General features: G+C 42.3%; 5 protein-coding genes and 1 pseudogene across 14 annotated transcripts; 4 read left to right on the top strand and 2 right to left on the bottom strand.

Moving 5' to 3' along the window:
- Positions 1-1,856: 1,856 nt before the first annotated feature.
- ZNF45 (zinc finger protein 45) lies at positions 1,857-31,396 on the bottom strand. Of its 5 annotated transcripts, XM_070044181.1 has the most exons (10): positions 31,089-31,396; positions 29,263-29,482; positions 19,135-19,597; positions 15,991-16,072; positions 11,898-12,060; positions 11,739-11,811; positions 10,272-10,318; positions 7,527-7,698; positions 6,887-6,982; positions 1,857-4,743 (listed from the first exon to the last, which is right to left on the bottom strand). In XM_070044181.1, exons 7-10 carry the CDS (start codon positions 10,284-10,286, stop codon positions 2,915-2,917), a joined length of 2,112 nt encoding a protein of 703 aa, XP_069900282.1. In that variant the 5' UTR covers positions 10,287-10,318; positions 11,739-11,811; positions 11,898-12,060; positions 15,991-16,072; positions 19,135-19,597; positions 29,263-29,482; positions 31,089-31,396; the 3' UTR covers positions 1,857-2,914. The 5 variants fall into 5 exon arrangements, with proteins under 5 accessions (XP_069900282.1, XP_069900283.1, XP_069900281.1 ...); XM_070044182.1 differs by lacking the exon at positions 29,263-29,482 and having other exon boundaries at positions 11,910-12,060; XM_070044180.1 differs by lacking the exon at positions 29,263-29,482.
- ZNF404 (zinc finger protein 404) lies at positions 31,248-55,824 on the top strand. 6 transcript variants are annotated; one of them, XM_030874026.2, is made up of 6 exons: positions 31,250-31,311; positions 32,206-32,280; positions 35,675-35,769; positions 45,333-45,392; positions 46,335-46,461; positions 50,601-55,824. In XM_030874026.2, the coding sequence occupies exons 4-6, from the start codon at positions 45,363-45,365 to the stop codon at positions 52,121-52,123; spliced, it is 1,680 nt and encodes a 559-aa protein (XP_030729886.2). In that variant the 5' UTR covers positions 31,250-31,311; positions 32,206-32,280; positions 35,675-35,769; positions 45,333-45,362; the 3' UTR covers positions 52,124-55,824. The 6 variants fall into 6 exon arrangements, with proteins under 6 accessions (XP_030729885.2, XP_030729886.2, XP_060144975.1 ...); XM_060288992.1 differs by having other exon boundaries at positions 31,261-31,311; positions 32,211-32,280; XM_030874025.2 differs by lacking the exon at positions 35,675-35,769 and having other exon boundaries at positions 31,248-31,311; positions 32,211-32,280.
- ZNF283 (zinc finger protein 283) lies at positions 33,986-92,286 on the bottom strand. The gene is made up of 10 exons (XM_030874024.3): positions 92,041-92,286; positions 88,899-88,965; positions 88,502-88,589; positions 86,238-86,364; positions 73,527-75,830; positions 67,884-67,969; positions 65,587-65,930; positions 49,770-49,850; positions 49,590-49,648; positions 33,986-38,592 (listed from the first exon to the last, which is right to left on the bottom strand). The coding sequence occupies exons 2-5, from the start codon at positions 88,928-88,930 to the stop codon at positions 74,128-74,130; spliced, it is 1,950 nt and encodes a 649-aa protein (XP_030729884.1). The 5' UTR covers positions 88,931-88,965; positions 92,041-92,286; the 3' UTR covers positions 33,986-38,592; positions 49,590-49,648; positions 49,770-49,850; positions 65,587-65,930; positions 67,884-67,969; positions 73,527-74,127.
- Positions 92,287-94,456: 2,170 nt separating this feature from the next.
- On the top strand, positions 94,457-95,172 carry LOC115862348 (proteasome maturation protein-like; annotated as a pseudogene).
- Positions 95,173-102,224: 7,052 nt separating this feature from the next.
- On the top strand, positions 102,225-116,010 carry LYPD5 (LY6/PLAUR domain containing 5). The gene is given in 7 exon segments (XM_030874030.2): positions 102,225-102,464; positions 113,691-113,819; positions 114,363-114,539; positions 114,768-114,914; positions 115,162-115,300; positions 115,302-115,332; positions 115,334-116,010. Coding segments are annotated over 7 exon segments (756 nt in total). The 5' UTR covers positions 102,225-102,418; the 3' UTR covers positions 115,421-116,010.
- A 12,186-nt stretch (positions 116,011-128,196) lies between these two features.
- On the top strand, positions 128,197-140,714 carry KCNN4 (potassium calcium-activated channel subfamily N member 4). The gene is made up of 9 exons (XM_030874029.3): positions 128,197-128,445; positions 131,330-131,425; positions 132,683-133,113; positions 135,121-135,256; positions 137,773-137,883; positions 138,115-138,233; positions 138,551-138,620; positions 139,816-139,983; positions 140,295-140,714. The coding sequence occupies exons 1-8, from the start codon at positions 128,287-128,289 to the stop codon at positions 139,978-139,980; spliced, it is 1,287 nt and encodes a 428-aa protein (XP_030729889.1). The 5' UTR covers positions 128,197-128,286; the 3' UTR covers positions 139,981-139,983; positions 140,295-140,714.
- Positions 140,715-144,179: the final 3,465 nt, after the last annotated feature.

The following is a 144,179-nucleotide window of genomic DNA, read 5'->3' on the forward strand; positions in this document are numbered from 1 at the left end:
AAATGGTATCTACAGGATACGGCTTGAACCCTCAGGCATATCCAAACTACAGGCGAATGTGGCTTTTCCCACCCTCTGTCCTTTGCCCAAGTCCACAAAGCCAGGAGGGATTGCCCCCTCCTGGCCCCATTGGCCATCCGTGGGGCCTCTTGGGATAAACCAAGTCCCAGTGGAAAGGGAGTCCATTTATTTCAGTCAGCAGCACCACATCGTTCGTGATGGAGCCCAATGGAGAGATACCACTTTCCATCCCACGACTGGGACATCCTGAATAAAGGATGAGAAAATTCACAGAGCTAATTGTAGTCACTTTGACACTGGAGGACACCATCAAAAAATTATGTCATTTTTTTCATATTTTTACTGACTCCTAGACTGTTTGATTCAGTTGATGGGCTCGAAATAGATTTCACATTCAGGCTTATCCCCTATGACAGGGCCTTCCACATTGGCAATATATTACCTCTCAGACCTCATGTATTACAATGAAAATTTCCCATCTCAGCTCCTACCCTGACTCCCAGAGGTGGCTCATTTAAATGTCGTATCTGTCCAATTTGCTCCCATTTCTCAAATAAGCTCAAGTATTACCCTCATCTTGGGCCCCAGATGCTTATATTTGGGGCCACAATTCATGGCATCTCCATGTCACTGGCCCTAACCCAAACCCTACCCTCCCAACGTGATTATTGGTGGCACAGCCCATGAAGGTCTATACCAAAGGGTGAATGACCCTTCTCTCACCATCAAATTGATTTTATTGGGCCATTGTGCCAATGTGCTGACACAAACCATTTTGTCCTCACAATGACTGATACGTAAACAGGTCTACTCTTGGCTTATCCTTTCCAGGGTGCTAACCTCACCACTATAGCCCTCATTAGAACTTGGTTTCCTCTGGGCCCCCAGATATCATGGACTCTGATCAGGATACACACTTTAGTGCTCATTCAGTTCAGGCACAGACCTTACAAGAAAGCAACACTTGCAACTTTCATTTGTCTTATCATCTACAGATAAACAATGATCTACTGAAGGATGCCCTATTAAAATTACAAAATGGATAGTGGCTTCCAAATGGCTCTTTTACACACTGCCTTTTTTACCCTGAACTTTCAACCTGTAGGTCCCAAGACAGTCTGTCAAAATGCAATTAAGGGACCCATCCCCTCCTCTTTCTAGTCTCTCTAAAATACCCAGACAGAACTCCCTTTCCCAATTAATGACACCTCTCCACTCACCTAATCTAAGAGGAGAACTGAAGATTCTGGCACAGTGTGTGCCAGATTGGCACTCAGTTCTAAGGCAGGTAATAGAATGAGACCCATTGAGAAGTGAGGACCCATGACCCCCCCCCCAAAAGGCTATTCTATAGGCTACAATAAAGCTCTCTGCCAAACCTTCTATCTTTCCCCAACAGAGTTTTTAAAAATTATTTATTTATTTATTTGGTTGTGTCGGGTCTTAGTTGCAGCTCTCAGGCTCCTTACTGGCAGCTCGCCGGCTTCATAGTTGTGGCATGTGGGCTCCTTAGTTGCTGCTTGAGTGCGCCTTAGTTGTAGCTCGCCAGCTCCTTAGTTGTGGCATGCGAACTCTTAGAGCCCACGAGCCACAACTAGTGAGCCCGCAAGCCACAGCTACTGAAGCCCGCACGACTAGAACCTATGCTCTGCAACAAGAGACACCACTGCAATGAGAAGCCTGCGCAACGCAATGAAGACCCAATACAGTGAAAAATAAATAAATAAAATAAAGTTATGAAAAAAAAAAGAGTAGAAAGCCGGGGCTGGTGGAACTGTTAAATGTCTTGATTGTGATGATGTAATATGATAGTAAGCATTTGCCAAAACACAGAATGATCCACCAGTCGATTTTACTGTATATAAATTATTCCTTAATAATAAAAGAAGAACATGAGCATATAGGATCTTCATAGATGCCTTTTATCTCACTGAAGAATTTTTATCATGGATACTGAGTTCTGTCAATTGCCTTCTGTGAACCTAGGATGATCATATATTTGATGAAAAGAATCCAGACATAAAGAGTACATACCAAACACACAGGAAGCTCAAGAACAGACAGGCCTAATTAATACACGGTATAAAAATCATGATACTTTTTGCCCCTGGAGGTGGGAATGACAAGAATAGTACACAAGGCAACACTCTGGTTTAATAGAAATATGGTATATATTGATCTCGGTGATGATTACACAAGTAGATACATTTGTCAAAATTCATGAAGATGTAAACTTATTTATGCATGTGGCTGCATGCGAATCACATCTCCAAAAAGCACTGTTAGCATAGAAAAGTGCTGGCCACAACCTGGTGAACTGACTTCTGGACCCACTAATGGGTTACAACCTTGAGCTTGATAAGCACTAGTTCACAGGACCTGCAGGGTTGGGGAAATGAGCCCAAGTGTCTTATTTAATCCTCCAAGCCTTGGAGAATTCCTCCTTCTACAATTTTATAGAAATTTTTAGAGAGGAACTGAAAGAAAATTTCAAAAGTGACTGTTCTCCCTTTTACTCATTTAACATTACTGGACACCTGCAGTGTGTTCGGCGCTGAAGAGGCAGAGTGGACTTGGCCGTCAACAAAGTCCCAGCCCTCCGAGAGCTTCTATTCTGGTGGAAGAGATTTGGGCATTTCCATCTTAGTACTTTTGGTTACCTTCAGCTCAGACTCATCCCTCTTAAGCCTCTCTTCTCTGTCATACCTGCTAAATGTCAAGGCTCTGAATGAAGTTCTTATGTCTCCACGCTTATGAGGCTTCTCTGCCGTGTGGTCGCCCAACCACACAGACATGTCGAGCTCTGGCAGAAATACTCTTTTATCAAACAGGTGTTTTGTCTTCTATGGCAGGACTATTTCAGCACCCATTTGAGGTATTAAACCATGTAATTTTATAGAGCTTCTTTGCTGTACGTATTCTCTGATGAGGGACAGTCCTTGTCACCCTCATCCCCAGCATGGACTCGCTGATGAATTATAAGACTTGAGCTCCAACTGAAGCCTTTCCCACACTCCTCACATTTGTATGGTTTTTCCCCTGTGTGGACTCTCTGATGGGCTTGAAGGTATGAGCTCCAACTGAAGACCTTACCACATTCCTCACACTTATATGGTTTCTCTCCAGTGTGGACCCTCTGGTGGGCTTGAAGGTATGATCTCTGTCTGAAGCGCTTACTGCACACATCGCATCGGTATGGCTTCTCTCCTGTGTGGACTCCACGGTGAGCCAGAAAATTTGAGGCCCGACAGAAGCCCTTCCCACACTCCTCACACTGGTAGGGTTTCTCTCCAGTGTGACACCTCTGATGGGCCTGAAGCTGTGAGCCCACACTGAAGCCTTTCCCACACTCTGCACACTGGTATGGTTTCTCTCCGGTATGGACTCTTTGATGCACTTGAAGGCTTGAGAACTGACTGAAGGCCTTCCCGCACTTCTCACATTTATAGGGTTTCTCTCCCGTGTGGATTCGACAATGAACGTTAAGATCTGAACTCCGGCTGAAGCCCTTCCCACATGTACCACATTTGTATGGTTTTTCTCCAGTGTGGCCTCTTTGATGGGCCAGAAGATTTGAGGCCTGACTGAAACCTTTCCCACACTCCTCGCACTTATAGGGTTTTTCTCCTGTATGGACTCTAAAATGAATGTTAAAATCTGAGCTACGACTAAAGCCCTTTCCACATGCATCGCACTGATATGGTTTCTCACCACTATGGCCTCTCTGATGGTCCAGAAGGTTTGAGGCCCGACAGAAGCCCTTGCCACATTCCTCACATTTGTATGGTTTCTCTCCCGTGTGGCTTATCTGATGGGCTTGGAGGTGGGAACCCACACTGAAGCCTTTCCCACACTCCTCACACTTAAAGGGTTTCTCGCCTGTGTGGATCCTACAGTGGATGTTCAGGTGTGAGCTGTAACTAAAGCCCTTGCCACATGCCTCACATTTGTAGGGTTTCTCCCCAGTGTGGATTCGCTGATGAGCCTGTAGGCGTGAACGCCAACTGAAGCCCTTCCCACACTCTTCACATTTATAAGGTTTCTTTCCTGTGTGGGCTCTCTGATGGATGTGAAGATAGGAGCGCTGACTGAAGCCCAGTCCACACTCCTCACATTTATAGGGTTTCTCCAATGTGTGGGCTATGGGAGGAGCTTGACAATGTGAGCTTTTCCCGACGTTCCTCCCACACTCCTCAAATCTGTGTGGATCCTCTCCAGTGAGGACCCTCTGATGATGACGAAGATATGACCTCTGACTGAAACTCTTACACGACATATCATATTTGTTCAATCTTGTTCTACTGTGGACTCTCTGATGGGCTTGAAGACTTGAAAGCCGACGGAAGGCGTTTTCACATTTTTCACACTTGTAGGGCTTCTCTCCTACGTGGGCTGTCTGGTTCATTTGAAGGTGAGAGTCCCGTATGAAACCTTTCTCACACTCCACCCCTTTGTAGGGTTTTTCTGCAGCGTGGTCTCTGTGGTGAACTTGAAGATGTGAAGTCTGATTGAAGTCTTTACCAAACTCCTCATCTTTACTGAGTGTGCCACCTTGTTTTTCCATCTGAGAGCCAGTTCCTTGAATATTTCCCATGGAATCTTGACACCTGGTTAATTCCTTTGTAACCTGTTGCCATATTTGTGAGCAGAAAAGCTCTTCATGTGGCAGATACCTTAATCCAACTTCCCGAAGAGTCTCCATGCCATTTAGATTCTTGTCTCCTAAATGGATAAATAGAATTTAGAGATGGGGTATGTGAATGCTTTGCTCAGAGATGTCAAGGTTATAAACTTAGGCCCACACCATAAGGCTTTACTGAACCTCGAAAAGCTTCTGTTTTTCTTTAACGTCATGTATCATGTTCTCTGATTTACATGCCTCCAGACACCAAGAGGTGGCCCACCAGGCTGTCATTCATTACACATTAGTGGAATCCATTTAGAATCATAGTAAGTTTCATAGGTGAGATATAAATTAGAAATATGATGGCTACAGAGCAAGAAAAATACCTCCTAGGGAATGTTTACAAAGACAAAGCTGTACCTTACTCACAGCCTTATCTTCTTTGCTGTAGCAGGTGGCTAATAACAGCTTCCACATAATTCTGCCTACTGCATGCACATCTGACCAAAATGCTCAAAATGTCTAGTAAGACCCTTAGACATATTATCAGAGGATGTCCCCAGGCAATGTTGAAAAACCTCTGCTTTATTTTAATGGAAGTTTACTCCAATGGAAGGAGACTTTGAGGCAATAAACAAATTGGAAAGATACATGTCTGGGAGAAATACCTTATCACCTAAGGCCCTAAAGTTCAGAATATAAGCAGAGAGTGGTTCTTTGCCTCCTCCTGGGAAATATCCTTACAAATGGGCTGTAAACTTTACTTTCCCTGGCCACAGAGCCAGTTCTTCACAACACTGAAAGGGTTAGCTGGAAAAAAAATCAAAGCCAAGTTTTGGAATTAGTATGTTACTGTAATAACATACATTAGTCTAAAACCTCATAACAGTAAAGTTCCTACAACCACCAGGGGTAAAAAAAAAAAGTGAAAAATTAGAAGTTTATCTTTTACAATACAGCAAAAACTTGCGAGGAGGAAATAAATAGGGCATAATACAGAGTCTCGAAATCAACATTGGACCAGAAGAGTTACGTTCTCCTTGGAACTCTGTTCCACCGATCAGCCATATAGCTTGCTACTAATTTCTTTTCAGGTGTCTTTTCAAATAACACCTTATCTGTGAGGCCTCTTTTTTTTTTTTTTTTTTTTTTTTTTTTGCGATACGCGGGCCTCTCACTGTTGTGGCCTCTCCTGTTGTGGAGCACAGGCTCCGGACGCGCAGGCTCAGCGGCCATGGCTCACGGGCCCAGCCGCTCCGCGGCACGTGGGATCCTCCCGGACCGGGGCACGAACCTGTGTCCCCTGCATCGGCAGGCAGACTCTCAACCACTGTGCCACCAGGGAAGCCCCTGTGAGGTATCTTTTACCATACAATATCATATAGTAAATTCTCCCTATCCATTCTACGCACCTGGCAATCTCCATTTGCCTTACCCTGTTTTGTTTTTACACAGCACATATTCCTATCTGACATACTACATACATCCTTGATCTTTTTCATTTTATGCCATCTCCCACTTCAATGCAATACCCATGAGGGCAAGCATTTTGTATTATTCACTGGTTTATCACCACTCCCAGAACCCTGTCTGATACAGTCAGTGTTCAATAAGTACATGTTGAATGGATAAATAAATCCCAGTTTGACATCTCTGTGAGAGTTAGAGCCATGTTACAAAAGTAAAAGAGGTTTTTCAAGTAAGTTACCCATAACAGGAAAGAAAGTGGAAACAGCCATGTTGTTGGGAAGCTGAAAGGCTTCACTAGATGCAGGGCTAACCTATGTGGATGTTGCTGATGAGAAATCGTGATGATCACAAAATCAAGGAATTCCCTGGTGGTCCAGTGGTTATGACACCACACTCTCACTGCCAAGGGCCCAGGCTCGAGCCCTGATCAAGGAACTAAGATCTCACAAGCCACATGGTGTGGCCAAAAAAAAAAAAAAAAAAATCACGGCAAAAACTGGTGGGCATATGGGATATCATAAGCCACTTTCAATGATGGGATTTTATTCTGAATCAGTAAGAAGCTACAAGAGGTTCTGAGCAGAGAAATGACAAGATTTGAATTTAAAAGAGTCACTCTGAGTGGAGAATTAACTGTGAATGAGCAAAGCAGAAGAGAGAGCATTACAAAGACTGAGGCAGTGATCCACAGTCTAGGTGCTGACTTGGACCAGAGTCACAGCTGTGGAGGCAACAAGAAGCAGGACAGACTCAGGGTCACACGGCTCTCACCCAAGGAGTGACGGCTCTGGGTTGCTATCTTTATCATCCAAAGCTTTTCTTCTCTCTTTAACTGGGATATTACATCTGGTGTGAATGATTGATGCCCTGCAAAAAAGGCAAGGAAAAACATTTAAAATCAATATGTTAGATGCCCAAATTAAGAGAAATTGTGGCTCCCACTGCACTGTCTTCAGGACATCAAAATCAGTGTTTTCCAAACTTTTAATTATGACCCATGGGAGGAAATACATTTTATGCAAAAACCGAGGATAGGTAGACATAAGCATAAATTATGGGAAACCATTATTTTCATCGCACCCTTTTCACCATTTCTCACACTATTCTTGGCAATGGGCCACAGTTTTTACTGCAACATGCAGTTATTGCCAAGGGCTCTGGTATCTTCTACCCTATTTTATTTAGATTCCCTAAAGAGTGTCATGACCTACTAATTGGAGACGACCACAATTTGAAAAGCCAGAAAACATACAGCAGTCACATGGTCAATTAACAGTTCACTTACAAACACACTTTGGCCTGGGGAGAAAGACTAGAAAACGCCATCTCTGAGTCTCATGCTGATTAGAAAACCGGAAACCAGTTCAAGAGCTCCAAAGCCCTGTCCATTCAAGGACACGTAAATAAATACCACAGGGGCTGATGCGATGTTCAGTCCCAGAGTGCCCTTCCTCACCCACTGAGACCAGGTTCTGGAAGTTCTCCAGCATCACTTCCTGGTACAGCTTCTTCTGGGCAGAGTCCAGCAGCCCCAGCTCCTCCTCCGTGAAGACCACAGCCACGTCCTTGAAGGTCACCGCCTCCTAAGACATCAAACACACTCCATCTGAACCTTGCAATGCAGGTCCCCTGGTGAAAGGGCGGCACTGAGGAAAGTGGGGACGATGTGTACAAAGTGGTTCCAGATTCTGAGAGACCAGAGTCAATTTTGCCATAACATAAACATTCCCCATAACTCATTTATGTTTTAGATTTTCTTCTTTTCACAATAAATGCGGAGAAGAATAAATTTTTACATAGATTTTTGCTTCCCATCCAATTATTTTCTTAGGATAAATTCCAAAGAGTGAAAACTGCAATGTCAAAGAATAGGCAGCTTCAAAATAATTATGTACAACAGCAGATTTTCTTTTCAACTTTTCCCCTATTTTATCCTCCTCCAAGAGTATATAAGTATCCCTGATTCTCTAAACCATATACATTGAATATAACCATATTTTTAAATCCTAGGCAATTTTATCAGTAAAAAACAACTTATTTGGATTATCTGTACTTATTTGATAATTAATAAGCTCATCATATTTTCACATATTTACTAGCTATCTTCATTTTTTTCTTCAGAACCTTGCCTGTTAATGTTCTTTGCTCATACTCCAATTGGGGTTTTATCTTAGGATTCTGTAAAATTCCTATTAGAGATTTTAAGCTTTTTTTTTTTAGGGTGTGTATTATAAATATTTTTACCCACATTCTTCTATTGTTCTTGTACAGCTTTGGGTACAGCATGCTTTCTCATCCTTGGCACTCCTGACATTTGAGGACAGATGACTCTTTGTTGGGGGTGGGGCAGGGGGCTGCTGAGTTCACTGTAGGATGTTTAGCAGCATCCCTGGCTTCTACACACTAGATATCAGTAGCACTCCCAAGCTGTGACACTAAAAATGTTTCCAGATGTTACCTGAGGGTAATTAAGAATCACTCGTATACAGCATTGTTTTAATTTTTCGTACAAAGACTGTGTTCAGTGCCAGAGCCCTGCACATCCAGTGCCTTATATGAGCAACAGAGGTCATGGAGAAGAAGGGGCCACCAAGAATGATCTATGGTAGGGACAGTATCATCTATGGAGTCTTCCACCCACCAGGACAACTAGGCACCCCACAGAATAGGCTAAGTCCCAGGTGGAGAATTCTTTTCCCTTGTCTCCTCTCTTTATCCAAGTAAAAATCCTAGGAGTCTTTTTTGGATCAGTTGGATCTTTGGTTTCCTATGTGAACTTGAGCAGTTTTCTGAAATTCTACAATCCTGTTTCTTTGTCATTAAAATTCAGAGGAGACCAAGTTCGGCCTCATAAGGCTGGTCTGAGACTAAATGGAGTTAAGAAATGAAAAGTCTCTGTACAGGTCTTTTTGTACTTTTAAAATTAAGTACATTAGTACTTTGAAAAAATTCATTAATATGTGAATAAAAAGTATAAATCAATAAATAAAACATGCACATGATATGATTCAGACATGGGTAAGAAACAATCTAGCTTTCTTACATGAAAATATCTAATAATATTTTCTCTGTGTGAAGCGTTAGTTAGATCCTGGTGCACTCTGCCATTCTGGAATATTCTACATACAAAATACCCGAGGTACTGCATAGCAAATGTACTTTGTCAATTTAGAGTACCTAGAACATTAAGACCAAAGAATAGCAAATTCTTCCAAATTCCCTTTTGAGGAAATTGGTGTTAGGAAAACTGTTATTACAGTGTTTTGTTTTGTTTTTAAATTTTATTTTTATTTATTTATTTTTGGCTGTGTCGGGTCTTCTTTGCTGCGTGCAGGCTTTCTCTAGTTGCGGCGAGCAGGGACTACTCTTTGTTGCGGTGCACGGACTTCTCACTGCGATGGCTTCTTATTGCGGAGCACAGACTCTAGGCACACGGGGTTCAGTAGTTGTGGTATGCAGGCTCAGCAGTTGAGGCTCACGGGTTCTAGAGCACAGGCTCAGTAGTTGCGGTGCATGGGCTTAGTTGCTCCGCGGCATGTGGGATCTTCCCAGACCAGGGATCGAACCCGTGTCCCCTGCACTGGCAGGTGGATTCTTTACCACTGTGCCAACAGGGAAGCCCCTTCAGTGTTCTTTAAAATGGTAAACATTCTGAACTACCTAAATGTCCACGAATGGGGAAAAGTTATGAGACACACACACCCCACCACACACACACAATGCACACAAATTCAAGGGAATATGATGTTGCCATTAAAGATGTGGGATATATAATATCAATTAGAAAAGGTATAATTTGAGAAGTTTATGCTACAGGAATTACAAATATACAGTTATGAACGCATATGAGGAAAAGAACATGGGAAAATGAAGACAGTTGTTTTGTAAGGGAAACAGTAATAACGTGAGAGATTTTTTTAGTTGCAACTGACTTTTTCTGTTCTACTCTTATTTGTGAAATTATAAAAGGTGATAAAACAACAAAAATAAATCAAACAAAAATAAAAAGTAGGGATCATTCGGCCCTCTTCTTGGGAAGAGTTTTCCAAATGCCTACTGTTCTCTTTAATCTTTCCCAAGAAAGGGAAATAGGATGCGTCTTATCACTGAGAAATGAGGTGACAAGTTAACACCTAGAGGGGCAAGCCCAACTCACCTTGAGCTTGGTCATTTTGTCCTCCTCCTTCTGGGGAAGCGCTGAGTCTTGGGCAGGCACAATGGGGGAAGGAGAAAAAAGCCGTCAGAGTCTGGCCAAGGGTGTCACTGACCCATATGGCTGCTTACTGTGAAGCAGCAACAGTGCCGCTTCCTCAGGGTGGCCTGATGAGCAAAGCCTGGGCTGGACTCCAGATGCTACTCACCCCTTCAGCCAAGAGCCCCTGGGCAGTGAACGAGCCACCCAACCACACACAGGCCCTCATACAAGTTCCTGTAGCTCTCAGGGTATGATTCTGATTCTGGGGAGGGCGGAAATTGAGAGTAAAGCACCCAGGTTAAGAGAGTAATTTCTGGGGCCAAATGTCTAGGTTCATGAAACTGTGACATATTAGCTGTGAAATCTTAGACAAATTATTAGTATCTCTGTGCTTCAACTCTTCCATCTGTAAAAATAGAGGGATTATCAACGGCTATCTCATAGGATTGTTGTAAGAATTAAATAAGTAGGCAGAAAGTTCAAAGAACACTTTCAGGGCACCTTATTTCTCAGTAGCAGCAGAAAGCAGGTAATATTCAGTAACATAAAACCTGTCCTCACCAATAGCTTTAATGGAGCCTTAAAAGGCTGTTGCTTTGTTGTATGAAAATCACATTTAACCTCTGCAATATCTGTTATTCTCTCTTGGTTTTTCATATTTAATTTGATGCCTTTGCAGTAATATTTAAGATTACATTGATTTTTTTTTTCTGTGTAAAATACACATCACATAAAATTTTCCATTTCAACCATTTTTTAGGTGTAGAGTTCGTTAGGTGCGTTCATATTGTTGTGAATCATCACCACTAACCATCTCCACATCTTTTTCACCATCCCAAACTGAAACTCTGTACCTATTAAACACTAACTCTCCATTCCCCTTCCTCTCGGTCCCGAGTAACCACTATTCTACTTTCTCTATGAAACTGATATTGTGGATGACAGCTTTTTCAAAGATGTAAGACCTTGACAATTTTTTTTTTTTTTTTGCGGTACGCGGGTCTCTCACTGTTGTGGCCTCTCCCGTTGCGGAGCACAGGCTCCGTACGCGCAGGCTCAGCGGCCATGGCTCACGGGCCCAGCCGCGGATGGGATCTTCCTGGACCGGGGCACGAACCCGTGTCTCCTGAATTGGCAGGTGGACTCTCAACCACTGTGCCACCAGGGTAGCCCCAGACCTTGACAATTTGACTTTGTTAACAGTAGGGCCTTAAAAACACTATTATCATGGAGATGAAGAAAAATGAATAGAATCCTGTGATTTAACAGTAAGTTAGTCAACATGCCACTTAAATGAACAAGCTAATCATAGTAGTGATGAAAACAACAAAAACGGCAATGTTTAACATTACATAAGCACTAAGTACGTGTTAGGGACCTTGAGAAGCACTTGGCACGCATTGTTCCACTAAGGTACCTCCCACATACCTGTGAAGAAGCTAGGGGTGTACTAGCCGTGTGACTCCAGTCTGATCACCTCCACCTCCGTGCCTCTCCTCACCTATAACAAGGAGAGAAAAAAAAAAAGAATGTCAGTCCTAGGGTTACTGTGGTGGATGAATGAGCTAAATGCCCTTGGCATTGTACCTGGCATTTTACCAAGTTCTCAATAAATGATGATGATGATGACTGTTGTTCCCACGTAACAGATGAGGAAGCCGAGGCTTGGTGAGGTCAAGGGGCAGGGGCGGAACCTGAATCCAGCTCTCACAAAGAAGCCAGTCTTCTAGATCTTGTCTCTCTGCTGCTTCTAAAGAAAAAAATAAACAGATGGGAGTCTGAGGTCTCATGCAAAGAGAAATGAGAGCTTGAGAGCTAGGGATAAAAGACTGACATAGAAACAGGGAGAGAACTCTGAAGCCAGATGATCTGCTTGAAGGAGATGAGAACAGGGTTGGGAAGGGTGTAGGCTCTGGAATCAGACCCCCAGTATTTGAATCCTGGCACCTCCAACTTGTTACTACTTAGACCCAAGGTCTGATCTATAAATTAGGGATGGTTATAATAACAATAATTATAATACAATATATTATAATTATATATTATATAGATATATAGATAATATATTCATATAATATAATTATGTATAATACAGTAATATAATTATAATAATACATAGGAAGGTTAGTCAGTCTAAGTGACTCTCCATAAAACATGTGGAACAGTATCTGGCAGCTTAAACATTCACTAGGGCTGCTTTACATGAAATAGTCAAGGAAGCTCTTCCTTGGGGTGGCTGCAACCGCACACGGCTTGATGAGCAGATGTGGGCAGGATTCCAGACGCCACTTACGCCTTCAATTGAGAGCCCTGGTGCAGTGAACGACCTGCCCAACCACACGCAGTGGCCCTAATACAAGTTCTCGTAGCTGTCAGAGTATGATTCTGATTCTGGGGAGTGTGCAAACTGAGAGTAAGATATCCAGCTTAAGAGATCAGTATTAGTTAATTATTGGTTCATTAATTACTTATTAGTTTATTATTATTAGCTAGTCCTACTCCAGATAGAAGAACCCTGTATGGAAAGGGGCAGTGTAAAACTTTCCAATCTTAGAAGAGATATCCTTTCAGGATTTGTAATTCACCTTGTTCTGACTCTATATTTGTCCAGTGACTTCTGCTCAGTAAGAAGTGCTTTACAGGGAGATCTTTCCACCACCTCTGTGGAAAGGGGATAATCAGTAAATCACTGTGTTTTGGGATTAATAGTAACTCAGCTTTACATCCCAAGCACCTAAAGCAGTGCCTGTAACAGTGATCACTTAGCAGTCAGTGTCAATGTCAGTGTCCTGACACATGAGCCCCCCCATACAGGTTCATTCCAGCAGAGGCACATAAAAAGACTAGACTAGTTGGTCAAAGGTCTCTTTGAGAGGCAAAATTCTGAGGCTGCTCCCACTTGGGAGGATTGGGAGAGCGGGGGTTTTATTTCCAAGTTTTTCTTCTAGGTCTTCCACAATATTTGCAAGATCAAGGTCATCTTTGGAAGGAAAAGGGCCTCTGGATTTTTAATACTATCTTAGGAAGGTGCTTCTCACCCTTCAAAGTCAATGTCTAAAGAGACTCCTGTTACAAAATCCACAGAGTGTGTCCATCAAAACACTGAGAATGACAACTATTTAATTGCCTGCATGATTAGCACTAGACAGGATAACTTGTTAACTCTTCATTAAAAAATGAGTGTATTAATTCAATGAACATTTATGGAAATCAGACTAAAAGATACGACTACTCAAGTTCACAGTCTAGTGATTAGGAAACCAGCAATCACCCTGCACATTGCTAAGTACCAGAGTAGTGAACTGGGTACTTTAGAAGCACAAGTTATGGGCCTTGGGGTCCACACTTGTTTGGAGCAGGTTCTACGTCAATGTGGCTTGATCTGAGTCCTGGAGGATGACTGAGTTCTATTAGCCAGAGAGAAGCAGAATCTCTGAAAAACCTCAAGAGAACAAATGTTACGACTGTAAGTGAACACAAACAAGAGGCAGAAAAAGCTGGCAGGAAGGCAGGATTCAAACCATAGTGACGGGCGTCCCAGTTTATCGGCAAGTCAGCAGGAAAGCAGCAAAGGAAGGGAGAGTCAGAAGATTCCTTTGGTGTTGGAAACAGATCACTCTCCCAGCAAATGGGAGATCTGAGGGGGAAGGGGCTGGGGCCAGACAGACTGTTACCAGGGCCACACCAAGAATCACGTCCTTCTTTATTTGAATGTCACCTCCTCAGACAGTTCCTCCCTACAGAGAATTTCAATCTCCTAATGACATCCCAACACTTCTGACCCCCCCCATCCCTGCTTAATTCTTTTCTCTTTAGCACGTATCCCTCTTTAACATCCTACTAGGTATTTTGCTCATTTATATTCATCACATCTGTCCCGCAGGGAGTTTTGTTTCTTGCTGTGTCCCCAACAGTTAGGACACTGCTGCAGGCACTTGCCAGGAACTCAACAAAGATTCACAGAATGACTGCTGGAACGAAGAACTGAAAGACGCACCATGTAGATCAGGGCCTCGTGATTTATCTCCCGAATCATTCATTCAAAACATAATTACTGAGAGCCTGCTCTGTGCCAGCCAAGGAGCCTAGATGTGAGAGATACAGCAGTGAACAAAGCAGGCAAAGACCTTGATCTCATGGAGCTGATAGCATAATGGGGTACCAGGGCAGTAACACACTGATAGTGAGAGATGCTTTTAAGAAGAATAAGGCAGGGTAAAGGTGTAGGAAGAGATGGAAGGAGGGGCTGGTACAGAATAAGTTTTTGTCATGGAAGGCTTCTCTCACCTTTGAGCAGAGACCTGAACTAAGGCAGACAGAACCATGCAGGTATCTGATATCTGAAGGACGAGTAATTTAGCCGGAGGGAAACAGAAAATATTTTTGTTAAAAAGTCCTGAGTCAGTTCTCACTACCAGTGTGTCTCAAATTTTAATGTTCCATGAATCAACCGGGCGGGGACCCTGCCAAGATAGAGGGTCCTCTGTCTCACCCTCGGAAATTCTAAATCAGGAGATCAAGGATGGGGACGAAGAATCTACATTTCTACTAAGATGCCAGGTGATGATACTGTTGGTCCCTGGATCAAAATTTGAGTAGCATCAGTCAAAAACAGCCCTCTTGGGACTTCCCTGGTGGAGCAGAGGTTAAGAATCTGCCTGCCAATACAGGGTACACGGGTTCGAGCCCTGTACCCCGGTCCAGGAAGATCCCACATGCTGAGGAGCAACTAAGCCCGTGTGCCACAACTACTAAGCCTGCACTCTAGAGCCCGTGAGCCACAACTACTGAGCCTGCATGCCTAAAGCTCGTGCTGCACAACACGAGAAGCCACCGCAATGAGAAGCCCACGCACTGCAATGAAGAGTAGCCCCCGCTCGCCACAACTAGAGAAAGCCCACGCGCAGCAACGAAGACCCAACACAGCCAAAAATAAATTAATTAATTAATAAATAAATAAATTTATTTTTTTAAAAAAGCTCAGACCTTATCTAAAACTAATTAAATCAGAATCTGTGGAGGTGGCTTGCTGATTCCCTGCATATTAAACAAAAAAATTGAACATAAACATCGATTGGAAAACAAACTTATGGTTACCAAAGGGGAAGGGGGGGGAAATTAGGAGTTTGGGATAAATATATTCATGCTACTATGTATAAAATATATCACCAACAAGGACCTACTGTACAGCTCAGGGGACTATACTCAGTTTCTAGTAATAACCTATAATGGAAAAGAATATGAAAAAGAATATATACATATATGTATAACTGATTAACCTTGCTGTACACCAGAAACTAACACAACATTGTATATCAACTATACTTCAATTAAAAAAAGAAAAAATAAAAGGATGGATTCTTTTTAAATGTATATATACACACATGTATAACTGAATCACTGTGCTGTACACCTGAAACTAACATGACACTGTAAATCGACTATAGTTCAATTTTTTAAAAGAATTCATTTTTTTTCTAGGAAATTTCTTTTAGTGCATGACGATACTAGGCATGATCATACATTAACTTTTGAATGCTCCGAAAAAGTTGGTGGATTCTACATCTCCCCAGAAGTAACTGAGGTATCACACAAGCATGTGGTTATAGACTGTCGTTCTATTTTTGTTCTCTAATCACAGGCTGTAGCCCTTTTGGGCAGCTGCATGAATCACACTTACTGAACAACTCCTCTCTGCCGACCCCGCGCTGGGCACTCCGAGAAGAATATGACCAGATCCATGAATCAGAGGACCCTGTAGCCTAACAAGAGAGAGAGATGAAACTGAGAGTTACATGCTCTGTGGCAAGTGCAACTCCAAAGGAGCAAAGGAAATTCATCATTTTCCTTCCATAACTGCAACTCTTTCTAACTTTCTCATATAAATATAACATTCTTCTAGTTGCCATGTGTGAAAATCTTAGAGTTGCTGTTAATACCTGTTATGGGCTGAATTGTGACCCCCCCCCCCAGCCCCAAACTCATACGTTAAACTCCTAATCTCCAGGACCTCAGAATGTAATTGTATTTGGAGATGGGCATTTAAAGAGGTGACTAAGTTAAAATGAGGTCATTCCGGTGGGCCCTAAATCAATCTGACTGGTGTCCTTCTAAGAGGAAATTTGGACACAAACAGGGACAGCAGGGGCACGCACACACACACAAAGGAAAGACCGGGAGGACACAGCAAGAAGGAGGCCATCTACAAGCCAAGGAGAGAGGTCTCAGAAGAAACGAAACCTGCTGATACCTTGATCTTGGACTCCCAGCTCCAGAACTGTAAGAAAATTAATTTCTATTGTTTAAGCCACTCAGGCTGTAATACTTTATTCCAGCAGCCTTAGCAAACTAATACAATCTCCCTTCCCTTGGTTTTTGTATATAAACAACTTATAATAATTAATTTTTAAGTCCTACTAACTCAGCATCTGGGTTTGCTTTAAAATACTCAATGGGAAAAATGTGTGCATGGGGAGAGGGAGATGCAGCAAGATTAGTAAGGACTGAAGCAGGGTGACTGTTACACAGGAATTCATTATATTGATATTGTACTTTGGGTTGTCTGGAAATTTCCAGAATTAAGAGTTAAGGATATGGGGCTTCCCTGGTGGCACAGTGGTTAAGAATCTGCCTGCCAATGCAGGGGACACGGGTTCAAGCCCTGGTCCGCGAAGATCACACATGTTGTGGAGAAACTAAGCTCATGAGCCACAACTACTGAGTCTGCGCTCTAGAGCCCACAAGCCACAACTACTGAGACCGTGTGCCACAACTACTGAAGCCCGTGCACCTAGAGCCCATGCTCCACAGTAAGAGAAACCACCACAATGGGAAGTCCGCGAACCACAATTAGAGAAAGCCTGTGCACAGCAAGGAAGACCCAACACAGCCAAAAATAAATAAATAAAATAAATTTACAAAAAAAAAAAAGTTAAGGATATGAATAATCTGGTAACAATTTTGTATAACATAAATACACAATGAAAAACTGACAAACAGAAATGCACTGAAATGTTAATAATCATCTATATCCTATACGTCTATGTCCTATATATGTCATACATATCCTAAACGTTATAACATACATCTATATTGGTAATTCTTAATGTTTTTCATTACATCATATCTCTACATTTTCTGAATTCTCTACAATGAATGTGCACTTCTTCTATAATTGGAATATAAACTATGAATATTTAAAATAAGATTAAATGAGAATGCTTTCAATTTTTTTTAAATGTATTTACTTTTATTATTTATTTTATTTTCGGCTGCGTTGGGTCTTTGTTGCTGCGCGTGGGCTTTCTCTAGTTGCGGCGAGCTGGGGTTACTCTTCATTGCGGTGTGCGGGCTTCTCATTGTGGTGGCTTCTCCTGTTGCACAGCATGGGCTCTAGGCACGTGGGCTCAGTAGTTGTGGCTCGCGGGCTCCAGAGCGCAGGCTCAGTAGCCGTGGCGCATGGGCTTAGTTGCTCCACAGCATGTGGGATCCTCCCGGACCAGGGCTCAAACCTGTGTCCTCTGCATTGGTAGGCGGATTCGTAACCATTGCACCACCAGGGAAGCCCTCCAATTCTTATAAAGACACCCAAACTCACTAACCCTGCTTTCAAATCCTCTACAATAAAATCCAACCTACCTCCACAACTTGATGCCAAATGCCTCCTCTGCAGCCAGTTTCCTATGGTTGAATATTTCGATAGACTGTTTTTCTATTTTGTTTCCTAATTCCAATTTTGGGATTTTAAACTAGGGGACCAAGGATATCCAAAGATATAAGGAACGCAAGCCCTAGACTCAAATCCCACTGCTCTTAAGTAACTTATGCTCTCTCTATCTCCATTTCCTCATCTGTAAAATAGAGGTAATAAAAGTATTCACTTCATAGGGCCTTGTGAAGGTTAAATGCACTAATTTTTATAAAGCCCTTAGGATGAGACTTAGGACTCAATGTTTAACTATTTTGATTACCACTCATGCCCTGTACACGATCTACATATTTTCATAATTATTTAACAGTAACTGAACGCTTTTGTAGCACAAATATTTACTAATGAATAAAATACCTTCTACCACTGGAACAGAAAAGGAAGATGCTATAAGTCCTGCCACGGTGGGGCTCTGCTACCAGAAGCCCTGGGCTCACTCCTCTCTTTTCTACAGCCCCCCTTTTCAGATACCAGGGCAGGAGAAGGAAAGGAGGCTGGGAGACACAACGATTTTGTGGTCCTGGGAAAACTACAGCGGGTATCTGTGGGTGACCCACTTTTTCTTTAAAAACGGGTCAGAAGTCGTCCAGGCACAGCCTCCTTTCCGGCAGGGATCAGAAAGAATTGCCAGTGGCACTTCGAGGAGCTTCCACCGAAAGCGATGCTTTTCTGATTATCATATCATTAACAGCCGACACCTTGCCACACGCCTGATCTGTCCCAAACATTTATCTGGTATAAGGCAGGTACTCGTAATATCCCTTTTTACAGAAAAGGAAACCGAGGCACAGAAAGATTAAATTCTCATCCAACCTTATGTCGCTAGGAAGTAACAGAGCGTGTGGAAGGAAGGTACTGGGGGGAGGCGGGTTGGACGGCAAGGAGCCCGGGAGACAAACTGCCGATTTCTGTCCGCCTACAATCCGAGGACTTGCGAACCGCCGCAAACGCAGAGAATCGGGCGAGGGGAAGGCAAGCGGCCGCCCCCGCCCCTCCACCCCGCCCTCTGCCGCAGGTCAAGGCTTTTCTGCCCTGTGACCGAGGACCGAGCCCGGCTGATCCCAGGACCAGCTCAGAAAAGTTAAAAGAAATCGCAGGCTCCTAAAGATCACTCACCTCCCAGAGAGAACCGAAGGCCGCAATCGCAACCTCCTGAAGCGGAAATACCTCCGACTACGCGGAGCTCCTGGACTACATTTCCCAGCATCCCCGAAAGGAACAAGAGCCGCTGCCCCGCCCCCCGGGGCGAAAGTGCCGACTCCAACATCGACGGCCTGAATCCAGTTTCCCAGAATCCACGAAAGTGGCGGCTTCGTATTCTCGCCCTCCGGTATCCGAAATGCCTCCAAACACGCACAGCACTGGATTGTACTCTTCTATTTCCCCAGCGGCGCGATTAACACATCCGCGCTTTCCTGGAGCGGAAGTGCCCCAATCACAGGAAGCGTCGAGACTACACGTCCCAGAATCCTCTGTAGGGCTGAGCTTCCCGCCTGTCTGCAATTTTATTTTGAATCAGCAGGTGGAGTCTTGGGGCGCTTGTAGAACTTGGCTTGCGTTTTCTTTTTCTCATTGTTCCCTGACAGAAATTGGAAATATAAATGGAAAAGTAAATGGAAAATAATTATAAAGGCGTGCTATGCGTGATGTAAAAATAGAGATCGTAAAAGGGACGGGCTGAGCTATAATGAACAATCTACTACCTGGACCTGGAGTCACCTTTGACCAAGAACCCATGAAAAGGAGGTGCAACCAATGGGACATGAGAAGCAGCAAAATTCTCCGCTTTTCCTTTGCTTTGGTTTCTTGCATAGTTAGGTAATTGGAGAAAATATTACAGTATTTAATACCACCCTACATAATATTTCGAAAAAGTTATTCTTTGAGTTCCAATTAAGAAATCACACCATGTAATTCGTATTCCTTTTTAACGGAAATATAATTGATATAAAACATTGTATAAGTTTAAGGTATACAACATGTTGATTTGATACATTTATTTATTGCAATATGATTACCATCTTAGTGTTAGCTAACACGTCTATCGCCTCACCTAATTTTCATGTCTTTTTTGTGGCCAGAACAATTAGGATCTAGTCCCTTAGCAACTTTGAAGTTTATAATACAATAGTATTGACTATAATCACTATGCTGTCCACTAGCTCTCCAGGAGTTATCCCCTAGTTCCAAATTTGTACCGTTACACAACGTATCCCATTTCCCCAACCCCTAACGTTTAATATCCATCATTCTACTCTCTGTATTTATGAGTTCGCCTTAAGATTCCACATATAAATGATATCATACAGTATCTCTCTTTGTCTGAATTAATCTCACTTAGCATAATCCCCTCAAAGTCCACCTACGTTGTTGCAAATATCAGCGTTTCTTTCTTTCTCATGGCTGAATAAATTCCATTGTATATATGCTACAACTTCCTTATCCAGTCATCTGTTGACAAACACTCAGGTTGTTTCCATACTGTGAATAATGCTGAAATAAACATGGGAGTGCATATACCTCTTCAAATTCCTATTTTCATTTACTTTGAATATATACCCAGAAGTAGAACTGTTGTATCATATGGTAATTCTATTTTTAATTTTTCGAGGAAACTCTATATTGTTTTCCATAATGGATACACCAATTTACATTCCCACCAACGGTGTACAAGTGTTCCCTTATCTCCACATCTTCACCAGCACTTGTTATCTCTTGCCTTCTTGATGACAGTCATTCTAACAGGTGTGAGGTCATATCTTATTGAGATTTTGATTTGTATTTCCATGCTGATTAGTGATGTTGAGCATCTTTTATGTACCTGTTAGCCATTTGTATTTCTTCTCTGGAAAAATGTCTATTTAATTCTTATGCCCTTTAAAAAAAAAATGGACTGTTTGGGTTTTTTGGCTATTGAGTTGTATGAATTCTTTACATATTCTGGATGTTAACCCCTTATCTGATATATGCTTTGAAAATATTTTCTCCCATTCCATAAGTTGCCTTTTCATTTTTAAAATTATTTCTTTTCCTGTACAAAAGCTTTTCAGTTTGATGTAGTCCCACTTGTTGATTTTTGCTTTTGTTGCTTGTGCTTTTTGTGTCATATCCAAAAAATAATTGCTTGGTCCAATGTCAAATAATTTTTCCCTGTGTTTTCTTTTAGAAGTTTTATGGCATCAGGTCTTACATTTAAGTCTTTAATCCATTTCAAGATAACTTTTGTGAGTGGTTTAAGACAGAGGTCAAATTTCATTTTTCTGCATGTGGTTATCCATTTTTTGAAGAGGCTATACTTTTCCTACTGAGTGTTCTTGACTCCCTTGTCAAGTATTAGTTGACTATATATGCAGGGTCTTATTTCTGGGCTCTTGATTCTGTTCCATTGGTCTATGTGTCTAATTTTATGTCAGGACCACACTGTTTTACTTACTATATCTTTGTAGTATAGTTTGAAATTAGGAAGTGTGATGATTCTCACTTTGCTCTTTTTTTCCTCTGATAGCTTTGGCTATTAGGGGTCTTTTGTGGTTCCACAGAAAGTTTTAGAATTCTTTTTTCTATTTCTGTGAAATATACCATTGGAATTTTGATAGGGATTGCACTGAATCTATAGATGGCTTTGGGTAGTAGGGACATTCTAACGATATTAATTCTTCTGGCCCAAGTACACAGGATATTTTTCTGTTTATCTGTGTCTTCAATTTCTTCCATCAAAGTCTTATCATTTTCAGTATACAAGTCTTTCATCTCCTTATTTAAATTTATTCCTAAGTATTTTATTGTTTTGATGATATTGTGAATGTAATTTTTTTTTCTTTTTTAGACACTTTGTTGTTACTGTATAAAAAAGCAACTGATTTTTGCACATTAATTTTGTATTGTTCAACTTTACAGAATTCGTTGATCAGTTCTAACAGTTTTGGGGTGTAGTCTTTAGGATTTTCTATATATATAAAAGCATATCATCTGCAAACAAAGGCAATTTTATTTCTTCCTCTCTGATTTGGATGCCTTTTAATTTCTTTATATTTTCTGATTGTTCTGCTGAGACTTCCAGTACTATATTGAATAGGAGTGGTGAGAGAGGGCACCCTTGTTTTGTTCCTGTTGTTAGAGGAAAAGCTTTCAACCTTTCACCATTGAGTATGATGTTAGCTCTGGGAATGATGTATATGGCTTCTATTATGTTGAGATATGTTCCATCTATACCAATTTGTTGAGAGTTTTTATCATGAAAGGATGTTGTATTGTCAAATGCTTTTTCTGCATCTCTTTAGATGGTCCTATGATTTTTATCTTTCATACTGTTAATGTGATGTAATGTGGTACACATTGCATTTTTTTAAATTCTTAATTTTTTAATAAATTTATTTATTTTATTTATTTTGGGCTGTGTTGGGTCTTTGTTGATGGGCACAGGCTTTCTCTAGTTGCGGCGAGCGGGGGCTACTCTCCGTTGCAGTGCTCAGGCTTCTCATTGCAATGGCTTCTCTTGTTGTGGAGCACAGGCTCTAGGCATGCGGGCTTCAGTAGTTGTGGCACGCAGGCTCTAGAGCGCAGGCTCAGTAGTTGTGGTGCACGGGCTTAGTTGCTCCACGGCATGTGGGATCTTCCCAGACCAGGGCTCAAACCTGTGTCCCCTGCCTGCATTGGCAGGCGGATTCTTAACCACTGCACCACCAAGGAAGCCCCACATTGCATATTTTAAAAATATATTTATTTATTTTGGCTGTGCCGGGTCTTAGTTGTGGCACACGGGATCTTCGTTGTGGTATGCAGACTTCTTACTTGCAGCATGCATGCGGGATCTAGTTCCCTGACCAGAGATTGAACTCAGGCCCCCTGCATTGGGAGCACTACCCACTGGACCACCAGGGAAGTCCCCACATTGTGTATGTTCAACCATCCTTGTATCCCAGGGATAAATCCCACTTGGTCATAGTGTATGATCCTTTTAATATGACATTGAATTCAGTTTGCTGATATTTTGTTGAGAATTTTTGCATCTATGTTCATCAAGGATATTGGCCTGTGGTTTTCTTTTCTTGTAGTGTCCTTATCTGGCTTTGGTATCAGGGCATTTCTAGGCTTGTAAAATGAGTTTGGGAGTGATCCTTCCTTTTTAAGTTTTGGAAGAGTTTGAGAAATACTGGTGTTCATTCTTCATCAATGTTTGGTAGAATTCACTAGTGAAACCATCTGGTCCTGGGCTTTTCTGTGTTGGGAGGTTTTTGACTACTGATTCAACCTCCTTACTTGTTAGCAGTCTAATTAGATTTTCTATTCCTTTCTGACTTGGTCTTTGTAGGTTGTATGTTTCTAGAAATCTATCCTTTTCTTCTGGATTATCCAATTTGTTCGCATGTAATTATTCATACTAGTCATTTATGATTCTATATATTTCTGTGGTATCAGTTGTAAGGTCTCCTCTTTCATTTCTGATTTTATTTGAGTACTTCTTTTTTCTTCATCTAGCAAAAGTTAATCAATTTTATTTATCTTTTAGAAACAGCTCTTAGCTCCATTGATCTTTTCTATTGTTTTTTTCTAGTCTCTATTTCATTTATTTCTGCTCTATCTTTGTTTTTTCCTTCCTTTTGCTAACTTTGGGCTTAATTTGTTCTTCTTTTTCTAGTTTATCCTGGTGTAAAGTTCAGTTATTTACTTGAGATCTTTTTATTTTCTTAATATAGGTGTTTATTACTAATAACTTCCCTCATAGAATTGCGTTTGCAGCATCCCTTTAGGTTTTGGCATATTGTGTTTCCATTTTCATTCATTTCAAGATATTTTTTGATTTCCTTTTTAATTTCTTCTTTGATCCAGCAGTTGTTCGAAAGTGTGCTGTATTTCTCCTTCATTTCTGAAAGATAACATTGTCAGAGTATCCTTGGTTTGCAGCTTTTTTCTCTCAGCCTTTCACAGAGGTAAAGTGCCTCTTTATCACATAATATCAAGGATGTACAATCAACAGGATGTATCACTGTTGATGTTCACCTTGACCATCTAGATGAGGTAGGGTTTGTCAGGTTTCTCTATCATAAAATTTCTCTTTTTCCCCCTTTCCATATTGTGCTTTTTGGAAAAAAGTTACTACACATAGCCCACACTGAGGAAATGGGGAGTTATTGTCCACCTCCTTAAGCACAGAGTAGCTACATAAATTATTTAGGAATATTTCATAATTTTAGTGCTAGTATAAACAGTGTTTTTTACTTTCAATTTCTGATTGTGTGTTTATTTCTCCTTTCAATTTTTGCTTCATGTATCTTGGAGCTCTGTTGCTAGGTGCATACACATTTAGGACTGATATGTCTTCTAAGTGAATAGGTCCTCTATAATTGTGTAATATCTCACTTTATCCCTAGTGATTTTCCTTGTTCTAAAGTCTAAGATTGTCTGATATTAATGTAACCATATCAGTTATAATTTTCCTTTTTAATTGTGATAAAATTTACGTAACATAAAATTTACTATTTTTAAGTGTACCATTCAGTAGTGTTAAGTATATTCACACTGTTGTGTAACCACAACGACTACCCATCTCCAACTTTTTCATCATCCCATACTGAAACTGTACCCATTAAACAATAACTTTCCATTTTCCCTCTCCTAACCTCTGGTAACTGCTGTTCTACTTCTGTATCAACGTATTTGACTATTCTGAGTATGTCGTGTATGTCCACATTCATATTATTAACCAGAATTCAATATTTACTTATAATAATTTTCTTTTGAGGTAAAACTTACATACAATGAAATGCACAAATCTAAAGTAAACATTTACTAATTTCTGACTAATGCATTCATTGGTATAAGCCAAATCTCTATCAGGATATAGAACATTACTACCAGCCCACAAAGTTCCCTCATGCCCTTCTAATCAATCCTCACTCCAACTCCACAGGAAGCAACTACTGCTCTCATTTTCCACCACAGATTACTTCTGCCTGTTTTAGAACATCATAGAAATTGAATCAAAGTGCATATACTCTTTTGATTAATGTATCTTTCACTCAATATATCTTAGATTCATCCATGTTGTTGTATATATACTCGGAGTTCATTCCTATTTACTGATGAATAGCAGCCCATTGAATGAATAAACCAGTTTGTTTATCCATTCTCTTAGGATGGATAGCTGTGCTGTTTCCAGGTTTGGGCTATTAGAAATAAAGCAGTGATTGAGCGATCTTGTACAGATCTTTGGGAGAACATATGTTTACTTTTCACTTAAACAAATATTTGACTTGAATTGCTTGGTAAGGGTATGTCTGCATGGTAAATGTTAACAGGGTTAGTTTCATAAGAACATGCCAGACCCTTTTCCAAAATAATTGCAACATTTGACACTCCACCAAAAACATATGAGATTTATAAGTGCTCCAGACAACATTTGGTGTTGTCAGTCTTTATAACTTTAGCCATTCTGGTGGGTGTGTAAGGGTATCTCATTGCAATTTTAATTTGTATTTTTCTGGTGCTTAATGACCACCTTTTATGTGTCTATTAGCCATTTGCATATTATTTGGTGAACTCTCTATTGTAATAACTCCATTTTAAAAATATATTCATTTATTTTATATATTTTTGGCTGCGTCAGGTCTTTGTTGCTGTGTGCAGGCTTTCTCTATTTGAGGCAAGCAGGGCTAATCTTCATCGTGGTGCGTGGGCTTCTCATTGCAGTGGCTTCTCTTATTGTGGAGCACAGGCTCTAGGCATGCGGGCTTCAGTAGTTGTGGGGCACCAGCTCAGTAGTTGTGACACGCGGGCTCTAGAGCACAGGCTCAGTAGTTGTGGCGCACAGGCTTAGTTGCTCCTCGGCATGTGGGATCTTCCCAGACCAGGGCTCGAACCTGTGTCCTCTGCACTGGCAGGCGGAGTCTTAACCACTGCACCACCAGGGAAGTCCCTATCATTCTTGATACTGGTAATTTGTGTCTTCTCCTATTTTTCCTTTTTAGTCTGATGATAAGTTTGTCAACTGTATTGATCTTATGAAAGAACCAGGTTTTGGTTTCATTGATTCCCTCTGTTTTTCTATTTAATAAATTTCATTTTAAAACAGCTTGATTGTAATACTATTAACATACCATACAATTCACCCATTTAAAGTGTACAATAGTTTTTAATATATTTACAGAACTGTGCATCCATCACCACAATCTAACTTTAGAACATTTTCATCCCCCTCAAAGTCCCAAACTCATTAGCTATCTTCCCACCCCACCCCCCAACCACAATTCCTGGCCCAAGCAACCAGTAACCTATGTACTATCTCTATAGATTTACACATTCTAGAGGTTTCATATAAATGGAATCACATAATATGTGATTTTTCTGTGATTGGCTTCTTTCAATTAGCATAATTTTTTCAAGGTTTGTCCATGTTACAGCATGTATCAATACTTCATTTCTCTTTTGGTATTGAATAATATTCCATTGTGTGGATATACCACATCAGTTGATGCATATTTGGGTTGTCTCCACTTTGGCTATTATGAATATTGCTGAACATTTGTATCCAGAAGCCTGAATATTATACTTAATGGCAGGCAGTATAGCTACTTTATAATAGAGTATTCCCAATTCCTCCTTCTCATCCCTTATAACAATGCTGTCATTCATTTCACTTATTGGTATGCCATAATTACATTATTGTTATTATTACTTTGAATAAATATAATTTTTATATATAAATTAGATCAATAATAAGAAAAAATAAAAGATTTTATTTTGTCTTCATTTATTCCTTTACTAGTGATCTTCTTTTCTTCATGTAGATCTGAATTTCTGACCTATATCATTCTATTTCTCTATAAACAACTTCTTTTAACATTTCTTGAAGGCAGATTTACTGGCAACAAAGTCCCTCAGTTTTTGCTTGTCTGAGGAAGTCTTTATTTCTCTTTAACTTTTGAAGGATAATTTCACTGGATATAGGATTCTAGGTTGGTAGTTTTTTTTCCTTCAACACCTTATTTTATTTATTTTGGCCACACCATGTGGCCTGTGAGATCTTAGTTCCCTCACCAGAGATTGAACCCAGGCCCCCTGCATTGGGAGTGCAGAGTCTTAACCACTGGACCACCAGGGAATTTCCTCCTTCAACACTTTAAATACTTCATTTTCTTCTTGCATGTTTTCTGAAGTCAGATTTAATTTTTATCTTTGTATCTCCATAGGTCAGTTGCTATCCCCACCCTCTAGCTTCTTTTCCAAGATTTTATCCTTGTCTTTGGTTTTCTGAAGCTTGAACATGGTATGCTTATGTGTCGTTTTTGGTATTTATCCTAAGCTTTCTGGATCTGTGGTTTTGTGTCTATCATTAATTGTGGAAAATTCCTAACCACTATTAATTCAATATTTTTTCTCCTTTCTCTGTCTCTTCTCCCTGTGTTCTCATTTACATATGTTACACCTTTTATATTTATCCTCTTTTTTTAAAATATTCTGTTCCACTTACCTGTTTTTCATTCTTTTTCTCTACATTCCAGTTTAGAAAGTTACTACTGACTTATCTTGAAGCTCATTGATTCTTTCCCTGGCCATGTCCAGTCTACTGGTGATCCCATCAAAAGCATTCTTCATTTCTGTCACAGTGTTTTTCATTTCAGGCATTTCTGGTTTTATTATTATTTTTCTAAGTTGTGGTAAAATACACATTACACAAAATTTACCATTTTTATTTTCTATTTATTTTTTAAAATAAATTTATTTATTTTTGGCTGTGTTGGGTCTTCATTCCTGCACGCAGGCTTTTCTCTAGTTGCAGTGAGTGGGGGCTACTCTTTGTTGTGGTGCACGGGCTTCTTACTGCGGTGGCTCCTCTTGTTGTGGAGCATGGGCTCCAGGCACGCGGGCTCTAGAGCGCAAGCTCAGTAGTTGTGGCACACAGGCTTAGTTGCTCCGCGGCATGGGGGATCTTCCCGGACCGGGGCTTGAACCCATGTTCAACATCCGCCTGTTGAATTGGCAGGCGGATTCTCAACCACCATGCCACCAGGAAAGCCCTAATTTTACCATTTTTAAGTGTACAGTTCAGTAGTGTTATGTACGTTCACACTGTTATGCAACAATCACCACCATCCATCTCCAGAACCCGTTTTATGTTGCAAAACTAAGAATACATCCATTAAATAATGAAATAACTTCTCATTCCTCCTTCTCACAGACCTGGAAACTACCACTCTACTTTGTGTCTCTATATATGTGACTACTCTAGGTACCTCATATAAGTGGAATCATACAGTATTCATCTTTTTGTGATGGGCTTGTTTCACTTAGTATAATGTCCTATAGATTCATCCAAGTTATAGCATGTGTCAGAATCTCATCTTTTTAAGGCTAAATAATATAATCCATCATATGTATATGTCCCATTTTGTTTTCCTGTTCATCCATCAATGAACACTTGGGTTGCTTCCAGTTTTTGGCTACTGTGAATAATGTGGCTATGAACATGAGTGTCTAGCATTTCCTCTGGAATCTTTCCTAGGGTCTCCATTTCTCTGCTTATATTACTTAACTGTTCTTGCAAAGTTCTCTTGTGGAAGGATTCTAAAAAATGTATATAACCTCTGTCCTGGAATTCCATTAGGAATTTATTTAGAAGTACATATACCCTTATTTTTAGGAGATGCATACTGAAGTATTTAGTATTTTATTAAAAGTGGAAGGAAATATAATTTTAAAAAATCAATGAGGGGCTTCCCTGGTGGCACAGTGGTTAAGAATCAGCCTGCCAATGCAGGAGACACGGGTTCGAGCCCTGGTCCGGGAAGATCCCACATGCCACGGAGCAACTAAGCCTGTGCGCCACAACTACTGAGCCTGCACTCTAGAGCCTGCGAGTCACAACTACTGAGCCTGTGTGCCACAACTACTGAAGCCTGTGCACCTAGACCCTGTGCTCCACAACAAGAGAAGCCACCACAATGAGAAGCCTGCACACTGCAATGAAGAGTAGCCCCCACTTGCCGCAACCAGAGAAAAGCCTGCGCGCAGCAACGAAGACCCAACACAGCTAAAAATAAAATAAAATAAATTTATTTTTAAAATAAATAAATAATCAATGTGAAGAATGGGAACACCAAAGATATAACTATTATCACTGACAATGACCACTCTCCCATTCATAGTTGCCATATTTTAACAGCAATAAGGTCTTACATAGGAAATAGTACTATAATTTTGTATTTCATTGGCATATATATATTGATAAAACAATGTATTAATTACCTATAATTTGAAGTTTGGCAAGTAGCTCTCTGGTGGACAAATTGAATGGTCTTAAGTGTGTCTTCTCTGAGTCACAGTTTTCTCTTCAGAAAACGAAGTAACAATGTTGCTTGACATAGAATTCAGGTCATGACTCCCTGGTCCTTCTTCTCTTGACTCTCCAAGTGTAAATAATTCGGTTTTTAGTCCAGGGCTTTCCAAACTTATCCACTAAAAATTCCTTCACAGCACAGAAGAATGAAAGCTTACCCCTGGTAGTCTAACATGGACACAAAAGTGGCAACCATTTGCATATACAGCATAGGACTCTGAATTCTCTTATTTGAAAAGATATATTGATTTGGATTCTTCTTAAAAAATCTGTCTGACTGAACATAAAATATCCAAATGATTTGTCAAATAAATAGCAAATCCTTTTACCCAATTCTTAAAGTTATTGCCGCAAAAAGGTGCAACATTTCTCTTTCATTGTTGAGAAGAGTAAGGCGGCCTAGTCACTCACAAACATATACAGTCATAATATCACAGGGTTCTATATTCATATAATCAAAATCCCACATATCCATCTCGGAGCCATGTAGTTTCTCACTCAGTAAGCCTGTTCACATGATCCACATTCACAATATCCACAGAATGCACACGTAAGAAAAGCAAAAAAGTCAAGTAAATTTTAAGTCATACTCACAGATAAAAACATACAATCTCATAACTAAAGTCATAATCTCACAGGCCTCAAATAGTGCATCATATTATATAATTCCACACATAGTCACAAAAGTACTCAAACTTTTTAATGTTTATTTTAGAAGAGTCTGGGAAATAAAGTTTTATTAGGAGATTAAAATACGTTCAAACTTCCTTTCAAGCTGCCCAGAGAGTTGGGAAAAGAAATGTTCCACTCTCCACTGGGGCCATGGAGGGCTCACATGAGGGAAGGTCAGAGTTCACCGCAGTTTCACCTAAGGTCAGCGGGTACAGTGCTGTTTTCACAAGTCCCACTGGGGAGTTGAGAGAGGAAGAAGGCTGGATTGAAATCTGATTTGATTTGGCTAAGGTGCAGGGCTGCATTATGACCTTTGTTGGCCCCTTCTTCCAAAAAAACAGAAAATAAAAATAATAGTATTTTACGATTGTTTAGGTATAGTAATAATAATAAATGGAGTTTCTTTGAATTAAACATTTTCTTTGACCAAAAATTAATGTTTACTTCTGATTTTAAAAGACATTTTTGTAGGCCCCTAAAAGTATTGTGGGCCCTAGGCATTTTGCCTTCTGTGTCTAATGGATGAGTCAGCCCTGCTAGTATGTGTCTTCGGCAAAAGTCAGCCAGATTCGGCCTTTTATGGAAAGAAAGGCAAGTTACTGGGCAGGAGGAATTTCGGGGTGGGGATGGAGGAGCGGGGAGGAAGTGTGCTTAACAAGTTTTATAATATCTCAAAATCTGAAACACAAATCATTTTCACATCCACACTCTACGAAACAAACCAAACAGAAACAATCCCATACATGGTTACAGACACACAATGGGTCCCACAACATCGTACAGCATGAAAACGCGAACACACCTACACACGCCCAGGCGTTCTTTCTTTAAAACAAATGCATACTTAATGCCAGCTGTGCTCCTGGCGCTACTCCAGGTGATGATGCTACCTGGGCGTAAGGTGAAAGACTAAAGTCCTGTCCTCACAACTCACACGTAGGTAACCACCGTACCCAAGAGCCCACCACCGACTCCTCCTCCTCCTGCTGCACGCAGGTTTGAGGCTCTTAAGTCCCCAAGCGCCTGCTCGGACTGCTACAGTCTGGGCTCATATTCCACTCACCTTTTCCACGTACGCAGGTCTACCTGAAGGCACAGTCCTCCCGAGGTCGGGTCAACCTCCGCCGCGTGCCGCCACACGCCTGCGCCTGCGCACTCGGAACACCGCGCCCTCCCGGCGCCAGGACAGTTCCGGGTGGACTGCATTTCCCAGAAGCCGCCGGGCTCGCATCAGCCTCGGTCCCTGCGTCCTCTTCCGGTGGCCGAGCAGCTGTGGTCCCTACGTGGTGAGTAGATCGTATCCAAAGATAAGAATGGGTGGAAGCTTCCATAGTCTCTCACTGCAGCTGGACTGGGACCCGCGGTGGGGGTGACAGGCGCTCAAGGCAAGGACGCTCCGGGCGCGGACGCATCTTCTCGGGCCTCGAGTCTCAGGCTCGTGTCTGCGTGAGCAGCAGAGAAGATTTGTATGCCTGTTGAGATATTTGTGTGTGTGTGTGTGTGTGTGTGTGTGTGTGTGTGTGTGTGTGTGTGTGTAGGTGTAGACGTGTCTCCGTGACAATGTGTGCGTTTGTGTGTCATTATTTAACTGGGCGATTGTGCTTATTTAACTGCGTGGCTTATGGATGAGCGAGAGTTGTGTGGCCATGTGGGTTGTCACTGGAACTCTTGGCTCTAGACTTCGCTGATTCCTCAGCCCTCTCCTCTCACAGCCACTTGGGGTCAGGCGCAGATAAAGGAGGGAAGCCAGATTCTGAGCTTTAGAATGGAAGAATGGAGGATCCCAGCAATTGATCATGAGATGAGATTTTCTGAAGCTGGATGCGGCCCCAAGACAGGCTTCTGGGAAGACCTGATAAGGTCCCAGGAGTAGGATACCCTCCTGGGAGGGTCCCCTTAGAAAGTTCCGAGGGGCCAGCTATGTTTCACAACCACAGCATTTCCAAAACTCTGGCCCCAGGAACCTGCTGTGAATTAGACAGATTCCACCCTAGACATCAGTGACGGGGCCTCTCTCACACTGGGAAAGGTCAACGCTGTCCCAGTCTCCTTCCTACTCCCATTTGGTTGTTTGTGGTGGACTGGGTAAAGGGGTATGGTCATGGAGGGAGGGTATTTTGTAAGTGAATGTGCTCTCCAAGAAAATCCTGATGTCTCATGATTGCCTTCTCTGTTCCCAGTGCAGCCTGTCTCGGAAAAAAAGGATACTGAGAGAGGAAAGAATTTTTGTTACACAACTAGAAGTTTAAGTTCAGGTGAGTTGGTGTTTCCTCATTATTCATAAAACACACTTTAACTTTAAAGGCATGTAATCCTTCTTTTCCTTCAGCTGAAATGTCCTGCCTGGTACTGACATATCTGTAAATCATATGGCCATGCAGAGGAATCACCCCGTCAGGGTCCCCAAGCCCTTCTCTCCATAATTTATTTAACCTGTGGCCTACTGTTAGCTATTATATTTCTATTTTTGACTAAAAATTAAATTAGTCTATAATGAACATCATTATGCATAGATCTTTATGTTCTATTATAGTCATACCTAAGGATAAATTTCTGGTTTTGAAATTTGAGTCAAATACCAGATATTTATGCTTGTATTCATTGGAACACAATGACAAGAAGATACAGTTGCTATCCTCAAATGACTTGTTATCCAGTAAAAAAATGAAATCAGTGGACCTAGAGACTGTCATACAGAGTGAAGTAAGTCAGAAAGAGGAAAAACAAGTATCATATGTTAATGCATATATGTGGAATCAAGAAAAATGGTACAGATGAACCGGTTTGCAAGGCAGAAATGGAGACACAGATGTAGAGAACAAATGTATGGACATCAAGGGGGGAAAGGGGGGTGGGATGAATTGAGAGATTGGGATTGACATATATACACTAATATGTATAAAACAGATAACTAATAAGAACCTGCTGTATAAAAAATAAATAAAATTTAAAAAAAAAAGAAATCAGGATAGGAATAAGTAAGATAGAGGATCTGAAATGCCACTGGAGAAATTCAGGTGACCTGCCTCAGGAGTTGATAGGAAGAGACATCATTTTGTTTATAGCAGCACTGCCAGAATATGATCAAATTATGAGAACTCTGTGAAGAAAAATGGATTTTACACCTTAGCGTTTTTATTCTAGTGATGTTAAATGCATAGTGACAGTAAATGCGACAACTGTATGCAGGACATCTTAGCTAGGAGGACAGGTTCAGAAGCAAAATAAATCTATCAATCAGGAATATATAATAGGAAGCAGCATTGAGACTACCATTAATGTATACAAAACATCATAGCCTCCAGTTTACACAGACATACATTTCTATAGACAAACAAATTAGGGTTGGTTCAAGTACTGGGAACTGATGGAAATGAAGTAAAACTTTTCAGTAAAAACACAGGAACTGTTTTTAGAACAGCATTCGTTCTCAAATGTAAGCTGCATCAGAATCACCTGCAGGGCTTGTTCAAATACAGTTTGCTGGGCCCCAGCCTCAGAATTTCTAATTCAGTGGGTCTGGGATGGAGCTGAGAATCTGCATTTCTGATAAGTTCCCAGAGATAAAATTTTGAGAACCTTTGTTATAGAGTGTACTAGGCTTTATCTTCAGGTTCAGGGATATTAAAGGGGGGAGGAAGAGGTTAGATTTTTTTCCACCTCTCTGGAGAAGAGGTTGCTCCTTTAAAAGATAAAAAACATATCTGTGTGTGTATGTGTGTGAAATTAAGGAATGGCTATTGTTTAAAATTTTCTGAAATATACATTTAGGAAAAGGAAGAAAACCAAGGCTATGACACACAAATAAGCAATGTTAATAAATAGGTACATACATTTATATATATTTTTCTATTTATTGTTTTCTGTCACTTTTTCTATATGTATTGATAAGTACATATATTTTTATAAATATAATCGTATTTTCTATTTGTATAATTTTGTGCATTCGTAACCTGATTTTTTAACAATGTTATTGAGATGCAATTCACATACCACACCATTCAGCTACTTGAAGTGTACAATTTTATACATTTAATATATTCACAGGCTTGTGAAACCATCACCACAGTCAACTTTAGAACATTTTCATCACCCTAAAGAGAAACCCTATTCCCATCAGCAGTCACTCCCCATTTCCTGTAACTGCCCCAGCCATGGTGAACCACTTACCTACCTTCTGTCTCTATTAATTTGCCCCTCTGGACATTTTGTAGAACTAGAATCACACAATATGTGGTCTTCTGTGACCAGCTTCTTTGAATTACTATAATGTTTTCACTGTGATTCACATAGATTCATCCATGTTGTAGCATGTGTCGGAAGTTTCTTCTTTTTTTTTTTTGTGGTACGTTGGCCTCTCACTGTTGTGGCCTCTCCTGTTGCGGGATGCGCCAGCTCAGTGGCCATGGCTCATGGGCCCAGCCGCTCCGCGGTATGTGGGATCTTCCTGGACCGGAGCACGAATCTGTGTCCCCTGCATCAGCAGGCGAACTCTCAACCACTGCGCCACCAGGGAAGCCCTCTTCTTTTTTAAGGCTGAATAACATTCCATTGTATGGATATACCATGTTTTATTTATCCATTCATCAGTTGATGGACATTTGAGTTGTTTCTGCTTCTTAGCTATTATGAATAATGCTGACAGGAGCATTTGTGTACAGGTTTTTGGGTAGACATATATTTTTGTTTCTCTTAGGTATACATTTAGGAGTGGAATTGCCAGGTCATATGGTAACTCGTTTGAGGAACTGTCAGATTGTTTACCAAAATGTCTGTACCATTTTACATTCCCAACAGCCACATGTGAGGGTTCCAATTTCTCCACATTTTCACCAATGCCTGTTATTATCTTTCCTTTTTATTATAGCCATCCTAGTGGGTATGAAGTGGGTCTTGTGGTTTTGATTTGCATTTCCCTGTTGACTTATGATATTGAGGGTCTTTTCACATACTTACTGGCCATTTGTATGTCTTCTTTGGAGAAACGTCAGTTCAGATTCTTTGCCCACTTTTTAATTGAGCTTTTGGTCTTTGTAACCTAATTTTTATACTGACATGATATTTTGAATATTTTCATTCCCTTAACAGTTTCTCAAACTTAGCATTTAATGACTTTAATATTTCATTACATGGACACATCAGCTGTTGCTGAGTTTAGAATGCTGAACACGCCTGCTCTCCATGCTGTACCAATTCTATATCTTGATCAACTTCACTTCTTCCAATTTCTCAGGCCATATGGGAACTTAGGGCTTTGTAACTTCAGGGGTAGTGACGTTTGGGAATGTGGCAACAGTCTCTAGTGATAACTGTACTGTCTCAGAAGAACTTGTATAAGGATGTGATACTGAAAAATCATAGAAGCAGAGTCTTTATGATCAAATCTTTAAATTCAAAATGTGATCTCTGGGGCTTTTTTCTTCCCTTAATGTGACCCTCTAGGGAGGTTGAAGTGTTTGAATTTCTGAGGGATTTGAGATTTAAGTGACTGTTCTACTCTATTTTCCTTGAGGCACCATCATCCTGGTTCCTTGAATGGCTTTCCTTTGGCCTTTCTTATGTGGGACTTCCCTGCCCCTACACCACAGGACTGTGTCTGGATTTGTTGAGAGCTGCAGCATGCCTAAGTTCTATTTCTTTTATGTGCAGGTTTTTCTGTTTCCAAGCCAGGTGTAATTCCTGAATTGGAACAAGGAGTCCAGGCCTAGTAGGTGGAGAGTGTAGTGACAAGAGGATTTGTCCAGGTGAGTCAGGGGAATCCAGAAAAGGGAAAACTATGGAATATCAAAGTTCATGACTGATGACACAGAACCTTGATATTCCAGTATGAGACAATCAACTCAGAGACTTTAAGCCCTTGGAGGAAAAAAAGGCCTCATCATCATACCCCAAATATCACCATATTCATCTTTTATTTCACCCTCCAATCTCAAAGAGAGTGATTAGCTCTATTATAATTTTTATTATAGAAGTAATACATTCTCATACAGTAATTCAGAAAGTACAGAAAAGCTCAAAAGAAGAGACTACGGTAAACATTTTACTCCAAATTTTTTTATCCATCCCTCAATGCACATGCATATATTCATACATGTTATTTTACTTGTCATAACAGGGTAACATTTTGAAATATAATGGTTTTACCCATTATCATCAAATAAAGGTCTCTATCATTTTTTCATGGAAATATATATAATAAAGTATACATATCTTAGCTGTGCATATAGCTTAATGAATCTTTACATTTGAAAACACCACCCAAATCAAGAAATAGAGCATTTCTATCCCCTCCTGGAAGATGTGCTTATGTCCTGTCCCAGTTAGAACGAACCCTCCCCCACAAGAAGTAAACATTATACTGACTTCTATCACTCAAGATGAGATTTGCCTGTTCTTGAACTTCATATAAATGAAATCTCTTGTCTCTGCTGCTTTTTGTCCAAAACTGAACTTTTGAGATTCATACGTGTTGTTTTGTGAATCAGTAGGTTACCCCAACCCGAGTGTTGTGTAGTATTCCATTGTATGACCTTACCACAATTTGTTTATTCATTCTTATGATGATGAGTTGTTTCCAATATTTGACTATTATGAATAAACCTTCTATGAAAATTCTTGGACAAGTCTTTTTGTGGACACATGTTCTTGTTTTTCCTGGGAATATACCTGGGGGTGGAAGTGGTTAACTTAATTTACACTCCGACTGCAATGTATGCAAGGTCTAGTTACTTCTCAAACTGGCCAATACTTGATATCGTCAATCATTTTAAATTTAACCATTCTGTTGCATGTGTAGGAGTATCTCATTGTGATTTTAATTTGTATTTTTTTGATAAATAATGTGAGCATCTTTTCATATGATACTGCCCATTTTGACATACTCTGATGAACTGTCTATTCAAATCTTTTGTCCATTTTTTAGCCTGGCTTTTGTTCCTTTTCCTATTGAGTTGTAGGAATTTTAGATATATTTTGAATACAAGTCCTTTGTGTGTGTATATAAACCTGTGTGTATGTGTGTGTGTGTGTGTGTGTGTGTATGTGTGTATGTGTGTGTAGAGAGAGAGAGAGACAGACAGACAGAGAAAGGGAATATCTCCTATTAGCCTGTAACTTCTTATTCACTTTCTTAATGATATCTTATAATGAAGAGATATTCTTAATTTTAACTGAGCTCATTTAACAATCTTTTTCTTTTATGGCTATCGCATTTTTGTTCTGTTTAAAACATCTTTTCCTGGGGAAGAAGGGACAGATCTTCCTTATGGTAGAATTCCAGTTGTTAAGTGTAGAAGGAAAGAGGGACATGGAAAATGGCCATTAGGCAAACACCACAGTAATCGTTGTTTCAGACGAGATCCACTGGTAGATGCTAAAACTAGAGGGTGAAAGTTTGAAGAGAAAAAGGGTTTGCATAGTGTCAGAGGATTCCCCATCACCCACGATATTTATTAACAACAGAGGGAAAGGTAGTACTTTTCTAGTGGGGAAACCCATCAGAAAGCAGTTTCACCAAGTGATCAAGGTTAACATCATCAGTGATAAAGTATTGACATCATGAGCCCTTTCATGTCATACAATGAGAAGGACAGAGCATCACTGTGGTACTGCCAAAAATACAGAGCCTCATTCCAATTGTGAAACATCAGACAAACCAAGTGGAGGGACGTTTGATAACTTAAATGATTTGTACTCCTCCGAAGTGAAGAGGTCATGAATTAGGTGTGATAGACAGACTTTAGGGTGACTGCCATGATTCCTGCCTGCTGGTGTCTATGCCATTGTATAATCCCCCTCCATTGGAGTGCAAGCAGGACCTGTGACTTGTTTCTAACCAATAGAAAATTGATGAGGGGATGTCAGTCCTGTGATTAGGTTACTTTATACGGCAAAAGTAAAGGGGTGTCGCTACTATGGTTACATTATGTCACATAAGAATCCATCATAGGGACTTTCCTGGTGGTCCAGTGGTTAAGACTCTGCACTTACACTGCAGGGGACGTGGGTTTGATCCCTGGTCATGGAACTAAGATCCCACGTGCTGCGAGGCACGGCCAAAAAAAACCAAAAACAAAACAAAAAAAGACTCCATCATAGCATACTGGAGCTAGAGACTCTGCTCGTGGGCTTGATGAAGTAAGGCAGTGTTGGACATCCCTTGCAAGAAACTGCAGGCAGCCTCTAGGACCTGAGGTCATTCTCCAGCTGACAGCCAGCAAAAAGTTGAGGCCCTCAGTCATCCAGCCGCAAGCGTATGAATTCTGCCAACAATCTGAATGCAATTGAAAGTGGATTCTTCCCCACTTGAGCCTCTGAATGAGAACACAGCCCAGCTGATACCCTGTTTGCAGCTTATAAGACCAGCATGAGGAGACCATCTATCGAAACTGTCCAGACTCCAAGTTCACAGAAACTGTGAGATAATAAATGTGTGTTGTTTTAAGCTAAATTTGTGGTAATTTGTTATGGTAGTAGTTGAAAGCTATTACCATAAGAAAGACTGTGGAGATTGGAAGAGACTGAGGAGAAATAACAGCTCAATGCAGTGTGGGATCATGTATAGAATCCTGGAAAAGAAAAATGACATTAGTGGGAAAAACTGGTGATATTTGAATAAGATATGCCATTTGTAGTACTGTACCAATGTTAATGTCCTGGTTTTGACCATTGTCCTATGTAAGATGTTCAAATTAGTTTGAGCGGTATATAGGTAACTGTACTACTCTTGCAACTTTTCTCTAAGTCTAAAGTAAGTGGAAATAAAAATTAAACCAAAAAAAAGAGAAAATTTTGCCTACCCCAAGATCATGAAGATATTTTCCTGTTTCTTCTTACAGAAAATTTATTGCTTTAGCTTTCACATTTAGGCCTATGATCCATCTTGAATTTACATCTGTATATGTGGTGGGATCAGGGTCAAAACCATTCTTTCCACACAGATTGCCAATTGCTCAGGCATCATTTGTTGAAAAGACTATCTTTTCTGCTCTAAGTCAGACTTTTATTGTTAAAAAAATGTGACTATATATGTACAGGGCTCTTTCTGGACTGTCTATTCTGTTGGTCTGTTTGTCAATCCTGTGTCAGTCCTGCTGTTTTAATTACAGTAGCTTTATATTATGTCTTGATATCTGGTAATGTACATTCGACAACTTTGTTCTTCAAAATTGCCCTGACTGTTCTGGATTCTTAGCATTTCCATATAATTTTAGAATGATTTTCTTAATGTTCTAAAAAAAAGCTGCTGATATTGTTTAGAGATGCATTGAATCAGTAGATCAATTTAGAGAGAAGTGGTCATCTTAAAATAGATTCCTCCAATTCATGAACATGAAATATGTTTCCATTTATTTAATTCTTCTTTAACTTCTTTCCTTAATGTTTTGTTGTTTTCAGTCTAAAAGTCTTGCACCTCTTTTGTTAGATTCATTCCAAAGTGTTTTATATTTTTCATGTTTTTTATGAACTGTTGGGATTTTTAAAATCTCATTTTTCAATAGCTTTGCTTTACTATAATTGTTTGTTTTATACTGTGACCTTTTATTCAACAAACTTTCTAATAAATTCATGTATTCTAATAGTCTGTAGGATTGAAAATTTTTTTCTATGTACAAAATCATGTTATCTGCAAATAAATGTGGATTTACCTCCTTCCTTCCAATCTTCATACCTTTCATTTCACTTTTTTCTCTTATGGTATTGGATAGGTCTTCAAATACAAAGTTAAATGGAAGTGGTAAAAGTGGAGATCCTTGCCTTATTCCTGAACTCAAGACATTAGTCCATATTTTACCTCTCAGTTTTATTCTGTAGATCCCCTTTATCAAATTAAAGAAGTTCTATTCCTAGTTGGCTGAGAATTTTTATCATGAACTGATGTTGAATATTATCAAATGGTTTTTCTGCATGTAATGAAATGATTGAATGGTTTTTCTCCTTTATTATTTAAAGTTTGAAGATTATATTGATTGCTTCTTAAAAATAAAGTGACTTTGCATTTTGAGAATAAATCTCTTGGACATATATATCACTGGCCTCTCCTTGCTAATATTTTATTTAATATACTTGCATCTGTGTTCATGATAGAGATATATTGTAGTTTTCTTTTCTTGTAATGTCATCGTCAGGTTTTGATATCACAATTATGAGGGCCTCAAGACATGGTCCATTTTTATTTGTTTTCTAGAAGATATTGAGTTTGACTGGCATTTTTAATTCCTTAACTGTTTGGAGAATTTGCCACTGAAGCCTCTGGGCCTGACATTTTATGGGAAGGTCCTTAATTAATATAGATTTAATTTCTTTAATAAATATAACAATATTCAGATTTTCCATTTTTTATATCAGTTTCATTGAATTGTTTTCAAGAAATTTTAAAATTTCTTCTACATTTTCAAGTTTATTGTCGTAGAGTTGTTCATAAAATTCTGTTATCAATTTAATAATGTCTATAATATATGTAGTGATATCTCCTTTTATAGTCCTGATATTGGCAATTTTTTCCTTGAACAGTATAGCTAGAGGTTTATTAATCTTATCTCTTCAATGAAATAACTTTTGGCTTTATTGGTTTCTCTCTGTTATAGATCTGGGTTTTTTATGCCACTCATTTTAGTATGTTTTACTTTCTGTAGGCTTAATTTGCTTTCCCTTTTCTAGCTTCCAAAGGTAGATCATTGATTTTTAACGATACTACTTTTATAAAACATAAATTTATGTTTGGGTGAAGGGGATCAAAGAGTAATAAGAAAGGAAAATAATAAGTGGGCAATCATTATAAATGCTCATGCTATCTACTGGGAGAAAATAAATTATGAGTTTATTTGGCATTGTAGTAATTTGACAAAGGATTTTCATAATAATTTCACTACTAATTGATTTACTATGTCAATGTCTTTAGTACACCTAGTATTTACCAGTGGTGATTAGATAATGAATGGCATTTATCTGCAGCATTTGTAAAAACAAAACAAAAACAAAAAATATATATTTAAAACTAAAAATATCATTGTAAACATTGGTTTGACTGCATCTCACAAGCTCTGTTATGCCATACATTTATTATCATTTAGCTCCAAATATGTTCTAGTTTCCATTATGATTTATTCTTTGACCTGTACTTATTTCAAGTGAATTTTTATATTTGGAAACATTTGAGAAATACCTGTTTTTGAGTTCCAAAATATACATTCTTTGATATTAATCCTTTGAAGTTTATAGATACTTATTTTATGGCCCAGAATATTCTGAAAAATATGCAAAGAATGTGTAGTCTGTATTTTGGGAGTATAATGTTCAATTGGGTCATTTTGGTTATTCCTGTTCAACCTGCTATGGCCTTGTTGATTTTTTTTTTCTCTTCCTGTTATCAGTTACCAATGGAGGGTATAAAAAATCTCTAAAGTTAATTATAAACTTGTCCTTTAATTCTGTTGACTTTTGCTTTTGAAGCTATCTTATTAGGAGTATAAGGAATGTAGGATAACTGTTATATTCTTGTTGAATTGTAGGAAATATCTCTTTATTACTTATAATACTTCTTGCATTTAAGTCTATTTATCTGTTGTTAATATACCAGTGTGCTTCTAATTACTGTCTAATATACTTTTCCACTCTTACTTTTAACATATCTGTGTCTTTAAAGTATGTTTCTTATAAGCAGTGTAATTGATCCTGTTTTTAATTTAATCTGAAAATCTTAGTTTTTAATTGCAATGTTTAGTCCATTCACATTTTATTACAGTTACTGATATAGTTTGGTTTAAATATGCCATCTTGCTATATGTTTTCTGTTTATCCCATTTATTCTTCATTTCTTTATTCCTCCTTTCCTGCCTTCTTTTGAATTAATCAGGTAGTTTTCATTATTCCATTTAATCTCCTCTATTAGCAATTTTAGTTGTGCATCTCTGTATAATTCTTTTAGTAGTTACCTGAGCTATTATAGGGTGCATCTTTTTTTTTAACATCTTTATTGGAATGTAATCGCTTTACAATGTTGTGTTAGTTTCTGCTGTATAACAAAGTGAATCAGCTATATGTATACATATTTCCCCATATAGGGTGCATCTTTAATACAGTCTTCTTTAAAATATGGTTTTTAGGGGACTTCCCTGGCGGTCCAGTGGTTAAGACTCTCCACTCGAAATGCAGGGGGCATGGGTTCGATCCCTGATTAGGGAGCTAAGATCCTGCATGCTGCATGGCACAGCTGAGAAAAAAAAAAAAAAAAGTAGGGTTTTTTAACCACATATCAAATAACATAAGAACATTTCAATAGTTTAAATCCATTTATGCTGATATTGTCATTCCTTCTTCCAGTAATACAATCTTCACAAAGCATTCTAGTTTTGGTTCCTTTAAACAGTCCATTTGTTTAGTCATATCAGTCATATATTTACTTGTCCACAGCTGTTCATTGCTTTTTGGCACATTCATGCTTCCATCTAGGATTATTTTCCTTTAGCCTGACTGCTGTCCTTTACTATTTCTTGTATTGTGGGTCTGTTGATCAGAAATTCTCTCAGCTTCTGTTCAAAAAAATCTTTATTTTACCTTCATTTCTGAAAGATATATTCTCCAGGCATAAGATTCAGAGTTGTCAGGGGTTTTTCTTTCAGCACTTTGAAGATACGATTCCATTTTTCAGGCCGCTAAAGTTTCTGTTGAGATAAGAACTATTTTTGTTGTTGTTTATTTATAACTGATGTCTTTTTTAAACTACATACTTTCAAGATATGTTTTTCAATTTTGTTTTTCAACAATTTGGCTATGATATGCCTGGGTAAGAATTTCCTTATTTTATCCGGTTAGGTTTGCTGAGCTTTTTGATTTATGTATCAAGGTATTTCATGAGATTTGGAATGATTTTGTCCATTATTTCTTCAAATCAATTTTCCGTTCTATTTCTTTTAGGTGTTCAATTCCACATTTTGTCTGTTTCTTGTACTTCTCTTACATTCAGCTCTGTTCTTTCTTTTCCTCTCTGCATAAGATTATTGTTAATTTGACTTTATGTTAATTAATACCATTTTCTGCTGTTAAATCCATCCAATACATTTAAAATTTTTGATATTATATTTTTATAACTATAAAATGTTCATGTGGGTCTCTTTTTTATGATTCTACTAAATCTCTATTGATATACTCCGTTTTGCATTCCATTTTGTCCATCTTTTCCTCTATTTTCTTTAGCATGTTAATCATAATATCTTCAAGTCCTTGTCTACTAGCTCCATTGTCTGGATCATCTTTGGGTTTATTTCTATTGAGATTTTTCTCTTGATTATCAGTAACTTTCCTGTTTCTTTGCATTTTTCGTAAGTTTTATCATATACTGGCATTGTTGATAATATATTATAGAGACTCTGGATTACGTTATCTTCCTTTAATAAGTCTATGTCAGGGTTTCTCAACCTTAGCACTGTTGATATTTTTGACCAGATAATTCTTAGCTGTGGTGGGGGGCTTTCCTATGCCTTGTAGGATGGTCAGCACCGTCCCTGATCTCCACCCACTAGTTACAGTAGCACCCCTCCACACATTTTGACAAACAAATATGTCTCCAGACATTGCCAAATGTGCCCTGGGGGGTAGGATCACCCCCTATTGAGAACCAGTGATCTGCGCAATCATTTTCAGTATCTGTTTCATTTTCCATTATATGAATGAATATACTTTATTGAATTAACTACCCATCTAAGTACATTTAGATTTTTCTCCAGCGGTTTTTTTTTTCATTTTAACTAGTGTCTATCATCATATTCCTTTATACATCTCTAGGCACATCTTACAGTTATTTCCTTTAGGTGGAGTCTCAGAAACGGCCTTTCATTGTTAAATTCTTCTTATGCACAATTTTTCGTACATGTCTCAATTGCACTAGGTTTTCACAGGTTTATAGGACAGCATGAGAATGCTCTTTTCCCTACAGCCTTACTAATATGTGGTGTATCATCAACTTTTAAAATCTGACAGTTGAATACCTGTAAAATTGTACTATCTTTGTTGCTTTAAAACATCTCTTTAGTAAATCTTTTGACAGGTGCTGTCTTAATTATTTATGTTCAGGTTTCATATAATGAAACAAAAAATCTGGGTGTCAGAGACAACAGTTCAAAAAAAAGTTGACTTTATAATTATAGAAATGTGATTGAAAACACCACTTCTACTTATAGTTTGTGATATGGGAAAATACCTTTACTTCTTTGAGCTTTTATTTCCTCATCTGCTGAATTGAGTTAATAAGCACATTTCAGGATTAAATGTTAATGTGTATAGCGCAGCTATCACATAGAAGGTTACAAATATCTATGTATTACTGTATGGCTTTAGTGAGTATGAATTCACATCTCCCTGTGAGTACTGGGTGGCAGTGATTCATGCCAGCAAGCAAAGTGGATCCTGATAGGGAAATCCAGGTTGGTCAGCCCAGAGGACCTTGGAGTCAAGTTCTGGCTTCACGTGGGCAGACAGTTTTATGGTGGTCAAGTTTTCCAAGTTGGTCCCTACTCTTTTCTGCCTTTTTAAAAAATTTATTTCTTTTTATTTTTGGCTGCATTGGGTCTTCTTTGCTGCGCGCAGGCTTTCTCTAGTTGCACCGAGTGGGGGCTACTCTTCATTGCGGTGGCTTCTCTTGTTGTAGAGCACGGGCTTTAGGCACATGGGCTTCAGTAGTCGTGGCACGTGGGCTCAGTAGTTGTGGCTCGAGGGCTCTAGAACACAGGCTCAGTAGTTGTGGCTCACGGGCTTAGTTACTCCACGGCATGTGGGATCTTCCCAAACCAGGGCTCGAATCCATGTCCCCTGCACTGGCAGGTGGATTCTTAACCACTGCGCCACCAGGGAAGTCCCTGTTTTCTGCCTTTTGTCTGGCAGAGTCCAGGTCCACCTTGAGGACATGAAGGTTGTTGAAGTTTGTGTTGTATGGCCTGGTCTGAACCCTGGAAGGTAGGGCTGAATTGGGGAGGATCCGCTTAGTGTGACTGGACAACCCAAGCTGGGTACATCTGGCATGATCAGAATGAGAAATAGGCCAGAGGGGCGTGTCTGGATCTGGCTTTGGTTCAAGAGAGCCTCTGCTCTGTATCCACGCTTGTGAGGCTTGTTTCCCAGACACAGGAAAGGGTTTGAGTTTGTCTGGACTCTGTCTCATATCCCCTGACATGTGTTTATGTGTTTGGGAGGGCAGAGAGTGGGCAAGGATGGCGAGAAACAGGAATAAAGAAGAAAAAAGAGAGGCTCTCTTACCTTAATTTTGGGAGTTCTGAGCTACATTGGGTTTCAAGGCTTCTTTTTCCTCCCTCAGCTCTGGCTTCTCTGGACTCAGCTTCTGAGGATGATTGGCAGTTCTAAAACCATGGGCCGGGTAAGTGGATGTCTCTCCTTCCTGAAATATTACAATTTTAATTCAGATAATATTTTCATTCTTTATCCCAAAACCTCCTTCCTAGGAAAGCTGTATCTCAGCCTGTTTCACAGTTGCTGCCTTTACAGAGAAGGATGGTGTCCTCCCTATTTGCTCCCTTTTTTCAAACTGATTTTTCAGTTTTTCATCAAATGAGTTATTCCTCTTCTATATGTTCAGTCTTCTCTCGAGAGCAGTGTTGGAGCAGTAAAGGGGTGAAGTACCTTGAAGGAAGTATTTTAGCTTCCCTTGTTAGGTTTGTAGTTTCATTGTATAGAAATGGTGGTCCTCTTTGACCAGAAGAGGGAGAACTTTCTCCATAGTTTTCCAGGTAGATAAGGGAGAATTTGGTTTCGAATGGTCTCAGTCTCAGTGTTAGATGAGATCTCAGCTTTGAAAAGCTTTTAGGTTTGGGTTGAAATGGGATTGGTGCCTGCCTACAGAGAGGAGGGGTTCTGGCTAAGGAATCACTGAGAAGTGAATAGGGTTCTGAGGCCCATTTTGTAGGGGAAGAGAGATTGCTTGGCTTGAGTCACTCAGTGTTGTTCTGGATCATTCTACATTAGTGTGTTCTAACTCAAGAACCAGAAGTTCAGTAAGGGATTGTAGAAAGGGAAGATGAGAACCACATCTGGTGGATAATACTGAACTGTGGGGAAGAGGTTAAAGAAAATTTTGAAAATTAAAATTAAATGTTTTGTGCTCCAACAGGATTCTTCAAGATTGGGTAGGGAATCTACTTCAGATATGCTAATTTATTTATTATTTATTCTGATCTACCCATGTCATGATCTTTAACTTCAGCCTACTTGTTTTTATATATCATCCCCTACTGCAACTCAATATTCCATCTTGAAATTTTTTTTCTACTTTTACAAATAATACATGAATTTATCATTTCAGGTGCCACTGACATTCAGTGATGTTGCCATAGACTTCTCTCAGGAAGAGTGGGAATGCCTAAACTCAGATCAGAGGAACTTGTACAGAGATGTGATGTTGGAGAATTATACTAACTTGATATCACTGGGTAAGGACATCTGCCTGAAGTAATGTAGAATCTGCTATCTGGAATATCCACTTTTTCTACTGTATATTTTATGCTCTGTGCTAAGAAACTAGCGAAATTTCCATATTCTCAAAGGACTATTTTGGGCTTTGTTAGATTGAAATAAGCACCTTCATTCAGCACCTAAATCTTTTTTAAAATTTTATTTATTTATTTATGGCTGCATTGGGTCTTCGTTGCTGCATGTGGGCTTTTTCTAGTTGTGGCGAGCAGGGGCTACTCTTCGTTGCAGTACGCAGGCTTCTCATTGTGGTGGCTTCTCTTGTGGAGCATGAGCTCTAGGTGCAAGGGCTTCAGTAGTTGTGGCACGCGGGCTCAGTAGTTGTGGCTCACAGGCTCTAGAGTGCAGGCTCAGTAGTTGTGGCGCATGGGCTTAGTTGCTTCGCAGCATGACAGCACCTAAATCTTCTCTGTCCTTCATTTACCTTCCTACCTCCTTCTGATCCATCCTGCAGTTGCTTTTTCTAAATGACCAAAGGATTGAATTCTGGGAATTTTCTGCATAACTACTGGCAAAGAAAACAAATGTCAAATTGTGTGTATTTTCATAATGTCAATAAATATTCTATTTTAATTGCCAATCCACCTACATGGAGAACAGGTAACATAGAGTCCTGGTTTTCTCTTTATTACAGATGAGACTTTGTAATTTTTACAGTGGTAGAATGAGTCAAGATCATTATCTTTTTGAGTATTTTCTGTTATAGCAGTGAGAATGTTGGCTTTCAGTAATTTGATAGATTCTACTCAGAAGTGTCTTTGTTCAGTTTTTGGACAATACTTGACCGTTCTCTCCAGTTATACCTACGTTAGATCTTTTGAGAACTTCTCTCTCTAGAAATTCACTTTGATTGTCTTTTATAACTTCCAGTTACCTGTTGCAATTCTTTTATTTACTGTCTTTTTATTACTATTTTTTATGTTTTAATTATTTATTCTCATTTATTTATTTTTGCCTGTGTCAGGTCTTAGTTTCAGCATGTGGGATCTTTCATTGCAGCATGCGGGCTCTTCATTGAGGCGAGCAGGCTTCACCCTAGTTGTGTGTGGGCTCCAGAGTGAGCAGGCTCAGTAGTTGCAGCATGTGGGCTTAGTTGCCCCTCGGCATGTGGGATCTTAGATCCCTGACCAGGGATCAAACCCATGTCCTCTGCATTGGAAGGCAGATTCTTAACCACTGGACCACCAGAGAAGTCCCTGTTTTTTTTTAAATTTAATTTATTTTTCTTATGTTGGCTGCATCGGGTCTTAGTTGCGTGCAGGCTCTTCGTTGTGGCGTGCGGGCTTCTCTCTAGTTGTGGTGTGCAAGTTTTCTCTTCTCTAGTTGTGTCACATGGGCTCCAGGGCGCATGGGCTCTGTAGTTTGCGGCACCTGGGCTCTCTCTTTGAGGCACGTGAGCTCAGTAGTTGTGGTGTGCAGGATTAGTTGCCCCGTGGCATGTGGGGTCTTAGTTCCGCAACCAGGTATCGAATCCACATCCTCTGCATTGGAAGGTGGATTCTTTACCATTGGACCATCAGGGAAGTCCCTCATCTGTTTTTTAAACTCTTCCATCAGTAGTTATTTTGGAATTCTTGTATGCCTTCATTGTTTGGTATCATCTGTGGGTCTACTTCTATTGTTTCTGTTTTTTCCTCTTGTTATTTGTCATATGGTAATGCCTCTCCAAGTTACTAGTAATAGTGATCGTGTGCTGGACATTGTGTACAAAAGAATTGAAGAGATTCTAGATAGTGGTATCTTCCGCCAGAGAGAACTTAACATTTTCCTCTCTGGGTCTGATAGAATAGCAGATATTAAGCTGGGTCAGTGCTGGTTTTCAGTTTGGTAATACTCAACTACCTCTTTTTTATCACTGTGCTCAGAATCAGTGAGTTTCTCTAGGGGAAAAGCGGTGGTAGATCTTCAGGGCTAATTCACCACTCCTTTAATGGCTCTTATCTGTTTGGATTTTAAATTTACTCTCCCAATGGATCTTTTATTTCCAGAAGAAATGCTGACAATTAATAAGCTAACCATCCATTTGGTAAGTTAGGAAGAGCAAAACAGACTTAAAGAAAGTGGAAGAAAGAAAATAATAAAGGAAAGAACAGAAATTAATGAAATAAGAACTGAACATATAAAAGAGCAAGTCAAAACTATAAATTTGGTTATTTCAAAGAATTAATAAAATTGGTGCAACTCTCTCAACGTGAATCTATGTAAGAAAAAAGGGGGCCTCATTACAAATCCTGAAACCTTGAAAATATGATGCTAATTTTGATAAACATTATGCCAAAAACTGAAAAATCGAATGAAATAAATTATTAGAAAATTTTAATCTACAAAACAAACACTCAAGAAAAAAATTGAAAATATGAAAACTCTCACAAGCACTAAAGAAACTGCATCAGTCATCAAGAGCCTTCCCACAAATTGGAAGAGTCAGGCCTGGATGGTTTGTCATTAAAGTGCAAAAGTTTGAACATGTAAGAATTTGGGGGAAATTTTCCCCATGACCTCTTATATGTGGATTCTGACAAAGGATAAAGCTACAGAAAAGTAAGAGATGACTAGAAAATAGCTACTTGAAAATACAGAGTATATTTATAATAGCTCTCTAAATATCCTTGTCTACTAATTCTATTATCTGTGTCACTCCTTGCTCTGTTTCTTTTTCTTGATTTTTCTCCTAGGAAGGGTTATATTTTCCTACTATTTTGCATGCCTGATAATTTTTGTATTAGGTGCCAGACATTGCAACGTTTACTGTGTTGGAATGCTGGATCGGGGGACTTTGTTCTGGGATTCAGTAAATGGGACTTGTTGATCCTTTCATGGTTTGCTTTTAAGCTCTATTAAGCTGGGTCCAGAACAGCTTTTAGTCTAGGGCTAATTTGGCCCCGCTACTGAGGCAATAAAGTGTGAGAGATTAGAGTCAGAGAGAGATAGTTGGTAACTGTTGCATAATTTTCAGAAACTAGATCATTATTTTACTCAGTTGCCTTCTCCACTGACCTTGATTTTTATCCTTACTTACCTTGATTTTCATCCAAGTTACCTTTTTTAATTCACTATTTTATTCTACAGTTCATTATTTAATACTTACCTTGTGGTAGAACTTGTTTTTCAGTGGTAGTTGAAAGAAGTTTTGAATTCATACTTGAGCTTTAGAATAAGAAAATAAATAGTAAGACAAATGAGACAATAAATATGTACGAGAGAAAAGCATCATGAAGACAAAGAATTAGATGTTGGAATATAGAATAAAGGATATGAATTTACTTACAGTTAGCAGAGCCAGCCTTTCTGAGGAAGTGATTTGTAACACCTGAAGACAATCATTTAGAGAAGCCACCTAAGAGGATTCCTGCAAGGTAAAGCATCCGTGTGAAGCCACAGGCAATGGGAAAAGTTGCAGTATGTTCTAGTAGCTGAAAAGATGCAGTGTGGTCAGATATAGGGGAAAAGATGTCAAGGGCTTGAAATGAATTTGTAGAAGTAAGACAGAGTCTTCTTATTTATGGTTATGCGCTTGGGTTTCACTCTAAGATAAAGACAGACCATTGAAAAAATTACATAGAGAGCCATCTGGTAGAGAATATTAAAAATGTAGATGACCAGGACCTACTCACAGATTCTGATTCACTCAGTCTCAGTGGATATCTAAAGGGTAGTATATACATACATCACGCCCTCTTTGAACCATTATTTTAAAACTTCTCACTACACCCCTCCAGGTTGGCACACACAGTTTTGAGGACATTAGCCTGCTGTTGCCCCCTGTGCCTGGCAAAGCAAATAAAGCTATTCTTTTCTGCTTCAACTCTCTCAAAAGAGAAGGGTTGTATATGTAAGAAATTCCTGTGGAAATACTGATCCACAACTAAATATGAGAACTACTGATTTTTCTCTTTGCCTATTCGCAAACTTTACATTCTCATGTTAGCTTTAATAATTTTCTGAGCCCTTCTTGCCTTTAAAAAATTTCATCACATTTTTTAGAATTTTATGACCCTTTTACTTCTAATGGATATACTTGTCAATTTATTATTCTTCTTACTATATTTCCCCTTGTACAAGAAAAATAGCATTTGTTCGTTCTCTCATTTTCTTTCAGACATTGATTTCACAAGTGAGAGCAACAAATTATCTTCAGAAAAAAGCAGTTATGAAGTAAATTCATACCATCGGGAGACAATGAATAGAAGTAAAACCTTCAACGTTATGGCGTTTATTTTCAGAAATGACTCACAGAACAGAACTAAATTTGAAAGACAACAGAAACCTAAAATGGGATATTTTAATCACATGATATTCAGGAAACATATATCCCTTCCTCTACATCAAAGACTTCACACTAAAGAGAAGTCATATGAATGTAAGGAATGTAGAAAGGGCTTTAGGAAATATTCACACCTTATTGAACATCTGAGAGACCATAGTGGTGTAAGACCCTATGAATGTAAGGAATGTGGAAAGGTCTTTATAGTTCTCCAGGATTTTATTAGACATAAAAAAAGTCACACTGATTTGAAACCCTTTGAATGTAATGGATGTGAGAAGGCCTTTAGGTTTTATTCCCAGCTTATTCAACATCAAATAATTCACACTGGTGTGAAACCCTATGAATGTAAGCAATGTGGGAAGGCCTTTAGACGTCATTCTCACCTTACTGAACATCAGAAAATTCATATTGGTTTGAAACCCTACAAATGTAAGGAATGTGGGGAAACTTTTAGGTTGTACCGACATATGTGTCTCCATCAGAAAATTCATCATGGTGTGAAACCCTATATTTGTAAGGAATGTGGAAGGGCCTTTGGTCATCGTTCAAGTCTCTATCAGCATAAGAAAATTCATTCTGGTGAGAAACCATATAAATGTAAACAATGTGGAAAGGCCTTTGTTCGCAGTTATCTACTTATTGAACATCAGAGAAGTCATACTGGTGAGAAGCCTCATGAATGTAAGGAATGTGGAAAAGCCTTTAGTAGGGGCTCAAGCCTTCTTAAACATAAGAGAATTCATAGTAGCGAGAAACTCTATGATTGTAAGGAATGTGGAAAGGCCTTCTGTAGAGGCTCTCAACTTACACAGCATCAGAGAATTCATACTGGCGAGAAGCCCCATGAATGCAAAGAATGTGGGAAGACTTTTAAGCTCCACTCTTACCTTATTCAACATCAGATCATTCACAGTGATTTGAAACCATATGAATGTAAACAATGTGGGAAAGCCTTCAGTCGTGTTGGAGACCTTAAAACACATCAGTCAATTCATGCCGGGGAGAAACCTTATGAATGTAAGGAATGTGGAAAAACCTTTAGACTTAATTCTCAACTAATTTATCATCAGACAATCCATACTGGTTTGAAACCATATATATGTAAAGAATGTAAGAAGGCCTTCCGTTCTATCTCAGGTCTTTCTCAACATAAGAGAATTCATACTGGTGAAAAACCTTATGAATGTAAAGAATGTGGTAAGGCCTTTAATCGTAGCGATCGACTTGCTCAACATCAGAGAATTCATACTGGTGTGAAGCCACATAAATGTAAGGAATGTGGGAAAGCCTTTACTCGTTGCTATCAACTAACTCAACATCAAAGATTTCACATTGGCGAGAAAGTCTTAATGTAATGAGAGTCAGAAAGCCTTTAGCCATGACACATCCTTTAACATTTATCACTATTCTACCACCTAACGATACGGTAAAGATTAAATTATTTAACATAAAATATGATTGTTTGGAAGGGCATCTGGCACAGAGTATTTGCTTACTAAATCTTGTATCATTCTTTAATGATAATTACTAGTATTACTATAAATAAATTCATGTGGAAGGAAGACCCTGTGAGCATATTTTAAAAATCTATCATCACTCATCCATATTTCATTTCAGATAATTAATTCTGGACAAAATCCCATAGAATGTTTTAAACAAGAAACTTTTTTATTCAAAGCTCATCCCCCTGAAGATTAATAATGGTAAGAAACCCTATGCTTTTGAATATTCAGAATATAGCTGTTGAAAAATTGGAAAGTGGTTTGAAGAAATTTTTTTATAATAATTTCTATAATACAGATAACATACAATCCACATTCCCTACAACTCATGGAAATTAGAGATTAACAATGGGTAGCCAAAAGACAGATGTTGACTTGGAGAAGGTTTCCTCAAGTATTTGAAAAATGTTAAATTTACATAAAAGGTACAACAATGGTACAATGAAGGTTTATTTACCCTCCACCTATATTTAGTATCTCTCTCTCATGAAAATGTATATATACAGATTCACATATATTATAGATTTTATATATATATAATTTTGCTGTGCCTTCTGAGTGAATGTTTTAGGTATCACTTCACCTCTAAAAAAAATCAACATACAACTCAAAAATACAACTGCTAGATTTAAAGATTATCTTCTACATGACCACTAAGCCACTGTCACCTAAAAAACAAAAGTAGACCTATAATATTCTGTAATATTCATCCCATTTACAGAATTCTCCAATTTTTTAAAGAATGTCTTTTGAAAGTGCTGGCTTTTTTTTTTTTAAGCCTAAAACCAAACTAAGGTCACATATTTTATATGATTATGGCTATTGAATCTCTTTTGGTCAAACACTTATCCTCTACCTGTTTTGTGACAAACTTTTTGAAGACTCAGGAGAAGTAACCATATAATGTTGCACATTCTGTATTTGTACTAATTTTTCTCTGAGTGGGCTTGTTTCTCTATCCCTCGCATTTATTCTGAACTGGATGTTATGTCTAGAGGCTTGATTAGGTTTCAGATTAAACATTTTTGACATGATAACTTCATAGATAATATTGTGTACTCAATATTGTAAAATAACAGGTGGCACATAGTGAAGCTATGTTTGATCTCTTGATTCATGTATTGACCACCAGCTCTCTCCATTGTATCAGTACTAGTTTTTTGGGGATTTTTTTGTTTTTTGCAATTAAGAAGTAGCCCACAGAAAGTCACATCACCATTCCACTTGGAAATTTAAACAGTCTTGAGTATTTTTAAAGAAATTAAGACCAAAAAAAACACCATCGTCTTTCATATTTACCCACATATTTACCTTTTCACATGATCTTCATTCCTTCCCAATGATCTAAATTTCTATCTGGTATCATTTCCCTTCAGCTTGAAGAACTTAATTTAGCACTTCTTGGAGTATATGTCTGCTGGTGGTGAATTTTCATTGTTTCTTTTACTGAAATGCTTTGTTCCTGAAGGATTTTTTTTTCTTGCTATAGAATCCTGGGTTTTGTTTTATATATTTTTAAAAAAGATATTATATCACTGACTGCTGGCCTCTATAGGTTATGAGAAGTCATTTGAATTATTTTTCCTCTGTGTGTAATGTGTCATTTCCCTCTTTGTGCTTTCAAGATTTTCTTATTACCTTTAGTTTTCAGCTGTTTGAGCATGATGTCCCTTGGTATAGTTTTCTTTGTGTTAATCCTTTTGGGGGTTCTCTGAGCCTCTGAAATCTGTACACTTATGCCTTTCACTAAATTTCAGAAAACTTTGGCCATTATATCTTCAGATATTTTTTCTGCCCTTACTTCTCCTTCTGGGGTTCCAAGTAGTCATATGTTAAATCTTTTAATATTGTCCTACAGGTCACTGGCTCTGTTATTTATCTTCAGTCTTTTTTTTTTTTTTCAGTTTTTCAGATTGGATAATTTCTATTGCTCACTTACTCTTTTTTCTGTCCTCTCAATTCTGCTGTTAAGCTTATCTATCAAATGTTTATTTTCAGATATTGCATTTTTCAATTCTAGAATTTTTCTTTAGTACTTTTTTATAGTTTCTGTTTCTTTACTAAGATTTCCTACTTCTTCATTGCAAGCATATTTTTACAGTACTTTTGATTACAGTGAATTTTTTCTATGTTGATTCATCTAGAAAATATGTAAAATTATTTTCATTAACTTATTAAAAGTTTCAGTTTCAACAAATTTTCCTACCCTTTTAGCTAGGTCACAAGAAACGCTTTTCCTTTCCTTAGAGTTTCAGGTTTTGTTTGTTCATATGCAGCATGATATGGTAAGAAAACATAAATCACATTGTCATTTGGGGAGATTTTGATTATGAAATACTTGGCAAGTATTTCTCTTAAGTCTCAAAGTTCAAAGTATGGTAAATCTTTGTAAAACTCTGTCATCATTCAACCAATGCGCATTGGCAAAAAACATAAATAAATTCATTGTTTCCTCTTTCAACAGTTCCATAAAGTAATAATGATTCATAATATTTATGTGTATATTCTAAACCATTACTTTTCATACTGTGAAGAAAGCAATTAGGAAGACATTAGTCTCTTGCCTTAAAATTCCAAGGAATCCACATTTTTAGTGTAACATTGTCGGAGCACTATCCATTGTGATAGAAATTATTTTTTTTCATACCTAGTGGGAATTGTTTTTTGACATATATAAAAAATTCAAAAATATCTGTGCTATGAATCTGATTTTTTAGGCTGCAAATTCACAAAATTTCCTTTTGATTTGGAAGCCTTTTGTGATACAATGTACCCAGAGTATTAAATGGGCAGTATCTCATATTGTACAACTCATCTGAAACTAAAGAAGAATATGTGTAGCTTTACAAATTTTAAGTTAATTGATTTTTGATATTGTTAGAAAGAACTTGTATTCTAAGGGCAGTTGTTGGGTGGCTTAATTGAAGATTCTTTTCACTTTTTATAAAATATAATTTTTAGTCTTTGCTCATAAAATCATAATAAAATTTCCACAATTAAACTAATCATTTATCTTGCTATCTCTCCATCTAAAAGTTGATTCCTTTTTTTGGGCAAGACCCAAAGCCATTTTATAGCTAGACAGAGTTATAAGCTCAGATTATGTTTAAAATTTATTTAAAGTTTTCATTGCACACTTAATTCAGATTTTAGGCAACTAATTTCATCTATTCCTATTTGCTTATCAAGAGGAAATTTCTCATCAAATTTACTAGTATTTGCTGAAAATGTCTCACAATATTTTCCACTTCATTAACTTAAATGTTCTTTTTTTCCATAATCAAACAGCTTTTTTGATTTGCTCTGTCACAGCAAATTGCAATTGTCATTCATCATGAAATTCACAGTATATCTTCTTCCAGTCTCTTATTTTTAACTATTCTGGCCATAGTACTTAATCCACTTGATTCTGCATCAGTAGTATGCTTTCATTTAAAATTTTTTAAATGTACACACTTATTTTTTAAAACTAGAATGCTAATTTAAATTAAAGTAAGTTACCAATTATTTCCTTCATATCAGTGTAACTCATGTTGTCTTCATAAAATATTCAAATAAATACATCAATTTCTTGACACCAACTAGATCAGTGATGTGTTTATGTGTGATGTTAGACACAACATATACATACAACATGCACAGTATAATACAAAAATCTATGCAGTGCAGTGACTAAAGTGAAATGCAGTCTTACCAAAACAAAGTTGTCAGTAATGGGAAAATATCTGGCACTGCTTCCGTTTTTAAATTTAGATAAAATTTAAAAGTCAGTTCTTCAGTCACACTAACCTTGTGTCTTACAAAGTTCAATCTGGTGGTAATACAGAATATATTAGACATAGTGTGGGAACGAGAGAAAAATACTGAATGCAAGGTGTCTGCAGTATTATTAGTTATTGCAATAATCCAGATTGGACATAAGGAAGATCCACTACAGCTGTGATGGTAGGAAAATGTCAAATATTTTTCATATGTTAAGTAGAATCAGCAGGACATAGTGATCAATAGGATGGGAGAGACCAAAAATTCCAGAAAGATCTTAAACACTGTAAGGTATACCTGTAAGCCCACATTTCAGTTATCTAATTCCAGCCTGCTAGATATTTTGTACCAGTACTGGTGTCCAGGAAGTTGGGTTCCATCATTGGTATTTTAATTAGGGGCCAAGTCTGCTAATTATTCCCAATATTCATCTCCCTTTCTTCCAATAATAATAGAACCATCTCTTTTTTATTTGCTCATTTGGAGCCACTTAGGATCATGATTGTTTTTCTCCAATTTATTGGTCCATGGATTTTCAATTATGGCCAATTGGAGATAACTGGAATTGTGTGGCAGTTTGGGGAACTTTCCTTAAATGTGCCTGGTTCATCCCCTTTGCTTTCTTCCTCCATGCCTCCATTCTGCTGCCTGGATTTGAATAAGATGCACTGGAGGGCTTTGGAGCAGACCCATAAAGCCAGGGTTAAACTTCCAACCTCCAGAATTTTATGTGACATAGAAAATTTTTCCTGGTTGAACCACTGTCCTTCTGGGTCTATCTGTCTTACTCACAGCCAAACATAATCTTTGCTTATACACCCAGGTTGCTATACACTAAAATAGTCATCAAATCCCCCTATCTCATCTCAATCAAAAGCAGAGCAAAGATTTCCCGTGAATGTACCCTAAGTACTCATCCCCACCTCATCAAAAATTCAGAGTACCTGCAAGAGGGAGATACTTATATTTTCCTTCTAGGACATGTTTTTCTGGTAGGATGAGAAAAATGCTAAATGACATTTTGAAAGGTAGCATGAACTTTAGAAAAAAAGGTATTGGGGATGCTATTTGAGATTATCCCTGGGGGAAGAAGAGCAGCCAAGTTAATTTACAGAACATTGTAAGATAAGAGCCTTAGTAAGATAAACGCTCCTAAGCTTGAGAAACATAAACAATGAGCATTGGCAGAAGTCGAATTATCAAACCACACTATCCTTGGCTTTTAAAACTGAAGTAACTGATTGTTTCCCCATGCCTGTCTTTGGGAAACTGAAATAGAGCAGTGCTTTAAGGCAGGTAGAGAAAGGGGAGTTACATCCATCAGTGAACAGTCTTGTTTTGTATCTCCTAACTGACCAATTTACAATAATTCCATTCTGAAATTTGGACTTATTAAGTTTGGACTCCTACCTCCAATCTTGGGAACTCTAGGTTCTTTCAAAAATGAAGATAGAACTCTAGCCTATTAGATGCCATATTCTGATTCATTCAGTTCACAGCTTTTCTTACAAAAGGTAGAATTGAAACTAGACTGACAGAGAAGTCTGAGGATTGAGGTCTAGCCTAAGATGTCCACCCTTGACCTGTTTTGAGCTGAATTCCTGACATAAAAACCAGATATAAGACTTATATCCCTGGCACTGTAAGGATGAAGGCTTCTGCTCTAAGGCCTGGGATAAATACTCCTGTGAACTTCCAGACCCAAATTAACCCCTGTAGACATATGATTGGCCCTTCTCCCACCCAGCCCAGAAATAAATACTTCAATTCCTTCCTCCACCAGCCTACCATCTACTAAATTTGCCCAAGTTCCAATCACACCCTCTGACACTGTGATTTCACTTCCTATCAGCATGTGGGGACCAAGGACCTTCTTTTATCCTACAGATAGCCCTTCTCTGGGGTCACACAGACAAATCTGAAATGTATTTACCTTCAAAGATCTGCCTGTTGGTTTAGAAATGTAGACCAATAAAAAGATACTCATAACATATTGCAACTAAGAGCTAATGAAAGGGGGCCGAGGCAGGTAGGCACCAAAACAGAGTCTAGCAGGACTTCATGAAATAATATGGAGGCTTCTATTTGGGGCAAACTAGGTAACCTGAAAAATCTTACAAAATACTTAGAAATGCTCACTCAGTAAAATAGAGAAATTATTATTTCAAATGCTGATAGTCTATCAAATGCTTAGATAGCTGAGTATCTAAGAATATTAAAGAAATGTGCACTGGGGAAAACTGAAAAAGGAAACTGAAAAGTCAACTCTGATGAGATGTTACAAAATGAATGGCCCTGGAGAGGAAAATGAGGCCAGAAGCACAAGGAGAGACAAATTTATACACATAGTGGACGATTTAACATATCTCTCAGTAAGTGATAGCCCAGGCAGACAAAAATTGCAAGCTAAACATATTGATCTAATGAGCATATTGTAAAAGCCATGCACTTAACACGCACTGAATACAAGCTGAAACTCATGTGGGTTTTTTTTTTTTAATGGACAAAGTTTGAAACATCCTGACTTCAAAACTTATACTGCAAAGGTATCGTAATCAAAACTGTGTTACTGACATAAAGACAGACATACAGGTCAATGGAATAGAATTGAGAGCCCGTAAATAAACTCATACATTTATTGTCAATTGATTTTGACAAGGGGCTAAGACCATTCAATGGGGAAAGAAGAGTCTCTTCAACTAATAGTGCTGGGAAAACTGGTTATCTATATGCAAAAGAATGAAGTTGGACCCTTACCTCAGACCATATTCAAAAATTAACTCAAAATGGATCAAAGACCTAAAAGTAAGAGTTAATACTGTAACACTCTTAGAAGAAAACACAAGGGGAAAGCTTCATGACATTGGATTTGGCAATGATTTCTTGGACATGACACCAAAAGCATAGGAAACAAAAGACAAAAATAGATCAACTGGACTTCAAAATTAAATACTTCAAAATTAAAGTATAGTAAAAAGGCAACCCTCAAAAAGGGAGAAAATTTTCAAATTATTTATCAGGCAAGAGATTAACATCCAAAATATAAAAACAATTTCTACACTTCAACAATGACAAAAAACCTAATTTTAAAATGATCAAATGAATAGACATTTCTTCCACGAAGATACACAAGTGGCCAATAAGAACATGAAAAGATGATCAACATCATTAATCACTGGGGAAATGCAAATCAAAATCACAATTAGATACCACTTCACGCCCATTATGATGACTATAATTAAAAAATAAATGAGAAAATAACAAGCACTGGTGAGGATGTGGAGAAATTAGAACTCTTGTGCATTGCTGATAGGAATGTAAAATGGTGCAGCTGCTGTGGAAAACAATATGGTGATTCCTCAAAACTTTAAATTACCAGGTAATCCAACAATTACACTTTTAGGTATATACCCAAAACAACTGAAAGCAGGGACTTGAACAGATGTTTGTACTCCAATGTTCATAGCAACATTATATCACAATAGCCAAAGGTGGAAAAAACCCAAATGTATACAATAGATGAGTGCATAAACAAACTGTGGTTTATACATATTATGAAATATTATTTAGCCCTAAAAAAGAAGTAACATTTTGATACATGCTTAAACATGGAAACCTTGAAAGCATTAGGCTAAGTGAAATAAACCAGACACAAAATGTCAAATATTGTATGATTCCACTTACATGAGGTACATAGACCAGTCAAATTCAGAGACAGAAAGTAGAATAGTGGTTACCAGAGGTTTGGGGGAACAGAAGCTGGAGTGATGGGGAGTTATAGTTTAATAGGTACAGAGTTTCCGTTTGGGATGATGCAAAAGTTCTGGGGGTGGATAGTGGTAGTGTGAATGTGCTTAGTGCTACTGAGTTGTACACTTAAAAATGGTTAAAATGGTAAACATTATGATACATATTTTACCACAATGAGAAAACAATGAAAGAAACATAGACTACCAATATATTTATAAAATATAAATGAAAGCTTTCAGAATCCTGGGTGTGGCTGCATAACATCCAAGTAGAAAACATAAAGTAAATAATAAACAAACTTATCTACGAAAATAGTAAAGCTCCTGTTTTAATATCCCCTTGAGCAAAGTTAAAGCAAATTAAGTGGAAAATTTTTGTTCCAAACATGAGAAACAAACTATTGGACTGAATAATGTTTTTATATAACAATATACAGATGAATACACCAATGTGAAGAAGAATGAGCCAAGGATAGAAATGGAGATTTAATAAAAGAGGAATTAAAAATGTACATGAAAACATATGTAACTTATGACAACTAAATACAAACGTTATAAGATATGCCATATTGGCCTTAAAACTAGCAAGTTTTTATAAAAATAATGTTCACTGTACCTTAATTTTGATGTACTATTAGTTCCTAATTCATTTTGGTGGTAAATAATTCATATACAACTTTTCTAGAGAGTACTTTATATCCTTATTTAAAATAAGCATGTTTTTTGAATTTTATTTTTTATACAGCAAATTCTTATTAGTTATCTATTTTATACATATAAGTGTATATATGTCAATCCCAATCTCCCAATTCATCACACCACCACCACCACCCCTGCCACTTTTCCCCCTTGGTGTCTGTACGTTTGTTCTCTACGTCTGTGTCTCTATTTCTGCCCTGCAAACCGGTTCATCTCTACCATTTTTCTAGGTTCCACATATATGCGTTATATATATATTTGTTTTTCTCTTTCTGACTTACTGCACTCTGTATGACAGTCTCTAGATCCATCCACGTCTCTACAAATGACCCAATTTTGTTCCTTTTTATGGCTGAGTAATATTCCATTGTATATATGTACCACATCTTCTTTATCCATTTGTCTGTCGATGGGCATTTAGGTTGCTTCAATATCCTGGCTATTGTAAATAGTGCTGCAATGAACATTGGGGTGCATATGTCTTTTCGAATTATGGTTTTCTCTGGGTATACGCCGAGTAGTGGGATTTCTGGGTCATATGGTAATTCTATTTTTAGTTTTTTAAGGAACCTCCATACTGTTCTCCATAGTGGCTGCATCAATTTACATTCCCACCAACAGTGCAAGAGGGTTCCCTTTTCTCCACACCCTCTCCAGTATTTGCTGTTTGTAGATTTTCTGATGACGCCCATTCTAACTGGTGTGAGGTGATACCTCATTGTAGTTTTGATTTGCATTTCTCTAATAATTAGTGATGTTGAGCAGCTTTTCATGTGCTTCTTGGCCACCTGTATGTCTTCTTTGGAGAAATGTCTATTTAGGTCTTCTGCCCATTTTTTCATTAGGTTGTTTTTTTAATATTGAGCTGCATGAGCTGTTTATATATTTTGGAGATTAATCCTTTGTCCGTTGATTCGTTTGCAGATATTTTCTCCCATTCTGAGGGTTGTTTTTTCTTCTTGATTGTACTTTGCTTTGCAAAAGCTTTTAAGTTTCATTAGATCCCATTTGTTTGTTTTTATTTCCATTACTCTAGGAGGTGGATCAAAAAAGATCTTGCTGTGATTTATATAAAAGAGTGTTCTTCCTATGTTTTCCTCTCAGAGTTTTATAGTGTCCGATCTTACATTTAGGTCTCTAATCCATTTTGAGTTTATTTTTGTGTATGGTGTTAGGGAGTGTTCTAATTTCATTCTTTTACATGTAGCTGTCCAGTTTTCACAGCACCACTTATTGAAGAGACTGTCTTTTCTCCATTGTATATCCTTGCCTTTGTCATAGATTAGTTGACCATAGGTGTGTGGGTTTATCTCTGGGGTTTCTATACTGTTCCATTGATCTATATTTCTGTTTTTGTGCCAGTACCACATTGTCTTTTTTTTTTTTGCAGTACGCGGGCCTCTCACTGTTGTGGCCTCTCCCGTTGCGGAGCACAGGCTCCAGACGCGCAGGCTCAGAGGCCATGGCTCACGGGCCTAGCCACTCTGTGGCATGTGGGATCTTCCCGGACCGGGGCACGAACCCGTGTCCCCTGCATTGGCAGGCGGACTCTCAACCACTGCACCACCAGGGAAGCCCTTCACATTGTCTTGAAACTGTAGCTTTGTAGTATAGTCTGAAGTCAGGGAGTCTAATTCCTCCAGCTCCATTCTTTTCCCTCAAGACTGCTTTGGCTATTTGGGGTCTTTTGTGTCTTCATACAAATTTTAAGATTTTTTGTTCTAGTTCTGTCAAAAATACCACTGGTAATTTGATAGGGATTGCAATGAATCTGTAGATTGCTTTGGGCAGTTTAGTCATTTTCACAATATTGATTCTTCCAATCCAAGAACATGGTATATCTCTCCATCTGTTTGTGTCATCTTTGATTTCTTTCATCAGTGTCTCATAGTTTTCTGAGTACAGGTCTTTTACCTCCTTAGGTAGGTTTATTCCTAGGTATTTTATTCTTTTTGTTAAAAGTAAGCATGTTTTTAAATCCAGCAATCCATCTATAGGAATGTATCTCATGGTAATCGTTAAACTTAAGAGAGAAAATAGTATATTTCTATGGGATTATTTATATTAACAAAGTTTGGAAATGATCAATAATCACAATTATGTATAGGCAGATAAAGTATTATGTTTCAAAAAATGGAAAACTTGGTAGGCATTAATAATTATGTACAGATATAATGACTGATAGTCACAAGATTTTTTTAATTGATTTTTTATTGAATGGTTCTTTAAATTCTATAGTGCTTTACAATTTTCAAAAGTTTCACAGACATAATTTCATGCAATCCCATAATAACCCTTTTCCCCCTACCCCTATATTGCCCCTCCCCCCTTCCCTCTCCTCACTGATAACCACTAGTTTGTTCTCCTTTTCTGTGAGTCTGCTTCATTTTTGTTTTGCTCACTAGTTTGCTGTATTTTTTAGATTCCCCATATAAGTGACATCATACAGTATTTGCTTTCTCTGTATGACTATTTCACTTAGCATAATGCCCTCCAAGTCCATCCATATTGCTGCAAATGGCAAAATTTCATTCTTTTCTATGGCTGAGTCATATTCCATTATATATATGTGTGTGTGTGTGTGTGTGTGTATATATATATATATGTGTATATATATATATATCACATCTTCTTTAACAATTCATCTGTTTATGGACACTTAGGTTGCTTCCATACCTTGGCAATTGTAAATAACGCTGCTACGAACTTTGAGGTGCATCTATCTTTCCGAATTAGTGTTTTTGTTGTTTTTTGTTTTGGATATATACCCAGGAATGAAATTGCTGGGTCATATGGTAGTCCTATTTTTAGATTTTTGAGAAATTTCCATACTGTTTTCCACAGTGGCTGCACCAATTTATATTTCCACCAACAGTGTATGAGGGTTCCCTTTTCTCCACATCCTCACCATCATGTGGTTTTTTTTGATGATAGCCATTCTGACCAGTGTGAGGTAGTATATCATTGTGGTTTTCATTTGCATTTTCCCAATGATTAGTGATGATGAGCGTCTTCTCATGTGCCAGCTTGCCATCTATATTTTCTGTTTGGAAAAAATGTCTATTCAGTTCTTCTGCCTAGTTTTTAATCATTTTTTTAATGATGAGTTATATGAGCTGTTACATATATGTTACATATTAACCCTTTATTGGTCATATCATTTGCAAATATGACCCATTCAGTAGGTTGTCTTTTCTTTTTATCAATGGTTTCCTTTGCTGTGCAAAAGCTTTTAAGTTTAATTAGGTCCCATTTGTTTATTTTTGCTTCCATTTCCTTTGCTTTAGGAGACGGATCCAAAAAAAGATTATGCAGCAATTTATGTCAAAGAGTGTTCTGCCTCTGTTTTCCTCTAGGAGTTTTATAGTACCCAGTCTTGCATTTTGGTCTTTAATCCATTTTGAGTTAGTTTTTGTAGCTGGTGTTAGATAATGTTTTGATTTCATTCTTTTACATGTAGCTGTCCAATTTTCCCAGCACCAATATTGAAGAGACTGTCTTTTCTCCTGATATTCACAAGATTTTGAGAAAATAAACAGATTACATACAAAAATGCAATGTCTCTGCAATTTTGTAAAAATTATAGATATGCCCTAAAATACCAATGTCTAATATAAACACAGTATTTGTAAAGGTACATTTGATATTAGACACTAATTCTGACTGGTTTATAAAACCTTTGAAATTCAGGCATCTTTGCTCTTAAGTAGATAATAATTTCTTCTTCAATATTTATATAATACAGAGTAATTAAGCCCTGAAGGCACTGAAACACAACCTTCTCAGACCAAATCCATGTCATCCTACTTAGAAGGTGGGGAATCTTGGACAAGTTGTTTCACTTGCATAAGCTTTAGTTTTCTTTATTGGTATAGTGGCAATATTACTTACTACCACACACATAGGGTTTTGTTTCTAGATTTAAATTAGATAATTATACGAATCTTTTAGTTCTGTGCCTCACACATGAAAAGCATAAACATAATATTTTCAGTCGCCCTCCTTGGCATGTTTTCGCTGGAGTAAAACAGGCAGGGATTGTTGGGTGGGACACCAACAGAATGTTCTGCTCTAGCTCCTATTATATGAAAGCTGTGATGGGTAATTTTATGGGTCAACTTGACTGGGCCATGGGTGCCCAGATATTTGGTTAAACTCTATCTCGTATGTCTCTGAGGGTGTTTTGGATGAGATTAACATTTGAAATCAGTGGACTGAGTAAAGCAGATTGTCCTCCCTGATGTGGGTTTCACCCAATCCGTTGAAGGCCTGAATAGAATAAAAAGACTGAGCGAAGAGAATTCTTCCTCTCTGTCTTTGAGCTGCAACATCAGTCTTCTGCTGCTTTCACACTCACACTCCAACTGGAACATACACCATCGGCTCTCCTGGTCTTCAGGCCTTCAAACTTAGACTGGGACTATGCTATCCTGGGTCTCCAGTTTGTCAGCTGCAGAACTTGGGACTTTTTGGCCTCCATAACTTATAACATTGGGTTGGCCAAAATGTTCATTCAGGTGTAAGGAAAAAGTGAACAAACTTTTTGGACAACCCAATAACTATCTATCTATATATCTATCTATATGGTTATATATGGTCTATATATAGGTAGATATATGTATGTATATATTATCTATATCTATATCACCTATTGGTTCTGTTTCTCTGCAGAACCCAGCCTAATGAAGAGCAAAAGAAAGAAATCTCAGCTATGCTGGGGCTCAGACATCCACTGTATGTGACCTACAGAAGTTGTCTGAGGGAACTCTTAAGGGAGGGGACCCAGGCAAATGACATTTAAATCAGAACTAAGCTTTAAGGGAAGGGGAGATGAAGTGCACAACCAGGAATGATGCTTCTGCACCTCTGACCCTCTTCCAGTTCCTCTTAAAGTCTCCAAGCACTTTCCCTTCTTGGTGTTGGTTTGAAAACTCAGAGAAGTCCCCAGGTTTAATTCAAAACTGGCCCCCATACATGGAGGGCAAGGAGAGACCAATAGAAGAAGCAGAACACTCCGGATTGGTAGGTGGCAGTGTTAATAAGCAAGGGCACTTACATAGGAGGCTTGTCTTGAGCTGCTTTAAGTGAGTAAATCTCTACACCCACCTGCCAGAATCTTAGAAGTTTATATAGTGGCTGTATCTGGGTTCAGTCACATATACTGTCCAGATGGTCTCAACAACACATTAGCACCTCAAGGATGCATGCTTGGAATGACTCCTAGTGTGAGAACGTTGGGCAGAATGTACATTCCAAGGAAGGGAGTAGGGAGGAGTCTCCAATTGCCAGGATCCAGTTTGCAGGTCAACCAGCGGTCACTTCCTCCTGATGACCTCTTCCAACAGCCTCCATCTTTTAAAAGGTTGTTGGTGGGATTCTGTACGGCCTTTTGTTAGAGCATCTCCCCGTCCAGCATTGTGGTCCAGATAATAGTCATTCAAAGGTGTTCCCTGTTTCGAGACAAACCCACGAAGTAAGAATACCCATTTGCCTGCCCATACCTTTTATTTCTTTGTCAAATTGTGCTCACATGGTGGGGGTCACATATTCAGGAAGTCTGTATGAAGAAGAAATCTCCTTAACTTGGGATATTAAAAAGCATCTTAATGTAGAGTTCTGTCACATTTTCTTTTTCTCCTGTAATTTTCTCCACAATTATTCATAAACTGACATACTGTTGACTTTAATCATTCTGCCACGTCATCATAAGACTCACTTTAAACCATATTAATATAGAATAATTTGCTGAATTTTTCACTATTTTTAAAAGAAATAAATATAAATTTATAAATTCGTATAGCAACTATAAGCATGGTTATAGGAAAGGTTTATATTTTTCTATTGACTGATGTCATGGAGGTAAATTATCATCTTTGAAATTATTAACTACTGCTCAGTTACCCTGTAATGGTTGTGCTGATGCACAGGGATGCCAGCTATGTTGTTAAGAGTCTGGTAGCTTATAGCGGTTTTCCACAATTCTTCCTTTACTAGGTGCCCTTGTCATGGCTCACCCCTGCTGTTAATATTGGACTCGTCCATTTGACTTGTCTAATCAACAGAATGTGGGCTGATCAGGATGGGTGTATAGACTTTAAAGATGCTTTGGCTCAGCCTTTTGTGCTTCTGCCGTGCACCATGAAAAGAACATACCTAAGAACCTGCTGGCCAAAATGAGACATCAGAAACAGAAGGGGAGAATAACCTTTTTAACCGCATGAGTTATTTCAAAAAGCACCCCTTCTAAGAAAGCAACTGGAAGTTTTCCACCAGGTGAAAGAGTAGAAAACTAGAAATTCAATATAGGAGAGAAGTGAAAAGAATCTCTATAGTGATGGTGGTGGAGGAGATTACAGTATCTCTTGTGCACCAGGCACAGAGGGCAACCAGCCCAGAGTGGATCATATTTTAAAATTGTGGCCAAAGACGATGCAGACCTTTTCCTCCACAGGAAACACTCAGGTATACCGAAAGTAAATTGAATTAAAAATCTGACTGGTGAAATCCGTAGTAATGGTATATGACTGACACTGAATTATGAGGTATTAAAGAAATATTTTCAAATCTTGAATGTCTACTCTGAGGCAATATAGTCTGCTATTTATATAGAATATCTCCCCAAGAATACAGAAGCTGAAAAATGAGGTTGTCTCTAAAGAGCATCATTGTGTAGCTTGGGGAAAGGGGAAAGAATAAGACTTTTGTTTCTTTTGAATTTAGCACTGTGTGTGTGTTATAAAAATGAACTGGGTAAATATATCCCCCAAATTCCAGTTACACCTTTGTTTTATTTCCACATTATAAAATTTGGCCTTCTTTAGTTTTGAAGCTAACAGAATTCCAGGAGTTAAATTTGAAAGAGTAGCCTCCTCTGACTCTGGGAGAAAACATACCTTACAAAGATGGACCAATAATATTTCCCCTGTCCCCAACAGCTACAAAAAATCAGATAATAAAAAGCTCCTAGTAAATGTTCTCACTAATAAAATAGACTTTAATACTTCAGATTTTTTGTTGTCTTTTTGAAATAAACATTAACCTCTCAAGAGTCTGTAATTATGTTTGGTGGTCTTAATCATACATACATTTAATTTAAATTGTCATGTTTTATGAAATGTACACGTGTAAAATTTTTGTTAAAATAAAGGATCTGGTTTGTTCTGGTGTTTCTTTCATTATATATACATGCATGAAAAGTTAATGAAATGCATGGGTCTGCTAGATTTCTTATTTAAATAAAACATTCAAGAGTCTGTGACCAATTTAAAGTAACATTAGTGATTATGTCAGAAACTACCCATGACCCATTTTAGCAATTAAGAGCAGACGTACACCGTTGGCTAATGGGAAATGTTTCCTTGCTCCTAAGAGAGAGAACAGAAAATGATCTCTCCTATTTTTACCTCTGGATGTTGTCATGGCTGTGTAGAATGTCCCAAAACCTTTGGGACGGCTGTCCCAAAATCAGCCGTCATGGTAGCAGCCAACACTGGGGAATACAAAGTGGAAAACGAAAGAGAATCTGAGTCTCTGAATATTTCATTTTCCTAATGAATCAAAAATCTCTGGAGCTGGTTCTCCCTTTTAAAGCCTGTTATATGACTCAACATACTTTCTCATTTCTTCAGCCAGGTTGGTATTTTAATTTCTGATTAGTATATCCTAACTGTAACAAACAACTAAAGGACATGGTTCATACTGGGAGCTGGAGATGCAGAGACAAAGCTGATTCCATCACAGCCATCAACCAGCTGTCTGGTGGGGGATGAACACACACACAGAATGGCCTAGGTGTTAAATGCTGTCCTACAAATTGTACAGATACTTTGTGAAACTAGACAAACCTAATGCATCCAATGATGTATGAGCAAGGAGAGATATTGCAAAAATATTCAAATAGCCAATAAACAATAAGAAAATTGGAAATGTGAACCACAATCGTCACAATCAGATGCCACTATATACCTACCAGAGTAGCAGAAAATATATATATATCTTAAACTGACGATGCCAAGTATTGTCAAGGATACAAACACACACTGCTGGTGGGAGTGCCAGTTGGTATATCTGTTTGGAAATCTATTTAGGAGAACTAAACTTACTAAAGCTGAACACAGGCATACTCATAACCAAACCGAAGCAATTTCACTTCCAGTATATAGAGAAAGAAATGTGTACATGTATGCTCTGAAAGACATGGACAAGTTTGGTCATAACAGTCCTATAAGGAGCTCTGACTTCCCAACACAGCATACCCAAGAACATATAATGAAGGATTTTCAATGAGAGGCAGTGTTGGAATGATGCTTTTATGTGGATCTCGGCTATGAAGGTTCTTTAGAGGAACTGTGCTGGGCACTCAGAGAAATTGTTGTGTCCTAAGTAGAAATTTGAAAACAAGCAAATCAACAGATGAAACTAGAAGAGTGATTAAGGGTTTCCAATTCAAAACAAAACAAGCCAATACAGTCCCGCAATTTTAAAGAACAAGTAATCACAATACAAAACATACAAAAATACATTTTAAAAGACAATTATCAGTCTCACTCATGAGATGTAAAAATTCTAAATAAAATAGTAGCAAATGAAATCAAGCAGTGCATATAAAAGAGACACGCGCGCGCACACATACACACATCAGTGGCTAACCCGGGTATATCCAGGGATGGGAAGAAGTCAAAAGGTCTGTCAGTATAAATTATCACATTAACATATTAAATACTACACCACTGCAGAAAGGGATAATGAAATGGCATTTGATAAAACTCAGGAGCCATGCCTACTTAGGTACAAAAGGATTTTTACTCACAAATTAAGAGAAAACGTTAGAAGGCAACTAACTGAGAGCATGATGCTGTCATCCTGTCAGCTAACAATCAGACTTGGTGACTGAAATTTCCAACTTTACAAACTCTCTTTTAGTTATGGCAGCATTTCCCAATGCAGTTTCACATCCCTAAGATGTTAATAAGTCGTGAGAATTGGTATTTCCATAGTACAGTTTGAGATATACCAATTTAAACAAAGTTGAACAATTTTCTTCACTTGTCTTTTGATAAACTGATAAGGTGCTTTTGGTCATTCCCTAAGGGGGATTTAGAAGATGCTGCTTCATAAGCTTCTTTAACCAGAGAATTCCCCTTGTTTTTCAAGTATTTTTAAGTACTGGTGATCTTTGAGACAATTTCAGAAATGCTTGGTGGGACGAGGCACAATCTCCACATCTCCTAGTTAACATGCAACTACGGCACCCAGGAGGAGTAAAATACTGACTGGTAATGCTTTACTCTATTAAAACACTCAGAAGTATTCTCCTTTGTGTTACATTGGATGATTAAAATTGCAATTATGTGGAATAATGCTGTCAACCACTAGCCAGTAAACGACTGTACAGTGATATCACGGATGGCCTACCTGCACAAAATGGACATAGAGGTAGGGTGCAGATTAAAACAATGACCAAGATGAACCACAGACATTTCTCAATGCAGTTTTGATGTAACTGATATTTGGAAATAAGTAATTTTTAAAGGGTTGAATTCTGTGAGTATATAAACACACTTCTATTTCATCATAACTAATATGCTTTGATGCTAGCACCAAATCATGACAGCCACCCAGATGAAAGTGAATGTGAGAAGCCACCAACTTTGAGATGCCTTCTGATTTCTAAATATTAAAATTCATCTTAGAATTAAGTCGCTGTGTGTGATTTCCTGCTCTAAGAGTCATACAGGTCTAAGAAACTATCAGAATGAATTACAGTTGTGCTGATTCCATTTTTTGTCAGTTAGCTTATATTTCCATTTAAACCAGAAACTTTTGGGTCTGGATATCCCATATATTTTCTATTGCACAATCTTACATCTTACATGTGGATTCTGCTTGCTAATATTTTATTATTTTTTTATTTTTTATTTTTTTCAGTACGCGGGGCTCTCACTGCTGTGGCCTCTCCCATTGCGGAGCACAGGCTCCGGACGCGCAGGCTCAGCGGCCACGGCTCACGGGCCCAGGCGCTCCGCAGCATGTGGGATCCTCCCGGACCGGGGCACGAACCCATATCCCTTGCATCGATAGGCGGACTCTCAACCACCGCGCCACCAGGGAAGCCCTGCTTGCTGATATTTTAATTAGAATTTTTACATTTACCTAAATTCAGTTAATCTAGCTTTTGCTTTTTAGAGGGTATCTCCATTTAGTTTTGTTACTGGATTTATGTTGTCCAGGTAAGATGAGTTAGTAAAATTTTTAGCTATTTTCATCTTGAAATTTTTACCTAAGGAGATGACAATTTCCAAGTGTTTTTTTCTAAAAGGGAGATCCTGGACCAATTTTTTCAGCCTTTTCCTTTGTTTATTCGTCCAAATAGGTTTAAATATATTGTACTGCCTTAAATTAAAAAAAAACTCCATATCTATAATTATATCTCCTTTCTTATTCATGATTCTACAATGTTGCCAATTTTCTTGATTTTTCCTTGTTCAGATTTATCAAAGTCTAGTTGAGGTTAGTGGATTTTTCACAGAGGAATAATGATCAAGGACTACTGCTTTAATTCCTAATCATTAATCTCAAATTTTAGCTATATTGATTGCTTCTGTATTTTGGTTTAGGATTTGTTATTTTTCTAGCTTCTTAGTTCAGTGTGACAGGAACCATGTAGATACTGGGGGAAACAAGGTATAGTTCTGGCCCTCCATCTGGGCCAGATGCATCTTGGTTCCTCCAAGACATATTAACAATGGTATTACTTTTCCACTGAGTAGAGCTTCAGGGACATCCTACAAGCTCCAATATACAATCATTTCATTATCATTGTTTTCTGCAAAAACTCTAATTGTTTCAATTTTCTCTTTGATTCAGAACTTATACATACATATGATTATACATTCCCAAAAGTAGCTGACCAAGGTTCACTAATCCTACTAGTTGTATAATGGATCTTTATAATGGAGAACTCTAGCAGTCACCATCTTTTTTAAAAAATTATTATTTATTTTATTTTATTTTTGGCTGTGTTGGGTCTTCGTTGCTGCATGCGGGCTTTCTTTAGTTGCAGGGAACAAGGGCTACTCTTCATTGCAGTGTGCAGGCTTCTCATTGCGATGGCTTCTCTTGTTGCGAAGCATGGGCTCTAGGCACATGGACTTCAGTAGTTGCAGCGCATGGACTCAGTAGTTGTGGCTTGCGGGCTCTAGAGCGCAGGCTCAGTAGTTGTGGCGCATGGGCTTAGTTGCTCTGTGGCATGTGGGATCTTCCTGGACCAGGGATCGAACCCATGTCCCCTGCATTGGCAGACAGATTCTTAACCACTGCGCCACTGGGGAAGTCCAGCAATCACCATCTTAATGATCAAACGTAGCATTGAGGATAGTGGGGAAAATGGATATTAATTGCTTATGATGTCTTTCAATAAAATTACATGTCACCTCCTATGAACTGTTCTGGTGGAAAATGTTTAATCCTGTAACTCTAACTTGATTTTATGAGAGATATGAAGGATAGAGGTACAAATTAAATTTCACTATGAGAGAACAAACAAAATCTAGAATGTATGGCATTCTATAAAATAGCTTTCCTGAAATCTTCAAAAAGTCTGTTCAAGACTAAAATCTAGAGACATGACAACCGAATGCCATGCGTGAATATATATTCAGAAAGCAAAAATGGCCAAATGTTTAGAATTCTTGATTCCATGTAGAGAGTAGATGGATGTTCATTATACTGTCCTTTACATTTTTCTGAATGTCTAAAAAATGATCATAATAAACTTTTGGTAAAGAATTCCAAAATGGACAGTTTTCTTTTTGTTCTCTTTAATTTCTAATTTACCTCGAAAAGTGAGTGGAGAATTTTAATTACTACTTGTCTGTTGGGATTCATTACAGCAAACTGCTTCACATTTCTCTCTGATTCTTCTCCAGGTATATAATCCCAACATCTTAACACTTACTAAATCCAAAATGTTTCTTTTTAGTCTTAATTTTTGATGCAGCTTAAGGGATAAATTATGAGTAAAAATTCTCTCAAATTCTTTACATTTTACTAGGTCTTTTATCCAGAATGCACTATCTGAAATTCAAATGGATGAGTGGTTATGGGTACTTTTCTTAATTAATTATACGAAATGGGCATTCCTCTCCTAAGACTTCACCAGTAATAATATTTATGATGATGATAATAAGAATAGTATGTATTGAGCACAGGCTACATACTAGATACTCTTCCAAGGATTTGACCCATACTACATCCATCCAATCTCTACAACAGCACTATTACAGAGCTACCATCACGAGCATTTTAAACATGATGCCCAGAGGGGATAAGCAGTTTGCCCAACATCCCACAATAAGGAGGTAGAATGGTGATAAAAATAAGCATGGTTGGGCTTCCCTGGTGGCGCAGTGGTTGAGAGTCCGCCTGCCGATGCAGGGGACACGGGTTCATGCCCTGGTCCAGGAAGATCCCACATGCCGCAGAGCGGCTAGGTCCGTGAACCATGGCCGCTGAGCCTGCGCATCCGGAGCCTGTGCTCTGCGACGGGGTGGGGGTGGGGGCGCGACAGTGAGAGGCCCGTGTACTGAAAAATTAAAAAAAGTATGGCTTCTGCCATAGATAAGGTGTTTCCTACATGTGTGATATTAACAGGGTTATTCTCTAGGAAGAGTTTGCTGAAGTTTAACAAAGACTGAATAGTGTTGGAAAGCTTCTATACATTCACTAAATCAACATATCTGGTATAAATTCTCTATGCTCTTATGCGCAGAAGGAAATTGTGATTCCCACGTTAGCCAAATCTTCCTATGGAATGAATATTCTGCTACTTTAACCAGGGAGGTAACAAGGGAGGGATTTCTTGTTCTAATTAAGTCACATTGCGACTTGTCTCATGTTTTAAAAAGTGTGAATGCTGTCTCTCAAATTATCTAGGAAAGGACAAACTTTTTGTTTTTAATTTCCAATCATTCATCGACTGATACTTTTGTAAAATATAATGATGTTATGGCAATATCAAATTGCTATAAAAGTTTCCAGACACTTACTCTCACTTTCTGCATTTATCTCATGATTGACAGGTAACAATTCTGTGGACTGGCAAAAAGTCTCTGGCCAATAGTTTGAGTAGCACTTGTCTAAAAGCCTTCCTACAATTTTAATTCAAAGGATTTCTCATTTGGATGAATTCCCTGATGTATTCTAAGATGTTTACCATGTCTACAAGTCTTCCCACATTCCTTAAATTCACAGGATTTCACAGCAGTATGAATTCTCTGATACGCAGGGCACGAACCAAATTAAATTTAGATCCTTCCCTTAAAGAGTAATGAGAATAATTTTTCCAATGTTTATGAGACATTGCACCATGAATTAAAGATCTTTACACATTCCCTACATTTAAATGGCTTCACATCAGTATAGATGTTCAATAAGATCATACAGAAGTCTAAAGGACTTTTCATATTCCTCATGTTCAAAATATTTCTCACTAGTATGAATTTTCTGGTATCAAGTGAATTGTCCATACACAGGTAAGGCTTTTGCACATTCCCTACATTAATAAGGTTTCTCAAGAGTAAGACTTCTCCTCATGTTAAGTAAGTTGTCTGTACACACACAAAAATATGTTCTTTCACATCTCTTCAATCATAAAGTTTCACCAGTATCAACTGTCTTATTTGAGTAAGCTGTCCATATAAAGACTTCCCCACATTCTTTATATTTGTAGGGTTTATCATTATTATTAGTTCTTTCATGTTGAACATAGCTTGAGCCACAAGTAAATGTCTTTCCAAATTCCTTACATTGATAAGGTTTCTTGCCAGTATGAAATCTCTGATGAACATGAAGTTGATAGCCACTACCAAAGGCCTTCCCACAGTCTTTACATTCATAGGATTTCTCACCAGTATGAACCCGCTCATGTTTAACAAGGCTTGAACCCCAACTAAAGGCCTTCCCACATTCCTTACATTTAAAAGGTTTCTCACCAGTATGGATTTTCTGATGTTGAGTAAGGTGATAGCCACGACTAAAGGCCTTTCCACATTCTTTACATTCATAGGGTTTCTCACCAGTATGGATTCTCTCATGTTGAACCAGACTTGAGCCACAATTAAAAGTTTTCCCACATTCCTTACATTCATAGGGTTTCTTGCCAGTATGAAATATCTGATGTCGAGTAAGTTGATAGCCACTACCAAAGGCCTTTCCACATTCTTTACATTCATAGGATTTCTCACCAGTATGGATTCTCTCATGTTTAACAAGGCTTGAACCCCAACTAAAGGCCCTCCCACAATCTTTACATTCAAAGGGTTTCTCACCAGTATGGATTTTCTGATGTTGAGTAAGGTGATAGCCTCGACTAAAGGCCTTTCCACATTCTTTACATTCATAGGGTTTCTCACCAGTATGGATTCTCTCATGTTGAACCAGACTTGAGCCACAATTAAAAGACTTCCCACATTCCTTACATTCATAGGGTTTCTTGCCAGTATGAAATATCTGATGTCGAGTAAGTTGATAGCCCCAACAAAAAGCCTTTCCACATATTTTACATACATAAGGTTTCTTACCAGTGTGGATTTTATGATGCTGAGTAAGTTGATAGCCACGACTGAAGGCCTTCCCACATTCTTTACATTTATAAGGTTTCTCACCTGTATGAATTATCTCATGTTTAGCAAGGCTTGAGCCCCAAAAAAAGGCCTTTCCACATTCTTTACATTCATAAGATTTCACACCAATATGAATTTTCTGATGTTGAGTAAGGTGATAGCCACGACTGAAGGCCTTCCCACATTCTTTACATTCATAGGGCTTCTCGCCAGTATGAATTCTCTCATGTTTAACAAGGCTTGATCCCCAACTAAAGGTCTTCCCACATTCCTTACATTCATAAGGTTTCTCACCAGTATGAAATCTCTGATGCACAGTGAGTTGATAGGCACTTAAAAAGTCTTTCCCACATTCTTTACATTCAAAATGTTTTTCAGCCATATGAATTCTCTCATGTTGAACAAGTTTTGAGCCATGACTACAAGCCTTCCCACATTCCTTACAAATGTAGGGTTTCTCTTGATTATGAATTTTTTGATGTGCAGTAAGAGATTTATGTTTTCTGTAAGTGGGCACTTTTTCATAGCTGATTATCATTTGATTGAAGTATCCCTCTTGATGTCCCTGGAGGCCCTCAAATCTTCTCTTACACTTCCAATTATTTTTGAAAAGGAATGCCTCAAAGCCAAGGGTTTTACTTCTTTCCTTTATCTCCTGTTGGGGAAAATTTATTTCAAAAATGTCCTTTTTTGCAAATGTATTTTTGGTCTCATATGTTGACTCCAACTCTGAAAGAAAACAAGAAAACCACACATTTTATTGCCTTTACCAGAAAAAAGCCCTTTATAGTAGAAATAAAGACAAATTGAAAAGAATACCCATAAGTGAACTCAATCAGGAGACTTACTGAATTCCTAAGCACAAGCCTCTCCCCTGTCCAACAACAAACTCAGCTTTGATTTTTCAGTTCTTGTGATATTAATGTTCTCATATGACAGTTTTCTGGAGGATTCCACAAAGATCACTTTAACAAGTCCCTCATCTTCCTGTGTAAATGATCTCTTAAACCAAAATGTGCCCTTCCACTAGTCAAGTCACTGGGCAAAGGATATTAGGATCTGAGTTCAGGGCTGCTCAGGTGACTGGAATTTGTGGTTCAAGATTTATCAGAGAAAGAAGTCATGCAAAGAAGTTCCGGGAATCTATACAGGGATTCTCCCTTGGATCTGTAACCGAATGTCGTTATGCATCCACAAGATGCCTCTCCACAATGTGACTGGGGTACTCTCAGAGATTCTAGAGGTTGTACACTGGAGTGCCAACCCAACCTGAATGGAAAGACCTCAGTGAACACCCTCAAGCATTTATCTGATGCCTCTCAAAGGCCATATATTGAAAGTAAGAACCACACCCTGGAGAAGTAGTTCTCAAATTTTTTGGTCTCAGTATCTCTTATACTCTTAAATATTGGTAAATCCCTTGCTTGCACATGCATAAGTATATTTGAAATACAAAATATACAAATCTAGTATTTTTGCCTATTGGTGATTGTATAATATTTTGGTTGAGCTATTAAATGGTGGATGAGTACTGTGGATGTGATTGTGGGAAGTAATTTTAATCATGAATTAAACTGCACTAACTATTGCTCTTTTAACAATGTCTTATTGCTTTGTATACATTTACATTTGGGTGTAAAGACTGTGTATATCCAAAAGGAAGCCACAGTATTTAAATTGACCAACCTAATATTACAACTACTTTGAGATGACCAAATGTCAACTAAAAGGAGTACAGTTTTGTACAACTTAGCATCAACAAATAGGTCAACAAATTTGAATTGGGGGCTTCCCTGGTGGCGCAGTGGTTGAGAGTCCGCCTGCCGATGCAGGGGACACGGGTTCGTGGCCCGGTCTGGGAGGATCCCACATGCCGCGGAGCGGCTGGGCCCGTGAGCCATGGTCACTAAGCCTGCGCGTCCAGAGCCTGTGCTCCGCAACGGGATAGGCCACAACAGTGAGAGGCCCGCATACAGGAAAAAAAAAAAAATTGAATTGGGCTTGTATTATAATTACCTGGACTTGAATGTTAAGTGTTATGCTTAACAGTGTTAGTAAATGAATACAGGTTTAACTTCTTTTTAGATGTTTAAAAAAAAAGCACTGAGAACCCAAAAGAGGTTTTGTTTATGTGGGTTATATCTTTTGATATTTACCACATTAGAAATTAAAATAGAAATTTAAAGATTTATTAATTATTTTAAACTGACAATAAATCATTAAATGTTAACAAATAATATTAAATAATTAAATTTTCCCAAACAAAAAAATTAATGAATTATTGTTTTAATCTTCTGCAAATCTCTTTAATATCTGGTATAACAGACGACAACTGGATTCTCACATCTGCTTTTGCATTCAATCTGTAACAATGCTATTTTGGTTGAAGGATATGAAGAAAATCCAGCCTCTCACAGATGTGTAATTGTAAAATGGCAGAATAGTCTATGAACCTGTTCAGGTAATTTTGGGTGTTATTCTTTGATACTACAGTAAAAATTGAGACGTGGTGGTTTCTTAAAGATTAGTTCCAATGTGGAATATGCAACCATACCGGTGAACTTTTCATACTACATTACATTAAAATCCATTGCACTTTGGATGATTTTTTATCCATGCATAATTTTGTACTATGTACTGGTTATCTGAAAAACAGTGGTTCACTGAGTTATGCAGATCTTTGAAATGTTGACATATTTCATTACATGATATCAAAAAATCACGTTAATAATATCACCTCACCAGAAATTTTTTTATTTATTGGGAAGCTGTAAATCTCAAAATAATAGATATAAGCTTCATACAATTCTAATTTTTACTTAAAATTTTGAATTTTATCATTGGCAACAAATACTTTCAGTTGTTCTTAAAGTGACAGGCTCATTTACAAGAAAATGTTTTCCAAATACCCAAGCCTAAAGAACCATAGTTTGTCTCATTCTTCCAAGGGAAAAAAAAACAAAACCAAAACCAAAACTGTGTTCCATGAAAAAAGCAGCTAGTTTAACTCACAATTCAAACATCGGCACAGGTGGTTTCCCTCAAGGCAACCACTGTACCTTAGTATACAGCAAAAGAGCTTAATGGAGACTTCCCATTTCATCATACAGAACATTCTAAAAATGTATCCTCAAGGATCAAGATTTAATAAAATGAAGCCCCAGAGCAGGGTACTAAAGGTCAACCAGCATGAGGAGGGTTTCAGTATAAAAGGGTTGTCCTATGTCAGGAGTCAGAATGCAAGCAGAGTAAGGACAAGTGTCTGTGTGTGAGTGACCTGGTATGGGTTGTCACAGCCCAAGTGGGATGAGACAGGCAATCACATGATCAAGGTGGTGGTGGTGGTGTTGATAATAGAAGACTGGTTACACATAGAGAGTTTGATCAGATAAGTACAGTTGTCCCTTGGGATCCTTGGGGGATTGGTTCCAGAACCCACCTCAGAACCCATACCTGAGGATGCTAAGTCCCATAATCGGCCCTCCTTTTCCACAGATGCAGAACACATAGAAATGAAGGGTCAACTGTATATTTATTGAAAAATAATCTGCATATAAGTGGACCTGCATAGTTCAAACCCATGTAGTTCAAGGGTTGACAATAAATACATTAAGGATAATAGAACCCAGGTTTTTCACTGTCAGAAAAGGGAGTTAGAAATATGGAAAGTGAATAAGCTGAAATGAAACCTGTAGTGTTGAAATGGAATTGGAGATATCTGTATGAACTCATGGTTTCAATCTATAGATGTAAATGTGTGTGCATGTATACGTATGTATGCATATAAACATATTCCCTACTCTGTCCACTGAGAGGGCCTAGGGACAGCCATCCCCCAGCAGCAATGAGCAAATCTAGTACCCAGATTCTGGCTTCTAAATAGCATTCTCAACTAAAAGGAACCAGGACACCTTGAAGAAATGGCTGACTTTAGGGCTGGAGCAGGGAAAGTGCAAGATGAGCCTGGAACATGGTGTGGGGAAGAAAATAAGGAGGTGCTCTAAGTGTGATGGAGACATGCCAAAGGACACAGAAACCACTGCTGAGAGAATTCCCACTGGTCAAATCCAGGACCAGCTTCAAAATAAAAAATGGGAAGAACAGATTACAACCCACTGACTAGAAATCCAACATATGAGTAAGTTTAAAGTTTGAAGAGGAATACAATACTTAATAGTCTCAAAGTTCCTCCTCACAAAAGGCTCATTAAAGGAAAAAGATTAACTTCACAGGGAGGAGGCCCGTGGACACTACCATAATCACCTGCTCAAAGTAAGCATCATCAATAATGACAAATCATTTGCTCCACCTGACAGAATGCAAGGAGAACACACCATCAGTTCTGTGATACTCCTGCCAAAGATGCATAATCCAAATCTAATCATGAGGAAAGAGCAGACAAACCCAAACTGAAGAACACTGTACAAAATAACAGGGCTGGAATCTTCAGAAGTAACAAGAAATGGGTATTTTGATAGGGAATGCATTAAATCTGTAGATTGCTTTGGGTAGTATGGTCATGTTAACGATATTAATTCTTGTAATCCAAGAGCATGGGATATCTTTCCATTTCTTTGAATCATTTTTAATTTCCTTTATCAATGTTTTATAGTTTTCAGCATATAGGTCTTTCACCTCCTTGGTTAAGTTTATTCCTAGGTACTTTATTTTGGACATGAGTTTAAATGGAATTTTTTTTTTTTTTTTTTTTTTACTTTCTGGTATTTCACTGTTAGTATAAAGAAATGCAACATTTTCTGTATACTAATCTTGCATCCTGCTACCTTGCTGAATTTATTTTTTAGTTCTGATAGTTTTTGTGTGAAGTCTTTATGGTTCTTTATATGGAGTATCGTGTCATTTGCAAATAGTGACAATTTTACCTCTTCCCTTCCAATTTGGATACCTTTTATTTCTTTTTCTTGTCTGAATTCTGTGGCTAGGACTTCCAATACTTTGTTGAATAGAAGTGGTGGGAGTGGGCATCCTTGTCTGGTTCCTGAAGTTAGTGAGAAGGCTTTCAGCTTTTCACCACTGAATACTATTGATATGTTGGCTGTGGGTCTGTTGTAAATGGCTTTTATTATGTTGAGATATGTTCCCTCTATACCCACTTTAGTGAGAGTTTTTATCAAGAACGGATGTTGAATTTTATCAAATGCTTTTTCTGTGTCTATTGAGATGATCATGTGGTTTTCCTCTTTTCTTTTGTTAATGTGGTGTATGTATCACAGTGATTGATTTGCATATGTTGAACCAGCCTTGTGACCCTGGAACGAATCCAACTGACCATGGAGTATGATCCTTTTTATGTATTGTTGGATTCAGTTTGCTAATATTTTGTTGAGAATTTTTGCATCTATATTCATCAATGATATTGGCCTGTAATCTTCTTTTTTTGTAGTGTCTTTGTCCGATTTTGGTATCAAAGTGATGACGGCTTTATAGAATGAATTTGGAAGCATTCCCTCTTCAATCTTTTGGAGTAGTTTGAGAAGGATAGGTAGAAGTTCTTTGTGTGTTTGGTATAATCCCCCAGAGAAGCCATCCAGTCCTGGACTTTTTGTTTGCATGGAGTTTTTTTAAATTACAGATCCTATTTCATTTCTAGTGATCAGTCTCTTCAAGTTATCTGCTTCTTGATTCAGTTTTGGCAGGCTGTATGTTTCTAGAAACTTGTCCATTTCTTCTAGGTTGTCCAATTTGTTGGCATATAACTGTTCATAGTATTCTCTTATGATTTTTTGTATTTTCATGGTACTGGTTGTTGTTTCTCCTCTTTCATTTCTTATTTCGTTTATTTGGGTTGTATCTCTTTTCTTCTTGGTGAGCCTGGCAAGAAGTTTGTTGATTTTGTTTATCTTTTCAAAAAAACAGCTCCTGGTTTTATTGACCTTTTCTATTGTTGTTTTGATCTCTTTTTTATTTATTTCCTCTCTGACCTTTATTGTGTCCTTCCTCTTGTTGACTTTGGGTTTTGTTTGTTCTTCTTTTTCTAATTCTTTTAGGTGGTGGGTTAGGTTATTTGAAATTTTTCTTATATCTTGAGGAAGGCCTGTATCACTGAGAACTTCTTAGAACTGCTTTGGTGCATCCCATTCATTTGTAAGTTGTGTTTTCATTGTTGTTTGTCTCAGTTTTCACAGAACTAGAACAAATAATCCTAAAATTTATACAGAACCACAAAAGACCCAGAATTGAAAAAGTAATCCTGAGAGGAAAAACAGCTGGAGGCATAACTCTTCCAGACTTAAGACAATATTACAAAGCTACAATAATCAAAACAGCATGGTATTAGCACAAAAACAGACATATTGATCAATGCAACAGAATAGAGAGCCCAGAAATAAACCCATACATCTACGGTCAATTAATCTATGACAAAGTAGACAAGACATACAATGAAAAAAAGTCTCTTCAACAGTGGTGTTGGGAAAGCTGAACAGCTACATGTAAATCAATGAAATCAGAACACTCCCTCACACCATATACAAAATGGTTTAAAGACGTAAATATTAAGACATGACACCATAAAACTCCTAGAAGAGAAACAGGCAAAACATTCCTGGACATAAATCATAGAAATATTTTCTTAGACCAGTCTCCCAAGGCAAGAGAAATAAAAGCAAAAATAAACAAATGGGACCTAATCAAACTTAAAAGCTTTTGCATAACAAAAGAAATCATCAACAAAATGAAAAGACAACATACAGAGTGGGAGAAAATATTTGCAAATGATGCGACCAACAGGGGTTAATTTCCAAAATATACAAACAGCTCAAACAAATCAGTATTAAAAAAAAAACAACCCAATCAAAAAATAGGCAGGAGACCTAAATAGACATTTTTCCAAAGAAGACATACAGATGGCCAACAGGCACATGAAAGGATGCTCAACATCAGTAAGTACTAGAGAAATGCAAGCCAAAACTGCAGTGAGGTATCACCTCACACCGGTCAGAATGGCCACCCTCAAAAAGTCTACAAATAATAAATGCTGGAGAGGGTGTGGAGAAAAGGGAACCCTCATACAGTGTTGGTAGGAATATAAATTGGTGCACTCACTATGGAAAACAGTATGGAGGTTTCTTAAAAAACTAAAAATAGAGCTACCATATGATCCAGTAATCCCATTCCTGGGCATATATTCCAAAAAGATGAAAACTCCAATTCAGAAAGATACATGCACCCCAATGTTTATAGTGGCACTATTTACAATAGCCAAGGCATGGAAACAACCCAAGTGCCCATCAATAGACAATTCGTTTTAAAAGATGTGGTGTATATACACAATGGAATATTACTCAGCCATAAAAAAGAAAGAAATATTGCCATTTGCAGCAACATGGATGGACCTAGAGAATATCATACTAAGTGAAGTAAGTCAGAGAAAGACAAATATTATATGATATCACTTATATGTGGAATCTAAGAAATAGTACAAATGCATCTATATACAAAACAGAAGCAGACTCACAGACATAGAAAACAAACTTATGGTCACCAAAGGGGAAAGTGGGGGGGGGATAAATTAGGAATATAGGATTAACAGATACAAACTACTATACACAGAATAAACAACAAGGATTCACTGTACAGCATAAGGAACTATATTCAATACCTTGTAATAACCTATAATGGAATATAATCTAAAAATATATATATTCTTAAGACAAAACCCCCAAAACTGTATACTGTCTAGCCCTTGCCTATCTCCGTGACCCAAATTCTTAGCACATGCTCCTTTACTAACTCTACCCTGGCCTTCTTAGAGTTCCTCCAATAAAGTTCCTTACCAACCTTAGGGCCTTTGCCATTCACTGTGATTGATATATTCCGCCCCCAGGTATTCATATAACTTGATCCCAGGCTTCATGTCTCTATTCAAGAAAGCTTTCCCTGACCATCTTATCTGAATTGGCCCTTTCAATTTTCATCATTTTCTATTCTCTTACGCTGTTTGCCTCTCCTGAACAACATGTTTCATTACATGATACTATTTATCTACTTGTTTACTTATTTTATGTTTCTCCTCAACTACATAAAGTGCACGAGAATAAGCAACTTATCAATCTTGTTCCTGATTGTATTAATAGTGCCCAGTACAATGCCTGGCTAGGAGTAGGCACTCCAAATGTTTGAAGAATTTATGAATGAATATGTATATTCATTCACATACACACACAAATGCAAAAGAGCTGGAAAGCACCTGCAACCCAACATGTAAGTAAAATGGTTCCACTGGGAACAAAAAAGAACACTTTCCTCACTGAAATGGGAGGGAATTATAAGAAGAAAAACAAGGAGCCTGGGAAATGAGATGAAGATGAAGTTCCTTTTGTAGCTCAAACTGAGATCTCTATCTCCTCCCAGGCCTTGGTCCTTCATAAGGAGTTTCCAAATACCATCCCAGCTGTTCCCCTTTCTCCTCCTCTGTGACCTGTGAGGTTGTTCCTGCACTGATGGTTCCCTCCTGCCTTTGCCTTCCTGTAATGCGACTTCTTGTACCCCACCCACCCCTCAACTACCCAGGGCTCTTCTCCTTGCTCCAATAATGTCATCATATCTGGCTTAGAAATGGAGTGTGTGCTTGCAAGAAAAGAAATGCCAAATGGTGTAAGGGTTTTGTTCTGTGTTTTTTTTTTAATTTTAAGGGCAAAACATTTGGTTAAATTTGCAATAAAGTAAAGGTAAAAATAATATTGATGAAGACTTCAGAGAAGAGAAGGATGGTGGGAATGAAGAACATGAGATCATATAAGTAGGAAAATGATCTTGTTTTAGACTCATTCAGGTTCTATCTCTTTAGAGCAAACAGAACACAGTGGTTAAGAACACAGATTCTGGAGCCAGACTTCCTAGGTTCAGTTGTTGCCACTGCATCCCCACCAGCTGTGTGACCTTGGGAGGGCACTTAAACTGTATGTACCTCAGTAATCTCATCTATAAAAAGGGTTAAAAATAGTACCTACCTCATGGGGATCCTGTAAAAGTTAAATAACTTCATGTATTTGCTCTGCTTGGAACAGGGCCTGGTTTATAGTAAGCACAATGTTAACTATTATCATTATTATTGTTACTGTTGTTATTTTGCTTAAGTGGAAACAAGTTTTGTGAGACATTTCTAGGATTTAACTTAGTGTAGGATTTAACTTTGTAAAGTGCAAAGTTCACAGATTGTAACTTTCAACTTCAAATATGTTGGAAGTAAAGGAACGTATTCACTTAGTATGAATTTCTGTTCAATCCACTGCTACATAAATTGGAGAGGCTCTTTTGAAAGCCAGAGTATGTCAGGATCCTGTTTCTAGCTGTACTCCCCATACATGGGTCAGAATATAACAAAGAGCGGCGATTCTTTAGTATGCATAAAAATCACCTGGGGATCCTGTGTAAATGTAGATTCTGTTCTGCAGCTCTGGGGTAGGACTCGACGAGCTGCATTTCTAACAAGCCCCGGGGACTTCCCTGCTGGTGCAGTGGTTAAGAATCCACCTGCCGAATAAAGATGCAGACTTAGAGAACAGACTTGAGGACATGGGGCCAGGGTGGGAGTAGGGGGCTGGGGGCTGGGATGAAGTGAGAGAGTAGCACTGACATATACACACCTCCAAATGTAAAATGGATGGCTAGTGGGAAGCTGCTGCACAGCACAGGGAGATCAGCTCCATGCTTTGTGACGACCTAGAGGGGTGGGACAGGGAGGATGGGAGGGAGGTTCAAGAGGGAGGGGATATGTATACTTATAGCTGATTCACTTTGCTGTACAACAGAAACTAACGCAACATTGTAAGGCAATCATAGTCCAATAAAGATATGAAAAAAAAAAATCCGCCTGCCAGTGCAGGGGCACGGGTTCGATCTCTGGTCCAGGAAGATCCCACATGCTGCGGAGCAACTAAGCCAGTGTGCCACAACTACTGAGCCTGTGCTCTAGAGCCCACAAGCCACAACTACTGAGCCCACAAGCCACAACTACTGAGCCCACATGCCACAACTACTGAAGCCCATGCGCCTAGAGCCCGTGCTCCACAACAAGAGAAGCCACTGCAAGGAGAAGCCCAAGCACCACAATGAAGAGTAGCCCTCTCTTGACGCAACTAGAGAAAGCCCGCACGCAGCAACAAAGACCCAATGCAGCCAAAAATAAATTAATTAATTAATTTTTTAAAAAAAGTTACTCTAACAAGCCCCGGAAGAAGCTGATGATAGATATTTGTGTAATGCTTAACAATAAAAAAATTAAAACCCCACATAAAGCAAATCATGGCTTCTAACCACTAAGAGAACAATCCACATTCTTCCCCAAAACCAACAATGCTGCCTGTCACCTGGATCCTGCCTGTCTCCCTGACTCACTTCTTGGTACCCTCTCCTTCACTAACTCTGCTCTGGCCTTTCTATGGTTCCTAATACAAAAGAACCACACTTTCAGGACTTCCCTGGTGGCGCAGTGGCTAAGAATCCGTCTGCCAATGCAGGGGACACGGGTTCGATCCCTGGTCCAGGAAGATCCCACATGCCGCAGAGCGACTAAGCCCGCACGCCACAACTACTGAGCCCACGTGCCACAACTACTGAAGCCTGCGTGCCTAGAGCCCCTGCTCCACAACAAGAGAAGCCACCGCAATAAGAAGCCCCTGCATCTCAACGAAGAGTAACCCTCCCTGGCCGCAGGCAGCTAGAGAAAGCCCACGTGCAGCAATGAAGACCCAACGCGGCCAAAAGATAAGTAAATAGAAAATAAATAAATTTATTTTAAAAAAAAGAACCACACTTTGAGTAGCAAGGACACAGATCATCTATAGAAATGTTGAAGCTAAACACAGTATGAAATCTGGTTTCTTTGACAGTGGTTATGAAATAAACATCCCATAATGCAAATCCAGCTCTTTGGTCATTAAAGAAGAGAGGCCATTACAGAAAGGGCCAGAGGAAGGTTGAAGCTCACTGAGGGATGGGACGATCGAGGTGCTCAATGAACCCATTTCTAAGCCAACAAATACCAAAACATTCCTTTGAGAACACAGAGGAGAAATTCACCTGGTTTCTTCAAAGATAGCCCTGTAATTCCTAGTGCAGAAAGCTGATGTTCCAGAAAGGAGATTCTAAACTATTTCAGGCAGACGAACTTACCCAGTGAGACCAAGTTGCTATAGTTCTCCAACATCACATCCACATACAAGTCTCTCTGAGCAGGGTCCAGGAATTCCCACTCCTCCTGAGAGAAGTCAATGGCCACATCCCTGAATGTCACCAAGCCCTAAAACCAAAAACCCACACATTACTTGTGAAATTAAAGAAATTTAGAAACTATTTCCAAGAGGAAAAAAGAGGAGTATGAAGCATAAACTATAAGAAGAGGAAAATATAACGATCCAGTCGGCTGGAAGCCTGTGAGACGTATGGGTAGGGAAAAGTAAAGAAATTAGTATGACTAAAGCAGACTGTCTACATGTTCTAGAAGAAACCTATTACAGCAGAACTTCCTGGATACTGTGAGGTAACTCAGCTATCCAGACCTGTCTGATAATGCATAAAATAATGTTTCTCTTCTATTAAATAAAAATAGTGTTGGGGGAAGGGGATGGGGGCGTTTATGGGTGTGTATACATACATACAACTTGCTAAGTGCCTGCCTCACAAATTCTTATTTATTTATGGCTGCGTTGGGTCTTCGTTGCTGTGCGGGCTTTCTCTAGTTGCGGCGAGCGGGGGCTCCTCTTCGTTGTGGTGCACGGGCTCTAGGCGCGCGGGCTTCAGCAGTTGTGGCTCGTGGACTCTAGAGTGCAGGCTCAGTAGTTGTGGCGCACGGGTTTAGTTGCTCCGCGGCATGTGGGATCTTCCTGGACCAGGGCTCGAACCCATGTCCCCTGCATTGGCAGGCGGATTCTTAACCAGTGTGTCACCAGGGAAGTCTCATAAATTCTTTATAAATGTGAACTGCTACACCATCTTTTCCCTTTAAGAAATACCAAAAACACACAAAAACTTTTTTTCCAAATGCCCTATAAAATCTCTTATTTTAGAAAAATGATTTCAATTAAGGATTATCATTAAGCCTCAAGTGAACCATGCTGTGAGATTATATCATCAGCATTTTTTCTTATTATGATGAATCAAATATGTAAAATGTTTTTATTACCTGCAATTCAGTTCATCATGTGGATATATGAGATTAATAACTATTATACATTCAGGTTGAACAAAACTTCCAAGATCTTCTTAATTCTAGGAGTCTATTATCAGCCAGTACTTAAGAATCTGGATCATCTTTTTACATGGTACCATCAACCACCTGTTGCTTAACACATTCCTTGTTCCCAAGTTGGAAGATATTGATAGAGTATATCAGACACAACACAGGTGTCACATCCTGGTCAATAACTAAACAGACTTTGACACTGGTGTTTACTGATAAGGGAGTCCCTGGAAAGAACCACTCACTCCCCGCTCTAATCCTAAAAGCTTGCAAAGCATGTGATCCCATACAAACTGAGGCTATGCCGAAGAAATCCCATATTCCATCTCGTCTTTCTGGAAAACTCAGGTCTGTGAAGAAGTTCCACGTTTTCCTGTGTGGTCCAAAGGGACCCTCATCACTAACTCATCACACCGCAGACCTGTCTTGGGAATGAGAAATTCTGATAAGGGAAATGGGGCAGCCCTGGCCGAACAAAGATGGAAGTGATGACAAAAGGCAAGACCCAAGACAGCCTGCCATGGATACGTCCCAGTTAAACACCAAAGCTCTTCCAGATAATACACAGACTACTGAAACTGTTCTCGTGGGTGGCCATCCAGCTGGCTAAGGGCAGAGTATCCTGACCGACTTCTTTGCTAGCTGTATCTTAGCCTGAAAAAGAAAAACAATTGGGGGAACTTCAGCCATTTTTTTCTAGATAGGACATGAACTAATCAGCATCTTAGCTTGAAAAAGAGAAACTGTTGTTTTCCAAATGTCTGCAGTCTTTCATTCTCTCCTCTTTCCTTCTTCTATGAAATCCTCTTTGTGCCTTTGAAAGATGAACTCAATCTACTGTTGGTTTTCCTTGTATACAAATAAAAGCGAGCTGATTGTTCTTTATATTTCTTTACATTATTCTGTGACAGACACTCAAATATTTCCCTTAAAGGACTCCATTCCTTCACTGCTCTTGATGGAAGACTGAACCGCAGGAGACGTTGAGTAATGTGCTCAATGAATATGATGTCACTGATTGGAAAAGGCACAGAGGGAGGACGCTGGGCTCTTTGGCATCATCCTTTACTGGAACAGAAGGAACCGAGAAGCAGGTTCAGGCATGGGGTTCTGTTAAGTAGAAAGCTTTAGGGTTAATTCAGGAAAAGATTCACATGACCTAAAAATCACAACACTTCAAGAAGAAATACCAACTTACGTCAGTCATGGTTCTAGAATTGCAGGAACTAATTAATGCTCCATAGGGTTCCTCTACTGGTGAAGCACAGAGTCCAGAAAAGCCAGAGCTGCAGAAGGAAAAAGAAGCTTTAGATCAGGTGTGCTTAAGTGATCCTGTCCTGCCTTAAGCAACTGAATAAAAATACATCAAAATATTAGAGATGATTAACTCTACAGGATATAATTTTAACTTCCTTCTCTATACATTCCCTGGATTGCTGAATTTTTTGCAACACACCCGCATTAACTCCATAATCAGAAAAATAAAGATATTTCCAAACGTAGAAAACTGAGTGACAGGGAATTCAGTCATTAGGAAAACTGAACAAACAGGCCCAACACTGAAAATCGGTGGGTCTGAAACAAATGACACCTACCAGCTCTTCAACATCTTGTAGCTGTAGCTCATCACTACAGTGAGACACTTTCACTGTCAAGATTCTCCTGTGAATGAACACAAATTATGTAAGTCCCCTTCAAAGTCGCAGCAAGGAAATATATGCATATAAACAGAACAATATTTGGTACAGAGTAGATACTTAACAAGTGTGGCTACACCTCTCTAATTCTTCACTGAATGGTCAATTTAAAACATTTGGATACAATCCTTGAAAAATGTCTTTCAAAACTCTCTCTTATTGGATGGCATCCATATATAACTCATAATATTCTTAAGTACTTTTGTTCATAACTATAACTATTGCTTGATATTTTATCATTTACATTTTCCCTTCTTTTGATTCTTTATAAACATAATGTTTATTAGGTGCATATTATTCCATCAAATGGTATACCGCATTTACTTAACTGTTTCCATGTCATTGGATTCTAAATTTGTAAAAGCTCCTTCCAAGATATTATAATTTTATTCCAGACAAATGGAACTAGATCTTTTTGGGGTCACGCATACTCGGTAATCTCATGAAATTAGGGACACTCTGCCCACTTAGAAAATTAATTTACAAATATTTACAAAAATTCTGTCTCTATTTCAAGGGATCTGTGATCACCTGGATGCTTATAAATGGAATAAGAAGACCTCAGGTTAAGATTTCCTGTTCTAGACCATTTGAGCCCCTGGTAACTTTTTCAAACTTGCAAGCACCCACCACAATCATTTTATTTCTCTTCATATTTTGATCTATAAAAAGTTGATGTGGAATGATCCAGAATCACCACATAACAGCAAATCTTAATATTTACTAAGCCTGTATCATGGGGCAGGCCCTGTTCTATGGAGCTTTACACATATGAACTCGACTTACATCATTATAACTCCATTAGGTAGGTATTACTTTGTTCCAATTTTGTAGACATGGCACAGAGAGCCTGAGTCGTTTATTTACACTCACACAGCAAGTAACAGGTAGAGCTGGATCCAGATGCTCTAGATCCAGAGCCTTACTCTTAACCACAGCACAGTACTACCTCTCAGACCCGCACAGAATTGGACCTGAAATAACTCATGTTTGGCAATGCTACAGATTTCTACCTAAAAATTATCTGAAAGTCTCTGCCCTTGTGGGTACAAACTGCAAACCACTACTGTAATAGGGAAGAACCTTTATGTTCTATTACAAGTTAATCACTAAAGATATGTTGCCTATAAGCTTAAATTATACATAATGGCCCATCTCTGGGAACCCTGCCTAAACCCCCCAGGTAATGAGCATTAAGCTAAAATACCTTTGTTTAGCTCACAGGAAACATCCTGACCAGATTCACCTACGAATGCCCACAGGGAGGAAAAAATGAACACATCCCCTCCAGAGGCTGACAGGAACCAGGAAATGTTTGACTTCACTCCCTCCCCTTTCAGTATAAAAGAAGCCTGAATTCTAATTCAGGCCAGATGCTTCTTTGGGACATGAGCCCACCGTCTTCTCAGTCTGCTGGCTTTCTGAATAAAGTCGCTATTCCTTGCCCCAACAACTCGTCTCTCGATTTATCGGCCTGTCCTGGGGCAAGTAGTTTGAGCTTGGACTTGGCAACACCATGCTCAAACCTCAATCACATTCCCACCCCTGAAAGCCTCCCAACATTGTAATTTACTACCTGAAATAACCAATCCCCTCCTACCTTGCCTTGCTTTGAAAACCATGACTGTGGAACAGATAAAAAATAATTTGTATTCGATACCACCTAAATGCTAATCTCCTCAAGTAATCATAGTCTAAAATAAAGCCCTAACATCCCACCTCCAGCCCACCTTTTGGAGGTGGTGTGCTTCTATACCATCAGAATGCTTAGGGACTTCCCTGGCAGTCCAGTGTTAAGACTCCGCCCTTCCACTGCACGAAGGAGGGGCGGGTTCCATCCCTGGTCGGCAAACTAGGATCCTGCGTGCCACGCGGTCGGGCCAAAAAAAAAAAAAATTGCTTAGAAAGGGAAAATGTACTGGAGGATTTGAACAATTTGCCATATGAACGGATGGCTACTGACTGAGGAAAAGGACAATAGGGGGCCTCTGGGAAGAGGGAGGCACCAGCATGATGGGTCATTCACCAGAAGAAAGACCCAAGATAGACACTACTAGTCAAGTGTCTTGAAAAATAGTCAAGATATTTCTGGTCAAGGAAAGCAAATAGCGTCATGATCTAAAAACAAAAGTAACTATGAATAAAAAAGAAACACAAATTCACCTGAACCTTAATTTCTAAATATGCAACAATTCTGTCCTTCTCAGGGTCCTTTTCAGAAACCCAGCAGCAACTAGGGTTGGGGGGGATGGGCGTTAGGGGCAGCAGGAGGGGGTGGGGAGAAATCACGAGACACCAGTATTTCTTGGAACACAGACAAACCTAACTAAAATCAAAACAAAATAAAACACTCCCCAGGGCCACATCTGCCTTCATCCACAAACGGAACATACACAAACGGAACTCAAAGGGAAACTGGAATTGAGTTGACAGCAGTTCTTGGGGACAGAGGTCTGTTGGTAGTGGAGCTGAAACAGGTAGCCGGTCCCCCAAGGAGGTGATTTTTCTAGGAATCCTACCTGTAGGACCTCCCCAATCATGTCTTTCCAGGAGCCTGTCACAACGACACGTCCAAATGTCAAATTTTCATCCCAAGACTAGATCTGTACTTTCTTACTGGAAACGTACATTCTAGGGCTTAGTCCTGGAATTCTTTTCTTGCGGTCACTTAACTCTGGCAGCCCCTAAGAGAGTCTAGAAGGAACCTAGAGCATCCCGCCCAAGCAAACCACACCTACAAACAAGGTCACGCACTTCATGATCCCGTCACACATTCCCAATAGCACACACCGTTAGGGAGAGACACCCCGGCCCTGTCACGCCGTCTGTCACACACCATCCTTCTCAGCCTCTCGTTCGCACACAGGCTTGAGGCTCCGGACACGACTCGCCCTGTCCGCTGCCCGGGCCTTCTCACCTCGAGCGCCTCCCAGTGTCACCCCCACACGCACTGCTGGTTCCGACAAGGCTCTGGCGAAGTCCGCTGAGCCCTCGCACCCTCACCCGGCGCTGATCACTTCCTCGGACGCGACTAACTCACCGCGCAGAGTCCAAAAATCTCGAAGACACCGGAAAGGCACCCAGAAACGGAGGTTAGTTTGGGCCCAGAGGGTCATGGGAAATAAGAGCCGGAACATCCTCTGAGGCTCGGAGCTCGACGCTTCCAGGCGCTCTCCGCAGGCAATCTCGCCCTGCCCCGAGAGGTCCTGTGCCCTGAGACTTCTGGGAAATGTAGTCCGCGGCAGACGAATCCCCAGAAGCTGGGAACCTGGACCTTCAGAATGCTCGCAGCATGCAACTCGGCTCCGCCTATCAGAGACGCCTTTTCTAAAGCCCACCCGAATCTCTGGTCTTAGGTGGGAGGAATAGTTCGAGTCTTGGTCGAGCCTAGTGGCTCAGTAGTCTTTAGCATGTCTCTGGGCGAATTAAGAGGTTCCCAGCGAAGGCTGAGGAACGCATTCTGGAGTCCAGAGCGGGGGCGGGGGGGGGGGGGAGAGGGAGGGGGCGCGTGACCAGGGACTTAGGCCTCAGTGAGCGGGGACATCCTGGGTAAAGTCCGTGAGAATGACCCTGAGCGGGGTCACGAGCTTACCTGGGCACGAGAGACTGGAGCAGGGTCTGGCAGTTGAAAAGATGAATGTGCCTTGCTTTGGGTGCGCTTGTGGGTCCAATTCGGTGTCTGGAACCCTGTGTAGACTTGTTTATTTTCATGGTATAGTCTCTGCAAATGTGAATCTTTGTTTCCTTAGTTGTAAGGCGGTTTGTATCAGAGGTTATATGCTACTGTTGGAAAGCAACAATGAGTGGTCGTGAATGGATAGTGTGACCATGGAGACTTGTGAGAAGGTCTCTGTAGGACTGAGAGACTTGAGGAGGTCTGTGTCTTTAGGTATTTCTATTAATGTCAGTAACCGAAAATGACAATATTTGTAAGATGTTTTTTCTGATAGGCTTTTCTTTTGTGTGCATACCATGGTAATTGTGAAAGTGGAACACTGTCCAGCTGGGATTGAAAAACAGTACAGTGTTATCTAGCTTGGCATGTTAGTTTGATTATCTGACTACCAACCACTATATGTGCCTGGAAATTGTGACTGTGTGTTTTGATAGTGAGTGACAATAAACCAGTTTTGTTACGTATAAAGTAGAATAGTGTTATTACATCTTCTTGGAGAATCAAATTTAATATGCAGAAAAAGACTTGCAATTTATCTGCCAAAAGATTTGGACGTTTTATGATGAATCAAAGATGTTTTGGGAAAGACTGCAAATCAGCATAACTTTCAAAAAGAAAGAAGAAACCAAAGTAACAGCCAGTCTTGGAGTGGCTGAGGTAGGCTTCCAATCTTCATGATGTTAAGAGAACTTGAGCAAATAACTTTGAAAACCCTGGATTAAAGAAATAACTTCCCACGGGTAGAGGCAGATAGATTAGAGCAGAGCCCAGAATTAGGTAATCAGATGTCCTAGCTTATAGGTCAGACAATGCAAGGAACCTGTTTGCGACTACATAATTATAGTCAATCAGAAAACTACTTGTTTTATTTTTAAGAGTGATCATTGCATTTTAAAATATTCTAAATATACAAAACCAGGTTTCCATTTCCTAGGCAGGGCCTGTTGCAGTTGGCAGTTTTGAACCAAAATATCTGTAGCTTCCTCTGGCAGACTTTTTTTCTGATCTGAAATGGTAGGTAAAAACAGTTAATGGATATAGTATTAGGGAAGAAGGTAAAATTCCGTTCCTATTACAAGTTCAGAATAAAGTCCCAAGTGTTCCTGAAAAAAACGCATTTTTTAATATCTTTATTGGAGTATAATTGCTTTACAATGTTGTGTTAGTTTCTGTTTTACAACAAAGTGAATCAGCTATAAGGATACATATATCCCCATATCCCCTCCCTCTTGAGCCTCCCTCCCATCCTCCCTATCCCACCCCTCTAGGTCGTCACAAAGCACCGAGCTGATCTCCCTGTGCTATGCAGCTGCTTCCCACTAGCCATCCATTTTACATTTGGTAGTGTATATATGTCAATGCTACTGTCTCACTTCATCCCAGCTTCCCCTTCCCCCGACTGTGTCCTCAAGTCCATTCTCTACGTCTGTGTCTTTATCCCTGCCCTGCCACTAGATTCATCAGTACCACTTTTTTAGATTCCATATATGTGCATTAGCATACGGTATTTGTTTTTCTCTTTCTGACTTACTTCGCTCTGTATGATAAACCCTAGTCCATCCACCTCACTACGAATAACTCAATCTCGTTTCTTTTTATGGCTGAGTAATATTCCATTGTATATATGTGCCAAAAAAGGATTTTCTTTTCTAACCTTTTTTCCAAGTCTCTCTTTTGCTTCACCCTAATTGGCTTCATCACAGCTAAAAATCCTTAAAACAATTTCTCTGTCGTCAAAATCAATAGCATTGGGTTACAGGCTGAGAGGCTGTTTGCAGAGCTAGTTGAAGATGAATGTCAGAGGACTTGGATCTCAGCAAAAGGATAGTATTCCAGTTACTGAACTTTCAGCAAGTGGACCTTTTGAAAGTCATGATCTTCTTCAAAAAGGTTTTTCTTGTGTGAAAAATGAACTTTTGCCCAGTCATCCTCTTGAATTATCAGGAAAAAAATTCCAGCTCGACCAAGATAAAATGAACTTTTCCACACTGAGAAACATCCACGGTCTATTTGCTCCACTAAAACTACAAATGGAATTCAAGGCAGTGCAGCAGGTTCAGCATCTTCCATTTCTTCCAAGCTCAAACCTTTCATTGGAATATTTTGAGGGGTAATGATGAAACTACTGGATTTGAAGGTATTCTTTTTTTTTTTGCGGTACGCGGGCCTCTCACTGTTGTGGCCTCTCCCGTTGCGGAGCACAGGCTCCGGACGTGAAGGCTCAGCGGCCATGGCTCACGGGCCCAGCCACTCCACGGCATGTGGGATCCTCCTGGACCGGGGCACGAACCCGTGTCCCCTGCATCGGCAGGTGGACCCTCAACCACTGCGCCACCAGGGAAGCCCCTGAAGGTATTCTTAATGACCCATCAAAAAGTGAATTAATGGGAGAACCACATTTGATGGTTGAATATAAACTCGGTTTACTGTAATACAGTGTGCTGTTCATGGAAATAGATGGGTTGCATCTTGTTTAGACTTGTCTTTTTACTATAATTTGACATGCACAACATTAGAAGTACTGACACATGAGAAAAATCAATAGCATTGCTTTCACTAATATCATTGCAGTAACAAATCTGGAAATGAAACATGCCCATCAGAAGTAGGATGTTTAATTAGGTGTGGAGTACCTATACAGTGGGATAGTGCACAGCAGTGAAAATGATTGAATTTAACAAATATGATAAACAAAGAGTTATAGATATATACATACAGTATAATTCCATTCATAAAACTTCAAAAAGAGGCGAAACAAATGATATTTTCTGTGTAAGTGGTACATAATTAAAAAACAAGGGGACTTCCCTGGTGGTTCAGTGGTTAAGAATCTGCCTGCCAATGCAGAGGACACAGGTTCAAGCCCTGGCCCAGGAAGATCCTACATGCTGCGGAGCAGCTAAGCCTGTGCACCACAACTACTGAGCCTGCACTCTAGAGCCCACGAGCCACAACTACTGAAGCCTGTGTGCCTAGAGCCCATGCTCTGCAACAAGAGAAGCCACCACAATGAGAAGCCTGCGCACTGCAACAAAAGTAGCCCCCACTCGCTGCAACTAGAGAAAGCCCAAGTGCAGCAACAAAGACCCAATGCAGCCAAAAATAAATAAACTAATTAATTTTTTTAAAAAGGATACGATAAAATTCAGGAATGTGGTAGCTACAGGAAGGCAGGATGATGAAGAGATAAGTTGGCAAAAGGATTCAAAGTTATTTTGTGTATTCTGTTTCTTAACTGGATTGTATTTACACACTTGTATACTTTTAAAATATATTTATTATAAAGAATTTATCTGTGATGAAATTTTAAAGTTTTTTATATAGAAATTGAAGGCAACCATGTGTATTTGGGTATGTACTGTATGAAGATGAAGAAAGTTATGGGATATGTATGCCAGATTTTAAACAATGCTCTACACAAGGGGAGTGTGGGAGCTTGTGAAGGTATGTGCAGAGGAGAAACTTACAGGTAAGTGATGTGAAAAAAAATGCCTGTTAAAAGTGTAAAATACATACATCTCTGTTATTTACATGTATATGTGTTAGAAGATACTAAGAAATACTAAGAATCATTATAACAAGGTAGTGAACTTTCAGGTGTTTCACTTGGTATTTTTATGCCTTGCTTGAACTTTTGACAAAGTCTATTTTGTATAATATAAGTATGGCCACCCTTGTTTTCATTTACAATTTGCATGGTATGTCTATTTCCACACTTTCACTTTCAGGCTCTGTGTGTCTTTAAATCTGAAGTGAGTCTCTTGTAGACAAAATATAGCTGGATTTTGTTTCTTTTTTCATTCATTCAGCCATTCTGTCTTTTGATGGAGAAGTTTAATCCATTTACATCTAAAGTAATAATTAACAGGGTAGGACTTACTATTGTCATTTGTTAATTGTTTGCTGTTTGTCTTATAGCTTTTTTGTCACTCTTTTCCCTTGCTGTCTTCCTTTCTGTTTCATTGATTTTTTTTTTCTGTGTGTGTGTGTGGTGATGTGCTTTGATTCCTTTCTCATTTTCTTTTGTGTACCTTCTATAGGCATTTTCTTTGTGGTTAACATGGGACTTAAACAAAACATCTTAAAACAAGCTGTATTAACTGATAACAACATCATATACAAATGCTCAGCACTTTTATTTCTCCCCTCACACATATTTTATGTTATTGATGTCACAAATTGTGTCTTCATATTGTGTATCTACTAACATATTTTGTAGTTATTATTTTTACTTCTGTATTTTAATCTCTATTCCAGAATTAAATGTGATTTATGTACCACCATTATAATATCACAGAATTCTGTATTTGTCTATACATTTACCTTTTCCAGTGAGCCTTTTCCTTTCATATTCTTTCATGTTGCTGTTTGGCATCATTTCCACTTGAAGAACTTCCTTTAGCATTTCTTGTAAGGCAGGTCTAGTGGTGATGAACTCCCTCAGCATATTATCCCACTCCCTCTGGCCCGCAAGACACCTGCTGAGAAATCTGCTGAGAGTCTTATAGGGGTCCCCTTGTACATGACAAGTTGCTTTTCTCTTGTTGCTTTCAAAATTCTTTGTCTTTGACTTTTGACAATTTGATTACAATGTGTCTCACTGTGGATTAATTTGGATTCATCCTATTTTGACTCTATACGGCTTCACTTTTTAATATAAATTTATTTATTTATTTTTGGCTGTGTTGGGTCTTCATTGCGGTGTGCAGACTTCTCATTGCAGTGGTTTCTCTTGTTGTGGAGCAGGGCTCTAGGCATGCGGGCTTCAGTAGTTGTGGCGCAGGGGCTTAGTTGCTCTGCAGCATGTGGGATCCTCCCAGACCAGGGCTCAAACCCATGTCCCCTGCATTGGCAGGCAGATTCTTAACCACTGCCCCACCAGGGAAGCCCCTATATGGCTTCTTGAATCTGGATGGCATACATTTTCCCAGATTTGGGAAGTTTGGGGCCATTATTTCCTTTCTTTCTTTCTTTTTTAAATCGAGGTAACATTGGTTTATAACATTATATGTTTCATGTGTACAACATTATATTTCTACTTCTGTATACACTAAGGCATGCCTACCACCAAAAATTTAGCTTCCATCCCTGACTCTACAGTTGACCCCCTGTTGGGAAGCCAAGATATCGAGTAATATCCTCTGAACTGAGAAGGAACTTTGAGGCTGAAATATGAAGCAGGCCACTCCATAAAGGGCAATTATGAAGTTTATTATGGGTAACTTACATACAGGTGGGAAAGATCTGCTGGATGGATGATCCAGAAGCATTCGCAGCTGCACTCCATGTCATCGAAAAGGGCACAGGGGAGTTCAAAGGGGCCGAAGCTAAAAATAGAATCAGACTACCAAGTAAGAAGCATACCCACACTGACAAGAACTGCGGATTTTTCCTATCTCTGGGGGTCTCTTGACCATTGACCATCTGCATCAGCAAAGGCATTCTTCCAGTTTTCGTATCAGATGAAGGCAAGGGCAAAAATTGATAGGGAACTTATCTGGCTTGGGTGCATTCCTTGTGAGTAGGCTAAAGTTCAGTCACTCAGAAAAGGGAGAGGGTAGGACTGTGGGCCTGAGATGGAGTTGACAAAATGGAGTCAGTGTGGTGAAGCCACACACTCCCTTTAACCATTTCACCTTCCCGCACCCACCCCCTATTCCTTCCCCTCTGGCAACCACCACTCTATTCTCTATATCTAAACATTTGGTTTGATTTGGTTTGTTCATTTGTTTTTTGTTTCTTTTTCTATATCTCACATATGAGCGAAACCATATATTATTTGGTTTTCTCTGATTTATTTCATTTAGCATAATACCCTCAAGGTCCATCCATGTTGTTGCAAATGGCAGGATTTCACCTTTTATGGCTGAATAATATACCTGTGTGTTTGTGTGTGTATCTCCCACATGTTCTTTATCCATTCATCTGTTGATGGGCACTTAGGTTGTTTCCATATCCTGGCTATTAATAATAATACTAAGATGAACATAGGGGTGCATATATCATCTTCAAGTAGTGTTTTTATGTTCTTTGGACAAATACCCAGAAGTGGAATAGCTGGATCATATGGTAGCTCTATTCTTAATTTTTTGAGGAATCTCCCATCCTTTTCTCCAAAGTGGCTGCACCAATTTACAGTCCCACCAACAGTGTAGGAGGGTTCCATTTTCTCCAACACTTGTTATTTCTTGTCTTTTTGATAATAGCCTTTCTAACACATGTGAGATGATGTCTCATTGTGGTTTTCATTTGCATTTCCCTAATAATTAGTGATGTTGAACATCTTTTCATGTGCCTGTTGGCCATCTGTATGTCTTCTTTGGAAAAATGTCTATTCAGCTCCTCTGCCCATTTTTAAGTTGGATTGTTTAGGGTTTTTGTTGTTGTTGTTGTTGTTGAGTTGTATTAGCTTTAATTATTGGCCATGTGATTGAATTTGATCTGTAGCCTCCCCACCCCCGCCAAGGTAGAACCGATATCACATGGTTCAAATCCCCAACCCTGTAATCACACAGTTGGTCTTTCCAGCATGACTAGCCCCTATTCTGAAGCTATTGAGGGGTTCCCTGTGAATCACCTTATTAGCATAAACTCCAGTGTGATCTAAGGGGCTTATGAATAACAAAGACATTCTTATTACTCAGGAAATTCCAAGGATTTGGAGTCTCCCTCCCAGGAACCAGGCACAAAGGCCAGTCTACTTCTTTATCATTCAACACTGCTGCAAAGAAGACACAAATAGATTGAAATTAAGAGGACAGAAAAAGATATACCATACAAAAAGCAACCAAAATAGAGCTGAAGAGGTTAACAAATTAATAGATCTATGAAAGGATCAAAATAAACCGTTAAGTGAAAGGCCCAAATATAATGGAAAACTAATATCTGGGAAGTACATTATTTAATATAGTAGGAGAAAGATGGTTTATTCAATAAACAGAGTTAAGTAAATGGACTAACAGTATGTGTGTGGGAGTAATTATATACCAATTTTATTTTATATATATATACACACGTGTGCACACACACATTTACAATGCATGGAATAATTAAATGACTCAGTGAAAATCAGGTAAATATATACTTAAATTCTGATATAGGCATGGATTTTCTAAGCATAACACCAAAGATAAAAACACTAAAATACTGAGAGGTTTGACTTGATAATTATTTGTAAATATCCAAAAAAAAAGCCTGAATGGCAATAGTTATATTTTTAAAAATTGAATTGGGACAGAAAGTTTAATGTATATGATTGACAAACAGATGATAATTTTAACACAATGTGCCTGCTTCACTCAGTATTGTTTTTTTGTGTGTGTGTATGTTTTTTTTGGATTTTGTTGTTTTTTTTAATAAATTTATTTATTCATTCTTGGCTGCGTTGGGTCTTCGTTGCTGCACACGGGCTTTCTCTAGTTGTGGCGAGCGGGGGCTACTCTTCATTGCGGTGCGCAGGCTTCTCATTGTGGTGGATTCTCTTGTTGCGGAGCACAGGCTCTAGGCGCACAGACTTCAGTAGTTGTGGTACATGGGCTCGGTAGTTGTGGCTCGCGGGCTCTAGAGTGCAGGCTCAGTAGTTGTGGCGCACGTGTTTAGTTGTTCTATGGCATGTGGGATCTTCCCAGACCAGGGCTTGAACCCGTGTCCCCTGTATTGGCAGCCGGTTTCTTAACCACTGTGCCACCAGGGAAGCCCCAAGATCATCTATTTTGTAAAGAAATGGGATCATGCTATACATATTGTTCTGCTATTTCCCCTTTTCACTTGAACACAATTCCTCTACTTCATTTTATGTCAGGTATAGAGATTTAACTCCTTCTTTTTAATGTTGAATTATTATCTAACTGTCCACTAGTCACACTGGCTAACAAGCATTTGAAATGTGACTAGTTTGACTAAGGAACTACATATTAAAATTTTATTTAATTGTAATGATTTTAAATAGCCACAAATAGCTACCATGTTGTTCAGCATAGACTAACAATTCCTCAAAGGATAAACATTGAGGTTAATTTCAGTTCTTCAGTATTACAGACACGGCTTCAGTAAGCATTACTGTATCCACATCTTTTTCTTTCAAGTCAGCATTTTTGTAAGCTAGAATCTTATATGTAAAAATTCTGGTTGATTAAGGGTTTGCTTTCAGACATTGTGATAGATACTACCCAACTCAACTGTAAAAAGACTGTAGTCATTACCAACAGCTACCTATGAGCATTCTCATTCCCCCACATTCTCAACAATACTGTATACTATCAACATTTGTTTTTGATATTTGTTAAGTGAAAACATGGTAAATCATAAGTTTCCATTATCAATTGACTGCCTCAGCTCACAATGATAAGCTTAACCAAAAGACGGTGCTGGAGGGACATTGCAGGACGAGGAGGTAGGACTTTGGGAAGCTTCCCCATCCCCAGATCAACAAAACAATAAATCAGGCCCTCATTTGTAGTAACTGCCAATTCCCATGGTGTAAACAGTCCTGTCACCGCCAGTTTCTAGCTGCCAATGTGGTATCACTGAAGGTGGAGTTGGGAAGAGATGTACAGTGATACACCACGATATAATTATTTCCGCCCTACAGACACAATTGACATAATCTCAATAGCATAGATAATAGTTAGGAAGTGATTTGTTGGGTATTTATTACCTTAGTTTTCTAAATGCATTTATCGTAAGTCTACATAACTTTTAAATACAATCAGCCCTCCATATCATGGGTTCAGCATCCGTGGATTCAACCGTTAATCAAAAATATTTTAAAAATCCCAAAAAGTTCCAAAAAGCAAAACTTGAATTTGCTTCATGACAGCAACTATTTACATAGTATTAGGTATTAGGTACGTAATACCTAATACAAGTAATCTACAGATGACTTAATATATAGAGAAGGATATGCACAGGTCACATGCAAGTACTATGGCATTTTATAAAAGGGACTCCGGCATCCTCAGCACTATCCACAGTGAGTCCTGGAAGCAAACACCAGCAGATACTGGGGGACTACTGTAATGGTTGTGTTAACACGTCTCAATTTTTCTGAGAATCTAACCGTAGGGACCGGCTCCGGAACACTGCTACATCCATCTACAGCCATTCAGTCTGTCCCACGACTGTCACAGTAACACAGAGTCACACACACACACACACACACACACACACCCCACCTGCTGTGTCCCCAGTGCGGGTCCAGGAGCTGGCGCACCTCAGGGACCATCAGCCTACACTGGGCCTTCCGGAGCGCAAAGATGTTCAGGCACAAACGTGGTCAGGTAAGTACTACCGCTGGGGACTCACCCTAGACTCCCACGCCCAAGACGTCACTCACGCACGGCAGGCGCGAGCCGGCGCTTGCGCACTGCGAGCACCGACTACAACTCCCAGAAACCTCCGGGGCGGAGACGCCCCCCGGCCCTTGGGTTTCCGATGTCTCCTGCTTTTCCGGCTCTGGACTACATTTCCCACAGGCCACTGGGCCCCAATGACCGTCGGTCTCGGAAGTCCACCTAGAGCTTCCTCGTGGTTCTTGGGCTGCGCGTGTGAGCAGGTTCAGTGTAAAGAGAAATCATTGCGGGGCGTGGAGGGGAGGGCTTTGAGAACTCCGACCCTAGCCGGCGGTGGGAATGGACGGAGGGAAACGCTCCAGGTAAACGCGAGCTGTGACGGAGGTGATGGTGTGACAGACAAGAGGGGAGGGGTCGTCAAAACAGGTGAGGGTGTCTCCAGGCTGCGTGTGATGGAGAGTCAAGTATGCGACAGCGCTGGAGTGTGCTTCAGTGACGGTGAGGGACAGACGTGGTGTAGGGGTTGTGTGTGAACACTGCGCGTGGTAGAGCCAAGGATACGTCACGCTGTGTGAAAGGTGATATTGCATTTGCATGATTGTTCACGTGACGGGGCTGAGATATCCTGTGACAGATGGAATGGTGTGTGTGTGTGTGTGTGTGTGTGTGTGTGTAAGTGGGCATCTGTGCACACGAAATGGCCAGTGTATGTCTCTGTGACTGCATGTAAAATACGTTGTATACGTTTATCTGGTGACCATGACGGAGCTGGAGTGTTTCTCCGCGGCCGTGTGACAGAGTATACGTGTGTGTGCACCAGAGAGAAGAGAGATTGCAGTTTGTGTATGACAGGATCAGGATGAATGTGTGACTGTGGTGGAAGTGTGTTTTTGTGTCTATCATGACAGGGCGAGGGTATGAATGTGTTGTGTGGTTGTGACAGGTCTGGGGTGTATCAGTGATTGTGTGATACGTGTGTATGTATGACCATCTATGCGTGTGCGTCAGCATATATTTCTGTCACTATGTGTTACAGGCATTGTGTATGTTTGTTGGGTGGGTTGTTTTTTTTTTGAGTGGGTTCTTTTTTTTTTTTTTTTTTTGCGGTACGCGGGCCTCTTACTGCTGTGGCCTCTCCCGTTGCGGAGCACAGGCTCCGGGCGCGCAGGTTCAGCGGCCATGGCTCACGGGCCCAGCCGCTCCGCGGCATGTGGGATCCTCCCGGACCGGGGCACGAACCCGTGTCCCCTGCATCAGCAGGCGGACTCTCAACCACTGCACCACCAGGGAAGCCCGAGTGGGTTCTTTAGTATGATGTTTTCTTCTTCTTTTTAAAAAAAACACACACTCAATCCAAAGAAATAAGTTCATTTCAATTATTAGTTTGCTATGAGTTTTCATTATTATTATGAATCTCTGTTGATTATTTATCAAATGTCTTTTCTGTGTCTACAAATATGACCGTAAAATTTTTCCTCTTTATTTTGATAACACAGTAGAATACATGTTTTTGGTACATGGTAGAATACATAGATTTTTTAAAATGTTAAACCAACCTTACATTTTTGGAAGAAACCAACTAGGGCATGACATAAGATTTTTTTTCTAAGTTGCTGTCTACCTCTTTTAATATTTTGTTAGTACCTTGATTTATACTGCCAGCATGTTCTGGAAAACTCAGGCTGAGAAATGAGTGTAAAATTGATCCTGGGCTTGGAATACCAGGGTGCTTGGAGAAATCATCAAGGAAATTCTCTGGAGGATTGTAACTTCCATTCATGCATTGAAGAGTTTTTACAGATAAACCCAAAGTTAACATAAGGAAACAAGCCACCATGTATTACAGTAGCAAAAACAGCAAACAACATAAATAAAATGCCAAGAAATTAAGGTATGAATTTTATTGGGTACAGATAAAGATATGAACTCTATTGGGTACTTATGATATAAGTTCAAAGGAAGAGGAAACTAAAAAGGATGAAAATTATAGGCTTTGTCTATCTTGGGAAGTTAGAAAACAAAGAATAAAAGAATGAATAGGAGAAAATGGGTCAAAGCAAATTATAAGCATAAATTAATGAAGTAGAAAACACTGATGCAACAGAGAGGCTAAACGCCAACCACTGCTTAATTAAAGTGAGTATTTGAAGTGATGCACTTCTGAGGTGATTAATTAATAAAACAGAGAAAAGGCACAAATAAATAATATTAAGAAGGGAAAAGACTACACAAAAATAGAAGACTTTTTAATTAGAATAAATTTGAAAACAGATGGGAATTCCCTGGTGGTCCAGTGGTTAGGACTCAGCACTCTCACTGCTAGGAGTCAGGGTTCCATCCCTGATCGGGAACTAAGATCCCTCAAGCTGCACAGCATGGCCAACAACAACAACAACAAAATAGATGACATAACCAATTTCCTAGAAAGATACAACTTAAAGAATTGACAAGAAGAAATAGAGGGATTTCCCTGGTGGTCCAGTGGCTAAGACTCCGTGCTCCCAATGCAGGGGGCCAGGTTCAATCCCTGGTCAAGGAACTAGATCCCTCATGCATGCCACAACTAAGACCTGGTGCAGCCAAATAAATAAATAAATAAAGATGTTTAAGAAGAAGAAGAAATAGAAACTTTTACTAGGCAATTAACCACTAATGATATAGTATCAGTAGTTTAGGCTCTAAACTCTAATCATAACTAGGCTCAGATAATTGTGTAGAAGAATTTAATTAGGGAAGGGTTCAGACACATGTGCTATCTCATTCATATCCTCTCAGCCTCACCTGTGCCTGGGGCCTTGGGAAAATTGTTTCTCTTGATTCACTGATGGGGCAATCATCCCTGCATGAACTCTGGCCAATTCCACATGGGCACAACCCAGTGCCTGACCTCATGCTGGCACTGGGCACCTCTTGCCTCAAGCCACCTAGGCCCATCTGGTTGTGCTTTTATCTTGATCACACAAATAAAATAGATTCTCCAAAGGGTTTTAATAGATGTTGTGGCTCAAACCTGTAACTTCTTTATGGGTAAAAGTTCATGTTTGTAAATATTTCTCTTAGTTGGCCCTGTGGGTCTTCCTATGTTCTTCATTATTGTTGCAGTTATTGTGTGAATGGGAGATGAATGACCAAGTTTCAAATCATTTAGCCCTTTAAAAATAGCCTGAAGAACCTAAGTGTCCATCAACAGATAAGATGGATAAAGAAGATGTGGTATATATACAAGGGAATATTACTCAGTCATAAAAAAAGAATGAAATAATGCCATTTGTAGCAATATGGATGGACCTAGAGATTATCATACTAAATGAAATAAGTCAGAGGAAGACAAATATCATATGACATCACTTATATGTGGAATCTAAAAAATGATGCAAATGAACTTCTTTACAAAACAGAAATAGACTCACATAGAACACAAACTTATGGTTACCAAAGGGGAAAAGGCAGGGGGAGGGAGGGATAAATTAGGAGATTGGGATTAACAGATATACACTACTATGCATAAAATAGACAGCAAGGACTTACTGTATAGCATGGGGAACTATATTCAGTATCTTGTAATAACCTATAGTGGAAAAGAATCCGTAAAAGAATATATATATTTGAATCACTTTAATGTATACCTGAAACTAACACAACATTGTAAATCAACTCTACTTCAATTTTTTAAAAAAATAGCCTGCTGAGAGGGAAGAGGAGAGTCACATTAGGGAAAGATCCTTTGCTTACTACATGATTTATATTTATAAGTGAAGCAAAATGATATCTTCCATTTGCTTTTATTGGTTCAACAGTGATAGTTAAATAGAACAAAAGTAACACAAGTTATTCCCCTCCTTCTGTCCACACGGTTAATGCCCTTCCACACTGATTCTGGGCAAGCCTTGTGACTTGTTGGCCAGTGACATTAGCAAACATAACTTGAGCAGAGGCATGAAAAGCACTTCCTTATTGGAGGTTGCCCTTTCTCTCTGCCCTTTGGAAACATGTCATTTCCATGTGAAAAGTGTCCAGTCTAGCCTGCTGGAAGATGAGAGGCCATATGGAGGAGAACTGAGGCCTGACTGATAGCCAGCCGACTACCAGTCTCGTGAGTGAGACCATCCTAGATCATTCAGCCCATCAGCTGACCATAGAAACATAAGAGAGCCCAACAGAGATTGGTCAAGTCAGCCCATACCAGAAGAACAACCCAGGAGAAACAGAGGATCAGGAGATAAATAAAGGGCTTGTTGTTAACCCTTTTTGTTTGTTGTTTGTTATGCAGCAGAAGCTAATTGATGCAGAAACATAGATAGAATAAGCAAATGTTAATATAGTTGACCCTTGAACGATGCAGGGGTTGGGATGCCAACCCCACACACAGTCGAAAATCCATGTATAACTTTTGACTCCCCCCAAACTTAACTACTAATAACCTACTGTTGACCAGATGCCTTACCAATAACAAACATTCAGTTAACAGGTAATTTGTATGTTATATGTATTATACTGTATTCTTACAATAAAGTACGCTGGAGAAAAGAAAATGTTATTAAGAAAACCATAAGGAAGAGAAAATACATTACAGTATTGTTCTATATTTATCGGTACCATAAGTTTACTTGTCAGTTTACAAGATGAATGGTCTGTCAGTACCTACATCAATATTGTCTTATATGATACAAAGCACTGTAGATGTTATATGTATTACTAACACTAGACATCAAAAATAAAAAGATAATGTGAAAAAGCAATTCATATTTATTTACAGGTATAACATTATCATGCATTGATCACAAAGAAGCAGCAATATTGCTTTATGGTAGCCTAGAGTAATTGATACAATTGCTTTATGGTAGCCTAGCCTATATACTAATGAATGAATCATTATAAAATTTTTATGGCATACAGTATTACAGTCATATTCATAATACAGTATTGAGAACATTGTTACTTTAAAAAATAAACACCTATGATGATAGGCTGATACACAGTTTCCCCAGTTATAAGAGAGAGAGGCATACTGTACAATACTGTAATTCTTTGAAAGCAAAGTTATAAAACAGTGAGAAAACTAACACATTATTGATTTTATAATATCACCTTATGCCTATGTAAGGATAGACTAGTATCTACATATATTTGTGCATCCATGGCATACCTAACTTTAATTTTTTTCAATATTTCTAGGCTACATGGTTCATCTGTTAGTTTTTTCAAACTGTTGCAAATCTCCAAAATTTTTTTCCAATAAATTTTGAAAAAAATCCAAGTATAAGTGGACCTGCACAGTTCAAATCCATGTTGTTCAAGGGTCAACTGTACTTTAGATCTAGATGATAGGTATATGCATCATATTTGAACTAATTTTCAACACTTTTGCACCTGAAATTTCTCACAATAAAATTTAGGAAAATACTCTTTATTTTCATGATATTATGATTCTCTACCATTTCATATCATCTTTTTATTTCAAAGCTAATCAACTAAGCATTGCTTATATTAAGTTGATTCAAAATATTTACCTCTTGCCTCTAATTTAGATCTTTGTTCCTCAAAAAAGAGAATATTTAATAGTTCGTTATGAACATATTTTAGAAACTACACAGGGACTTCCCTGGTGGCGCAGTGGTTTAAAATCCACCTGCCAATGCAGGGGACACAGGTTCTATCCCTGGTCCGGGAGGATCCCACATGCCACAAAGCAACTAAGCCCATGTGCCACAACTACCGAGCCTGCGCTCTAGAGCCCACGAGCCACAACTACTGAAGCTCTCACGCCTAGAGCCTGCACTCCGCAACAAGAGAAGCCACCACAGTGAGAAGCCCGTGCACCACGATGAATAGTAGCCCCCGCTCACCGCAACTAGAGAAAGCCCACATGCAGCAACGAAGACCCAACACAGCCAAAAATAAATAAAATTTAAATTAATTAATTAAAAAGAAAACAATTATTGCTGGATGGACAGAGTCCCAGACTGCACTGATCCTTACATGCGAGCACTTTGGGGAATTTTGTCCAGTAGGTGATATATACTAAGACAGGGATGCACACATTTAGTAAACTGCTTAAACCAAATCTGGGGGGAACGTTATTTAAGAGGCCAGGTCTTTGTAAATGTGCATGGAAATGGAAAAGTGCGTGGAAGCTTACAGAATACAACAAAAGATCCTTGAAAAATTTCCAAGGCATTCTGTAATAGGGAAGAACAAATCTGACTCCATATTGGATGTGTTTCTTTTCCTTTAACCTTTGTATTCTATTGCTTTTGCTTCGAAGTAATCACTAAAGGGATGTCGCCTGTAGCTTAAAGTATACATAATGGCCCATCTCCTGGAACCCTGCCTCCCGTGTCTGAGTGTTAAGCTAAAATACCTTTGTTTAAGCTCACAGGAAACATCCTGACCAGGCCCTGACCTGTGAATGGCTGCAGGAAAGAAGAACCAGCAACTATTTGCAACACCTTATCACCTTTTTCACTTTACCTCCTCACCTCCCCCACTTTGTTCTATAAAAGAAACTAGCATCCAAACCTGGGCAAGATGGTTCTTTAGGACGCTAGTCCACCACCTACTCAGTATGCTGGCTTTCTGAAAAAAGTTGCTATTCCTGGCCCCAGCAACTTGTCTCTCCATTTACTGGTCTGTCCTGCAGCAAGCAGTATGAGCTTGGACTTGGTAACAATTGGACTGACCCACGTAGACGCTCAAACACCGGGCAGTTGAGGACATCCACACGGATGCTCCTGTAGGTGGTTGGGGCTGGGCAGAGACTCTAGGTAACACCCCCGATCTGCCTCCTTTCTCTCTTCTTGAAGGAGCAAATCCTTGTGCTGCCCATCCTTTAAACTGGATAGTGAATAATGCAGCAAAAATTTCTATACCACTGAATTTTAAAATATCATTCAAGCACTCTACAGCTACTCTTCAGCTTCTAATAAATGTTGGAATATATTGAAAATACATGTATCGCAAATAAATTTGAAACTATTCAATATGCAAATATGTTGATTTGGTGACATCATATGACTAAGAATTCAACTCGAGGTAGTGGTTAAACACCCTTTTAGAAATTGTACGTTACGTTCCTGAAGATTGCATCTTAGAACATAAGCCAAAGTTACACTTTGAAAATCACCAACTTTTAAATGTTGTTTTAAGGAAAATTAATATTTTGAGAAAATAATGAAGGCATCTAATTCAATGCCCTTAAGAGCACCAAAGGGGGTAAGAATAACATAGGATTAGTAGATATGTTAAAAATTGTTGAGTCTGGGTGGTGGGTATGCTATTCTCTGTATGCTTGTGTGTGTTTGAAAATTTCTACAGTAAAAAGTTTTAAAAATAGCTCTTTAATGGCTACCACAGAGCATCCTCCATTTTCTCCAATCTCTCAAATAATTAATCACTTAATTACAAAGCTTAATTACTAAAACGTGATTACAAAAAAAAAAAAAGAATTTCTGGGTTCATAGGGAGCTTCGAGTTCATGCTCTGTGCATGGTTGCAAGAGCCCTGCCAAAATCTCTAGACCTAGATCACTGGGTCTCCATTGGATTACCTGGATGAAATAAAATTTATATTTTATGGCAAGACAAGAAAAATTTAAACATAAAATTATTTTCTACCAGTTTGGGCCTCTGCCTTTCCCTTTAGTGTGTATTGTACATCTGCATTGAACAGGCTTCCTTAGGGGATAATGTTCCTTCTTAATCTTGTAAGGGATCACAGTAACCCACTACTTGCTTTGTACATACAGATCTGGATTGTATAAACTGTCAATACATCATTTGTTGGATAACTCTTTGCCTCAAAAGCTTATATAACTGTGCTTTGACCTCTAATGGGCAGAACAGTCCTCAGAGCTTTCTGAAAGACTGTCTCCCAGGTTATAATCCTCAGGTTGGCTCGAATAAAATTTTCCATTTCTTTCTTAGATTGACCATTGATTTTTTTTTCATCGACAGCCTCCTGCAGTGGGACACACACACACACACACACACACACATAGGCTCACACACTAAATGGGCTGGTCAGCCAACTCTTCAAGCCTCAGTCTCTGAAACTGTGAATACCTCCAATGCCCCCACCTTCCACAGGGGCCTCAGAAAACCCAGCCTCCTTTCCCGGCCAGTCTCTACTCTCCAGGGGTTGTTAGCTCCACCCTCTCCCTGAAGGGCCAGACCCTGACAGAGAGGCAGGAACAGGAGAAACAGGAAAAATAATTTGGATACAAAACAGGTTCAGGGAAGTGAGGCCTGTTGGGAGGAGCAGGGTTTTGGCAAAACGAGGGTGAGTCCAGAACCCTAGTGAGTGTCCACAGTTCCTGGGTGTTTGCTGTCAAAGAAAAATCGCACCGAACAAAGTTAAACAGGCACAGGAGACTTTATTCAAGACTATGGCAATAAGAGAGAGAGACTGAACTCAACTCCACTGAAACAAAAGGTGGGAGGGGTTTTCAGCTGGATAAGCTAGTGGGAAAATGCCAGAGACGGAGGGGAGGTTGGTGCATGGGATGGTCCAGCACCCTGACTTACTCCTGAGTTTACAAATGTTTTTCTCTGTAATTAGGCATCTGTGTTTGCTAACTGCCACTTATTCAAGTTCGGCTCCTACCCTCCAACAGAGCCTGAGGGTCAGGGGTGCTATCTTCCTTGATGATGACATTTTGGAGGGGTGGCTCCCAGGTCCCCTGAGAAAGACATTCCTGGGCTGTAAAACTGGCAAGAGGCTGGGAGAAAATTTACCTACATTTCAAAGGGACAGAGAAAGAATCGGCAATGACAAGTTTTCTAAAGTAAATGCTCTAAGGAAAGGGAAATTGGGGGCGTGAAGTCAGGAAGAAGCCCGTGTCAAGTTTAGTCAAGCTCAGGAGACCGTTAAGGCTGTCGTGGTCACCGCTATTGTGTCCCCTCTGCCCATTCATCTGGGGGTTCGTGACCCTAGGTCTCTGCACATGCCTGGTACCCACCCTGCATGGCACGGTGAGTAGGTGTGATCCCAGCAGGCAGTGCCTCCAAGCGCAAGAAGCAAGGCAGATCAGGAGATGCCAATTTGGCATCAGCTCCCACTACCCTCGATAGCATCCATCTGGAAGTTCCCATCTGCCTGGTGTCTGAGTGTCCACATGGGTTTGGCTGAATCCTCAGGGGACAGTGTATCCCTCCAGTTGTCTGCCTGTGTCTCTATCTCCTCCGATGTTTTAAAATTCATTCATTTCAAAGTCTAATAAAAAATGTATTAAACACCTTCTGTGGGCATGTCCTGTTCATCAAGTCTGCGTTTGTCTGCGTGTCTACATCTGCATCTGTCCACACCGGATGTGTCTGTCTTTTTGCATCCCATGTGTAACTGCCTCTCTGGGAGTCTCTATCTCCCTGTCAGTTTGTTTCTAAGTTCCTCGATTCACTCATTCCTACAACATCACAAACATCCCCTGAGGCCTCTGAGGAGTTCACAGCCTGATGCAGTGACAGACACTAGCCCAACCCAGGGTGACCAAGGCTGGGAGACGGAGGTATTTGAGGCTGAACGTGGGTGGATGATTGTAGGCGGGCGTGGCAGGTCAGAGAAGTCTTCAAGGAGGAGGTGATGTTTGTGTCTCTGGGTCTGGAGACGTGGGCCCATATAGATGGTATGTGTTGGGATAGAGGAAGAGAAGAGAAATCAAGAGGCCGTGAGTGCCAACCTCAGACTAGAACACAGTGTTGGGGAACAGGGTAGAAAGAGAGCCTGCAAAACGCGAATCCCCCCAAAGTTAAGGGTTACAGGCCCCTAGCTCCCTCCTCCCTCAGATCCAGGAGTCCAGGCCCCATCATGATTATCTAGGAGGAAACGAGCCCAAGCAAGGGAGGGCGGGGGTGGAGGAATGCCTGCCGGCCTGGGGCTTTGCTGGGAGAACCAGCCACGCAGAAATCAGAGCAGAAGCTGTCCTCGGTGTCTCCACTCAGGTCCACAACCTGGCAATGGGGGGCCCCAGAGCCACCCTGCTGTGCCTCTTTGGGGCTGTCCTCTGTCTCACAGGTATTCAGACTTTTGAGTCCAGTGGTAAGAGGGCAGTTGGGTGGGAGATAGCTGGACTCTCCTGGGTCTGAGGGAGCAGAGAGTGGGGGGCGGATTCCAGGGACTCAGGGAGGAGCGAACTAGGGGCCCTGATTCCTGGGTCTGAGGGAGAAGGGGCTGGGGGCCCGGACTCCTGCGTCTTGGTTGGGAGAGGCCTGGAGACTGTGTCCTCTCCAGTTCTCTTCCCCTCCTCTGTTCTTTCCATATCACTCATTTCCTCCAGCGTCTCTGTTCCACTACTCCAGCCTTTCTCATCCTCTTTGCCCATGTCCTCATTCAAAGGTACCTCTGGGGAGCCATGGGGGCTCTTTCCAGAACTGGCAGGAAACCTTGGCCTCATCCTCAGGCAACCCCTTCCCCTAGTTTGCGTAAGGACAGGGACATAGTCATATCAGGACTGAAGTGGCTACAAAGGCAGGGAATTTGAGAGGTGGGAAGGAGGTTATGCCTGCATATAACAACTTTGTGTGTGTGCGCACAGGCACGTGCACACGCTCGTCCACGGAAGAGAGTTCGATTTCTCTGTGTGTCCATGTGTCAGGGTGTCCTGTGGGTCTCTGTGCTTGTGTGTGTTTATCTGTACCAGGTTTTGATGTCTGGGTGTTTGAACAAATGCTTTTATGGGTCTGTTTATCTCTGAGCCTCACTTTCTTTTTAAAAGAGATGTGTGTATAATTTTGCATCTCTGTTTCTCTTTGTGTTTGTGCATCTCTATGACTGGTGGGCCTGTATTTCTCTCTGTGTATGTGTGTTTGGGTATTTTGATGTGTATCTGTCTCTGTGTATCTGTTGTGTGTCTCTATGTATCTTGCATCTGAATATGATTTTAAATTGTTTGTTTTTGTAGCCCTCTTTTTTGGCTATCTCTAACTTCGCCTGATTTCAGGGTCTCATTTTATTTGTATGTCTGTGATTCTTGGGTCTGTATTTGTCTCTCTCTGGGTATGACTTCCTGTGTTCCTGGGTCTGTGTGTTGTGATTATTTCCGTATCCACACAGTTTTCTGTCTGTGAGTGTGATTTTGCATGTGTGAGATCCTGTGCCTTGGTTTCCGGGGTTTCTATTGGAGGGTCTGGGTGGTACTCGTTTTGCTTGTAAATGTAGAACTCAGTGTGAATGCATTCAGGATACTCTGTGAATATTTGTGAGATCTGCATGAGCCTGTGTCAATTTTGTTATTTTGTGTTTACGTCAGTGTTTAAGTGTTCTGTGCGTGTGTGTACCTGTATTGCTAGGGGCTGGCTCTGTGTGCATTTGTAGCATGAGATTGTACATCCCAGTGCCTATACTGGAGTGTTTGTTTTCCATCAGTGACCTTTTAGTGCTACTGGATATCATGAGTATAGTTGGGAAAGGGATAGGCAGGACAGGAGTGAATCACTTCCTCCTTTATCAAAATCTTGGAGGGCTTCCTGGAAGAGGATGGAGATTCGGAAGAGCCTGGGGAAAAAAAACCTGGACTGGCAGGTGCAGATGCCATTGCTGTGCCAAGAGGTAGACACAGCCATGACCAGCCACAGCAGCAGCCCCTGCTTCTTTCAAGGCAACAAGGCCTGTCTCCCCTCAGAGCAGAAGAGCCTGGCCCATGTGGCTGTCATATGCAGAGTGGAGCCTGATTCCTTGCACAGGCTCATCCTTGGCCTGTTCCACTCACTCCACCCCTGCTCCTCTCCCCAGGGTCCCAAGCCCTGCAATGCTACAGCTTTCAACACTTCTACTTCGGGCCCTTTGACCTCAGTGGCATGAAATTCCTCAATGTCTCCTGTCTCCTCGGATGCTCCGAGGCTGTCTTATCCCTGAACACTGGTGAGGGGCAGGAAACACACAAAGAAAGGGCGGGAGCGGGGGACAAGGACAAGGATGAAAGACTAGACGGGGTGGGGGGGATGGGGGTGGAGGAGCAGACAAGGGGTTGGGAAGGAACTGGGTAGAAGAGGGGAGGGAAGGTCAGGATAGAGATGCAGAAGTGGGGGTTGGAGAAGGGGTAGGACGAAGGAGGGGATGGGGGGGCAGGAGGTGGGAGGAGGAGACAGTGGGGGGCCAGGAAGAGGAGGTGGGAGAGGGGCAGAAAAGCGGAAGAGGGGAAGGAGAGAAAAGGAGGAGGAGGAAAGGGTTGGTGATGAGAGGAGAGGGGGAGGCGGTGTAGAGGGAAGCAGAGTATGACAGGGAGCGAGGGACTAAAGAGAAGGGCAGGGCTGGAGGGAGAAGCCAGGTTGAGTGAGAAGCGAGAAGACAGAGGAGCAAGAGACTTGAGACTAGAGGGAGAGAGGTGGAGAGGAGGGGGCGTGGGAGAGGAGGAGAAGGGCTGAGGGGGAGGCAGCGCGCCAGACCCCATCCCCTCGCTCCCAGGGTACCGCGCCTCAATGACCATGGTACAGAAGGGCTGCTGGACAGGCCCGGCTACGGGCCAGATGCAGTGGAATGACAAGGCGCTGCCGCCTAACTACTCGGTGGTGCGCGGCTGAGGGACCGACCTTTGCAACGCGAACTTCCAGACCCACGACTCCCTCGCCAACCTGGGCCGAGGTATGCGAGAGGCGGGGCTGGGTGTGGGGCGGGACTGTACGGGGCTGGGAGGGGCCCCGGCCCGCGCGCGCGCCCGGGGAGGGGTGTGGTCTCCGTTGGGCTCCTCCTCCCGGCGCGCTGGGATTCCAGCGCCCCAGTCGGGCCAGACGGGAGCCCTGGCGCAATGCACAACCCGCACGACCGTACCGAGGACCGTTACCTGAGTGTGCGTCCACGCTCTCTTGCCAGCGCCCAACCCGCCGACGCTCAGCGGCCCCAAGTGCTACTCCTGAGTGGGGATCCACCCGGAGGACTGCACCCCGGAGAAGTTCTGGCGGGTCCAGTGTCACCAGGACCAAAGCATCTGCCTCCAGGGCAATGGCAGCATGACCTTTGGTGAGAGGCTGGGAGGGTGAGAGGGCCTGGGCAAGGGGTGTGGAGGCAGGGCAGGGCTGACAGGGAGACACGGCCCTGGTCTAAAGAAGGAGGCATGGTCCTGGACTGAGGGAGGAGGCATGGCTCTGGTCTAAGGAGGGGACTGGAAGTAAGTCTGAGGACCCAGTCATGGCTGTGATCTCTGAGGTGGAGGTTCAGGTGCAGCTGCCTCCCTCGGTTCTGACCCTCCTCACTGCCCGCCTCCCAGGCAATTTCTCAGTCCCTGTGTACATCAGAACTTGCCACCGGCCCTCCTGCACCACCCAGGGCACCACCAGCCCGTGGACAAACATCGACCTCCAGGGCTCCTGCTGTGAGGGGCACCTCTGCAACAAGGACTCCATCAGCCTTCACCAGCGCCTCGGGCACCGTCCCTCCTGGGGCGCCCCCCCACCGTCATAGTCCTTCTCCTCATGGCTACCCTGCTGGCTAGCACTCTGGGAGGCCCCCTCGGGCTCTCCTCATAGCCCCTCCAGCCCCTTCCTGAGCAGGATGCTGGGGGCAGGGCACACGCGCCCTCTTCTCACTGCTTCAGTTCCTGGAATGTGGAAAATAAGAGCTGCACTCCCGTGTCTCTCTCTCTCTCTCTCTCTCTCTCTCTCTCTCTCTCTCTCTCTCTCCCCCTCCCTCCCGCTTCCCTACTAACGCCCAGCCCTTACCTGGTCAGCAGGCCTGGGAGAAATTGGGCAAGGTCCCTAGCATCCCAGGGTGGGGAGAAACAGCCACATCCCACCCCGCATGCAGAGCAAACCTGATCATAGATCCTGCTTGCTGAGCACCAACCAGGCCCAGGCGCACCACAACCCCATTTCCTGGTTGTGGGTTTCCTGGTCCTAGGCTCTCCCTCCAGAGCCTGGAGCCAGGCTGCATGGGTTCGAATTCCAGCTTCAGCATTTTGCCTGTGGGTGACCTTGGGCAAGTTACTTAATCTCACTGAGACTATGTTTCCTAACTTGTCAGGCAGAGGTGAAAATAAAACCTACAGTAATGACAAGGTCCTACTTCACAGTGGTTGTGGGCGGGATTTAATGAATTCCCTCTCTTTGTCGTCTTGATCTGTGATCATCTGTTTGAATATTTAGTCATTTAAAAATACTCATTCAACACCTACTTATTGCTGTCTGCTAACTGCAGTGCACGAGAAATATCTGGTTTGGGTAAGAGGGAAAAGGCAGTGAAAAAGTAGAATGGGGGCTGCCCTGGTGGCGCAGTGGTTGAGAGTCCGCCTGCCGATGCAGGGGACGCGGGTTCGTGCCCCAGTCCGGGAAGATCCCACATGCCGCGGAGCGGCTGGGCCCGTGAGCCATGGCCGCTGAGCCTGCGCGTCCGGAGCCTGTGCTCCGCAACGGGAGAGGCCACAACAGTGAGACGCCCGCGTACCGCAAAAAAAAAAAAAAAAAGTAGAATGGATGCTATTGATAAAATTTTAATTTATGAAGGAACCTTCCTACACTGTTGGTGGGAATGTAAAATGGTGCAGCCACTATGGAGAACAAAAACTAAAAACAGAACTACCATATGGCCCAGCAATCCCACTCCTGGGCATATACCCAGAGAAAACCATAATTCAAAAAGATACATGCACCCCAATGTTCACTGCAGCACTATTTGCAGTAGCCAAGACATGGAATAGACCTAAATGTCCATCAACAGATGAATGAATAAAGAAGATGTGGTATATACATACAATGGAATACTACTCAGCCATAAAAAAAGAATGAAATAATGCCATTTGCAGCAACATGGGATGACCTAGAGATTATCATACTAAGTGAAGTAAGTCAAACAGAGAAAGGCAAATATCATATAATATGGCTTATATGTGGAATCTAAAAAAAAATGATACAAATGAACTTATATACAAAACAGAAATAGACCCACAGACGTAGAAAACAAACTTATGATTACCAAAGGGGAAAGGTGGGGGAAGGGATAAATCCTAATTTAACATATACACACTACTATATATAAAATAGATAACCAACAAGGTCCTACTGTATAGCACAGGGAAGTATATTCAATATCTTGTAATAAACTATGATGGAAAAGAATGTGAAAAAGAATATATAAATATTATATATATATCCTATATATATATAATGATGTGTGTGTGTGTATATATATATATATACACACATCATTTTGCCATACACCTGAAGCTAACGCAACATTGTAAATCAACCATACTTCAATTAAAAAAATTAATTAGGACTTCCCTGGTGGCGCAGTGGTTGAGAATCTGCCTGCTAATGCAGGGGACACGGGTTCGAGCCCTGGTCTGGGAGGATCCCACATGCCGCGGAGCAACTAGGCCCGTGAGCCACAACTACTGAGCCTGTGCGTCTGGAGCCTGTGCTCCGCAACGGGAGAGGCCGCGATAGTGAGAGGTCCACGCACCGCGGTGAAGAGTGGCCCTCGCTTGCCACACCTAGAGAAAGCCCTCGCGCAGAAACGAAGACCCAACACAGCCAAAAATAAATAAATACATTAATTAATTTCTTAAAAAGTCCCTTTAAAAAAAATTAATTTATGAACATCAGGACCACCACCGATAATCTTTATATAAAATAATAAAGGGAAAGAACAGGCAGGATTAAAAGATATGGATAGACAAATATATGAAAAGATAAAAATAAAGGGAGAAAGGAGGGAAGGAAGCAAAGAAGCAAGGAAAGGAAGAAGGAAAAAAAAAGCAAAGAAGAAAATATGCATATCTAATACAGTTTGCATTTCTGTAACTGGTCACAAGGCCATAGTTGAAATGTTTAATTTCCTTCTTCCGTTACTCATTCCAAGTGTCCTTTGCCCTCAGCTGGCTGGTGTTATTTATCAAGTTGGGCAACCGAAACCCTCATTCCTGAAAGGTCTAAATCCTTAGTGGTCCTGCATGTTTTTGAGGGGGTTACATATACTATGGGACATGAAATCTCTAAGGAGTGCTCCAGAGAATGCCTTGGGTTCCAGACACGGCCTTCCTTGGATCCACTCTGCAGGAGGAACCCAATTTCCCCTTAGTAATTGAGATCAGTCATCCCAGCAAATAATCTTCTTCTTTGCCCATTGGTTCAGTGGAGTGAGGAGCCCTAAAAGGCCAGGTGAACGTCTCACCTTCCCACTCAGTGGAAGCATTGCTGTGTCCTCTAGTGGAAGCAGGAAGCATTCTTTCCTTGGGAACCAAAACCTCCAAACCAGCAGAGCTCAAAGTCATGGGGATGGGAGGCAGAAGTTCTGCAAGGGGCTTCCGTGGTGGCGCAGTGGTTGAGAGTCCGCCTGCCGATGCAGGGGACGCGGGTTCGTGCCCCGGTCCGGGAAGATCCCACATGCCGCGGAGCGGCTGGGCCCGTGAGCCATGGCCGCTGAGCCTGCGCGTCCGGAGCCTGTGCTCCGCAACGGGAGAGGCCACAGCAGTGAGAGGCCCGCGTACCGCAAAAAAAAAAAAAAAAAGGAAGTACTTGGGCTGGAAGCGCTGGCAGGTAGAGAAAAAAAACCTCTGACTGGGGGTTAGGGCATCAGGAGTGATTTCATAGAGAACGGAGCCTGTGCTGGGTCGTGTATGATGAGGGGCGTCACCAGGTGGACAGAATGAGGAAGAGCATTCCAGACAGAAGGGCCAGCCCACACAAGCTCATGAAAGGAGATACTTGGTTTGTTTGCTTTTTATCATTATTATTATTGAAGCACAGTTGATTTACAATGTTATGTTAATTACTGCTGTACAGCAAAGTGATGCAGTTATACACATATATACATTCTTTTTTAAATATGTTTTTCTATTATGGTTTAACATAGGATATTGAATATAGCTCTCTGTGCTGAAGAGTAGGACTTGTTATCCATCCCTTTTATAAAAGCTTACATCTGCTAACCCCAACCTCCCAATCCATCCCTCCCCCAACCCCCTCCCCCTTCACAACCACCAGTCTGTTCTCCATGTCCTTGATTCTAGGAAACACTTGTTAAATGGCAGAGGGACAGCAGGACAGAAGCAGGAACAAGTAAGAGACAGAGGGAGCTGCAGGGAGGCACAGTCAGCAAACATTTATAACCTATTCTTCTGAGCCGGTGACGCCAGGGACCCAGCAATGAGTCAGACCCAACCCTGTCCTCCTGGTCTGGAAAGAGTCAGTCACAAACCCGGAGGCTGATTGTTGGTAAATCATAAAGTATGGAGGTCTAGGGGAGCTCCAAAGAGGAAGACCAGGGAAGGCTTCTGATAGGAACGAATCTCTGAGAAGACACTTAAGTGACAAGTAGGAATTGGCAAAGGAGAAGGAGGAAGGGCGGAGTGCAGAAAGGCTTGGTCTGTGTACAAAATGTGAGAAAAGATGAGGATGAAGTGATGGCAGCGCTCCTGAGGGGCTTAAAATGTCAGATGAAGCTAAAGTTTCCTGAACTTATTCTGCAGCCAGTGGGGATCCATGGAAGGGCTTCGAGCAGGGGAGAGGTATGGTCGAAGCCAGGGGATGGGAAGCTCTCCCTGTGAGCACGCAGGGGACAGACTGGGGGAGTGAGACTGAAGGTAGGGACACCAAGGAGAGGCTGGTGATGGGGTCTCTCATTCATGGTCTCCAGGGTCAGGGGCCACTTAGTGTTGAGGGGCTTGGAGGGAGAAGGAAGGAGTGAGAAAACAGTGTGTCAGGGCTGAGGAGTAAAGTCCCTTATGCATGAGGATTGTGGCTTCCTCTGGAGATTGGGAAGAAGGCGGTGGTCATAAAGAAGTACACAGGAAGATTCTGGGGAGTGGCAGTATTCTCTCTGGGTGTGTGGTAATTTCATGGGGATACACAAATGTAATCATTTGTCCAATATAAATCTCTATATGGTATGCACTTTCTGAACATATGGTACATTGCATAAAAAAATACTAATGCCAACAGCAAAGTTAAGGCAAGAGCCTAGGTTTTTGGACTCCCATATTGTGGCTTTCTAATCTTTGGTGACAGAGGTCAGGATGCTGGCTATCTCTGGTGTATCAGTTGGGAGACGGTTCAGGAGAACCTCCTGTGGCAATGGCGATGATCTATGACTTGCCTGAGGTGATGGTCACACGTGTCTATACACAGGTAGAACTGCATCAATTTGTACACTTAAGACTTGTGGGGGACTTTCCTGGTGGTGCAGTGGTTAAGAATCCGCCTGCCAATGCAGAGGACATGGGTTCGAGCCCTGGTCGGGGAACCAGATCCCACATGCCATGGAGCAACTAAGCCCGTGTGCCACAGCTCTAGAGCCTGGGTTCTAGAGCCCGCGAGCCACAACTCCTGAGCCCACGTGCTACAACTACTGAAGCCCGCGTGCCTAGAGCCCATGCTCCACAACAAGAGAAGCCACCGCAATGAAAACCCCGCGCACCGCCACGAAGAGTAGCCCCCGCTCGCCGCAACTAGAGAAAGCCCGCGCGCAGCAACGAAGACCCAACGCAGCCAAAAATAAATAAATTAACTAATTAATTTTAAAAAAAGATTTGTGACCTTTCCAACGTGTAAGCCATAACTCCACAGAAAGAAACAAAATTAAAATACGACATACAATTAAATGATATCATGTCTGGGATTTGCATGAAAATAATATAGGAAGTGAGGAAGCAGGTGGAGGCACAGATGAAATGCAATTAACCATGAGTTGCTTTTGTTAGATGGGTACGTGACGTTTATTATATACTCTTCTGTTCACTTCTGCTTGTTTGAAGTTTTGCATAATAATAATATATATACGTATACGTATACATGGATAGATAGACAGATAGGCGATAGATAAAACAAATACCTGTTGAACCCAGTGACCCAGGCACTTCCTCCCTTCAGAACTCAGATGCCTGCTGCGCTCAGTGACCCAGGTGGTCCAGTGCTTGGATCACACTCACAGCGCCCCTCTCCTAAGATTCTGTTGCCCTCCCCAGGTTAATGCAGGTGGGAGCCTAGGTCAGCACCAAGGACAGATCCACAGCATTGGGTCTCAGAACCACAGACAGCAACTCAACTAATAGGTGAGACAAAGGACACGGAAATGAGGAAATGACATCCTTCCGATTTCCAAAACAGTGTGGAACAGGGCAGGAGGGTGGAGTCGAAGAAGAGCCAATCAGTACTACTGAATAAGAGCATTCCTTCAACAAATAGCCATTGAGCATCTCCTCTGTGCCAGGCACAGTTCTAAACACTGGAGATGGCAAAATCCCTGTCCTGAACAAGTAGGAAAATAAGAAAACAGGATCATTTAGATAAATGCCATGCGCCATGATAAAGACGTAGCAATGAAATATGATGCAGTTATTTATGGGGTGGGAGAGGAGCATTTCTGAGGAGATGGTCAAGGAAGAGACTATATTGAAAAGAGAACTGGATGAAGTAAGGAAATGATCCAAGAGGAGACTGGAGGTAAAAGCATTCAGGCAGAGGAAGAAGCAAGCACCAAGATGTTGAGGCAGGAAAGAGCGTGGCATGTTTGAGGACCAGCAAGAAGGCCAATGTGGTGGAGCAAAGTAAGTGGACGGGAAAGGGCAGGAGGGCTTTTGGTAAGATAGGAGTAGACACACAGAGAGAAAGAGATAGAGAAAGAGAGACAGGAAAATATGAAAGACAAGCAGAGACTGAAAGAGTCAAGAAAGACCCACAGGCAGAAAGAGAGAAGCAAAATAACACTAGCTGTAATTTATAAAGTGCATTTTCCATTATCTATTCTATTACCTATTCATATATACGTACTCATATATATTAATATATACATACTTTTTTTTTTTTTTTTTTTGCGGTACGCGGGCCTCTCACTGTTGTGGCCTCTCCCGTTGCGGAGCACAGGCTCCGGACGCGCAGGCTCAGAGGCCATGGCTCACGGGCCCAGCCGCTCCGCGGCACGTGGGATCTTCCCGGACCGGGGCACGAACCCGCGTCCCCTGCATCGGCAGGCGGACTCTCAACCACTGCGCCACCAGCAAAGCCCTACATACTTTTTATTACGGAAAACTTCAAACATAAAAGTGAACATAAAAGTGTAATATTTATTGTTATTATTATATAAAAACCACTCCAAAATTTAGTGTCTTAAAACAAGAAGTGTATTATTTTTCATGATTCTGAGTGTTGACGGGGCACTTCTGCTGGTCTCATGCAGCTGCATTCAGATGGGGCTGGACTGGGGCTTTTGGCCAGAGTGCTTTGATTCTCCTCTGCATGGCCTCTCCATGTGACTAGCTTGGGCTTCCTCACAACATGGCAGTCTTAGAGTTCTAAGAGAACAAAAGCAAAAGCTTCTAGTTCTCTTAAGAACTGGACCTGGAACTGGCCCAGCATCATTTCTGCCACATTCTATTAGTCAAAGCAAGTCACAAGCCAGCCAGATTGAAGGAGAAGAGACAGAGTCTACCTGTTGGTGGGAGAAGCCACATACCAGCACAGAGGAGGAGGAATTACTGGAGCCAGCTTGGGAAACAATGTGCCACGAGGGCTTAATGTATGCCAGGTCCCGTGCTGAGGGCCCACATATTCCACCTCACCTAATCCTCAAGCAACCCTGTGACACAGGGTATAATCATCCCCCCATTTTACAGGTCTCATAGGACACAGAGCTAGGGATAGCAGAGTTAGATATGAACTCAGGTCTGTCTCTAAACCAGGCTGTATGTGTGTTATGTTATTATGTTCCACCCAAAAATAAAGTCAGTGACCATGGCCATGTCAAGGCTTAACCCAGGGCTTCCCTGGTGGCTCAGCGGTTAAGAATCCGCCTGCCAATGCAGGGGACAGAGCCCTGGTCCAGGAAAATCCCACATACTGCGGAGCAACTAAGCCCGTGTGCCACAACTACTGAGCCTGCGCTCTAGAGCCCATGTGCCACAACTACTGAAGTCTGCACTCCTAGAGCCCGTGCTCAACAAGAGAAGCCAACAAAGTGAGAAGCCCGCGCACCGCAACGAAGAGTAGCCCCCACTCGTCGCAACTAGAGAAAGCCTGCGCACAGCAACCAAGACCCAATGCAGCCAAAATAAATAAATAAAATAAATAAATAAATTTTAAATTAAAAAAAAAGGCTTAACCCAATTGACCCAAAGTCTCTAGATACCCAGATTGCGAGATATATATCTATATAGACAGATAGATAAATAGCTTAACATAATATAATACATAATTTTTAATTGGTTGGGAACACAGAGATACAAAGGATAAACTAAAAGCAGAGGGCTTCCCTGGTGGCACAGTGGTTGGGAGTCCGCCTGCCAGTGCAGGGGATGCGGGTTTGAGCTCTGGTCCAGGAAGATCCTACATGCCGTGGAGCAACTAAGCCCCTGCACCACAACTACTGAGCCTGCCCTCTATAGCCCGTGAGCCAAAACTACTGAGCCCGCGTGCCACAGCTACTGAAGCCTGCATGCCTAGAGCCCGTGCTCCACAACAAGAGAAGCCACTGCAATGAGAAGCCCACACACGGCAACAAAGAGTAGCCCCTGCTCGCTGCAACTAGAGAAAGCCCACGCACAGCAACAAAGACCCAATGCAGCCAAAAATAAATAAATAAATTTATTTTTAAAATAAAATCGGGGCTTCCCTGGTAGTGCAGTGGTTGAGAGTCCGCCTGCCGATGCAGGGGACGCGGGTTCATGCCCCGGTCCGGGAAGATCCCACATGCTGCGGAGCGGCTGGGCCCGTGAGCCATGGCCTCTGAGCCTGCATGTCCGGAGCCTGTGCTCTGCAGCGGGAGAGGCCACAACAATGAGAGGCCCGCGTACCGAAAAAAATAAAAAATAAAATAAAATTAAAATTAAAAAAATGAAAGCGGAGAGGCATGCACCTGGGGACAAAGACCAGGAGACAGAAACTCAGAAGCAAGGCCAGTGAGATACAGAGAGAAGCAGACTCACAGAGACAAAGCAAAAGCAAGAGATAGATTGACAGAACCACAGGGTCTCCCTCCTTTAGCCAGGAAGCTCCATGGGGGCAGGGATTTTGTCTGTTTTGTTATTACTGTATCCCCAACGTGTAGAGCAGGACCTGACTCAGCAGGTGCGCAATAGATGGATACTAAGCTGGAAAAGCAGAGAGCCTGCAGTTCCCTCAAACAGCACCAGGTGGCAGTATCCCAATGCCCCGAAGCCTCCAAATGCCTAAATCCAAAAGACAGCAGTTGGAGGATTTGCCGCCACAGGCCTCAGACTTTCTGGACGTCTTCCCCTGGGCTGAGCCCCGCCTTTCCCTGCACAAGCCCTGGGTGATGAGTGACCTTTCCATATGAGACTACCTCTTCACCCGCTCCACCACCAGGCCGAGTTAAACAGCTCTTTCTTTGTCCTTGGCCCCTTCCGGCTGGGCACCAAGGCATCTGGGTCCATTCCAGGCCCGGAGATGGGGCTGGGATGAAGGTGGGGCAGCTGGGACGAGGCCAAGGAAAAGTCCTAAGGATTTTGGAATCAGTTTTCCTAGTCTTCCTGGACCAGGAGTATGGGTCCAGCCCCCTCCTCCCTCAGACCCAGGATCCAGGACCCCGGCCCCTCCTCCCTCAGACCCAGGATCCTGGTCCCCGGCCCCTCCCCCGTCAGACCCAGGATCCAGGTCCCCGGCCCCTCCCCCTTTAGACCCAGGATCCTGGTCCCCGGCCCCTCCCCTGTCAGACCCAGGATCCTGGTCCCCAGCCCTCCTCCCCTCCAAGTCCCTTGCAGCTGCCCTGCTCCCTCCTCTGAGCAGAGAGGTCCTCTAGTGCTCCCCCTCCCTGTCTTTTACAGAGACCCCCTCCCCCTCCACGCCCCCCTTCCAGGGTTGAGACTAAAGGTGAGTCACAGGAAGCGCTGGGGCCCTGAGTCACCAACCCCCTCTCTGGGCTGCAGGGAGCTGGCTCGGGCGCAGTGTGCTACCAGCTGACCCCCATAGCCCAGAACTTCCGTTTGGAGGCAGGTGCCCTTCCCACTCTGGCATCTCCCACACCCTGCCTAGTCTCCGCTTTTCTCTTTTAGTCGTGGTCTCTTTGGAGGCAAAATTTCCCTCTGCTCCAACTTCCCTGTCTTGATTCTGACTCCTGCTTTCTCTTCACCACTAGGTCTCTTCTGTCTCCAGCTCTTTGGGTTTGTAAAAACTTCTTCCCCCAACCTCCTCCCTCCCCTCTCTCCCCCTCCTTCTCTGTCTGTCTCTGTCCCTCCCTCTCCTCTGGCTCCAGCATTCACGGTCTCTCTGGTTGTCTCTCTCCCCTCAGTTTTTCACAGTTGCCTGCACTGGAGCACAGAGGCTGTGGAAGGCCTGGGCTGGAGGTCTCTGTTCCATGGCCACTGACCCTCTCAGGCAGCTGCAGTCTGTGTCCCTGGCCTTTGGCCCCTGAGCTTAGAGAGGCCCAGAGACACAGAGCACTAGAGGCAGAGAGAGGATGAGACAGAAAAGAGAGCACAGGCAGAGATGGAGACAGAGTCAGAGAGCAACAGACAGAGACACAGATAGCGATGAACAAAGAGAGGGACAGGGACAGGTAGCGAGAGTGAAATAGAAAAGCAGCGGGATCACAGGATCTCACTTCTATGTGGAATCTAAAAAAAAAGGGTGCAAATGAACTTATTTACAAAACAGAAAGAGACTCAGAGACACAGAAAACAAACTTATGGTTATCAAAGGGGAAAGGGTGGGAGGGATAAATTGGGAATTTGGGATTAACAGATACACACTACTGTATATAAAATAAACAACAAGGACCTACTGTATAGCACAGGGGACTACATTTAATATCTTGTAATAACCATAATGGAAAAGAATCTGAAAGAGAATATATATATTATATATACATACATATTAACTGAATTACTTTGCTGTACATCCGAATCATTGTAAATCAACTATACTTCAATAAAAAAAATGTTAAAAGCAGTGGGATGCAGGGATAGACACAGAGACAGAGATGCTGAGAGACATAGGGACACAAAGAGAGGCAGAGCCAGAGAGAGAAATGGAACCAGAGAAATGGACAGAGAGAGACAGAGCCAGAAGGTATTTAGGCAGAACGGAAATAAAGGCATAAAGGAGAGGAAAGCAGAGACAGAGAAAGACAGTCGGAGAAAGAGATAAAGACGAACCGAAAGGCTTCCAGAGCGGGAGAGACCGAGACAGCAGTCTGAGGCAAGGCCTGGGGAAGCCGAGAGGGAGGGGAGGTGGGGGGGGGGTCCCCCGGCTGCAGCATCTCCTCCAAGCAGACAGGCATGTGTCTCCATCACTACCCCCACCGCGTCTCATCCTGAGTGGGAATCACATGTGCACCATGGGGCCGGGCTCCAGCATAGGTTGTGTTTTTGTCACCGGGTGTGTCTGTGTGTGCGGTTTGGTGTCTCTGGGTGTGTCCATGTGGGTTGTGGTGGTGTGACGCCAAGCATGTCTGTGTGTGTCTCATTGCCCTGTGGCTGGAGGGACCATGTTCCTACATGGCATACAACTCAGGAGGGGAGAGGGGTTATGTCTGTGTGTTTCCCCAGAGAGTGGTGTCCATAGGGCCACACACCACACGGTGAGAGGGGTTTCGTGTCACCTCGCCAGCGAGTCCTGGTGTGTTGCTGGCGGAGGGTTTTGATCTGTGTCTGGATGTACGGTGTGCAGCCCCGTGCATAACTTGTGCTGCTGCGTGAGGTCGCATGCCGCATGGTTGCCACTCTGGGGGTCACCATGCATCAGTCTGCATCGCATTTGCTGTTCTCTTCCTTATGGGTGTTGTGTGTGTAAAGCTGTGTATCACTCAGTGATGTGACCCTGTGTCTCCTTCCAGGTGTGTGTCCCTGTTGGGGCCTCTCTTTTCCCTGCCAAGAACACAGACTGGGGACCCACACGCAGAGTGTTGTGTTTGCACGGCTGTGTATTACATTGTACCAGAGGGCGTCCCCCGGGGCTGTGTGTGGTGTCATTGCAGGCCTAAGTGATGGCTGTGTCAGTGGGTCACATCTACTGGTTCATGAGACAGTGTTTGTGCTGGGAAGTAGTGTAGCACGTGTTTTGTGTCATTGTGTCTTTGTGTATTCCACTGTATATGTTGTGTTTGTGTGGCCACCTGTGTTGGAGTGTATCATGCTCCAGGCTGTGTGTGGGTGTGGTTTATGGCGTCGGTCCCAGGCGATGGTGCACGTTTTACTCTGCTCACGGTGCTCTTGGGCATCAGGGTCCGTGTAGCCTGTGGCCAGCCCCCCTCCCCCAGGGGCACCATTCTTGGTTGTGTCCTGTGTGACGCACCAAAATAGATCAAAATGTCTTACACGGGGCATGTGCCGCTTGGGTTTCTGTGTGTGTCACTGTGCCTGTAGGTCCGTTCCTACACGCATCCGTCCACATTGTCCTCTGACTGCATATGTGAATGGCATTGTGCACCCGGGTGTATTGTCTGTCAGGGTGAATCCATGTGTGTTGTGAATCATTCTATGAGCATACGTGCTTGAGTCGCCACGTGCCGTGACGTACGTCAGTGTGCATTTCTCCAGGTGCTGGGTGATTGGAGACTGCCATGGGTGTGTCCCTAAGTGCTGTGTGTCTGCACACGTCGTGTTTTGTTCCACAGGTGTGTGATGGCTGAGTGCTCTGTTCACACAGATATGTTGTGTGTGGCATTTGGGGATTGCGAGGTCAATACAGATCGTGTGTTTGTGGAACACCCGTATATGTTGTGTTTGTGTAGCTACGAATGGGCATCATCCTGTGTGAGGCGTCTGGGTGTGGCTGTTTGTGTGAGAAGATGTCGTGCCAACTTTGATTGCAGTGTTCGTGCCTGCGTGTGGACAATATTTAAGTGACCGTGTGTGCCACGGGGCGCTGCCTGCCTCACTAAGTGCCGGTGTGTGTCGCATCATGTGTGTGGTGTCCGGGTGTGGCTGTGAGTTTCAGAGCTTGTCGGGAGTTGTGAGTCACTCGTTGTAGGCTGTGTTGTATGCCCATGGGTGTTATAGGTTCTGTCTCCGGCCATGTTGTCCATGGTTGAGGGTGTTATCACCGTGTGTTGCATGGTGTCCGGGTGTGGCTGAGTGTAGGTGTGTATTACACGCTGCAGACCGTTGTGTATGACAAAGCCCATTGTGTGTTGGTGTGTGTCTTAATCCATGTGGACACACGCCTCTTCCTTGCTCTGCCCCAAGACACACCCAGCCCCTCCTTAGTCTGAGAAGGGGGGTTGGGGAGCCTCCCCTCTGCCCAGGGGCCTCCCCAGCACCTCCCCGCCCTGCCCAGCAGTCACCACCCCCCAGAGGGCACAGGCTCTGCTGTGCCTCAAAGCAAGAGTCCAGAGCGAGGGAGCAGAGCAGGCCGGGGACCTGCAAGCCATAGTGGCTGCTCTTTGTGTGCTGCGAGGTGGGGGACTCTGGGCAGGAAGCTGGCTGAGCCCCAAGACCCCGGGGGCCATGGGCGGGGAGCTGGTGCCGGGCCTGGGGGCCCTGCGGCGGAGAAAGCATCTGCTGGAACAGGAGAGGAGTCTGGCAGGCTGGGCACTGGCACTGGCAGGAATCGGCATCGGACTCATGGTCCTGCACGCGGAGATGCTATGGTTCGGGGGGTGCCTGGTGAGTGGAGGCTGGAGGCTGAGACTCCCGAGCCTTGAGGGAGGAGGGGCTGTAAGCTGAAACTGCTGGGTCTGAGGGAGGAGGGGCCTGGGGGCCAGGACTCTCGGGTCCTGAGTGAGTAGAGGCTGGAGACCCCTGGGGCTGAGAGTGGAGGGAGCTGAGGGCTGGACTCCTGGGACCTAGGGAGGTAAATGCTGGGGGCCCTCTCTGCAAAAGGAAGGGAAGAGGGGTCACAGAGTGTCAGTTTGAAGGTATTGCAATTAGACAGTTGGAGGTCCAGGAGCCCTGCAGGCCAGGAGGTGGCTGGTCAGATACTTGAGCAGATTAGGGGAGAGGTAACCCCAGGTTCAGTGAAGGGAGGGTGGGGAGAAAGGCTGACTTCTTCCAGTAGGCAGCAGCTCCTTGGTCCTTATCTAAACTCTAATGTTTGCACAGTATCTCAGAGGCAAAGGGCAGAGACCAAAAGAACTGGCTGGGTGGGGGGGTGGGAAAAGAAAACAAAGCACCGCCCCCCTCCCCCCTCCATCTCCAACATTAAGAAGCTCAGCTTCCCCAGAATCTATGGGCTATTTAGTCTGGGAAACAAGGGAGAGGTAGGTTTATGGTAGCCTGGACTCCTGGGTCCCAGGAGAGGAGAGGCTGGGGCCCGGGTTCCTTAGAGGTGACTTAGAGCGTTTTTAGGGGGAGAGGGGCTGACTTCAAGGATAGTGTGAGTGGGGAAGGAAAGAACAAGTGGGGCTAGGACAGGTCTGAGCAGGTTCCCAGCACATTCCAGCCCTGGTCCGGGCAGCGATGGGGGCAGATGAAGGACACGGGTCAGAACTGGCGGCTTGAGGACGGGACAGAATTGCTCAACAGGAAAGGAGGGGTTGGAGATCTGTCTAGGGTAAGGGACGTGGAATTGGGCTGGTTGGAGGGCACTGATTGGAGGATTGAGTTGGGGGGACTTCTGGGGGACAACACTCAGGCTTGGATTTGGGGGTGGGAGAGGCAGACAGCTTTGAAGTGACCAGGAGCCACACGGACTGTCAGGGTAGGCTGGCTTCCTCTGGCCGGGTGGCCAGGCGAGGGCAGCGGGCACTGAGGGGGTGGGGCCGCCGAAGCCCATGCCAACAGGAAACATGGTCAGGCCGACCCGCCGCTCCCACACTTCAGCACCCCGCCCAGCAGGCGAGGTGAGGACAAGGGAGCCCTGGCAGATGGGAAGGGACAGGGGGTCTTTCCTACGCCACCCCATCCCTCCGCTGCCTCACCTCCAATTGCTTCCCTCTACCACCTGCCAGGCTGCTGCCTCCAGCACGGGGACTCTGGAATCTGCTGCAGCTCTCTGAGCCTCAGTTTCCGCAACTGGAAACCGGCGGTGAGGGTTGAAATACATGATCCGAAGGGTCCTCCTCGGCCCCCTTTCTATGACTGCCTTGACAACACCCGTGTCCCCTCCCCACCTCCATCGTAATCTAATAAACTCATTTTGCAGGGATCCAGACACCTGCTCACCAGGAGGGAAGGGCTGGAGGAGAGGCAGGTGCCAGACCCCACCGATGCAGGGGAACGTGATAGAGATAGTGGGGCGGGAGAGGGAGGATGGTGAGAGGTACCGAGAGGCAGAGATACACAGAGAGACCGAGACAGAGAGAGACCAAGACAAAGATGCAGTAAGAGACGGAGTGGTACAGACAGAGAAGGGGGTCGGGGATTCGGGGCAAGAGGAATTGGAAAGGAGAGAGGACCACCAGAGAAGTGGATTGCAGAGTGGGGAGGGGGTTGGGCCTAGTGGGATGTTCTTTGGGACAAACTAAAGAGCGGGACAGGGAACTGGGGAGCCACAGAAGGATGAAGGGGTGGGGAGGGCTAGGGACAACAGCACCATTGTTCGGGGAAGGGGGGCAGGTCCCATGGAACAGGAAACTGGCCCTCTTCCCCTGCACAGAGGGGGGCCCTGGGTCAGGGGAGCTGGCAGTGTTTTAGGAGAAACAGGTGCTAAGCTCAGAGTGGGAGCCCAGGTGGCCCCTTCCCCCTGACACCACCTCCCAGGCAGGGATCCACACACACACCCCCTCCTAGGGAATCCAGCAGTCCCAGTCCCCTCTAAATCCCTTCCTCAAGAATTCTAGATTCCTCCAAGGTATTGCCACACAAAGACAGGGGAAAAAACTTCCTGTGGTTTCTGGAGGCCATGTGCTTCTGGGCAGCTCTGCCCTGGGCTTAGAGCCAGGAGAGAACGCAGGAGGTGGGGAGGGGGGGCAGAGGAGACACACGGGGCAGCAGGACTGGGGGGCCTTTCTCAGAGCTGGGGCTGGGGTCTTAGGAACCCACCCCCCTGGATGAGGGCAGGGGAGGGTGTCACTCATTCCTTGGGGCCTGAGTGATAGTTTCTAGGCCCCTCAGGAACTGCTGAAGGGCAGGCGGGGGGAGGGGAGGGACCTGAAGTTGCTTTCTAGGGCAGAGACCAGCTGGGTGGGAAGGGAAGGGGAGGGACCACTTTTTAGAAGCTAAATGTCTGTTTCTAGACACCCCCCCATACACACACACACAACTGAGGAACTATTATTGATGGGGACCAGTACAGGGGAATTAGGAAGGAATGTGAGTTTCAAGGTCTTCCCTCAGGGGTGTGGTCCTAGCAGAAGAGCTGAGGAGGAGGGTGAACACTGGCACCTGGGCCAGGGCTGTCCCCTTGGGAAGGAAGAGGGCACTCTCCCTGGGGACCAGATGATGGTTTTGAGACTTCCCCAGACCTGAGGCATCAGGGGGAACTGGGCTGGGGGCTGGGGGTTAGGAGGCTGGGAAATTGGGACTGGAGAAGGGATGGCGGTTTGGGAAGAGTGCAGCGGGGGCTGAGGGAGGCCTTGGCTCTCACCCCTCTCTCCCTCCCTCCCAACAGTGGGCGATCCACCTGTTCCTGGTTAAATGCATGATCAGCATCTCCACGTTCTCGCTCCTTTCCCTTATTGTGGCCTTTCACGCAAAAGAGGTCCAGGTAGGCCCCCAGGCCCTTCCTAGCTCCCCTCAGCCCACCCCCACGCCCTGTCGGCTCACCCTTCCCACCTCCTGGGCTGAGTAATGAGCTTCCTCCACCCTGAGATACATCCACACCCTCATCCACCCGGAGGGGATGAACCACGGACAGACAGACAGCCCCCCCCCACCCCCCGAGCAGCCCTGACCTTCCTCCACCTGCTGCCCTGTCTCACCTTGCACACCTGTAGATGCTGAGAGTTCCCGCCCCCAGGCCTCTGTCCACTCTGTCCCAGGTTGCCTCACACAAGACACAGCCTCCCAGATCTCACTTTTCCATCCCTGAGTCCCTACCTGTTCCTGTCCCAACAACCCAAGATCCTAGCCATGTGCCCGCAGGTCCTTCCCCACTGCTGAGCTCCCCACCTCTGTGCCAACGACTCCACAGACCCAGAAGCCCTTCCCACCCGTATCCCCCCTCCCATCTCATGTCTCAACCCACACTGGACTCTCCACCCCTTCCCCTCTCATCCCATCCCCCACATCCCCAGATCCTGTTTCCTTCCCCCCACACCTCTGCAGTATAAAATGAGGGTTATTGGTCGAGTGTGGTGACGCCCCTTGCAGTGCCTGGCACACAAGATGTGCTCAGTAAGAAGTACACATCATCATTAACGCAGTCGTTCGAATAGTTAAGTGGCCTGAGAGCCCTGGGCCTCAGTTTCTGCATCTGTAAAATGGGGGTAAGAATATTTTCAATCTCACTGTCTTGTGAGCATTCGCTGAGTCACACACGTACAGAGGACAGCACAATGCCTGGCACCTCCAAAGCGCCCTGTAAATGTTGGCCATTATCATTGCTAATGGGACGATGGCAATTACTACTGCGTCCCCAGAAACTGGAGTTAGGACACAGCTCTATGGATGTGGAATGTAAGTCCTCGGAGAGGCAGGGGTTTTGTTTCGTTTGTCTTGTCCACCCATATCCTCAATGTATCTCAACATATGGAACAACGTCGGGCATACAACAGGCACTCAATAAGTGCTTCTGGGCTGGAAGTTCTGGAAGTGGGCTGAAACTAGGGGGAGAAGGTGGAGAGATGTCTTCCTCGGGTCCTGCCCTGCCCCTTCCCACCCTCCCGGGCCCCATGCCCTGCGCTATCTGCCTCCCTCTCCGGCCCCGCGGGCGCGCCCCCCTTATCTCCCCGCGCAGGCTGGGGAGCGGGCGCCTGACCTTCGTGTGACCCCCCTCCTTCTCCATCCGTTCCCCTCCCTGCAGCTGTTCATGACGGACAACGGGCTCCGGGACTGGCGCGTGGCGCTGACCGGGCGGCAGGCGGCGCAGATCGTGCTGGAGCTGGCTGTGTGCGCGCTGCACCCGGCGCCGGTGTGGCGCCCGCCGTGCGCGCAGATCTCGGGGTCCCCGCAGACGGCGGTCACGCAGTCCTGGCCGAGCTTCCTGGGCCAGGCGGAGGCGCTGCTGTCGCTGGCCATGCTGCTGCGCCTGTACCTGGTGCCCCGCGCCCTGCTCCTGCACAGCGGCGTCCTGCTCAACGCCTCCTACCGCAGCATCGGCGCGCTCAACCAGGTCCGCTTCCGCCACTGGTTCGTGGCCAAGCTGTACATGAACACGCACCCCGGCCGCCTGCTGCTCTGCCTCACGCTTGGCCTCTGGCTCACCACCGCCTGGGTGCTGTCGGTGGCCGAGAGGTGAGGGTGCGCGGGGAGGGGAGGGCGGGAAGGGACGGTACCTGGAGCCTCTGGAGGAGCCGCTTACAACCACCATCGCCCTGTACCGTGGTGCAGGTTGGGACTCTCTGGGACCAAGAAGTGGAGAAAGCCTATCGCCCCAAAGCCTTTCCTCCACCTGCAGTCTCCAGTCTCCCCAGACACACACACACACCATAGGAAGCCCTGCCCTTCCTGCTTCCAAATCTCTCTTGCCTCAGGTTTCCAGGCATCTGTTCAGTCTCAACACGCAGGCTCTGGGCCCTGGCCAAGGGTTGCACCTGCTTTGGAGGAAGGGGACGTCTCTTCCAAATTAGCACAGATGCACTGTAGGTGCTCCCAGTGACCCCCGGGCTGCGCCAGAAGGGAATTCCGTGCAGAGCATTGGTATGGGAATTCGAGACCCCCTGCTGGACTTTGACCTGATGCTGGAACTGTACCCCTCAGGGCCTCCACTTACCTTACAGATAAACAAATTGGGGGTAATCTTAGCCAGTGGTTCTCAAAGTGTGGTTCTGGGACCAGCAGCATCTCCTGGGAACTGGTTGCAAATCCAAACTCGCAGGCCCCACCCGGATCTGTGGAATCCAAAACTCTGGTGGGTTGGGCCCAGCAATCTTTTTTAACAGTTCACGCTGATGCTGGCTCAAATTTGAGAACCTCTGGTTTCGTACATCTGGCAAAGGATTCTTGAGGGGAGATGGAGAATGGGAAGAACTGGCCTTAGATCTCTCCTCTCTGAGCCTCTGTTTCCGCATCTATAAAATGGGTATCAAAATCCACCATCTTTAAAGTCTCCCTGGCAATTCTAATCTTTCATGATTTTAAACTCATTTGTCTCACAGGATCTCAGTTTTCTCAGTTGGGAAATTGGTCAGGATCAGTAAATGATCCTCCCACCAATTTTCTCACCTGAAAAATGGGAGGATGGGGAGGGAGCCAAATTTCTAAATCTGTTTGAGGCAGAAGTCCTCAAACTTGAATGTATTTTGGGATGAAGGGATTGGAGCTTAACAGGGCAGATTCAGTCGCCACCTCCAGACACAATTTAGTGGGTTTGAGGTGTCTGGGGCCCTGGTGAGTGATGCTTTCCCTGCTTTGGCCTAACTGTGGGTCAAAGTTAGACAAATCCTGATTATCCATCCTTTCCATGGCTGGACCTAAATGTCCCCTCCTATGAAGTGAGGGGAAAAGAGGCAGAGTCTGCCAAGCCTTTTTATTTATTTTTTTAAAGTGCATTTATTTCCTTATTTTAAAGATTTATTTTCTATTTTATTTTATTTACTTTTGGCTGTGTCGGGTCTTGGTTGTGGCATGCGGGATCTTTTGTTGCGGCGCGTGGGCTTCTCTCTAGTTGTGGTGCGCAGGTTTTCTCTTCTCTAGTTGTGGCATGCAGGCTCCAGGGCGCGTGGGCTCTGTGGTTTGCGGCACGCAGGCTCTGGTTGAGGTGCGCAAGCTCAGTAGTTGTGGTGTGCAGGCTTAGTTGCCCTGCGGCCTGTGGGATCTTAGCTCCCTGACCAGGGATTGAACCCGTGTCCCCTGCACTGTAAGGTGGGTTCCTTACCACCGGACGACCAGGGAAGTCCCCCGTCAAGCCTTTTTAGAGTCCCACCTTTTTAGTCCTGATAGGGCCACCTCTAGGCCATAGAGCATCTTTGTGGAAATTAGAAAAAGGTGCCCCTTCCTTTGAGTGGATGCAGCCCCCTGCCGGGTCTGACAAGTGGACTTCAGGCTGGGTGTCTGCCCCCCTCTCAACCCCTCAACCACACGCTCTGAATGTAGCAGCCCTGGTAGCCTAGCTGAAACCAAAAAGGCTTTGGAATTGGTCGGATCCAGGTTCAAATGCCACAGCCCAGACTGGTTGAGCATCTTGCCCAGGTCACACAGCAAGGAGGAGGCCAGGCAGGCTCTCCAAAGCCCAGAACTTAACTGGGTATCAGGGTATCAAACATCACAGGAACCCCAGAATTAACCCACTCTTCCCCACAGACAGACCGTTAATGCCACCGGGCACCTTTCAGACACACTGTGGCTCATCCCCATCACATTCCTGACCATCGGCTACGGGGACGTGGTGCCGGGTACCACATGGGGCAAGATTGTCTGCCTCTGCACTGGGGTCATGGTGAGTACACCCACTCAGGGACCCTGCCTTTATCCCACACTGCTCATCCCCTGGGCCCCAGGAAACCACAGAGCCAACTAAGGCACTCAGGGACACCCCCAAGAAACTCGGGTGTCTGGACCCCCACAGCCCCATTCCCTGTCCAGGACACAAACACTAGCCTCATTTCCTTTGAAAATCCAGGAATCCATCCCCTGAGTCCTTGCTCTCTCCAGAACCTAGGACCCAGCCCTCGTCCTCCTCGGGAACACAGGCCCCTGACCTCCCAGCCCCATTTCCTCCCAGATTCCAGGAGTCCAGTCCCAAGCCCCACCAAGACTCAGGTATCTTGCCCTCTCCACCCCCCTTTACCCTCTCAATCATCCAGGACTCAGGTACCTGGTTTCCCAGCTCTAGGCTCTTCCAGGACCCAGGAATCCAGTCTCCCAGCCTCCATTAAAGCTGTTTAGACATCAAGAGCATGCCTGTGGACTCAGGCTGCCTGGGTTCAAATCCTGCTTCTGCCCACTTCCTAGCTGGGAGTCAGCCACACAATCTTTCTGGGCCTCAATTTCCTCATCTGTAAAATGGGGATGCTGATACCAGCGTACTCCTCACGGGGTTCCTGAGAAGACGAAATGAATTAAACCATGTAAAGGGTCTCAAACACAGAAAATGCTCAGTAACTGGGTCAGGGGGTGGCGATGCGGAAGCTGTTGTTGTAATTGGTTCCAGGCGTCCGGCTGCCCCTACCCCAGCTCTTGTGCCCTCAAGGATGAGGCAGAGGCTCCCCAAGCGCCAGACTCCAGCCTCCTCCCCAGGGTCGGCCTCCTCCTACATCTAGACATCTGCCCCCTTCCCCTCATAGACCCAGCACCCAATGCCTTGGCCTTCACCTCCCTGTGAGATCTGGCTCCCTTCACCCGCAGGAATTCAAGCCTCCAGCCCCAGCCCTGATTTGTCCCAGGAAGGACATGGTGAATCCCCCAGTCCTGGGTCCACAGGTGATGCATGGGGGGAAATGTGACAGCCCCCTTCCCTCCAGCAGTGAGTCTTTGTGACTAGGAAAGAGGGGCAGAGACTCAGCCAGGCACACACTCCCAAAGGGAGATAAGGCGATTTGCACTCGAGCTCACAACCAACTCCTAGCTGAGAGGTTCCAAGGTACAATGAAATTATAATGGCTAACTTTTATTGGGCACATACTCTGTGCCAGTCTCTGCTCTAAAGGTGTCAACTTATGGAATCCTCGGAGTAATACTGTGAGGGTGTGCACATTTTACAGATAAGAAACTCAGACACTAAGAGATTAGATAACTTGCTCTGAAGCTGGGCTTGAAACCCAAGCAGTCCCAGAGCCAAGGTTTACAGCTAGTAATTATTCTGAGGGTCAAGAGTTGAAACATATGGGGTGGGGGAAGACTTCAGGAGATTCATTCTAACTCCAGGTGCTACAGAGCAGTTGGGATTTGTTGGGGCCTTGAAGGATCAGAGGCCTCGAGAAGGAAGGGAGAAGAGTGAGACCTGCTCAGGCAGGTGGGGGCTGAGTTGCCTGGGACGGGAGCTGGGCAGAGGAGGAAGAGCGGCCTGGACCTTGGAAGGCCTTGAGAGCTACACTAAGAAGTCTGGGGCAGTGGGAGCCTAGAAGGAGATTAGGGTGAGGGCATCAGGGGCATAACTGGATGTTCGATCTCCCTGGGGTCAGGGTGGAGTGAGGGAAAGGCTGGAGACTGTCCAGAAGGGAGAGGATGTGGCCAGAGCTGGGCAGAGGCTGTAGGGGTGGGGAGGAGGGGGAGGACACCCTCGCTGACCTGACGGCCCACTGGACCGTGGGGAGGAAAGGGTCCCGCAGGAGTCTGAGGTCTGCTCCTTGCCCAGAACCAGCCCTTCTCCCCAATCTCCAATCACACTTAACCAAAGAGAACATGGGCTTCCCTGGTGGCGCAGTGGTTAAGAATCCACCTGCCAATGCAGGGGACACGGGTTCGAGCCCTGGTCCGGGAAGATCCCACATGCCACAGAGCAACTAAGCCCGTGAGCCACAACTACTGAGCCTGCGCTCTAGAGCCCCCGAGCCACAACTACTGAGCTCACGCGCCACAACTACTGAAGCCCGCGCACCTAGAGCCCGTGCTCTGCAACAAGAGAAGCCACAGCAATGAGAAGCCCGCGCACCACGACAAAGAGTAGTCCCCACTCGCCACAACTAGAGAAAGCCCGTGTGCAGCGACGAAGACCCAATGCAGCCTAAAATAAATAAATTTCTTTTTTTAAAAAAAGAGAGAGAACATTGTGATGGTGTAAATACCACACCTAGGAGTTGGACTCGGACGCATGATTTTATGATCCCAGCTCCACCACTGGGAGCTGTGGGACCCTGACTCTCTCTGGGCCGGTTTGCTTGTCTGTCAACTAGCGGTGGTGGTGCCTGCTGTCTGTGGCTGGTGGGAGGGCTCAAGGAGAGAGAGAGTTGGTGGCACACGGCTGGTCCTCAGATCCCCACGGGCCTTGTGTCATAGTGCCTGCTGTGCCCACAGGGGGTCTGCTGCACAGCCCTGCTGGTGGCCGTGGTGGCCCGGAAGCTGGAGTTTAATAAGGCAGAGAAGCACGTGCACAACTTCATGATGGATATTCAGTATACCAAAGAGGTGAGGGGGGCCTCCAGGACCCAGGGCACACCCCTTCCACAGCCCCAGGATCCAGGCCCCCGGCCCCTCCCCCCTCAGATCCAGGATCCAGGCCCCCGGCCCCTCCCCCCTCAGATCCAGGATCCAGGCCCCCGGCCCCTCCTCCCTCAGACCCAGGATCCAGACCCTGGGCCCCTCCTCCCAGAACCCTAGGAGGACTATCTCGCTTGACACTGTGAAACCCACCCCCAGATGAAGGAGTCGGCCGCCCGAGTGCTGCAAGAGTCCTGGATGTTCTACAAACATACACGCAGGAAGGACTCTGGAGCCGCCCGCAGGCACCAGCGCAGGCTGCTGGCCGCCATCAACAGGTGAGGACCTCTATGCGTGCGCACGCCATGTCCAAGTCTCTTCCTCTCTGCAGGGTGCACGCGCACGCGCGCGTGTGTGTGTGACCAAGCATGAACATGTGCCCAGGTCAGGATGCCCATGTGTTGTCTCACTGAACGGATGCCCACCTGGACCTCACAGTGACTCTGCGTGATGGTTTCGTTTACATGTCTCAGAGTGTCTGTGGGCCTGGATGCCCGGGTCTCTATGTGGGAGGCGGGCTCATGGGTGCAGCCACCCCCTCTCATCCCACCTCTGAGCTAGGGCCACTCTGACCCCCCCATTTTTTTATCCCCAGTTTCCGCCAGGTGCGGCTGAAACACAGAAAGCTCCGGGAAAAAGTGAACTCTATGGTGGACATCTCCAAGGTACTGGGATCCCATGAGAGGGGGTCTGGGAGAAGAGGGAGGTTGGGGGCAGCTGGTAGGCAGATCTGGCCCTGGAATAGGGAACGCTGGCACACACAGGCACTCACTAAAGGTTTGTGGCTGAACGAACGAATGAATGAATAAGTGAATGATGCAATAGCGTTTCTCATGTGAGGTGCGGTTTCCTTTGAAACTTAAATAACTTGTACAAAGAACTCCAGTGTTCGATGTGAAATTATCTCCATTGTCAAGTTACTTACATGTGGACGGATATAAAATTCCTTTCAACTATGACTCTTATACAACAATAAAACCAAAGCAAATTGACAAACCAAGTTCAGACACAAAGGGCAAAGCAATAAAATGCGAATTAACAGCACTGACACCGGACAGGTAGAAAACTCAATCTGTGTTGCTATTGTGAAGAGGGGGCCCAGGAGCGCTGGGCAGCCTTGCCTGGCCAAGGGGTGACTCAGCTTGCCCTCCTTCTCCTGGGTCCCCTTGATTCTGAAGTGCTCGAGTAGGTGACATCATGCACCCCGGCTTGGCTCACAGCACCTCTTGCTTATCCGGTAGCCTCTGCTTTTTTCTCATTAGTCCACGACAATTCAAACAGTGGCCCTTGGCCCCAATACCATGGTAAACACAGTCACAGATGCCGGCCCCTAAACTGCATGGTGGTGGCCTAAATCTGACGGAATTGGCAGGTCATGATTTCCAAGATTATCCACCCGGCTCAAAACATGGAAGTCAAGAGTTCTCATAGAAAGCTCACACACTCTCAAGGACGAAGCTGTGAATCCTAGTTTGAGAAGGCAGAGAAAGGGCTCTGTGGATTGTGAAGTCAGGCAGTCATCAATTACACAAAGATTTAAGTGAGCACCTACTAAGTTCTAGGGCCTCCCTGATCCAGGTGCTGCCTTGGGCGTGTCATTTAACTGCTCCAGGCCTGTTTCCTCAGCTCTTAAAAATAGAAACAGGATTCCCACTGCCCACACTTTTAGGAGGATTTTAAACTATAAAAAGCACCGGGCCAAGTTGCTGGGCGGTGGCAGGTGGTTGATCAGGTACCTGATATTATTGAGGATAGTCCTCCAAGGCCTGTAAGGACTTAGTAAATGCTGGTTCCGCTGCCTTACTCCACGGGGCTGGGAGAGTCTCCCCCAGCCGATCCCTCTGACCTCTCTCTGCCCAGATGCACATGATCCTCTGTGACCTGCAGCTGGGTCTGAGCACCTCACACCAGGCCCTGGAGAAGCAGATTGATGCGCTGGCAGGGAAGCTAGACACCCTGACCGAGCTGCTTAGCGCTGCCCTGGGTCCACGGCAGCTTCCAGAACCAAGCCAGGAGGCCACGTAGCTGGTAAGGGAGCTGGGACTTGGGCAGGAGAACATCCTGGAGGAAGGGTGCCTGTGGCCAGCACTCCATGTGACTAAGGGGGTGGGGGATGGGTGGCCTGGAGGAGAGGCCACCCTTTCTCTTCCGCTTTGGCTCTGTCTGGAGGGAGGGACTCCAAGTTCGGGGCTGGACCAGCAGCGAAGGAAACAGACGTTCCATCCCCCCTTCACAGACTCTCAGTACCCGCTCTCTCTTTCTTTGCTTGGTCTCTGTCTCTGTCTCTTCCTCTGGTGTCTGGCCTGCTTGTCTATCCAGCTCTCTGTTTGTCTCCCCAGGACCCAGCCAGGAAGAACCAGGCTACTTTCCCCAGGATTGAGGTCAAGGACATTCTCTCTGCTACTCCTAACCCAGCCCCATGCATAAAGCCAGTTAAGCGTAAGGACCCAAGGGGGCCACACCTTGGGGTGGGTTGACTCCCTGATGGCTGCTGGCGGGGACACTAGCTGAAGGAGGGAGGCCGTGGCCCATCCCCACCGAGGCCCCAAACGGGAAAATGGTCACCCCTGTCCCACATACCCTGTGCCTGGGGACTGGGACTCCTGAGTCCCAGAGGAGGAGGGGAGCGGGGGCCCAGAGTCCAAGATGCTGGACTGCATCAGTTACCCGCTGACCAGCACAGATGAAGGAACGAGGCCCGAGGCAGAAGGCAGAGCCCCCTGGCGGGAGATCGAGGAGGACACCAATTCTCCAGAGCTGCAGAGAATTATCTGGTGGGGGAGAAGGTGGGACCTGGGGGGAAGGGTGAAGCTCACCAGTCTCTGCTCTTATACTTTGTAATAAATGTTAAACAAAGTCAGAAGAAGTTGCTGTTTCTTTCGAAACATCCACACTCCAAACAGGCAGGTCAGCCAGTGGAACGCCCTTGCCCTGTCTGAACCTGTTTCCCCATCTATAAAACAGAGGCCTCTAAGACGTATCCTCCCGGGTCTGTAGGCTGGGGAGTCCTCAACTCCCACCTGGCCCCAGCCCAGATCTGCGGCGAAGAGCAAGGGCTTTCAATTCAGGCCCAGGAGCCCAGCCCCCCAGCCCCTCCTCCCTCAGACCGAGGAGTCCAGGCCCCCAGCCCTCCTCCCTCAGATTTGGATCAGGGTCCAAATCCTGGCTCTGCCAACCACTGGCTGTGTGACTTTGGGCAAGTGGCTTCGCCTCTGAACATTTCACTTCACCTGTAAGATAGGGCCCCCTTCCCATGGGTCAGCTGTGAAGATTAAAACTGGGAGTGCACAGAGGGCCAGGTATTCAGTAAGAACAAATACAGGCGAGAACTTAATCATTTTTATTAGTGCTACTGATTTTCAGACACAATGAATACGGGGCTGCCCTTTCTCTTTTTTCTACTGCCCTTTAACCCTCTCTACTCATATCCCACCAGAACCTAGATGAAAACTCACCTATCAGGAGACTAACAGGAATTCCAAACCATCCTACGTACTTGTTTCGTACCTGCTAGGACTAAGACAGAAAAAGGAAAGGGGGCTGGCACTTATAGAGGTCCTCCTGTATGCCCAGCTCTGCGCTCCTGTTTTGTAAGTCACCACCACCACTGCCCGCCCCACTCCACCCCATTGTACAGATACAGAAACTGAGGTTTCAAGAGGAGCAGGGCCTAGAGGGCCTGGATTCACACCCAGCTCATCCCACTGCAGAGCCCTCCCTCTCTGCCCTGCTTGAGGTGAGTCAAAGACAGAGCAACCTTGGACCCTGAACCTAGGTCTCGTTTCCCACAGCCGCTTCGTTCCACTTGCAGAGGCTGATTCATCCTCGCTTCCCGTGATTTGAGGGGAAGCCCAGGCTGCGAGTCATCCTTCTCTGCTGAGCTATCTTTGGATTTCCCTGCAAGTCCACAGCCAGCCTCCCCCTCAGCCCCAAGAGCTAAACTGGGGTTTGCACCACCCACTGCCGCAGACAGCCCTTCCTCTGGACGCCAGCCCATCTGCGGGGAAGAGGAAACAGGAACATTTCTAACACCCTACCCCTGCAGTAAGCCCTCCTTAGTGATGCCAGATACCCTGCCGAACTCATTCCTCCAGGACCACCCTTTCCTAGTTGTACTTGGCTTCAGCGGGCAAACTCCTTCTTACTCCTCCTTTGGGCCCCTGCTTAGATGCCCCCTCCTCCAGGAAGCCCTCTCTGAAGCTCCCATAGCCCCACGAACCTGTCTCTATTACGATAATAATATTTATTGGGCAAAGCCCCAAGTTAAGTCCTTTATATAAATGATCTCACAAAATCTCTACAAAAGGAGACAAGGTGGTATTATTGGTCCCATTTTACAGATGAGGAAACTGAGGCACAGAGATTAAGAACCCTGCCCAAAGCCACAGCAAAGAGATGGGGGAGCTGGGATTTGACCCAGGTGGCCGGGCTCTGGAGCCCCAGCACTTAGCCAACCAGCCCATTCATTCGCTCAGAGTTCCCTACACCCTATTTTAATTTTTACTCTGTTGCGGCTTCAATGTCAAGGGCCTGGCATATACCAGGCCTCAGTGAATATCACTGAATGAACACACTACCTGGGATGGCTGGAAGCTTCTCACCCTCTACCACATGTTGGTTTCTTCTGGGACAAGGGACGAACTGGTTATAAGGGGCTTTTGACTAAGAAACTAAGAGGACACGTGAGAGCGCTCCTGTTCTGAGTTATCTCAGATCTGCCCCCGCCGCCCTGCCCCCACTCTCCACTGTGGAGCTCAGGTCCTGACCTCTCCCTCCAGCAGTCTCTGCTCTCCCCCTCACACAATCAGCACTTCCTGAAGGCCCTGCACCAGGGGCAGGGCTGCAGGCATAAGTCAGAGGGCTCTGCCCCCAGGGGCTCAGTCTCATGGTGATTTTGGCAACTTCCCCCTCCTACTTCTGTTTTGCCTCCATGCCCACGAGAGGACTGGGTGGGGAAAAGTGGGTCCAGAGAGGGCTGGAGGGCTTACCAGGATTAGAGAGCCAGTCAGGAGCTGGGGCCACCCCACCCCCCACCCCAACCATGCCCCAGACATGCCCTTCCTCTGCTCAAAACCCTTCCATGGTTCCCACCTGCCCTTCTCTCAAAGTCTGGCTCCTAGTCCTAGCTCATTTTTTCTCTTCTTGCAGGATCTTAGCTCCCTGACTAGGGATTGAACCCGCACCCCCTGCAATGGAAGCGCAGAGTCTTAACCACTGGACCACCAAGGAAGTCCCCACTCAATTTTCTTTCATTGAGATTTATTTTACATAAACAACACAAATTTTAAATGTGGCCTCAATAGATTTTTTACAAAAGAATTTACCTGAGCAACTACCACTCAGCTCAAGCTTGAAGTTTCTGGGCCCCTAAAAACTCTCATGCCCCTCCCATCTTGATTCCTTTTGCCCAGTTTTGAACTCTGAAAGGAACCCTGCTGCACACCCTGGTGTGTACCTGCTTCTTGGTACCAGCCAGGTGCACATTCGTTTTTACTACAGAATGGTGTTACTACGCACACAGCCCTCACCTGGGGGGGCTCTTCAGGCTCTGCACCCCCCTGCCCCTGCCTCTAGCCTCCCCATCCCCTCCCTGTCATGGCTGCTAATGATTCTGCACCCAATTCCAGTGTGTGAGGGTTTTTTTCCCCCATGCCAAGCAATTCTCAGACACCACAGTCAACTCAATCCTGACACTGTCTACCTGGAGACAGCGTCAGATTCCACAGGTTAAGGGTTCAGTCCTACAAGACTGCCCCCTACCCTCACCCCTTCAGATGCCAATTTCAAGTCCAGTGTCACCCATGCTTCTGACCGACTGGCTACAGATCCAACAACCCCCTTCCTTGGGTTCGATGAGTGGCTCACAGAACTCAGAGACATGCTTGATTTACTAGATTACTGGTTTCTTATAAAAGGATATAACTCAGGAACAGCCACGTGGAAGAGATGCATAGGGCAAGGTATGGGGAAGGGGCAGGGAGCTTCCATGACCTCTCTGGGCACCACTCTCCCCACATCTCCATGTGTTCACCAACCTGGAAGATCTCCAAACCCTGTCCCTTGAGGTTTTCTATGGAAGCTTCATTACACAGTCATGACTGATTAAATCATTGAACTTCCGTGACTAATTCAACCTCCAACCCCTCTCCCCTCCCTGGAGACCTGGAAGTTCTGACCCTCTAATCATCCAGTTGGGTCCCTTGGCACCCAGCCCCTATCCTTAG

The sequence above is a fragment of the Globicephala melas genome, chromosome 19 (genome assembly GCF_963455315.2).
Source record: "Globicephala melas chromosome 19, mGloMel1.2, whole genome shotgun sequence".
NCBI classification, from domain to species: domain Eukaryota; kingdom Metazoa; phylum Chordata; class Mammalia; order Artiodactyla; family Delphinidae; genus Globicephala; species Globicephala melas.

Bases quoted from the DNA above. Each gene is read 5' to 3' on its own strand.
- ZNF283 (XM_030874024.3), bottom strand. From the start codon at position 88,930: ATGAGCTACAGCTACAAGATGTTGAAGAGCTG. The intron at 88,590-88,898 runs GTAGGTGTCATT...TTCCTTCTGCAG, and splicing joins TACAAGATGTTGAAGAGCTG to CTCTGGCTTTTCTGGACTCT. The intron at 86,365-88,501 runs GTAAGTTGGTAT...TTTTGGTTTTAG, and splicing joins ATTCTAGAACCATGACTGAC to GGCTTGGTGACATTCAGGGA.
- KCNN4 (XM_030874029.3), top strand. From the start codon at position 128,287: ATGGGCGGGGAGCTGGTGCCGGGCCTGGGGGCCCTGCGGCGGAGAAAG. The intron at 128,446-131,329 runs GTGAGTGGAGGC...CCCTCCCAACAG, and splicing joins TATGGTTCGGGGGGTGCCTG to TGGGCGATCCACCTGTTCCT. The intron at 135,257-137,772 runs GTGAGTACACCC...CTGTGCCCACAG, and splicing joins GCCTCTGCACTGGGGTCATG to GGGGTCTGCTGCACAGCCCT.
- ZNF404 (XM_030874025.2), top strand. From the start codon at position 45,363: ATGATTGGCAGTTCTAAAACCATGGGCCGG. The intron at 45,393-46,334 runs GTAAGTGGATGT...TTATCATTTCAG, and splicing joins GTTCTAAAACCATGGGCCGG to GTGCCACTGACATTCAGTGA. The intron at 46,462-50,600 runs GTAAGGACATCT...ATTTTCTTTCAG, and splicing joins TACTAACTTGATATCACTGG to ACATTGATTTCACAAGTGAG.
- ZNF45 (XM_070044183.1), bottom strand. The intron at 6,983-7,526 runs GTATTTATTTAC...CCTTTTTTGCAG, and splicing joins ACATCGCATCAGCCCCTGTG to GGCATCAATCATTCACACCA. The intron at 4,744-6,886 runs GTGAGAGCCGTG...TTATCCATTTAG, and splicing joins CCAGAGCCGTCACTCCTTGG to GAGACAAGAATCTAAATGGC.